Source organism: Loxodonta africana, chromosome 1 (genome assembly GCF_030014295.1).
Source record: "Loxodonta africana isolate mLoxAfr1 chromosome 1, mLoxAfr1.hap2, whole genome shotgun sequence".
Lineage (NCBI taxonomy): Eukaryota > Metazoa > Chordata > Mammalia > Proboscidea > Elephantidae > Loxodonta > Loxodonta africana.
In genome coordinates, this window is record NC_087342.1 from 241,598,454 (window position 1) to 241,741,882 (window position 143,429).

Genomic DNA, 143,429 nt, shown 5'->3' on the forward strand with positions numbered 1-143,429 from the left:
TACCTGGTTCGCTCATGTGCACTCCTTCTAGGATGGAGAAGGAAGCGGAGCGCTCCGCCTTGCCCACATTCTCCCTGCCTCCCACTGTCCCCTTCCCAGTGTGGTAGTGTCATGGATGACAGCAAGGGTGGCAGTTTGCCTCCTCTGGTCTTAAAGGGCTTCTTAGTCACTGAGAAGAAGCAATGAGGTTAAAACACCTGTCTGGCGAGCCAGGCCCCTGGCCTCTTGGAGAAAGCCTTCTCAGCCCAGCTCTTCCTGCCCATGTGCCCCATCTCCATCACAAAGCCACTGTCTGACCCTGCTGTCCAGTGTCAATGGTGACAGCTATGTTATTGTTGTTGGAACTGCCGTCGAGTTGGCTCCAACTCATGGCGACCCCATGCACAGCAGAACATAATGTTGCCCAGTCCTGCTTCATCCTCACAATCAGCAGCATATTTGAGTCTATCTTTGCAGCTACCGTGCCAATCCGTCTCACCAAGGGTCTCCCTTGTTGGCCCTCTGCTTCACCAAACATGATGTCCTCCTCCAGCAATTGATTGCTCCTGATAACATGTCCAAAGCAAGCAAGCCAGACAATGTTGTGTTGTGATCCATAGGGCTTTCATTGGGCTGATTTTCAGAAGTAGATAGCCAAGCCTCTCTCCCTGGTCTGTCTTGGTCTGGAAGCTCCACTGAAACCTGTCTACCAAGGGGGACTCTGCTGGTGTTTGAAATACCATTGGCCTAGCTTCCAGCATCACAGCAACATGCAGGCCACCACAGTGTGATACACTGACAAATAGAAATGACAATTACTGTAACGAAACTTTAGTCATTTCTTTTCAGCAAATATTCACTAAGCTCTATGGTGTCTGAGCCCCTCTCCAGCCCTGCAGCTACAGAGAAGATGAGCCCCTGAGTCCCCAGCCTCAGGTCTGGTGGAGAGGCACACCAAGTGACAGGAAGGACATGAGGCCAGCGCCTGCCCTGCAGCGGGAAGCCCTCAGGTAGGCCTCGTCTCCAGGCGGTAGGATGGCACACTGTCACCCCACCCCAGAGGGACCAGGACAAGAGGGAGGGGTCCATATCACCCTGCCTGAGTAAATGCAGGCCAAAGCCCCATGTGCAGGGTGCAGGGGCAGTGGCCGCCTACCTGAGCCGGTGTGCTCACAACCCACTGCCCCAGGTGTGGCGAGCTTGAGGTGCCGGTGAGCTGGGGTTTGGTTTCCACAGCTGCTACCGCCTGTCACACAAAGGCACAGAGTTCCACATGCCACTTTGGTTTAGATTGAATTAAGATGAAGATGAGTCCGAGGCTTTCTTTTCTCTTCCAGCCAGATGGTCTTTCTAAACAGGTGTGTTTATGTCTCAAAAACAGTCACCAATGGGAAGGGGCCAGGACCAAAAATGCTGGAAACAGTGTCCAGAGCTGCTGCTGTTGCCTTGTGCAGCAGCAGGTAACTTTAAGTTTCTGCCCAGAACCTATGTTTCTGATAGGCATGAAGGCCAGCAGGAACAGAGAGGAGGGGGTCGCAATTTTTTCACTACCGCTAGTTGGCCTTTGTGGGACTGACACCCCCACATATAAAGCACCACCCCTCCCTGCAACCCCTGGCCAGCACCACCATGTCCCCTCCCAGTTTCCCCCCGAGACCCTGCTGCTTTGCTCCCCACCTGGCCCAGCCTACCAACCCAGATCTTCCTGGGTCCAGTGATCGTGACAGTCAGGAGGTGTGAGCACTACATCTAGGTCTCCTCCTCCAGCTCAGACCCCACTTCCCACACTGTGCTGAAAGAGGCCGAGGGACTTGAGTCAGAGGCAGGAACAGCCTCAGAGAGGCAGGCTGAGACAAGCAGCCAGGTATAGAAGGGGACCCAGCCCATAGACAGACAACAGGGCAGGAAGGGATGGAAGCATGGAGCCAGCAGGAAGCTGTCACACCCACCTTCCCTCCGCCGCTCACCTGTGGGGCTCAGCAAAGGCGGTGTCTATGCAGACCCCAGTGCTCACCCTTCTCACGTGGGCAGAAACAAGGGGTGGTCAGTCTTCCTCCCCTGCCTACTGGTTTACGTGGAACAAGTCTCACCACACACTCAGCAACGCCAAGATGAGGTGTGGGCGCTTGCAACGACAGGGCTGACCCCAGACACCTGTTGAGAAAAAGACACCACACACAAAAGAGTTGATATGGTATGAGGCCATTCCGGTGTGCTTCCGAGTGGGAAAACCAACCCATAGTTAGAAAGCCAGATTTATAGTCATCTGAGGGGCAGTGGGGCAGGTGGGTTGCTGCAAATGAGTCTCAGGAACTTTCTGGGGTGCTGGAAATGTTCTTTGTTGTGATTATGGAGGAGGTTCCATGAGTATTGGAGTCCCTGGGAAGTGCAAACCGTTAACATACTCAGCTGCTAACCTAAAGGTTGGTGGTTTGAATCCACTCGGAGGCACAGGGAAAGAAAGGCCTGGCTATCTGCTTCTGGAAAATCAGCCGTTGAAACCCCTATGGAGCACAGTTCTACTCTGAGGTACATGGGGCACCGTGAGTCAGGGCCGACTCCATGGCAACTGGTTTGGCTTTTTTTGTTTTTTCGTGAGCATATATACATTTCTGAAAACTCAGCAAACTGCACACTTGAACTGTGTGCATCTTATTGTGGCAAATTATAGCCTCAAGAGAGCTGATTAAAAAATAAAGACAGGAAGTACACCCGCCCGTAAAACCCGTACTCACAGGGGCAGCTCTCAGTGGGCCACAGGGGTACTTCTAACAGGGCAACTGGCCGCTGCACCAGAGCCTTCCTTCAGCCAGAAACCAGCACACCCACTCCCAGGCACCCCGAGCTGCACTAACACAAACACCATAGTGGGTGGCTTCAAATGACAGAAACTCATTGCCTGACAATTCTGGAGGCTCGAAGTCCAAATTGGGGTCTTAGAGTATCGAGTCCTTCCTCGTCAGTGCCCCGGGTGCTCCTGGTCTCCTTGTCCATCCTCACGCGGTGTCTCTCTTCTCCTCTGTGTGTGTCTGTGTCTACTCTGGTCTTTGTGTAACTCAAAAGAGATTAGATTTAAGACCCACCCCATGCTGGTATGACCTCATTAATGTAATACAAAAATCCTATTTCCAATCGGGGTCGAATCCACAGGAACAAGGGCCAAGACTTCAGCACATATTTTGGGGAACACAATTCAATCCATAACACCCTGTCAGACAGGAAGCAACCAGCTGAACCAGCAGGAAGGAGCCTGGGCCTTCAATGAGGAGCTGGCCTTCCTGTGCCTCAGTAAAAAGGTGATCGCCCTCACCAGGTGAGCTGGCAGCCTAAGTTACACAACGGGTCTAAAACAACTGACTCTAGTGGGTCCCTGGTGTTGGGTGATGGGGCGCTCTGGAGCAAGGGGAAGAGTGTGACCCCAAACACATGGAAACAAGTCTTTAACACTCTTTAATCACACAGATTGAAATTAAAATAACTGTGATATACTATTTTCACTTAAATAGGCAAAAGGAATTTTTTAATGATAATATAGTGTTGGTGAAGAATAGCTGGTAGGATCGTAGACTGGCACAAATTTTCTAGAGAGAAATTTATAGACACACATTAAGAGTCTTTAAAAAGCTTATTCCCTTTGAAATAATAGTTCCACTTCTAGAGATTTATCACAGTGAAAAAATGAGAAAAAAATCACAACGATTCATGTAACTGAAAGCTGTTGCCATCGAGTCAGTTCCAACTCAAAGCGACCCTACAGGACCGAGTAGAACTGTCCCATAGAGTTTCCAAGCAGCGCCTGGTGAATTTGAACTGCCAACCTTTTGATTAGCAGCCATAGCTCTTAACCATTACACCACCAGGGTTTCCAATTCATGTACAAGGGCATTCAATAAAGTATCACTTAGGTGGGCAACACCTGAAGACAATGGAAATGCCCCAAGGTAGAGGAAATGCGGAAATATGAGGGTGGTACTGAAGACAAGAATAGAGCAGGGACCTCTGCCAGCTGCATTTCAAATCGGGGGCAGCTTTGTGTGTTCATTGGCTAGTTGGTTTGAATGGCATGTGCTTAAAGTGAAGTTCTTTCACCAGGCTCAGTCAGCCTCCAGAGACAGAGATCACAAAAGGCTTCCGGGTCTCCAAGACAGAGAGGAGGGCTGAAGAGCCTGTCCCCAATACCTTAGCGCTTCAGCCAGAAACCCACCATATTCCTTCTACTCACAGCCCACTGGCCAGAGCCGTCCTGGATCATGCTGACATCCAGGGGAGGAGTGCGGCCCCCAGTGCCCCCAGGAGAGAAGAAGGGAGAAGAGGAGAAGGCTCACTCTATACCCACCAGTGATCCATGAACCCCCAGAGGGCAGGCATTTGTCTCCATTGCCCAGACAGTGCCTGGCTCAGAGCAACTTCTCCATGAATATGTGTTAGATGATCAGTGAGCTGCACCTGAAAGAAGTACTTTTCCAGAGAATAAATAGAAGGAACACCAAGCAAAGGTTGCCCTAAGTTTCCAAGATGTTTGTTCAAAATGTCCATTTCACTTTACCTAGGGCTTTGCTGTCTAATTATCCCAATCATCAAGAGGCATTTTGTTGTCCAAACTCGTGGACTCTTCAAGGAGAAGGGAAAGAAATACTGGAGAGTAGAAATGGTACAGGGCCTGTCTAGGCACCTCCACCACCAGCACCACCAACATGCACACTCACTGATATACACACATGCTCATACTGACATACACACACGCACTCAGCATGCTCTCACACACACACACACAGTCTCACACATGCTCTCACACAGATGCTCTCACATACACTCACACATGCTCAGACACATGCACACACACATGCTCTCACACACTGACTTACATACATGCTCACATTGACACACACACTCACACACATGCTCTCACACACACTCATTTGCACACTAACACACTCATACGTGTACACACACTCACACACACTGACATACACACATGCTCACACACTAACATATGCTCACACATGCACACACTCTCACACATACACTCACATGCTCACACATGTGTGCACACACATGCTCTCACACACTCACACATCCACATGCATGCTCTCACACCCACATGTGCACTCACACATGCTCTCACACACTCATGCTCACACACCAAACACACTCATACATGCACACATGCTCACACTCACACTAACACACTTACACTCACACATGCACACATGTTCTCACACACGCTCACGTGCTCACACACTAACACACTCATACATGCACACATGCTCACACTCACATGCTCACACACTAACATACACTCACACATGCACACATGCTCTCCCACACACTCATATGCTCACACACACTCACACATGCACACATGCTCACACTCACATGCTCACACACTAACATACACTCACACATGCACACATGTTCTCACACATGCTCACGTGCTCACACAGTAACATATGCTCACACATGTGCACACACATGCTCTCTCACACAGTCTTAAGAAACCTACCCCATGTGCCACGAAACCACCAGGCATCCCCTAGAAGAACCTGGGAAAGCTCCTGTGGAGACTTAGTCCACACGCTTCCTTTACAGTGCAGCCAGGTCCGGAAGCCACGCTCCTGGCCCCACGCCAGAGTCTTTCCCCTACAGCCCTTGGTTGTCCCCATTATAATCTTAATTCTACTCTTGGAATCCAAATAAGCCTTACAGAAATGGGGGAAAGAATCCCTCCTTCCACCCCACAGCTTCCAGTTTCCAAAGGGCTGTGCTCAGAGGCAGGAAGAGGCAGATGCTTCAGAGAGCCATCCTTCCAGCTTCAGGGAAGCAGACCAGCCCTTCGACCCCACTCTCACCCCATGCCCACCCAGTGGTTGAGGTCACCCTCGAGGTTGAAGCTCCTCATGCAACCCTGGATGGGAAAAAGGACAAGACTTCACACCCAGCAAATTTTGAGGCTGTTTTTCTGTGTCGAGCTCCATGCAAGCTTATTCCAAAGGGAGCTGGCATGCGTGTGGAAGGGCCTAATGGAAGCTTGCCCATGGGGTCATTTCTCAGGCTAGAGAGGGACAACGGCACAGACCGGGTGAAGCAGCAGACAAAGTAAAAATGCTGCTCTTCACTCCCCAGAAGAACTGTGTGGCAGGAAGGCAGCAAGGGGATTGCGACATAGGAACCCTCCAAATTCCGTTTGGGTCAGATTGTGCTCCTTGGGGACTAGCCAAATGGAGTGTCCAAGTGGCAGGGTTCCAGGGAAAATTCATGTTGCCATGGCTAATTCACAAAATAGCCCCCACCACCACCACCTGTGAGCACTGAGCTAAGTCCATCTCCTTTCTTCAACCACTGAGAACAGGCATGTGCTCTGCAGGATCCTTTTACAGCATTTTGAAATGGGAGGCAAGCCTATACCACTGGAATAGGGTGGGACGTCCCCAGAGGCATTCAAAAAACTGAAACCAGAGTAAACTCCCTGCCTGAGAGAGAGAAATGATCAAGAGCAGAAGAGGTCCCTGGATGACCGTTCCCATTCCCTCTCCTTTTGCTGATCAGATCCTGTCTTGTTACTGCTGTTCATTGCTGTTGAATCGGCTCTGACCCATGGCCACCTTACACCCAGGAGAAGGAAACATTGCCTGATCCTCTGCTACCCTCATGATCATTAGTATGTTTTAGTGCATTGTTGAGCCTATTGTATCAATCCGTCTCACGGAGGGTCTTCATCATTTTTGCTGACCCTTCACTTTACCACCCATGCTGTCCTTTTCTAGCCATTGGTTTTTATCATGATGCATCCAAAGTAAATTAGCTGAAGTCTCACCATCCTCACTCCTAAGGAGCATGCCGTTTATACTTCTTATAAGAGAAATTTGTTCGTTCTTCTGGCAGTCCGGGGTATATTCAATATTTTTTGCCAACACCATAATTCAAATGCATCAATTCTTCTTCGGTATTGCCTTTTCATTGTCCAACTTTCATATGCATATGAGGTGATTGAAAATACCACGGCTTGGACTGGGCACATCTTAGTCATGCACCTTTAAGATAAGTCAAATGGGTTTGTCTAAAATGGAATATTCACAAATTCAAGCAAATGAATGCAAATCAAGGTTGCTCTGAGAGAAAACATGGATACCTTGCACTAGCACATGTCGCCTTTAAAAAATTATGTGAGATGGCATCAGTGGAGAATTCTACCAAGCATTCAGAAAAGAGCTTACAGCAGTACTACTCAAACTATTTCCAAATCTCTAGCCATTAGAGAAATGTAAATCAAAACCACAGTGAGATACCATCTCACCCCCCGGCATTACTGGCATGAATCAAAAAAACAGGGAATAACAAATGTTGGAGAGGCTGCAGGAAGATCGGAACTTTCATGCACTGCTGGTGGGAATGCAAAATGATATAGCCATTTTGGAAAACAACATGGTGCTTCCTTAGAAAGCTAGAAATAGAAATACCATATGATCCAGCAATCCCACTCCTAGAAATATATCCTACAGAAATAAGAGTTGTCACACGAATAGACATATGTACACCCACACTCATTGTGGCATTGTTCATGATAACAAAAAGATGGAAACAGCTTAAATGCCCATCAATAGATGAATGGATAAAGGAACTGTGGCACATACACACAATGGAGTATTATGCAATGATGAACAACAATGAATCTGTGAGACACCTCATAACATGGATGAATTTGGAGGGCATTATGCTGAGTGAAATATGTCAATCACAAAAGGACAAATATTGCATGAGACCATTACTGTAAAAATTCCTGAAAAGTTTTACACACAAAATGAAACAATTTTTGATGGTTAGGAGGGAGGGGAGGGGTGGGGATGGAAAAACACTAACTAGACAATACATAAGTGGTAACTTTGGTGAAGGGTAAGACAGTACACAATACTGGAGAAGCCAGCACAACTTACAAGGCAAGGTCATGGAAGTTCCATAGATACATCCAAACTCTCTGAGGGACCGAATTGCTGGGCTGAGGGCTGTGGGGACCATCGTCCTGGGGAACATCTAGCACAAATGGCATAACATAGTTTATAAAGAAAATGTTCTACATTCTACTTTGGTGAGTAGCATCTAGGGTCTTAAAAGCCTGTGAACAGCCATCTAGGATACTCCACTGTTCTCACCCTTTCGGGAGCAAGGAAGAATGAAGAAAACTAAAGATACAAGGGAAAGATTTATCCAAAGGACTAATGGACCACATCTACTATGGCCTCCACCAGACTGAGTCCAGTAGAACTAGATGGTGCCCAGCTACCACCACTGACTACTCTGACAGGGATCACAATAGAAGGTCCCGGATAGAGCTGGAGAAAAATGTAGAACAAAATTCTAACTCACAAAGAAAGACCAGACTTGCTGGCCTAACAGAGACTGGAGAAACCCTAAGAGTACGGTCCCTGGACACTCAGCTCACTAACGAAGCCACCCCTGAGGTTTAACCTTCAGCCAAGAACTGGACAGCCCATAAAACAAAACGAGACTAAAAGGGCACACCAGCCCTGCGGCAAGGACTAGAAAGCAGGAGGGTACAGGGAAGCTGGTAATAGCGAACCAAAGGGTAAGAAGGGAGAATGTTGATATGTTGTGGGGTTGTTAAACAACGTCATAAAACAATATGTGTACTAACTGTTTTATGAGAAACTAGTTTGTTCTGTAAACCTTCATCTAAAGTACAATTTAAAAAAACTAAAAAACAAACAAACAAAAATTATCTGTGAATCACCTACACATGGCGAGTGCCTGAGGTTCTCAAAGTCATCTCAGATGTCTTGTGGTTGTAGCATGAGACACCACCTTCAACAACATACATTGCGCTCTTCCTGCACGCTGGCCCATCACACTCATGTTTGCATTGAAATCATGACTTTTCATCTCGACTTTTCTAGACACCCAGCTGCTATTTAGAAAGCTCACAAACTCGCCATACCCTTCCTATGAAATTCATATACTGAGAAATTACTAACCGTGTCTTAGTTTGCTGGATACTACCACATACTCCCACAGTGTTCTCTGGCTATGTCTAACCAGTTGCTGTCCAGTCAACTAAGGCTCGTTGTGACCCCATGTATGTAGAGTAGAACTGCTCCAGATGGTTTTCATGGCTGTGACTTTTTGGAAGCAGATCGCCAGGCCTTTCTTCCCAGGCTTGTCTGGGTGGCTTCAATCTGTCAACCTTTTGGTTAGTAGCCAAATACCTAACCGTCTGTACCACCCAGGGATACCTATGTCAAGAAACTGGTTATTAGAGTAATAACAAAAAAATGTGGCCGTCCACGCAGATAATCACTACTTTGGCTTTACTCTATGGTTCAAAACTACTACTGACATCGGTAAGCGTGAGCACCAAAGTCAAACTTCTTTCATGATCAAATGTCTTTGATACTTTCAAAAGGCATTTTTTCCACTCTGTGTGTGTGTCTTCAAACTACAGCTCACACTTTTGAGAAGCATTTGGGGGTCTTGAAGCATTAAACTGGGGTCACGTTCTGCTGGGACTCACAGACATTAAGAAAATCATTGCACAAATTAATAATGCCACAAGATTAGTTGCTATACAGTATTTGACCAGGGGCAGATACCTGGTCTGGGAGGTCTGAAGAAGGCTTCCTTGATGGATGGCAGGTTAGAACCTCAAGGCAGCAGAGCACTTAGCTGGAGAAGAAGATTTCAGGTGGGTGGAAGATGAAGTAACAGGATTGGGGAGGAGCAGAGCCCACGCATTTGAAAAAGGCTGTTGGGGTTGGAGCACAGAGTAAAAGGGAGAAGTGGGCAAAAAGAACATTAAATAAGGCAAAAGGGGAGTCAGGGGGCCAGACCACAAGGCCTGAGAGACCAGGCACGGGTTTGGAGCTTGATGCTCAGAGCAGATGTGTAGCAGGAAAAGCACACGCCGGTGGCAACGTAGAGAGAGAAAAATGGGGTGTCTGATGCCAAATGAGACTTCGTTCTAGTCCCTTAAAAAAAAAAAAAAACAAGGCTCAAAAGGCAAGTGACCTGCTCCCAGGTCACATTTTTCAGTGCCTGAGAAGACCCCATGTGCTAAGTCGCTGCGCTGCTCACAGGTCAGTTGCTGGCAGCAACGGAGCTGGTATTGCTAAATTACCTCAATGGCACCATCACAGGAAGGGTCTGAAGGGGGTACAGGAGTGAGGAACATTGTTCTTAATCAATGCAGGGAAGCCAGACAAACACTTAAAGAAGAAAAGCCAAGGTCATTTCTGCTCCTGGGGTCTCATATAAGGAGTGGACAAAGGCAGTCCCACTTAGGAGAACCAAAACCAGTTGACATTTGAGTTGACTTTGACTCATGGCGACCCCAAGTGTGTCAGAGTAAAACTGTGCTCCGCCGGGTTTTCAGTGCCTGATTTTCAGAAGTAGATCGCCAGGCCTTAGTCTGGAAGCTCTGCTGAAACTTGTCCAGCATCACAGCAACATACAGGCCTCCACTGACTGATGGTGGCCGAACTTGGGGTACACTGGCCAGGAATTGAACCTTGGTCTCCCCCATGGAAGGCAAAAATTCTAACACAGGACCACCAATGCCTCAAACACCCACCCACTGCCATGGAGTCGATTCTGACTCACAGTGCCCTGTAGGACACAATAGAACTGCCCCATAGAGTTTCCAAGGGTGGCTGGTGGATTCGAAGTGCTGACCTTTTGGTTAGCAGCCATAGCACTTAATCACTAAGCCACCAGGGTTTCATTCCTCAAACAAGCGATTAAAAAAAAAAAAAATAGTTGACTCCAACTCCTTGCGACTCCATGTGTGTTAGAGTAGCAATGCTCCATAAGGTTTTCAATGGCTGATTTTTGGGAATTACACTGCCAGGACTTTCTTCTAAGGTTCTTCTGGGTGGACTTGAACCTCCAACTATTTGGTTAAAAAAGTGAATTACAGCTCTGTTAACCATTTGCATCACCCAGGGACTCCTGAACTTGGGAGAAGGGATGAGTAAAGACATCCTTGGTTGTCATTCATAATATTTATTTTGGAAAAATATTTTTAAAAGGAATTTCTTCATTAACAAAACAGTAAAAAACTCAAATAACATTTGCACAATATTCCATAAATACATTTATATACAAAAAATATAGTCACATAGACCCGAAGTGCCTTTGTACATATTTACCAAAAAATTTAAATTATAAAAAATGAACATCACAAAATACTCAAGCTTTACAGATATCATGAAAATATTTTTACAAATTCAAAAAATAACACACATTTTTTTTCCACCTAGAAAAAACACATTTCAGTATCAAAAAAGGACAACAAAGGCAGTGTTTGTGTTTCTAATTCAAGAAAAGACTGGCTCATAATAATCCAAAATATACACTTCAGGCAGTGCGTGCTTCTATGTCGTCAGTCAGTCCATCCATTAAATATAAATCTTTTAAAAGCAACTGTCCATAGTGCAACGGAAAGTAGGAGGCAGTGCAACAGGCGTCCATGGGTGCCCGCCTGGCGCGGGCTGTTTGCAGGCGCTTGCTAACTTCAGGAAGAGAACCAGCTCAGTCTGAATCCAGTTTCTCAGCAGCAGTCCGAGGCCTCCCTCTCCTCTTACAGCAGCATCCGTTGGGGCACATATCCTTGGAATTCTATGTATTTTAAGAGAAACGGGGATTTGCCATATCGCTTCCATTTTACACCTAGAGAGGCAGCACAACAGAAGGAAGGTGCATTAAGGATGGAGACAGATGGTTCTCTGCCTTCTCCGTCCCCCTCACCTCTGAGCATCCTAGAGAGCAGCCTCGAGTCAGACACTGTGTCCTGACACCCCAACACTGAGCTCTGACATCCCACTGCCCCCACCGAGCCAGGCACTGAGCCCTATCGCTGAGACCCACACCTCAACACCCCAGCACCGAGTCCCGTGCTGAGCCCCACACCGACACCCCAGCACTGAGCCCTGACACCCCAATGCCCCCACATCCAACCCCATGCTGAGCCCCACACCTTGACACCTCAGCACTGAGCCCTGACACGCCAGTGCCCCCACACCAAGCCCTACTGCTGAGCCCCACACCTCGACACCCTGGCACCAAGCCCTGACACCCCAATGCCCGCATATCGACACCTGTGTGGAGTCTCATACCAAGCCCCACTGCCAAGCCTTCGCCAAGCCCCACACCAAGCCTTGCACAGAATCCCACTGCCAAGCCCTGACACCCTGACACCGAGCCCTGATACCCCAGTGCCCCCACATCAAGCCCCATGCTAAGCACCACAGCGAGCCCCACACCAAGCCCCAAATGAGCCCCACCACCGAGCCCCACATGAAGCCCTGATGCCCTGACACCAAATCCCAATGCCCCAGTGCAGACCCCCCAATGCCCTAACATGAGCCCCAACACTCACACCAAGCCCTGATGGCCCAACACTGAGCCATAGCACCCCAACAAGAGCCCCAAAGCTCCATACCAAGTCCTGATGCCCCCCAGCCAAGCCCCAACATCCCACATGGAGCCCTGATACCCCAACATGAGCCCTGCACTGAGCTCCAATACCCCACACTGAGCTCCAGTACCCCACACCAAGCCCCGATACCCCACACTGAGCTCTAATGGCCCACACCAAGCCCCAATGCCCCAATGCCCTGAGGCCCCAACATCCCTACAAGAGTTCCACACTGAACCCCACCCCGGGGCCCAACACCCCGAAACCAAGCCTCAATGACCGATGCCCTGACTCGCCAACACCCTGACAAGCCCCACAGCAAGCCCGATGCCCCAACAGAAGCCCCACACCAACCTCAGTAGCAATGACACACTCATCCTTCTCTGAGACGACGTACACCGACTGGTACTTGGTGTCTTTCGACAAGGAGTACGTGGAATCCGGCCTTTTCCGTTCTGATGCTTCCCCACTAAAGAGGAGACAGGAGGACCACTGTGAGCTTGGAGGAACACCCAGCCCCCTGAACCATCCGAGCCTCCATCCCACCTGCACCCCAACCCTGCCTGGTGCCCCACGCACCCCTTCAGCGTTGCAGGTCCCTTCTCCATGCCCATGCAGCTGTGGGGCTCGGGCCTGGCCTCACGCTTGCTGTGGGTATCCCTGGCAGGGTCCTCATTCTTGAGGTCCTGCACCAGGTTGTAGTCCACAGCAGGGTAGCGGGCCTTGAAGCCACCCTTGTCGGTGCCATGGTCACCGTGCACATCCGCCTTCTTGTTGGTGTTCTTGACTTGGGGGGACCCGATGACACTGACCGACACGTCCTTCTCACGATGGCAGCTGGCCAGGTTGTTCATGGTCTCCGCCTCTGCCCGGCACGCATCCCCCAGCAGCTGCCGCTTCTGTACCTTCAGCCGCACGCAGACGCCCACGGCCGCACAGCCCAGCAACAGCAGCAGCACCAGCACAACACCGGCACAGACGGCAATCCATGGGAACTGCCCACCCGGGGCCTCCAGGTAGCGCTCAGTGAGGTCCACCACCACAGGCCCCGGCTCGGGCAGCAGGAACTGGCAGTTAGGGCCGCCGTAGCCACGAGCGCACTCACAGACATAGCGCCGGCCCCTCTCGTGGCAGGTGGCCCCATTGTGGCAGGGCCCGTGCTCGCACCTGCTGACCGGGGCACTGCAGTTCTTGCCCGTGTACCCTGGGGGGCAGGTGCAGGAGTAGTCGTTGACACCGTCCTGACAGGTGCCGCCGTTGACACAGGGTAGGGACGCACAGTCGTCCACGTTGCCGTCGCAGTGCTGCCCCGAGAAGCCAGCCGGGCACCGGCACAGGTAGGAGCTGCCCAGGTCCACACACTGCGCCCCTGGAACACAGCAGGGACGGCATCACTCACCTCCTCGGCACCTGCTCACACGTCTACCACGTGTCTGGCACCGGGTGGACCTCAGAGACACAAAGACAAATGAAAGACAGCCTTTGGCCTCAGTGAATTCACAGTTGAAAGCAATATGCCCTATCTCCCCAATTATTAACCCACTGGGAAGAGTCCCAAGTTCAGCTGACAGAGTGAAACTAACCGTCAGAGCTGTGTCTGGAGCAGCTGAGTGCTGACAGGTGCTGCGCAAATCACTTCACCTGCACCACTGCATTCAGCCTTTACAGAACCCAGAAAGAGGCAGAGGCTCACTAGACCCAGCACACAGATAAGGAAACTGAGGCTTCCAGAGGGCCAGGCTCCCGCCCACAGCTACACAGTCAGACAGAAGAAGAGCAGGAATTGAAATCAGAAGGGAGGATGCAAAGAGAAGGGAGGGAGGCAGGGCAGAGAGGTCTTGTCATTTCAGCCAAGTTTCCTAACCCTCCTACCCTGCCTCTAAAAATAAAGCATCTAATGCCTTAACTGGTTTAGGGAGTGAAAACAAACCAGAGACACAACTTGACCCACAGGCCCTGCCGTGTGGCACACAGAAAGCAAAGTCAAATGCTTTTTCCACTGACAGGCCCCTCTGACCACTGTGCCTAAACAGGGGGCCTCAGCAGAGTCAGGGCCAGGCCCGTCCAGCATTTCCATGCTGCGCTTGCTCTGGGGTTTTGTTCTGCTCCAGCAGTAGCAGGAGGCGCCCTGTCAGCAGACCACACTTCCTTCCGTGTTCCCACGCCCCGGCACCAGACTGCTGTGTATAGAAACGATGGGCCAGAGCCGGGCTTCCCTCCACACAAAGGGCACTGGTGCCACGTGAGCAAGGCCGAGGAGTTAGGGGCCAGTCGGGCATCAGGCACCAAAGAGCAGTGTCAGCTCAAGCGCTCACTTCAGCCCTGCTTTAGGTTTTCCCTACTTAACACGAGGGTGAAAGCCCTGCCTGCTTATCCCTGCTAGGTGTTGAGGACGCAAGGATAAGGTTTCTACAGAGTTCTTGACCACTCAGAGAAAAGCACACTGTGAAGTCTCTCAAAAGTGATGATACTCAGAAAAACAAACGAGTTGCCGTCGAGTCAACTGTGATTCATGGCAACCCCACATGTCAGAATAGAACTCTGCTCCGTGAGGTTTTCAATGGCTAATTTTCGGAAGTAGATTATCTGGCCTTTCTTCCAAGGCACCTCTGGGTAGACTTGAACCACCCACCTTCCAGTTAGTAGATGAGCGTGTTAACCATTGGTGCCACCCAACATGACAGCAGCTGGGTGAGATGGAATGTGTCTTGGCTACCTGCTGCAGCTCTCTGCAGCCTGTGAGCCGCGGGCGGCTTCTCTTACCATTGGAGCAAGGTGAAGAGCTGCAGTAGTCGATCTTCTTCTCGCAGTTAAAGCCAGAGTAGCCCACCGGGCAGTGGCAGGTGTAACCCCCATCAGGGTTGTCTGAGCACCGCCCCCCATTGAAACAAGGGCCGTCAGCACAGGTCATTGCACTCAGCTCACAGTGCTTGCCGTAGAAGCCAGGTGGGCAGGTGCATGAGTAGCTGTTTTCAAGATCCTACGTAACAAAGATTAAAAACGCTTTCTGAAGTCACTCCCAGAGATGCTCTTTCTAACAGGGATCCGAGGTCAGGCCCCCCCGCGTGCGAGCCAGCCCTGCCACTACGTACCGTGCAGCTTCCTCCGTTCTTACACGGGCCAGCATCGCACTCATCGATCTCGCTCTCACAGTTGGCGCCCGTGTACCCGGGCCGGCAGGAGCAGGTGTAGCTGCCCTGGCCCGTGTTGGTGCAGGTGGCTCCGTTCTCACAGGGCTTGTGGTGGGTGCAGTAGTTCAGATCTGCGGGTGGGTGGGATGCATGTCAAGTCAGGAAGACTGGCTGCAGTGGCCACCGTGCAAGGGAGGCTCTCGGGGAGGAGGGCAGGAAGGCTCAGGCAGGATGCTCACCCTGGTTGCAGAAGAGGCCACCCCAGCCCTCCTGGCAATTGCATTGCCACGGCTGCTGGCAGGTGCCGTGGAGGCAGCCAGGGTACCGAATGCACTGGTCACAGTACCGACCCTGCCAGCCGACCCTGCACCTGGAGGACAGGAAGCACTGTCAGAGGGTGGTCCTCACAGCTTCCAGCGGCACCCACAAGGTTCTATGATGGCTTTGGAGCTTTCGCACATGCCAGGCCTACCCTCCCCTACCCCCGGGGTTCTGAGTCCACTGCCACATGGCGCAGCCTGAGGGCCAGTGTTTAAAAGCTCCCCACATGATCCTGGTGTGCTGCCAAGTTGGAGAACCCCAGAGCTAAACGCCCTCATTTTCTATGCCAACCTTTTTAAACAGCTACCTGTATCTCCCGTGGCCATGAGAAGCTCAGTGACCCCACGCCCACACGTTTATCCAGTACAAACACCAGACTAGGACTCCCTCCTCCTGCCCCCCAGCTGGGGACGCGTCACACACACTGGGTGGAAGGCACCCAGGAGGCAGAGAAGAGGAAAGCCTCGCAAACTCACTTGCACTCCCCTGGCCGGTCGCAGAAGCCATGCTGCTCGTCACACCCAGGCAGGCAGATTGCTGAGGGAAACAAGAGGCGGGAGGCACCCTGTGGCCGTAGGGTCTCCTCTACTTGCCCGCCCCGCCCAAGTCCCAGCCGAGTTAATCTCCACAATCTGGTGGGGTATTGATCCATCCTGCCTGCTAACTGCGGACCGCACTTAGCCCTCTCAACAGCATTCTTCCTACCACAGTTGCACACGGACAAAAGAGGGCTCAAAAGCCCCCACCCTCACCCACCCCCTTTTCTTCTCAGAGGGTCAGAAGTCCTTTCCCCCTCCAACCCCTCCCCCACTTCCCAATTCTAAGCACAAAGCTCCACCTCTTAATATCCAGAAAGTGTGTGTACAGATAAGAGTGGACAGCTGGTATGCAGGGTGCCAGGGCAGGACAGCTGCTCTATTGTCTACGCTCTCCCAGCAGCTGCCCCAGGGCAACAATACAGCCTCCCTTCCCCTGGCCCCCCTCCGTGCATCCTGCGTGCGCACACGCGCACACGCGCACACACGCACACACGTGTGCCCATCACGGACCCGCCCGTGCTGGCCCAGAGAGAGCTAATCTATGGCACGCGCAGCGGGGCAGGGAGTGGCCAAGTATCTGAATAAGAAGGAAAAGTTGAAGTTTATGGCTGCCCAGCAGGGGAGGAAGAAGGCGAGGGTGGGCGCAGCAGGTGGCCTGGGAGGGTTTGGGGCGAGCCGCTGGGCAAGACGAGCTGGTTCACTTGCCTGGTTATGAAACGCATTAAGCAACGGGCCCCAAGTGTTTAAAACGACAAAGCCAGCCCTGGACCATGCTTGGCTTAAACGGGGCTTGCAGAGCCAGGCCTGAGGCCTAGTGACTGAGGACATGAGAAAGGTGCTTGCCAAGTGGATAAGCCACCCCTCCCCAGACACAGAGACAGACCAGGCCCTGCACCTCCCAGGCTGTGGCTCCAAGCCTAAGAGCCAGCTTGAGGCTCACCTATTCCCCCTGACTGGGATTTCTGGAGAGTTCTAGGACTCACTGGCTACTGACCACAGGGAGAATCTGAGCCCTCTGGGACAGGCGGCCCAAGGGCCAAGAGAGACCTGCCCGGAATCTAACCAGCCCCACCCCCATCCCTGGCGACTTTGTTTCCTGCAAAGTTCTGCCCCGCACTGCCCAGTTGTGACGTTTCAGCACCTAGTAAGCCCGCAGAGAAAGCTGGATTCACTGCTACAGCACCATAACACCTCTTTTCAGGCTGGGTGCTGCATGAGCCTTTGAACAAGCACAGGACACACCAAAGCCACAATGCAGATGGGGGACACTGTGCCCCCCTCCAGGCTTTGGCAGTGACTGTCCTTGTGGACAAGTGCTTCAAAACCACATTGTCCACAGATGACACCAGCAACACTGGCTCCGGGTGCCCCTGCACCTTCAACTCCAGTGTCTGTTTCTGTGTTTGCATTGAACAAGGGGAATACACACAGAGAGCGACTTGCAGAATGTGCCTAACAGACAGGGAGCGTGTGTCACCTGGGAGATTTGGAAATACAGCTATGGGGGCGGTGGGGGCACCAGCACTCGATAGAAAACGATGCAATTCCAAATGAGAGGCTGTCACAGCAGAAACTCTGGTTTAGAGCCTGCCCCTACAGTAAGTACTCTGTTCCTTCCTTCCTTCCTCTCCTCCCACCCTACTACACACCCTGGGGCAGTACAGGCTTATTTCCTGACCCCTAGCCCCATGTCGAAACCATCCCTGATTAAGAAGGGCAGCTTCCGATGGTGGCTAAGCACTCTTGGAGGCTGTGACATCCCAGAAACTGGGGAGAACGCAGGGCGCTCTGCCCTCAACTATCTCCCCACCTCGGAAGGAAGGCCCCAACACCACCGCCCCCCCCCGCGCCCCCCCCCCGCCCCGGCTGAGAACCGTGGGAGGCCGCCAGCCCTGGGGCAGAGACTCACGCTCGGTGCAGTACTGGCCCTTCCAGCCGGGGTTGCAGACTTTCTCTCCTCTCTCCCCGCAGGTGAAGTGGCCGAACGCGTCGTCCCGGGGGCGGCAGAAGACAGAACAGCCCTCCCCGTAGTAGTGCTCGTCACACACGAAGCGGTAGGCGTACTTGAGGTCCGTGCGGCCGCTGCTGTGCAGGTCCTGGGACCACTCCTCGCCCACCGTCAGGTGCCGCTGCGTGGCCAGGCGGCTGATGAGCCGCTCCGGGTTTTCTGTGGGGTGGGAAATGGAGGTGAGGGGCAGCAGGGTGGGGCGCGGGGTCATCACCAGGAGACCAGAGACGCTGGGGAACGCGCTCTTCCGTCCTAAACTTTCTGAATGGACGTGCAGAATGAGAGGGTTTGCTTCTGGAGCACCAAATGACAAAGGTGCAAAGTCCTGGAGTTTTTCTGGAATTTGTTTACCTGTTGTGAGGTCATCCGGAGAATCCGTGTGGAGAGCTTCAATGATCAGAGAGAAGGTGCCCTGGAAGAGAGAAGGAGGTGTAAGGTAAAGGAGAAATATTCAAAAACACAGCCTAGCCATAGAGGCAGCCTGGTAACGGTAGCCGGAGCCTGTGCCCCGGGGAGGGAGATCCCCTGCATATCTTTTGCTTATTTTGCTTGTTTTCACTTTCCTTAAGGAAATCGAAAAACTTTTTAAAGAACGGTTTCCTGCCATGTTTTTTCAGTCTGTTATACGGGATATTATGTTTTAAAAAAAGATTGTGCGCAGGAGGGGCGGTGGGTGGGAAGGGCTGGATGGCAGTTGTCCTCAGTATCCTGGGTATAAAACCACGATGTGGGGGCGGGGGGGGAGGGAGGCCCGAAGGGAAACCCCGGGCCTGTCACCTGGGCTGTCCCTGTTCCAGCAGCCCCAGGCCAAGGAGCAGGGCCGAGGAGTCCCCGCACGAGGCTCCCTTCCGTGTGGGAGTCGGGTCGTGCGGACGTGCCCATGGTTTGCCGGGTTTGGGCCCTCAGCCTCTCCGCCTGCCCCTTCCGGCCGCCCTCGGCCCCCTCGACCTCCCAGCGTCTGGCCCATCCCGGGCGGCGTTACTCACCGGCCAGGTGAAGCCGAAGGGGAAGCGGATGGGATTGCTGAAGGCCGCGTGGCCGCCACCCGCGCCGTCAGGCAGGCTGAAGGAGTCAACGCCCAGCACGGGCGTGACGGCGCTGCCGTAGGTGCAGGGCGGCTCCGGGGACACACTGGCCTGATAATGCTTGAGGCACACGCGGAAGAAGGTCCTGCACTCGCATTGCGGTGGCCCCGCGCCCCCCGCCGCGCTGCGGCAGCAATTGCGGTTCCCCAGAGGCCCCTTCTTGTTGACGAACTCCTGCAGCTTCAGCTCGAAAACCCCTGAGCTCCAGACCTGTGCCGGGGAAGGGCAGTGAGCGCCGGGCCAAGCGCACCCATCGCCCCGGCACCCACTCGCTGGCTCTCCTCTCCCGGATTCACTTTCCCACCAACAGTTTGCTTGGCCTGTCGGGCTCCCGCCCTCTCCGCCTCTGCGCTCAGGGCCAGTCTGTGTGCGCCCGCGCCCCGGGTACCCTCGCCTGGCACAACAGGCTCTGGGGCGACCCACCTGAACTGCAGGGCTCAGGTACCCCCCCCCACCTGAAACAGCACTGCCCAGGTACCCCACCTGACACAGCATGCCCTGCGGTGACCCCCCCTGACGCAGCATTATCTTGGGTAACCCCGCCTGACACAGCAGGACCCAGTTATCCCCACCAGAACAGCTGGCCCCGGGTATTCCCATCTGAATACAGCCCTGGGTGACCCACCTGGCACAGTAGGGCCGAGACCACGGCGAGGGCCAGTGTGCACGGACGGCCCATGGCGTGCACGGGCTCAGCTCGCTTACTTTCCGGGTTTCCTCCCCACCCCACCACTTCCCCCCTCCCCTTCTTAAAATGTCGGGCAATTAAAAGAGGATGAAGGTGTTTCCAAAAGCGCAGACAAACGAAACGCCGGTGTTTTGCCCGAGGCAGGGGTAAGAAGGACTGGCTCTCCCCGACTCGCCCCCTGCCCTGTCCAGCTGGAGTCGCCTCCCGGCGGCCGACAGCGCAGGGTGGCCGCTCTCAGGGGGAGGGGGGCGCGCTCGCAGGGCGCAACTTTCGGTTTTCCTCCCTCTCTTCTAGCCCGCGGGAGGCTCGCCGTCCTCTTCCTGGTTTTGTCTCTGGTTTCTTCACAGGGAGAATGAACAAGGAGCGAGAAAGCACGCAGATACTGAGCTTAATTCCCAAGCGTTGCAAGCGGCCTCCCAGGCCGATTAGAACGCGGCGACCTGGAAATCCCTGCCAGTCAGGCGATAATCCCGGCGCCCGAGGAGCGGAGCGGTCGGCTGCTGGCGCCGTGGCGGGGTGCGCGGGCCGACGGAGGCGCGATCCTTTTCCGGGTGCACCGGCCGGCGGCGGCGGCGGGCGCTGTTTCGGGGTGCGCGGGCGGGTGCGCCCTGTAGATAGCAACCCCGGCGCCACTCGGCCGCGCGGCAGTCCTGGGAGCACTTGGCGCCGCCTCTCCCGGGCCGCAGTGAGGACACGAGTCTTTCCCACGAATCCACCCAAAGGCTCGCAGGGTCGGCGAGCAGCCGTGTCGCGGGGGAGGGCTGTGCTGGCGCGTCCTCCGGCGGTCCCTGCGCGGCCGGCCTGGTCTTCGAGAGCGAGCGCCGCGGAACTGCGTCCCGCCGGCGCCCGCCGCCCTTATATACAGCCGGCCCTCCGCATGGCTAATGAGATGCAAATGAGCAGCCCCCCAATCTGGCGAGAGCTGTCACAAAGGAGCCACTTTTTCCAAACCCTCCTCTCAATGGCTCGCCAAATGGTCAGTGAGCTGTAAAATGTGCAATCCCCGCCCCGCCCCCACCGCTCCCACCTCCGCCCCGCCCCCGCCCGCCCCGCACCGCGCGCTCATTTACATTCCTGCGAACCCGCGCGCTCAGGCCGCCCGGCCCCTCCGCTCCCGCCGGTCCCCCGCCGCCGGTGCTGGTCCCCACGCGCCCGCGCCGCCCCCTCCGCGCGTGCCCGGCGCAAACACGCGGACACACACACACAGGGAAGCGCGGGCGCCTTGTCTCCGCAGCCGCACAGCGTCCAACTTCTGCCAGCCGGACGCGGCGTCTCGCAAAGCGCCGGGACGCGGCGCGCTGCCGAGGGACACACTCCTTGCTCCGCCTGGGGGAGGGGGCGGGGCCGGGACCATGTCTCGGAGGCCCTGAGTCCCGGCGGCGCCGATCCCCTGCCCAGTGAGGCCTTCCCGGGAGGAGCCGCCAGCTGGCGGAAGGGCAGGGGGCACTGCCGGAGAGGTGTAGGCGGCGGGCCGGAGGCCGAGTGGGGCGCGCGCCACGGCCGGGGCTGGAAGCTCAGGAAGGCTGGCACCGACACACCTCCTGGCGGAGCAGGCGACCCTGCGTCGGGAAGGGCAGCCGGCGGGGGGGGAGCGGGGCGGGAGCGCGCGGCGCCTGGGGTCCCCGCGCCTGTCCACGGGCGCTCCGGGCTTGAGAGCTGGAGCTTGGAACGGCCCCCGCCCCTCCACACAGCCTCCCCGGCGCCGTCCCCGCACTGCGCGGCGGTCCCCCTCAGGTTTCGGCCTCCCTCTCTCCGGGCACTTTCCCCCCTCGGCCTCCGTCGGTTTGGTAAAAAGTGAGTTTGGTGTGTGTCGTTCGCGTGGCTGTCATTAGGCAGTTTGTTATTGTGCGCGGGCTGAATCAGTGGGCCTTTGTGCGCTCAGCTGTATGGTAATGCGGCCAGCACCTGCTCCCGCACAATGCGCGCGGAGAAAGAGCTCCCCTCGGCGCACGCCGCGGCCGCTGCCACAATGTGCAGCCCGCGCCCGGCCTGCCCAGCCCCCACCCACCCCAGCACCGCACGGTGTTATTTTTGTGCCTGTCTATCGGACGCTGGAAATTTTTTTTTTTTAAGGGAAATGAAGTTTATTGGGAGGGCCGAGCACACACGCATCACAATGAGTTACCCATATTGCTCCTGTGCTTCCAGGGCGGCGGTGGCAGCAGGAAGGTTGGGGTAGGCACTCCTAACTTAGCAGAGGCTTGTGCTAGAGTGGGCTTGGGGGTTTCTTTCCCACCCCTCCTCCCTCAACCGCATCTCGCTCCCAGCCCCCGCGGCAGCTTCATTGGGAAGCCAGGTGTGAGCGTCCGAGTACAAGTCGCTCCGATCTTAGCGGATCATTCAGCCCCGGCTAAGCCGCGAGTGCGGTGGGCCACCAGGCCTTGCTGTAGGGTGGGCCGCGCTAAACGCCGCATCTTAGCCTCTTTAGGATGCAAACGTGCATTTCCACTGCAAAATGTGCATTTCACTGAAAAAGCTATCTTGATCACAAATTGTCAGAATGCACAGAAAGGGAAGGCGATCCTCCAACGCTAAGAAAAATTGCGGGAAACGGCCACTTAAAGCGTCACTCGGTGACGTGGCAGTCCCTCGTGGCACTGGGGCAACTGGGGCAGAAATTCTATAGCTCTCCTTCAGCGGCCCCGCTGGGCCCTGCCGCCCTTCTCCAGATACCTGCGAAGTTCCAACAGGGTCAGCAGAGTCGTAAACGTCAGGTTCCCCCCAGCTGCCTCCTAGCGAGGCAGAGTGCAGGGTGCGAGGCCCGGCGTCCCACTGGGAACTCCCGCTCGGCTCAGAACAGACGGAGGCTTCGAGAGATGCCACTGCCGCTTTAGTGCCTCTGGGATCCCCTCTAGGCCGCGCTTTGCGGCTCTGTGGGGCTTGCTACACCACCACAGCCTGGGCCGGAGCGAATCCTAATTTACTCTTGCCACCTAGTGTCAGCATCCTTTTTCACTCGCTCGATGTTTCCGCTGAAGCTAATTTCCGAGAACTCTGCTTCCTCCAGTAGGGAGGGTGTTCCGTGTGCCGGGGTGTGTGGGGGCGGGGTGGGGTCAGGAAGCCAAGGAGATGCTCGGGAAGAAATGAAATATCAGGAATCTTTTAATTACAAAATGGAAGTGGGGCGCAAGCTCATTTAAATGCCTGTTTAGAAAACTGGAAATAAAAAGTTCCACGCGCAAGGGCTTAAACCTTGGAGAGAGAGAGAAAAAAAGACTTGTCCGAAATCTTTAACAAACCCCTTCAGTATCAAGTATTTGTTAAATTGACGTGGCACAGATTTCTCGATTACCGCGGCAAAGCGGAACTGAAAGGCATCGTAAAATCCATCAGAATCCTGCCCAAAGCGCTCATTCTCTTCCAACTTAATTTATGCCACGCGATTCTGTATTGGGGAAATCAAGCAGAAAGCCCTTTTCTTCTTCTTGTTCTTCTTGTCGTTCTTCTCCTCTTCTCTCTCTCTCTCTCTTTCTCTCTCCTCCCGAGTCTGTTCCTCTCCCCGTCTCTCTTTCAAAAGCTGAGCTAACCAGGAGACTGTTTAACTTCAGCGTTTCTATAGGAGCCTGTCGTAGTTTAACTCCTGCGCACCAGTAGCTGGGATGAACAAAGGAGAGACTCGAGGTCCAGCTATTCATCCTTTCTTTGCACTTTAATTTTCATTGATTGGGAAGACAAGGGGAGCCCTTAGGGACTCAAGCTGAAGGGGGATGACACGCCTTTAGACGCCATCAGCCCCCTAGCCAGCCATCTGCTCAGAACCAAATGGCGTTTTTTCACTCCCTAACTGCATGTCTCTATACTCTGAGCCCCAAATGCAGGGAGCTTGAGTTAGAGTAGGTTCAATGGACTCTCCTCCTGCTGGCTCCAGCAGCCAGATTCCCTCCTCCCCACACACCATAAATCCTCACCTTGCTCATTAGAAAAAAGTAGGAAACTTTTTTTTAAATACTTTTTGATGTCTTGGCAAATTTACTGTACAAAGTGAGCTCATTAAGGTTTAGAAGGCTCCCAATACATCAGAGGCAGAAATGGAAGGAGGAATTTGCTGCTTGGTGGTGGCGTTTCCTTTTGCCCCAGTGACCCTGAGCGGGGTGAGCTCAGGCTGTGCGATGATCAGGCCTGTGCCCACAGCAGCACCTGCCCGTACCTGGCATCTGGGCTTCTCTGCATGCTGGCGGCCCTGACTAGTTCCTCCACCCTTTCATTAGGCCACTTGGGAATAAAAGCAGTGCTCACAGCCATTTTCTTATCACATTGAATTTTCCCATCCTCAGCAGTACCCTTGACCCAAAACTGCGGTCACCCAATCCTATTCCAACCCTCTCCATCCAAAGAAAGGTTCTGTTCTCAAGGTATGTCTGTTCGCGGTGGTGGTTGGGGCGGGGTGGGGGCAAGGGAAGGAGATCTGAGCAGATTGCGGTAAACAATACCCCCCAACAGGCTGCAGACGCTAAGCCAGCCACAGGTTCAGCTTTCTGTGTAAACAAGTCTGGAGGCTTGAGTGGGTTTTTGTGTTTTCTCAGGCCCACTGAATACTGTATACCCAACAGAGAGGTTCTCTTATTCTTAGGAAGAATTAGGGTCCTTGTTCAGAACAACAAAATAAAAAACTTCCAGGCAGCAAATCTGGTGTTGATCAAACATGCCAGCTTACTTGAGAGAAAAAAAAGAACATAAAGCATGTTTATTAATTAGTATTAGTATCACATCTCCCAAGAGCATCCTCTCTGCCCATTCTTCATTAGTCTCAGTTTTGAAATATTAAGGCGGTTAAAACCCCAGAAGAACTGGCCTGCTTGCCGTGACTATTGGAAGCACCCGTGGGTAATACCTCTCTGTGTGTAACTGTTGTGGGTACTTCCGCAGTTATTTCTGAAGGCTGCCTTTGGAGGCTTGAACTCCGGAGACATGAACACAGGACTTACTGACCTTCCTGCCCTTACCTGTCCCACCTCCCTTGGCCATCTCGGTTAACAAGCCTGTGCTGGCCTAACGCTTACACTATGGATGTGTTTCCATTGATTGCAGTTATACGTGGATGTCTCTAGTTAAAAGGACATCCTAACATAAGCCACCCCTTCAGCCACACTCGGAAAAAGGACGGGTGTCCGGCCTAACTTGTATTCGGATCCTCGTGGCTTCCATTTTGCTGGAGTCGGTGGGAAAGGTGGGTTAAGGCAGCAACCCACACCCAGCGAGGCCCCTTCGAGCCAGCGCAGCCCATTCCCCCCGCCCGTCCCTGGGCCCCGCGGTGACGGGGCCTGTGCACAAGTGTGAATGGGGACCAGCAGTGCCCCGCAGGCACCCCCAGACGCGATCTGGTGGTGCCTGACGGGTTTCTTGCGCGGGTAGAGGAGGCAGGGAGGCAGAAGCCCGAGGAAGACGGAATCAAGGCCTGATGCTTCTCCCGCTGCAAGCTGGGCCACTGGGCACCCGGGGAGCTAGACGACCGCCCTAACTACTCCTGTGGGGCAGGGTCACCGGCGTGTAACATAATCTTTTGTTTCTATTTTATTTTTTTTAATGGGACAGGAGGTCGTGGCGAGGAAAGCAATACTTCAGTCCCACGTGGCGGTTGTTTTGCTTTGTCGGGTGTTCTGGGGGAGGAGGAGTCTGAGTCATGGTGTCCAGCGTGTGAGGGACGCCGCGCACCTTTTCCTGTGCGTGGAGACGTGAAGGCGCAGCGCCGAAGGTTTGCAGAAAGTTGCAAAGGCATGTGCTGATTTGAATGAGAAAGGGCGAGTCGCGTGGCTCAGCTGGCCGGCCCGGGGCGCAGATGATGGATGCGCTGCAGCCGGGCCCTCCGCCCGTCTCCTTCCTCCGCGGCGCAGCGCCCCTCGCCAGCGCGGGTCGTCTGCTCCTGCGCCGCCGCAGCGCCTCATCTCCATGACAAAGCCCGTGTGTTTACCTGTGATCCCGAGGCCGCGCCGGCCGCCTTTGTCTGCAGATCAGATTACTGCGGCCAGCTGCTCCGCGGCCCTTTCCTGTGCAAATCTGACCGCGGCCCCTCCGCAAGTCTCCTGATGGACTGCGCAGGGCGGAGGGTGGGGGGCGCGTAGGTGCAGCCTATTGTCGCCGCGGGCGGGTAGGTTTTCAGCGTGCAGGGGCGGGGCCCGGGACCCGAGTTGGTGCGGACGTTCCGGAGGGCATCCTGGCGGTGGTGGCGCCAGCGCTAGGCGGGTGGACCATCGCGGGGCCTGAGCGCAAGACAGGCGTACGCTGCGGGTCCCGCCTCCGGGCCACTCGGGGGGGTGCAGGACGAGGGGACAGCGCGAGGTCTCCCGCCCGCCACCGCTTTCCCCCGTGGATCTCGCGCGCTCTCCCGCTCCTGACCAACGTCGCGACAAGTTCCAGGCAGCCCAGAGAGGGAGGGATTCTTCGAGACAAGGGGCGCTCTTTCACCGCCCTCACGTGCAGCCGGGCAGGGGCCGGGGAGAAGTGGGATCTCACGGGTGACTCGGTAGAGTGGGGCCGAGAGACTGCCTCCCAGACGCGGGCGGGACCCGGGAGTCTCCGGCTGAAGGGAGGGTGACTGTACCGACCGTCCGCGCACCGGAGACCGGAAGGAGGGACTCCGTGGTTCTGTCTACGCGGAAGCTGGGGTTTTCTCTCTAGAAGTGAAAGCGTGAGAGAGGCACTGAGATTACTTGGGTCCTTCCCCTGGTCTGGGAGGAGGGGACTGGAGAGCTCCGCTCAGACCCCGCGTCGCCGCCGGGCCCGCGCTTAGTGCCCGGAGAGCTCAGGGACGAGTGCACCTCCGCGGCGGGAGCGAGATGCCGAGAACACTGGCTCAACAGCCCCCAGGGTGCCTAAAATCCAAGCCTGCGCCCTTGCCCTTGCCCGGGGTCCGAACCGCCCCCCTTCTCCACTGGGGAGACGCTGTCGTCTGAGTGAGGGGGAACCCGCGACGTGCAGGGAGCGAGGAGTCGTGGGCTGTCTCCACGAGGGACTGCCGCGAGCCCCCTGAACCCGCTGCTTTCCGCTGGGCCGGCACACGGGTCTCACGCTCGGGTCCAAGGCACAGTCTGAGCCCCTGTCACCGTCGTGTCCGGGGAACCAGCCACTGTGGGCGCAACTGGCAGGAGCTGGTGCACGCGGAGAAGGGAGATGCCAACCCGGGGTCCCCCGGAAAAGTCTCGAAAACACTTCCAAGCCCTAAACAGCATCTTGGAGCGGCCTTTGGGTCGCTCCTCTAAAGCGCCACCGAGCATGAGCACTTAGGGTCCCCTGAGGGCCCTGGCGCGGAATCTCTCGCCAGGTCGGTGCATCCGCCCAGCGGCCCCAGGCAAGTTGAGCGAAGCTTTGGCCGTGCGGTCCGCCCCGCCCCCACTACCCCTTTCTGCGAGCATCTGCCGGGAGCACAGATGTGAGCACCTGCGGGGCAGGCTGCATGTGTTCCATCCCATTCACAGGCGCTCAGACGTGGCACAATGAGGGGCCTTTGTGTGCGCAGAGTCACTAAAGATATTAATCTGTGCTCCCCAGAGCACCGGGCTGTTTAATTTTTCACGAGCAATAACATCTGATCTAATCCTTAAATCGGCTCCCAAAAGCCTTCCCCCGCCCTCCTTTTTTCTCTCTCTCTTCCTCCCCACCCCCCTCCTGAAAAACGTGTGAAGTTATTCAACCTTCCACCTGTTGTCTGCGGCATCGGGCCTGGGTGATTGCAGTATCTCCCGTGGGCTCGGGCAGGGGGCGGGCTGGGGGGGGGGCTGTGCTCAGGATGCTGTTGGGCCACATGAGCGTAGCTGGGGTATGTTTATTGGAAGGAAAATAAACACAAGCAGCGTGCGAGTGTGGCTCCCCAAATGTTGTGCAAACAAAGCACAATAATTATTAAACAGCTTCCAAAGCAGGCCAGGATGCCCACCCTTTCTGTGCGAGTGCCTTTAAAAATGTACATAAAGTTCCCATTTATCTTTTTGTGTATTAAACTCTAGTGGTTATTATAAACACCGGTCAATAGGCCACACAGCCAAAAGGTAACATAAATCTCCCATGTAAGGCTGAGATTTTTTTAGCAATTTTGTTGCATGACTCTTTTATCTTAGCATCTCCCATTCTATTTTGATTTGTTTTCGGCCACAATGAGCCCTTTAGTGCCATTGTGGGTGTCACAATGCGCATAGACATCAGGCTGTGAATGAAGACAGAAGCAGTTTAAACAAACCACACTCTTTCTTTCCTTTCTGTTCATTGTACTATGAATGGGCCTTCTGCATTCTGCTGCTAGGAAACGGCTTTGAAAGCCCTGCTCCAATCAATGGGTTGGAGAGAAAGGGATCCCAAAAAACAGGCCAAGTATTGGAGAAAAAAAAAAGAGGGGACAAAATTAGGCAAGTTATTTTTCACCTTCATATCAACACGCCTCTTAATCCCAGAATGTAAGACATACTTTCTAGGGTGGCATTCCTTGCTTCTCAACGTCTTCCTTCTTGTCATTATAATTCTTACTCCCTCCCCTCCACCACCTCCCACCAGGGCACACAGAATGAGGACAGTGTTGTACACGGGTCACCATCAAGGCTGGTTCACAAAATGCAATATCCTCCTTTTTTCTTCCTGGGAAGATGAGAGCTAGGGAGGGAGCATGTTTATCAACCATCAGCACCAATAGCTAAGTAGAGCGCTTTCGGAATGTACACATTAGGCCCATGCTAGACCAACAGAAGCATGACTGGCAAGTCTGGATTTTTTTTTCCCTTTTTATGACCATCCATAAGGCCATAGTAGTTTAATTAGCTTCATTTTTGCCACCCAGTAGATTTTTCAGGAACAATCACGAACTGTAATTTTCTTAGTGGTGGTGGGAACGGTTCTCAGTAGATGGATCATGGCAAGAAATGGAGCTGTTTTCAGGCTGTTAAACCCCTCTCTCCCCACCCACCAGCAGAACCTCTGGCCTCCACACAGCCCAGTGGCAATCTAGAGCCTCCAGAATTCACAGGTGGGTCCAGGGTTAGCCCCATCTGCCCCAAAGCCTAGGGCGGTAGGAAGAATGCTCCTGTATTCACAGGGTCGGTCGTTTACTGGTCTACTTGCTGATCACAGGGAGCCCACAGTGAAATAAAACTGAGCCTCTGCCATCCTATAAAGTATCAACAGGTTGGGAATTTTCCCTTCCTCTTACATTTTCTGAATGAGTTTGTATAGGATTAATATTAAGTCTTATCATTTGGTAGAAGTTACCAGTGAGGCCATACGGACCTGGAGTTTTCTTTGTGTGAGGTTTTTACTTACAAATTCAATTCCTTTGATACATATAAGGCTATTCAGATTTCCTCATTCTTCTTTAGTCAGGTTTGATAATTTGAGATTTCATTTCATCTGAAGGTGTTCATGATATTCTCCATTTAACCCTTTTGTGTAATAAAATGTGTTGTGAGGCCTGCCTTTTGTTGCTGATGAGGGTGGTTTGTCCTCTTTTTATCACGATCACTATAGCGACAGGTTTATCAGTTTTACTGACCTTACCAAAGAACCAGCTTTCTGTTTCACCTGTTTTCTCATTGATTGTCTATTTTCTATCTTATCAATTTCTATTCTTGTCTTCATTTCTTTCTTTCTACTTACTTGGGCTTCCTTTGCTCTAATTTTTCTAGCTTTCAAAGATTTGAATCACTGGTTTTGGACTTTTCTAAGATAAGCATTTAAGGCTCCAAATTTCACTCTAAGTACTGCTTTACTTGTATCCCACAAATTTTGGTGTGCTGTATTTTCATTACAAGTCTATCCAAAATATATTTTAAATTCCCTTGTGATTTCACCCTTGACCTATGTGTTATTTAGATGTGTGTTTCCTAATACCCAAATATTTAGGGATTTTCCTGATTTTGTTCTGTTGCTGATATCTAATTTGATTCTAATTTAACCCCATTGTGGTCAAAGAACATATTCCATGTGGTTTGGATTTTTTTAAATGTATTTAGACTTGGTTGATGGCCCAGCACATGGTTTACCCAGGTAAATGTCCCATGTGCTCTTGGAAAGGATGTATATTCTGCTGCTTCTGGGTAAATTGTTTTATACCATTTTTTATTTTCTGTCTACTTGTTCTATCAATTACTGGCAGAGTGTCAAAATCTCCTCATGGGTCTGTCAGATTTAATTTTTAAAACTAAACTTTATTTTGAAAAAATTACAGATTTGCATGCAGTTGTAAGAAACAATACAGAGAAACACTATGTACCCTTTACCCCATTTACTCCAGTGGTAATATCTTGCAACACTGTAGCACAATATCACAACCGAGATATTGACAGTGATACAGTCAAGATACAGACCATTCCATCACCACAAAGATCCCAATGTTGCTCCTTTATAGCAATGCCCATTTCCCCTTGTTCCCACCCCCCGCCCCCGTAACTCCTGACATTCACCAATCTGTCCTTCATTTCTACAGTTTTTTCATTGGAAGAATGTTACATAAATGGAATCATGAAGTATATAATCTTTTGAGACTGGCTTTTTTCACTCAGCATCATCCTCTGGAGATTCACCCAGGTTGTTGCTGTTATCAGTCATTCCTTTTTATTGCTGAGTAGCAGTCCATGATACGGACATACCACAGTTTAGCCATTCACTTACTGAAGGACATCTGGGCTGTTTCCAGCTTTTGTCTATTACAAATAAAGCTTCTATAAACATTTGTGTACAGGTTTTTGAGTGGGTCACCTGGTAGTTGCATGTTCAGTTTTTAAACACACTGCCAAACTCTTGCCCAGAGAGGCTGTGCCGTTTTACATTCCCACCAGGATTGCATAAATGATCCAGTTTCTCCGCATCTTCACCAGCATTTGGTGCTCTCACTATTTTTTTTTAAGCCATTCTGATAGGTATGCAGTAGTATCTCACTGTGGTTTTAATTTGCATTTTATAAAGTTGAACATCTTTTCATGTGCTTATTTGCCATCTGTATATCTTTTCAGTCAGATATCCATTCATATACTTTACCTATGTTCTAATTGAATTTTTTTGTTGTTAAATTTTGAGAATTCTTTATACATTCTAGTTACTAGTTGTTGTTGTTGTTTTCAGATATGTGGTTTGCAAATATTTTCTCCCCCTTTATAGCTTGGAAACCCTGGTGGCATAGTGGTTAAGTACTACGGCTGTTAACCAAGAGGTCGGCAGTTCGAATCCACCAGGCGCTCCTTGGAAACCCTATCGGGCAGTTCTACTGTGTCCCATAGGGTTGCTATGAGTCGGAATCAACTCGACAGCAGTGGGTTTCGTTTTGGCTTTTTTATAGCTTATCTTTTCACAGAGCAACCATTTTTATTTTTGATGAAGTCCAATTTATCAAAATTTCTCTTATGAATTATGCTTTTAGTGTCAAGTCTAAGAACTCTTTGTCTAGCCCTAGATCTGAAGATTTTCCCCTATGTTTCTTTTTAAATGCTTTGTTACAATTTACATTTAAGCTCTTGGTCCATTTTGAGTTAATTTTTGTGTAACTTGTGAGACTTGCATTGAGGTTTGTTTGCTTGTTTTTGTTTTTAATCCAATTGTTCCAGCATCATTTCTTGAAAACACACTCTTTCATCATTAAATTGTTTTTGCACTTTTGTCAAAAATCAATTGGGCATATTTGTGTGGGCCTATTACTGGGTTCTCTATTCTATTCCATTGATCTATTTGTCTGTCTCTTTGCCAATATAACACAGTTTTGAAATTGGGTAGATTAATTTCTCCCTCTGGTTTCGTCAGTTTTTGCTTCATGTGTTTTGAAGCTCTGTTATTACGTGCATATGCACTTAGGATTGTTACATCCTCTTAATTGAAACGTTTATAAATGTGAAGTGTACTTTCCTGGCTCTGTTAACGTCCTTGTTCTGAGGGCTACTTTGACCGATGTTAATGTAACCACCACAGATTTCGTATGAATAGTGCTTGCATGTGTTATGGATTGAATTGAGTCTCAAAAAAAAAAAAAAAAAGATATCTTGAAGTTCTAACCCCTGTGCTGTGAATGTGGCCCTGTTTGGAAACAAGATCTCTAAAGATGTTTTCAGTTAAGTTAACATTAGGTCATACTGGAGTAGGGTGGGGTCCTAATCCTCTATGACTGATGTCTTTATAAAAGAGAAGAAGAGACACAGAGACAAGGAGACAGAAGAAGGATGACGTGTGATGCTGAGCTTCAATATGAGGAAGGCCTGGAGCTATCAGAAGCTGGGAAAGAGGCATAAACAGATTCTCAGAGCCTCCAAAGTAAATCAACATGGCCATCAGCTTACAGAACTATAAAATAATAAATTTCTGTTCTTATAAACCATCTAGTTTGCAGTATTTTGTTACAGTAGTCCTAGGAAGCAAATACATTATGGTGTATGTATTTTCCATGCTTATGCCCTGTATGTGTCTTTATATTTAAAGTATGTTTTCTTTCTGTTGTTGTTGGTTCGTGTGTTTGTTTGCAGACAGCATATAGTTTTAGTTTGGTCTTGCTTTTTTTTTTTAAACTAATCTGCTAATCTCTGACTTTTAATTGGAAAGTTTAGACCATTTATATTTAATGTAATTATTGATATGGTTAGACTTAAATCTTCCATCCTACTCTTTGGTTTCTGCTTGTCCCTTTGTTCTTTACTCCTCTTCGCCTGTCCCCCAAGATAGGCAGAATAAAGGTCTTCCAAAGATGTACAGATCCTAATCCTCAAACCTGTGGATATGTGACCTCATATGGCAAAAGAGACTCTGGAGATGTGATTAAGCTAAGGATCTTGAGGTAGGTAGGTTATTCTGGATTATCAGAATGGACCCAATGTCCTTATATGAGGGAGGCAGGAGGGCCAGGGTCATACAGGACATGTGAGCAGAGGTTGGAGTGACATGCTTTAAGGATGGAGAAAGGGACCATGAACCAAGGAATGCAGGCAGCTTCTAGAAGCTGGAAAAGCAAGAAAACAGATTCTCCCACTAGAACTTCTAAAAGGAAGCAGTCCTACAGATATCTTAGCATTACCCCAGTGAAACTGGTTTTGGAGTTCTGAGCTCTAGAACCATGTTTTCATCACTGTTGTTAGCTGTCATTAAGTTGGCCCCCAACTCATGGCCATGCTGCCTTGTCCTGAGCCATCCCCATGAATGGTTGCAGATTGGACTGTTTTCAGAATAATAAGATATTAAATTTGCATTATTTTAAGCCACTACACTTGCAATAATTTGTTAAACATCAATAGGAAACTAATATATCTCTTTTCCTGCTTGTTTTTGCCTTGAGTGTTCTTTATGATTTCATATTTATCTCCACTATTAGCTTAACTGTTTCTTTCCATTTTGAGTCATGCCACATCAGCAAAGGAAAGTCCCCAAAACTTAACTACACTCATGTCATTAAGATTGACTCTACGTTGAGGAGGCAGCTCTTTTCCGGTCATCTTTTGAGTGCCTTCCAACCTGAGGGGCTCATCTTCCAGCACTATATCAGACAGTGTTCTGCTGCTATTTGTAAGGTTTTAACTGGCTAATTCTTCTCAGAAGTAGACTGCCAGGTCTTTCTTCCTAGTCTGTCTTACTCTGGAGGCGCCACTGAAACTGGTCCACCAAGGGTGACCCTGTTGGTATTTGAAATACAGGTGGCAAAGCTTCCAGTGTCACAGCAAGATGCAGACCACCACAGTACAACAAACTGATGGACATATAGTAGAAAAGAAACAGCTGCAAACATCCATTAATAATAGGAATGTGGAATGTATGAAGTATGAATCTAGAAAATTGGAAGTCATCAAAAATGAAATGGAACACATAAATATCATTATCCTAGGCATTACTGAGCTGAAATGGACTAGTATCGGCCATTTTGAATCAGGCAACCATATGGTCTACTGTGCCGGAAATGACAAACAAGAGGAACGGCATAGCGTTCATCCTCAAAAAGAACATTTCAAGATCTATTCCAAAGTACATCACTGTCAGTGACAGGATAATATCCATATACCTAAAGAAAGACTAGTTAGTATGAGTATTATTCAAATTTATGCACCAACCGCTAAGGCCAAATATGAATTACAAATTAAAGATTTTTACCAACTTCTGCAGTTCGAAATTGATCAAACATGCAATCAAGATGCATTAATAATTACCGGTGATTGGAATGCAAAAGTTGGAAACAAAGAAGTAGGACCGGTAATTGGAAAACATGGCCTCGGTGATGCAAAAAAAGCCAGAGGTGACATGATAGAGTTTTGCAAGACCAATGACTTACTTATTCATTACAAATACCTTTTTCAACATCATAAATGGTGACTATACACATGGACCTCACCAGATGGAATACACAGGAATCAAATCAACTACATCTGGGGAAAGAGTCAATGGAAAAAAGCTCCAAATCATCAGTAAGAACAAGCCAGGGGCGACCGTAGAATAGACTATAAATTGATCATATGCAACTATGAGTTGAGTTGAAGAAAATTAGAACCAGTCCACAAGAGTCCAAGTACAACCTTGAGTATATCCCACCTGAATTTAGAGACCATCTCAAGAATAGATTTGATGTGTTGAACATTAATGATTAAAGAGACAGGAATTGTGAAATGACATTGAGGACATCATGCATGAAGAATACAAGCGGTCATTAAAAAGACAGGAAAGGAAGAAAAGACAAAAATGGATGTCAGAAAACACTCTGAAACTTGCTCTTTAACATCAAGTAGTTAAAGCAAAAGGAAGAAATAATGAAGTAAAAAAGATGAGCAGAAGATTTCAAACGGTTGCTGGAGAAGAGGAAGTAAAGTGTTAAAATGAAATGTGAAAAGAACTGGAAATAGAAAACCAAAAGGAAGAACATGCGTGGCATTTCTCAAGCTGAAAGAACTGAAGAAAAAATTAAAGTCTCGAGTTCCAGTAGTGAAGGATTCTACAGGGAAAATATTTAACAATGCAGGAAGCACCAAAAGAAAATGGAAGAAATACAGAGAGTCATTGTACCAAAAAGAATTTGTTCACATTCAACCATTTGAGGAAGTAGCATATGATCAAGAACCGATGGTACTGAACGAAGAAGTCTGAGATGAACTGAAAGCATTGTTGAAAAACAAGGCTCTAGGAATTAACGAAAACCAATTGAGATGCTTCAATAAACAGATGCAGCTCTGGAAGTGCTCACTTATCTATGCCAAGAAATTTGGAAGACAGCTACCTGGCCAAACAACTGAAAGAGATCCATATCTGTACCCAATCCAAACAAAGGTGATCCAACAGAAAGCTGAAATTATCAAACAATATCATTAATATCACACACACGCAAAATTCTGAAGATGATTCAAAGTTGGTTGCAGCAGTAGATCCATAGGGAACTGCCAGAAATTCAAGCCGGATTCAGAAGAGGACACAGAACCAGGGATATCATTGCTGATGTCAGATGGATCTTGGCTGAAAGCAGAGAATACCAGAAAGATGTTTACCTATGTTTTATTGACTATGCAAAAGCATTCGACTCTGTGTACCATAACAAATAATGGATAACATTGTGAAGAATGGGAATTCCAGAACACGGAATTGTGCTCATGAGGAACCTGTACAGAGGTCAAGACGCAGTTGTTCAAACAGAACAAGGGGATACTGAGTGGTTTAAAGTCAGAAAAGGTGTGCATCAGGGTTGTGTCCTTTCACCATATTCATTCAATCCGTACGCTGATAATCTGAGAAGCTGGACTATATGAAGAACTTGGCATCAGGACTGGAGGGAGACTCATTAACAACCTGTGATATGCAGATGACAGCCTTGATTGCTGAAAGGGAAGAGGACTTGAAGCACTTACTGATGATGATCAAAGACCACAGCCTCCAGTATGGATTATGCCTCAGCATAAAGAAAACAAAAATCCTCACAACTGGGCCAATAAGTAACATCATGATAATAAAAGATCGAAGTTGTTAAGAATTTCGTATTACTTGGATCCACAAACAACGCCCATAGAAACAACAGTCAAGAAATCAAACAATGCATTGCATCAGGCAAAACTGCTGCAAAAGATATCTTTAAAGTGTTAAAAAGCAAAGATGTTACTTTAAGGATTAAAGTGAGTCTGTTCTCTGCTGTGGTGTTTTCAATCGCCTCATATGCATGTGAAAGCTGGACAGTAAATATGCAAGACTGAAGAATTGATGCCTTTGAATTATGGTGTTGGTGAAGAATACTGAATATAACAGGGACTGCCGAAAGAACGAACAAATCTGTCTTGGAAGAAGTACAGACAGAATGCTCATTAGATGCAAGGATGGTGAGACTTCATCTTACATACTTTGGACATGTTATCAGGAGGGACCAGTCTATGGAGAAAGACATCATGCTTGGTGAAGTAGAAGGTCAGTGAAATAGAAGAAGACCCTTGATGAGATGGACCGACATAGTGGCTACAACAATGGGCCCCAGTATAACAACCATTATGAGGATGGTGCAGGACCAGGCCGTGTTTCATTCTGTTATACATGTGGTCACAATGAGTCAGAATGACTCAATGGCACCTAACAGCTTTCACTTAGCTATGTCCATCTTCTAGGTCTCCATTTACTTGTTAAAACGTTTGATAGTGCTCCACAAGTTGCCGAGGTTCACAAGCATATAAATTACTTGTAGATAAGCTTAAACATTTGCGGAGCTCGATTTGTTTTTAAAAGATGGGTCTGCAGCAGTGGTTCTCCACTGAAGGCAATTTTTCCCTCCAAGGAAAATTTGGTAATGTCTGAAGACATTTTTGATTATCATGACTTGAGGGGGGAACAGTAACAGACAATAGGCATTTAGTGTGTAGAGGTCAGGAACACTGCTGAACATCCTACAATGCACAGGAAGACGCCTCACAACAAAGAATGCCTGGCCAAAAATGTCACAAGCACCAAAGCAGAGAAACTCTGTTCTAGAGTACCATTTTTCAGGACTAATTTAGCCCCACTACTAACACATGTATTTGCAATGAAGAAGTCGTTGGTCTTGCAAAATTCTATCATGTGATCTCTGGCATCATTTCTATCACCAAGGCCGTATTTTCCAACTACCAATCCTTCTTCTTTGTTTCCAACTTTTTCATTCCAATCACCAGTAATTATCAATGCATCCTGATTGCACATTGTATTTCAGGACAGATCCTGAAGTGTTCTTTTTGACAATGAATGCAAAGCCCTTCCTCTTCAAGTTGTCATTCCAGGCATAGTAGACCATATGATTGTCCAACTCAAGATACAAATACCAGTCCATTTCAGCTCTCTAATGTCTAGGATATCGATGCTTATGTGTTCCATTTCATTTTTGACATTTTCAATTTTCCTAGATTTATACTTTGCACATTCTACTTTCCAATTATTAATAGATGTTTGCAGCTGTTTCTTCTCATTTTGAGTCATGCCACATCATCAAATGAAGGTCTGAAAGCTTGAGCCCATCCACATCATTAAGGTTGACTCTACTTTGAGAAGGCAGCTCTTCCCCAGTCATCTTTTGAGTGCCTTCCAACCTGAGGGGCTCATCTTCCAACACTATATCAGACAATACTCCTCTGTTATTCATAAGGTTTTCACTGGGTAATTCTTCTCAGAAATAGACTGCCAGGTCCTTCCTAGTATGTCTTAGTCTGGAAGCTCAGCTGAAACCTTTTGCAGCAGGTGACCCTGCTGGTATTTGAATACTGGTGGCATAGCTTCCAGCATCACAGCAACATGAAAGTCCCCACACCCCCACAGTATGACAAACTGACAGGCACATAGTGGATTCTATCGTGCCAGAGATCACATGATAGAATTTTGCAAGACCAACTGCTTCTTCATTGGAAATACCTTTTTCAACAACATAAACACTGACTATAGATGTGGACCTGGCCAGATGAAATACACAGGTATCAAATTGACTATATGTGTGTAAAGAGACAGTGGAAAAGCTCAATATCATCAGTCAGAACAAAGTCAGGGGCCAACTGTGAAACAGACCATCAATTTTTCATATGAAAGTTCAAGTTGAAACTGAAGAAAATTAGAACAAGTCCACGAAAGCCAAATGACATGTGCAAAGACCTGGAGATAGAAAACCAAAAGGGAAGAACATGCTCGGCATTTCTGAAGCTGAAAGAACTAAAGAAAAAATTCAAGCCTCAAGTTGCAATATTGAAAGATTTTACTGGGAAAATATTAAATGATGCAGTGAGTATCAAAAGAAGATGGAGATAATACACAGAGTCACTATACCAAAAAGAATTGGTCATCACTGAATCATTTGAGGAGGTAGCATATGATCAGAACCGATGGTACTGAAGGAAGAAGTCCAAGCTGCACTGAAGGCATTGGTGAAAAACAAGGCTCCAAGAATTGATGAAGTACCTATTGAGATACTTCGACAAATGTGCTGGAGATGCTTACTTGTCTATGCCAGGAAATTTGGAAGATAGCTACCTGGCCAACCAACTGGACGAGATCCACATTTATGCCTATTCCTATCCAACCGAATGCAGAAATTACCAAACAATATCATTATCACACGCAAGTAAAATTTTGTTGAAGATTATTCAAAACCAGCTGCAGCAGTATATTGACATAGAACTGTCAGAAATTTGAGTCCAATTCAGAAGAGGACATGGAACCAGGGATGTCATTGCTGATGTCAGAGAGATCTTGGCTGAAAGCAGAGAATACCAGAAAGATGTTTACCTGTGTTTTATCGACTATGCAAAGGCATTTGACTGTGTGGATCATAACAAATTACGGATAACATCGAGAAGAATGGGAATCCCAGAACAATGAATTGTGCTCATGAGGAACCTGTACATAGATCGAAGGTAGTTCATTGAACAGAAGAAGGGGATACTGTGTGGTTTAAAGTCAGGAAATGTGTGCGTCAGGGTTGTATCTTTTCACTGTACTCATTCAATCTGTATGCTGAGCCAATAATCTGAGAAGATGGACTATATGAAGAATGGGGCATCAGGACTGGAGAAAGACTCATTAACAAACTTCATTATGCAGATGTACAACCTTGCTTGCTGAAAGTGAAGAGGGCTTGAAGCACTTACTAGTGAAGATCAAAGACCACAGTCTTCAGTGTAGATTATACCTCAACATAAAGAAAACAAAAATCCTCACAACTGGACCAATAATCAACATCATGATAAACGAAGAAAAGATACCAAGTTGTCAAGGATTTCATTTTACTTGGCTCCTCATTCAACACCCATGTAAGCAGCAGTCAAGAAATCAGAAGATGCATTGCATTGGGAAAATCTGCTGCAAAAGACCTCTTGAAAGTATTAAAAAGCAAAGATGTCACCTTGAAGACTACGGTGTGCCATGGTATATTTTCAATTGCGTCATATGCATGCGAAAGGTGGACAATGAATAAGGAAGATGGAAGGATTGATGCCTTTCAATTGTGTTGTTGGCCAAGAATATTGAATTACCATGGACTGCCAAAAGAACAAACAAATCTGTCTTGGAAGAAGTACAACCGGAATGCTCCTTAGAAGCAAGGTTGGTGAAACAATGTCTCACATACTTTGGACATGCAATCATGAGGGATCAGTCCCTGGAAAAAGATATGCTTGGTAAAGTAGAGGGTCATCAAAAAAGAGGAAGACCCTCAATGAGATGGACTGACACAGTAGCTGCAACAGTAGGCTAAAGCATACCAAGGACTGTGAGGATATTGCAGGACGGGGCAGTGTTTTCTTCTGTTGAACATAGGGAACTATGAGTTGGAACCCACTTGACCTAACCTAACAACAACAACTAACACATGGGGTCACCATGAGTGGGAATTGACTCCATGGCAACTGATTTGGTTTTATTTATTTATTTACTAAGTCTTGACCCACCTAGTGTCTACTGACTGGCCTAAATATTCTATGAGGTCTCTTCACTTTGGTTGGTGGAGACTTGAGCAAACCCCATCCCTGTATGGGTTCTAGAAATTGTGTGGCTTATAACTCCCAGTAACTTCTTTCCCTGGCAATTGTACTCTGCCTGGCTGCACAGAGCTTCACTCTGGAAAGTGTAGATGAATATTCAGCAAGACGGGTGGCTTGGCTTGGGTTTTCCTCCTTGTGCTCTGGTTCTGGAATGGACTCTTAGCGGAAAGTTGGGGCAGTCAATGGGCTCAGCTCTTTTATTTTCCTTCTTTCAAGAATCTCAACCCTTCTTGTTGTCTACTGTCTGAAAATAGTTGTTTCATTTATTTTGTCTAGTTTCCTAGTTTTTAAAGGGGAAGGGCTAGTTCTGTAGAAATCATGCCTTCATGGTGGAAGCTGAAATCTCATGTTAATTACATTCTAGATTATTGTAACACTACTTACTGCAAGAAGCCAAAAGAGATCTACATAAATGGAAAAACATATCATGCTCATGGATACGTAGACTCAACATTGTGAAAATGACGGTTCTACCCAAAGTGATGTACAAACGCAGTGAAATACTGATCCAAATACCAACGACATTCTTTAAAAAGATGAAAAAACTTATCAACAACTTTATATGGAAAGAGAAAAAGCCCCGGATAAGTAAAGCACTACCGAAGAAGAAGAGTAAAATAGGAGGACTCGTACTACCTGGCCTCAGAACCTACCATCCAGCTATGGTAGTCAAAACAGCCTGGTACTGGTACAATGACAGGTACACTGACCAGTGGAACAGAATTGAGAACCCAGATGTAAATCCATCCACCTATGGTCACCTGATCTTACACAAGGGCCCAAGGTCCATCAAATGGGGAAAAGACAGACTTTTTAACAAATGGTGCTGGCAAAATGGATGACCATATGCAAAATAATGAAACAGGACCCATACATCACACCATATACAAAAACTAACCCAAAATGGATAAAAGACCTAAAGATAAAGCCAAAAACTATGCAACTCGTAGAAGAAAACATATGATCAATGCTAAAAACCAAAACCAAACCTAGTGCCGTCGAGTTGATTCTGACTCATAGCAACCCTATAGGACAGAGCAGATCTGCCCCATAGAGTTTCCAAGGAGCACCTGGTGGATTTGAACTGCCAACCCTTTGGTTAGCAGCTGTAGCACTTAACCACTATGTCACCGGGGTTTCCTGATCAATGCTAGAGGCCCTAAATGAGGGCATTAGCAAGATACAAACCACAACCAACAATACACAAGCTCCAGAGGATAAGCTAGATAACTGAGATCTTCCAAAAATTAAACAGTCATGCTCATCAAAAGACTTCACCAAAAGAGTAAAAAGAGAACCTACAGACTGGGAAAAACTTTTCGGCTATTACAAATCAGATAAATGTCTAATCTCTAAAATCTACAAGAAAATCCAACACCTCTACAACAAAAAGACAAATAATCCAATTAAGAAATGAGCAAAGGAAATGAACAGACACTTCACCAAAGAAGACATTCAAGCAGCCAAGAGAAGCATGAGGAAATGCTCACAATCTCTAGCCATTAAAAAAAAAAAAAAAAAAAATACAAATCCAAACCACAATGAGATACCATCTCACCCCAGCATTACTGGTACAAATCAATAAAACAGGAAATAACAAATACTGGAGAGGCTGTGGGGAGATCAGAACTGCTGGTGGGAATGCAAAATGATACAACCATTTTGGAAAATGATATGGCACTCCCTTAGAAAGCTAGAAATAGAAATACCATGTGGTCCAGCAATTCCACCCCAGGAATATATCCTAGAGAAATAAGAGCCGTCAGACAAATAGACATATGCAAATCCATGTTCATTGCAGCACTGTTCACAATAGCAAAAAGATGGAAACGACCTAGACGCCCTTCAACAGATGAATGGATAAACAAACTGTGGCACATACACACAATGGAGTATTACGCAACGGTAAAGAACAATGATCAATCTGTGAATCATCTCATAACGTAGATGAATCTGGAGGACATTATGCTGAGTGAAATAAGTCAATCACAAAAGGACAAATATTGTATGAGACCACTACTATAAAAACTCATGAAAAGGTTTACATACAAAAAGAAACAGTCTTTGATGGTTACGGGGAGGGGGAATGGAAAGCGCTTAATAGACAATAGACAAGTGGTAACTTTGGTGAAGGGTAAGACAGTACACAATACTGGGGAAGCCAGCACAGCCTGTACAAGGAAAGGTCATGATAGCTCCATAGACACATCCAAACTCCCTGAGGGACTGAATTGTTGGGCTGAAGGCTGTGGGGACCATGGTCTCAGGGAACATCTAGCTCAATTGGCATAACATAGTTTATAAAGAATATGTTCTACATTCTACTTTGGTGAGTAGTGTCTGGGGTCTTAAAAGCCTGTGAGCAGCCATCTAGGATACTCCACTAGTCTCATCCCTTCGGGAGCAAGGAAAAATTAATCTACCACGGCCTCCACCAGACGGAGTCCAGTACAATGAGATGGTTCCTAGCTACCACTAGTGACTGCTCTGACAGGGATCACGATAGAGAGCCCCGCACAGAGCTGGAAGAAAATGTAGAACAAAATTCTAACTCAAAAAGAAAGACCAGACTTGTGGGCCTGACAGAGACTGGAGAAACCCTGAGAGTACGCCCCCGGACACCCTTTCAGTTCAGAAATGATGTCACTCCTGAGGTTCACCCTTCAGCCAAAGACTATGGAACAAAACAAGACTAAAAGGGGCACACCAGCCCTGGGGCAGGGACTGGAAGGCAGGTGGAACAGGAAAGCTGGTAATAGGGAACCCCAGGGTGAGAAGGGAGAGTGTTGACATGTCCTGGGGTTGTTAACCAATGTCATAGAACAATGTGTGTACTAACTGTTTGATGAGAAACTAGTTTGTCCTGTAAGCCTTCATCTAAAGTACAATTGAAAAAAAAAAAAAGAAAAGAAAAAGAAACAAGAGCCAAGAGAATAGCAAGTCCTTTAGATTGATGGCAAGGACCTTCCCCTAGAGCTGACAGAGAGAAGAACCCTTTTCCTGGAGCTGGCACCCTGAATTCAGACATCTAGCCTCCTAGACTGTGAGAGAATGAATTTCTCTTTGTTAAAGTCCTCCACTTGTGGTATTTCTGTTACGGCAGCACTAGATAACTAAGACAGTAGATAATATTTTTGAGATATTGCATATTTGAAAATATTTTTATTCCATCCTCAAACTTATCTAACATTTTGTTTGAGGATCAAATTCCATATTGGAATTACTTAGAATTTTGAAGTTAATACTCCATTATACCTAAGCTTCCTAAGGTGCTATGTAGACTTTCTATGCCTTTCTGATTTTAACCTCTTAAATGTGACCTAATTTTCTCCCCTTTCTGGCAACTTTTAGGATCTTCTCGTTATCTCTGGTGAAATTTCATGATGATGTGCCTTGATGTGGATATTTTTAGACTTATTGTGTTGGGCACTTGGTGGGTGCTTTCAGTATGGAAACAGGTCTTTTGCATCTGGGAATTTTTCTTGCATTATTTCTTTAACAATTTCCTCCTGTTTTTGCAGTTCTCTTTGTTGTAATTCCTGTTAGTCAGATGTTAGACTTCTTAATCTTCTAATGTTCTTGCTTTCATCTTTTTCTTTTTCTTCCATCGTCTGAGAGATATCAAGTTTATCTCCTAACTTTTTTATTAGCTTTAAAATTTTTAGTTATTGCTTTTTTAATTTTCAAGAGCTCTTTCTTATTCCCTGAATGTTCTTTTATATATATATATATTTCTCTTCTTTCATGGATGTAATGTTATCTTCAGAGACTGCACATAATAAAGTTTTTATAACATTTTTTCTCCTTCTCGCATTTTTTTTCTTTCTTCTTAGTATCTTTATTTGTTTTTTTCCTGCCAGTCATCCTTAAATGTTTGTTGGTCTTTGGTTATCTTTGTATATTTAGGTATGACACAACAATGTTTATTGGAAGTTCTGTGGGGGCAGACAGGGGTGTCAACTAGTGGGAGTCCCTGCAAGTTCTCTTCTGGTGGGGGAGCTCCCTGAGTGTTAGCATTTGGCAGGATCTTCTCCCAGACTAGTCAAATGTACCAGACAGGAACCCTCCCACCTCCAGCTGGAGAAAAGCCTTAGAGTCCACGTGCTGCAGCTGAGGGAAAGTGGGGTGGAAGGTACCCGTTGCTGCATAAATCCTCACTTCCCCTGTTCCTGGAGCCTTATTTCAACGCTTGAACATGCTAGGTCTTACCATGTCCACAGCCTGTCCGGTTCAACGTCTTCAGGGACATGTGGGTTTTTTTAAAGGCTCCCAGCCAGTCTCCTATTTGAGCTGTCCCTACCCCCCTAGCTTTCCTCCCCATCCCCCACGGGGGTGGTGGCAGTTCAGTGGTAGACTTCTCACCTGCCATGTGGGAGACCTAGGTTCCATTCCTGTCCAATGTACCTGATGCACAGCCACCACCTGTCTGTCAGTGGAGGCTTGTATGTTACCATGATGCTGAACAGGTTTCAGCAGAGCTTCCAGGCTAAGAAGGACTAGGGGAATGACCTGGTGATCTACGTCCAAAAATCAGCCAGTGAAAACCGTATGGCTCACCACAGTCCATCCAATCCCCAACCAATCACGGGGATGGCACAGGGCTGGGCAGTGTTTCATCCCGTTGTGCATGGGGTCTCCAGGAGTTGTGGCTGACTTGACAGTAGCTAAGAACAACAGCTGTCCCCTGACAAAACCTGTGCATTCAGGAGTGCCTGCTGCCTAATTCCTGAAATTGTCCAAAATTCTGCTACAGAATAGGTGGTGTCTTGTGGGTTTCTTGTGCATCAGGATTAGGCCTCAGCTCCTTCCACTTGGTTAACCTGGTTCCTGTTTACCCCTGTTTTCCAAGTCCAAAGTGTCATCTTCTTTTATGTGCTGTCGTCTTTCCCCATTGTCTTGTTGACCTTGTGGGTTTATGCTGGCTTAATACTCTTGTTGTCATGTGACTTGTTTTAGGGGAGGGAGCAAAGGTAATATTTATGTTTAAGCAGTCTCTTTCTCTCTGTAAGTCTTAGTTCCCTCACCTCTAAAAGGTAGACACAGGATTCATAGATGAAATCTCCATCTGAAGACTGTAGCCCAGTGCCTGTCAGGTAGTATGCTCTCGATCAGTACCAGCTGCGATGCTTCTGCCTTTACCTGACTTGTCACCACATCCACTCTTGCAAGGCCTTCCTCACCACATGTCCACACCACCCCAACAGCCCTCTTGATGACCACCTTGGATTCAAGATCAACCTGCTCCAGTCCCTGTGCATCTCCACCAGGTCAGCTCCTAGCACAACATTCAACAGGCTTCCGCTTCCTGCTTGAGAACATGCCTTATCGCCTATCAGCTCCGTGGCCTCCCCTGGTCCTCCACCGTCTGATCCCACATACCTCTTGTTCTGCTCCTAAGCATCTGTTCTTCTCTTACACACCTCAGCATCTGCCTCCACCTCTCTCCTTGCTGTGTTCCTTCTGCCTGGAAGCCCTTCCTTTCCTCATCCAGGCCCCCATCCTTCCCCTCCTCTAGCCTGCTTACATATTGTCTACTTGAAGCCTTCTTCATCTGACACATCATAAACCATATTCTAGTTTTCATGTCTTTCCTAATAAGTAATGTATGTTATTTTGTCTCCCCAACCACATTGGGAGCTCCTTAAGACTATAAACTACTTCATACACTTCTTGGTATAACCTATACATGGCACTCAGTCAGCAATAGGTGCGGTGCGTGTGTTGCAATGAGTTCCTTTATGTGGTCTTTTGCCTTGGTTCTTTGAAAAGAACAGCCTGGGAGATTTTTTTCCCCTAAGCCCTGAGGTTTTTACTGGCCAATGTTTTTAGAAGTAGATCACCAGGCCCTTCTTCCTAGTTGAAGTGCTACATCGACAGAGAATTGCCAAATATTCAAGCCAGATTCAGAAGATGACATGAAATGAGGGATATCATTGCTGATGTCAGATGGATCTTGGCTGAAAGCAGAGAATATCAGAAAGATGCTTACCTGTGTTTTACTGACTATGCAAAGATATTCAACTGTGTGGATCATAACAAATTATGGAAAACATTGCAAAAAATGGGAATTCCAGAACACTTAACTGTATAGGTAGACAAAGAAGCAGTTGTTTGAACAGAACAAGGGGATACTGTCTGGTTTAAAATCAGGAAAGGTATGCATCAGGGTTGTATCTTTTTCACTATACTTATTCAATCTATATGTTGAGCAAATAATCTGAGAAGCTGGACTATATGAAGAACAGGACATCAGGATTGGAAGAAGACTTATTAGCAAACTGCGATATGCAGATACACAACTTCGCTTGCTGAAAGGGAAGAGGACTTGAAGCACTTACTGATGAAGATCAAGGACCACAGCCTTCAGTATGGATTACACATCAACACAAAGAAAACAAAAATCCTCACAACTGGACCTATAAGCAACATCGTGATAAAGGAAGAAAGTATTGAAGCAGTCAAGGATTTCATTTTACTTGGATCCACAATCAATGCCCATGGAAGCGGCAGTCGAGGAATCAAACAACATATTGCACTGGGAAAATCTGCCGCAAAAAAACCTCTTTAAAGTGTTACAAATGAAAGATGTAACCTTGAGGACTAAGTGCACCTGATCCAAGTTGTATTTTCAATCACCTCATATGCATGCAAAAGCTAGACAATGAATAAGGAAGACTGAAGAAAAATTGATGCCTTTGAGTTATGGTATTGGGGAAGAATATTGAATATAGCATGGACTATCAGAAGAATGAACAATCTGTCTTGGAAGAAGCACAACCAGAATGCTCCTTAGAAGCAAGGATGGCAAGACTTCATCTCACATACTCTGCACGTTAACAAGAGGGACCAGTCCCTGGAGAAGGACATCATGCCTGGCAAAGTAGCGGGTCAGCAAAAAAGAGGAAGACCCTGGAGGAGATGGATTCACACAGTGGCTGCAACAACGGGCTCCAGCCTAACATTTGTGAGGATAGTGCAGGACCAGGCAGTGTTTCGTTTTGTTGTGCATAGGGTCAGGTTGCACAGTGGTTAATGACTGGCCTGCTAACAAAAAGGTTGGTGGTTGGAACCCACCAGCCGCTCCATGGGAGAAGAGACCTGGTGGTCTGCTCCCTCAAATATTACAGCCAGGAAAACCCGATGGCTCAGTTCTACTCTGTCACGTGGGGTCAGTATGAGTAGGAATCGACTTAATGACAACTTTTTTTTTGGATGGGCCAACCACTCTGTCTTCTGTCAGCCCTTTCCTGTGTTTCATAAAGCCTCAACGATGGCAATGCCATTATTATCCGAACTTTAAAGATAAGGCGACTGAGGGTACAGCGGTACCACGACTGGCACAGCTCTTCACCACCAAGAAGCCCACGTCCCACCATCCCACTTCCCCGTTTTTATTCCTGCCGCCCCGCCCCAAGCTTCCCATGGAAAGACGCAGCAGCTCGTTCAACGGGTCTTAAACCTTTCGTCTAGCCACGGCCTTCCACTTCCGGTTAGAAAAAGTTTTTATTTACGAGCCAGACTGCGGGTGGTCACGAGGAATTCTTTGCAAAACCGTGGTATCCCATTCATTCACCCCAAACTTCTGCCGCGGGGCACCGAGCAGTTGCTGGGGCAACGCGACCAGCGCGCCTCCGCCCATCATGCCCCCTTGCCTCTGGGGCCCTCCCGCGCCTGCGCAAGTCGGTCTTCCTGCGCCTCCGGTCTTTCCCGCGCCTGCGCACGGCGAGGCTGCCCGAGCCTCTGTTCCTTCCCGCGCCTGCGCACGGCGAGGCTGCCCGCGCCTCCGTTCCTTCCCGCGCCTGCGCACGGCGAGGCTGCCCGAGCGGAAGCGGAAGCGTAGGGGGCGACGCAGGCGGGGGAGACGGGGACGAGGACGAGGACGACGACGACGACGGCTGCGGCTGCGGCGGCGGCGGGTCCCAGCTGTGGCTACGTCTCTAGGTAGGGCTGGCCAAGCAGACCCTCCTGTCATTGTCTCCGCGCTGCCCTTTCCATCGCATATGGCTGTCACATCACCCGCGGTGGGACCCGCTCACCTGGCTCGGTGCTGGCTCTTCGGGCCGCGCCGTCCCGGCTCACCCCTAGCCAAGGTCCCATCGCCACGTCGTTTCTGCCTTTCCCTGCAGCTGCGACGCCACATCTTCATTCTGACCGCTCTCCCGGCTGTGACGTCATATCAGCTTGGAGCTGACCCCAGTTGTGACGTCACATCTCCAGCCTGACCCCAGCTGTGACGCCTCGTAATTTCCACCCTGCTTTCCATCCCTATTTCAGCTGTGATGTCACATCACTGTCCCAACCCCCTGCACTGCCGTCGCTTCTCACCAGTGTCTCCCCTGACCCCGTCAATGCCATGAACACTGGTCTACTGTTAGTGGGTCCCACCCTTCCCGAAGAGGTGTGCTTCTTGCCTGTGTGTGTGCTTTAGACCCGTGGTCACTTAAGGGTGCCGAGCTACATGACTTCTGTGATTGTCCCCAGAGCTGTTCTTTTGGCCTCTGCGTGTGCATCTCAGAACTGGTGTGTGTGTGTCTGTCTGTGTCTCACCTTGTCTGGGCTGTCCCTGAATCAGTCCCAGCACCTAGCAAATTGTGGGCCTTCGGGATACAGAGGTGGAAGACAGGGTTCCTTGCCAGGGAAGAGCCTATAGACAGGCAAAAGGCAACTTAAGAGACAAAGCTACGTGCCAGGGCAGAGTTGTTGGCTGAGTTAGCCAGGTGTCCCCAGAGGTGGAGTGTGGGCTGTTTTGAAAGGTAGGAGTTGGAGGTAAGACCATCAAGAGCCCCTTCCTGGCAGAGGAGCAGAGAGTTTCATTCAGGAGGGCTTGAGGCAGTTGGCTAATTGGAAGCTAGGAGCCGCTGGGCGTCACTGAGACAAGATGGTTAGGGACGGGGAATGTCAGGAACCTGAAGAGGACTTGGAGCAAAGAGGTGATGGGATCCTATTGTGGTGGAATAAAAGGAGCTGGACAGGTGTGGGGTGATGTTGGTATGGTTTGACACCACAGAGGACATAGGAGGGCTCTCGGGGTAGTCCGGGCAGAAGTTTCAGAGCTGGAAACCTGGGCATAGCAATGGCGAGGAAGTTAATGGGAGTTAAGGAGGTGAGATGGTGGAGTCCAGTGACAGCCAGGGCTTGGCATGAGCACCAGAGTAGATGGTTCAGAGAGTGAGAGACGCAGATCAGGGTAAGTGTGGTGCGCTCAACTCCTCGCCCCTCACCTCCCAGTGGATTCAGGTGTCCGGCTGTCACCTGTCATGCATTCCACCACCCACCCTGACTTGTGCCTTCTTCTGTTTGGACCACCCTGTGTCACTCCTGGGCCATGCTCTTCTCCCTGTCACTGACACTGCTGCTAGGACCCGCCCCACCCACCTTCACTCTTTCTCTGTGTGTTTCTTCAGCACCCCATCTCTGCCGTTGCAGTCTGAACTCCCTCCAGGACGAGTTTCTCAGCCCTGCCCATCTTGCAGTCTCTGAATCCTAACTCTGCCTTCCTTCTTGGTGTGCCCTTGACGAGCACTGACAGCACCCTAGCTGGGCTAGGCCCTCCCTATTCATCTCTGACAGATGAACTTTCCGGACTATCCTGCCTCAGCTTCCTCAGTTAATTTATAGCTGCCTTGTCTTCTGTACACACTGAGGTGTCCACTAGCCTCAGGTCCACTGTTTTCTCATCCAGACATGGAGTGGTGGCATTTGGAGGGCACTGCTGGTTTTAGCACGCCAAGATCCTTCCTGATGCCTGAACCTGAGCCCGGTACCACTTGTGGGGGCAGATTTACCTCAAAGCTCCAGGGTCCTCACTTCCATGGGCCCTTCCAAGGCCCTGGGAAGGACCTTTTTAAAAAGAGGGAGCCCACATTGTATAAGTTCCAGGGCTACAAATACTGAATCCCTACAAACCAGCCACTTGCATCCTGCTATCTTGGGGTTTGTGGTGTTCTTCAGGATGCTCCCCAACACCTTTGCCCCTTCCTCATCTGTGTGCATGGGCTCTTGAGCCTGGGGGAGAGAGTACCAACGCATGGAACTGACCAAGGCCAGCCTTTCCTTCACCTTCACTTTGCTCTAGTGTCGAGGAGGAGGGAGGCACCAGATTCCACACACTGCATGTTGGGAGACCCTCTGTGACTCCTTTGTTGGAAGGTTAAATGGGGGCCGTTAGATTTACTTCACTGCCGGGTGCCACCTCCTGTAAGAAAAGGCAATGGTGAGAGGAAAGTCTGCCTAATTGAGACCATAAAAGGAACTCTTATCTCCATGGAAACCAGGGTTAGCCACTGGAAACCCCTCAGAGGAATTCACTGGACCATTTCTCTCATTACTCTGAAAATGAGGCCACTCTAATGCTGTCAATTATTTTTATATAGCCTTATAAGAAGTATAAAACAACCTTTTATTTTAATTTACTTTTAGACATCTGTTTCTTTGTGAGGTGTTCCGTTGGAAATTCAGATATTTAAAGCAGGTTATTTAAAGTTTAAACTACACAAACACAATAAGGCATTTCTAAAGGACTTTATGGTAGTTGTTTAAAATCCACCAAATTTGAGAGGTAAACCATTATCTTATTTTTACAGATAGGGAAATCTTTGACGTACAAGGAGGTTAAATGACTTGTCTTCAGTCACGCAGTAAATCCGGGCCATTGCTGGCCCAGAAAGCCAGTCCCTTAGCCTCCCTTCCTCGTAAACAAATTTTACTCAGTAAAGAGAAGAATATTTAGGTTAGTCTTTATGATGTTGTTGTCAGTTGCCCTTGAATCAATTCCGACTCATAGCAACCCTGTGTACAACAGAACAAAACACTGCCCGGTCCTGCCCCATCCTCGCAATTGGTGTTATGCTCGAGCCCGCTGTTGCAGCCACTGTGTTAATCCATCTCACTGAGGGTCTTCCTCTTTTTCTCTGACCTTCTGCTTTACCAAGCATGATGTTGCAGCCACTGTGTTAATCCATCTCACTGAGGGTCTTCCTCTTTTTCGCTGACCTTCTGCTTTACCAAGCATGATGTCCTTTTTCAGGGACTCATCCCTCCTGATAACATGTCCAAAGTATGTGAGACGTAGTTTGGCTATCCTTGCTTCTAAGGAGCATTCTGGCTGTACATCTTCCAAGACAGATTTGTTTGTTGTTTTGGCAGCCCGTGGTATATTCAGTATTCTTCACCAACACTATAATTCAAAGAAGTCAATTCATCTTTGGTCTTCCTTATTCATTGTCCAGCTTTCACGTGCATATGAGGCGTTTGAAAATACCATGGCTTGGGTCAGGCATACCTTAGCCCTTAAAGTGACATCTTTGCTTTTTAACACTTTGAAGAGGTCTTTTGCAGCAGATTTGCCCAATGCAGCGCGTCATTTGATTTTTTGACTGCTGCTTTCATCAGCGTTGACTGTGGATCCGAGTAAGATGAAATCCTTCCTTTACAACTTCAATATTTTATCCATTTATCATAGTATCATACAGTTAGGTGGTTTATTATAGAACACTTAATATAACACAGACTAAATTATATCCTTCAGCATACCTGGCAGCACACACCATGGGTTCATGTATGTTGTTCACAGAGCCATTTATGATAAATGCAGGGTTCACCAAACAGCAGGAAAGCAGCTGAACATCCGTGTTTTCTGGATATCCTCTGGTTTTGCCCATTTAAGCACCAAAACATCCCTTTTAGGGTGGGGGTTTTTCTAAAATAAATTATTTTCTTGCTTTCTTAAATGGAATGTGCTGAACGTGATATAAACTTTCTCTGATGATCTTGAGTAAACATTTTAAATGTGATTTCTTACGTGGTGATGTAAACAGTGATGTTCTTCAGGCTTGTTGAGGCATATACAGCTGTTTCCCGTGTTTGGAGTTTTATTTTTCAGCTTTTTTTAGTTTTTCTGTCTCCCATTCCCCAGTGTCAGCTGTCAGCCCTCTGTACCGTGTACGCCTGCCTAAAGCTGCCCTTTATGTAATCTCTGTTCTGGGCCTGGGAGCCGACTGTCAGACTGAATAGAAAAACAGTGCATAGGCCTGGAAATCTCTTATGAACAATGTGTTTAAGCTTTCATTCGCTAACTTTATTTACACCGCATTTGTTTACTCTGAATTCTGAGTGAGTGAAGCATCACAGGCGTTTTCGCAGGTATGCACATGTTTTCCTCGCTTTTCTGTCAAGTGAGGGTGGCTTCATCGTGTGCTTCATCTGTCTCTAGGGATTTCCAGAGCTGCAGTGGGCCAGGGAGAGGCCAAGAATATAGAGTCTTGGCTGCTCAGAAAAGCCAGAGCACCTCTTCCATCCCAGCCGTTGTATCTGGTGCAAGCAATTAAAGTGGTCAGTTGCTAACCAAAAAATTAGAGGTTCGAGCTCACCCAGAAGAACCTCAGAAGAAAGGCCTGGTGATGTGCCTCCAAAAGATCAGCCACTGAAAACCCACAGTTCTACTCTGACACACGCAGCAGAGTCAGCTGAACGGGGAGGTTGCGGAGGGCATCATCTGTCTCCTGGTGCTCATGCCACCAGGAGCAGCGGTGGCCACTGGCTGCACCCAGCCTCAGTGGTGTCAGGTAGGGCCGGGACCTGGTGCACAGAGCCTGGAGTAGTGGCTCAGATCTGGGCCTTACCAGACTGCTGTGAACCTCTGGCAGGCTGCATCCTGTAGGTCACTTGTGGTTCCCTCCCACAGTGGAGCCTGAACAGAGCCAGTACTCACTTCCCCATTGTCTTTACACATGGACTTGGGCCAGTGATCCAGTCCCAGCCAGCAGGACCAGGGTGCAGTTGGCCATCGGGCTTCTGGAATGCAGTGTGCTATTTGATAAGTTCTGACACGTGGGAACACTCGTGAACCACCCTCCTTCATCTTCCAGTAACCACTGATCTGCTTTCTTCTTCTCTAACTGACCCTGAGCCTTCACCTCCCTCTCTCAAGATAAGTATCACAGTCATGGTCTTTGCCTTGGCATGAATCTGAGGACAGTGCACAGTGGATAGACGTCTGCTGGATGGTATGCGAGCTTGGTTGGGCTTAGACCGTATGCCCTTAGGGTGTTACTGGGGCCCAGCAGTGGGAGGTGGCCTCTGCATCCCTCCAGTTCTGGATTCTTCCAGGTAGGAAGGGTTTTGGATATTGGGCAGCCAGAATGACCCATGTCCACCACAGCCTCTCTTTTGTCTTCAGTATTGCTTGTCTCCATTCGACCTTCACACTGTGGCTTCTAGGATGCAAACCTGCTCATGTTACCTGTGCAGGAGCCTCAAGAGCTTTGCAGAGACCTTCACGATCTGGTCCCGTCCACTCCAGTCTCGCCTTTTCTCTTCTGACTTTACTCTGAAGTGTATGACTTGACTAATTCATGAGGGATAAGAATCAGGATCATCACAAAGCTAGACCCTGTGAAGCATGTGTCTGTCAGTTTATTGTGCTCTGGGGGCTTGCGTGTTGCTGTGATGCTGGAATCCATGCCACCGGTATTCAGGTACCAGCAGGGTCTCCCATTGCATACAGGTTTCAGCTGAGGTTCCAGAGTCAGACAGACCAGGAAGAATGACCCGGCAGTCTACTTCTGAAAAGCATTAGCCAGTGAAAACTTTATGAATAGCAGTGGACCATTGTCTGATATACTGCTGGAAGATGAGCCCCCCAGGTTGGAAGGCACTCAAAAGATGACTGGGGAAGAGCTGCCTCCTCAAAGTAGAGTCAACCTTAATGACTTGGAAGGAGTAAAGCTTTCGGGACGTTCATTTGCTGATGTGGCACGACTCAGAAGAAACAGCTGCAAACATCCATTAATAATTGGAACCTGGAATGTACGAAGTATGAATCTAGGAAAATTGGACATCGTCAAAAATGAAATGGAATGCATAAACATCAATATCCTAGGCATTAGTGAGCTGAAATGGGCTGGTGTTGGCAATTCTGAATCAGACAATCATATGGTCTACTATGCGGAGAATGACAACTTGAAGAGGAATGGTGTTGCGTTCATTGTCAAACAGAACATTTCAAGATCTGTCCTGAAATACAACGCTGTCAGTGATAGGATAGTATCCATATGCCTTCAAGGAAGGTCAGTTAATGTGACTGTTATTCAAATTTACACACCAAGCACTAAGGCCAAAGATGAAGACACTGAAGGTTTTTATCAGCTTCTGCAGTCTGAAATTGATCGAACATATAATCGGGATGCATTGATAATAACTGGTGGTTGGAATGCAAAACTTGGAAACGAAGATGGATCCATAGTTGGAAAATTTGGCGTTGGTGATAGAAACTATGCTGGAGATCACATGATAGAATTTTGCAAGACCAACGACTTCATTGCAACTACCTTTTTTCACCAACATAAACAGTGACCATATGCATGGACCTCGCCAGATGGAATACACAGGAATCAAATCGACTACATCTGTGGAAGGAGACGATGGAAAAGCTCAATATCAGTCAGAACGAGGCCAGGGGCCGACTGTGGAACAGACCGTCAGTTGCTCATATGCACGTTTAAGTTGAAACTGAAGAAAATTACAACAAGTCCACAAGACCCAAAGTATGACCTTGAGTATATTCCACCTGAATTTACAGGCCATCTCAAGAACAGATTTGGCGCATTGAACACTAATGACCGAAGGCCAGATGAGTTCTGGAATGACTTCAAAGGCATCATACATGAAGAAAGTAAGAGGTCATTTAAAAGACAGGACAGAAAGAAAAGACCCAAAATGGATGTCAGAAGAGACTCTGAAACTTGTTCTTGAACATAGAGCAGCTACAGCAAAAGAAATGATGTAAAAGAGGTGAACAGAAGATTTCAAAGGGCAGCTCGAGAAGACAAAGTAAAATATTATAATGACATGCACAAAGAGCTGGAGATAGAAAACCAAAAAGGAAGAACGTGCTCGGCATTTCTCAAGCTGAAGGAACTAAAGAAAAAATTCAAGCCTTGAGCCACAATAGTGAAGGATTCTACGGGGAAAATATTAAATGATGCAGGAAGCATCAAAGAAGATACCAGAAAGAATTGGTTGGTGTTCAGCCATTTCAAGAGGTAGCGTATGATCAGGAACCGATGGTACTGAAGGAAGAAATCTAAGGTGCACTGAAGGCATTTGGTGAAAAACAAGGCTCCTGGAATTGACGGAATAGCATTGAGATGTTTCAGCAAACGGATTCAGCACTGGAAGTGCTCACTTGTCTATGCTAAAAACTTTGGAAGACAGCTGTCTGGCCAGCCAACTGGAAAAGATCCATATTTATAACTATTTCAAGAAAGCTGATCCAGTCGAACGCGGAAATTATCAAACAATATCATTAATATTACACGCAAGCATAATTTTGCTGAAGGTCATTCAAAAGCGGCTGCAGCAGTACATCAACAGGGAACTGCCAGAAATTCAGGCCGGATTCAGAAGGGGATGTGGAACCAGGGATATCATTGCTGATGTCAGATGGGTCTTGGGTGAAAGCTGAGAATGCCAGAGGGATGTTTACTTTTGTTTTATTGACTGTGCAAAGGCATTCTACTGTGTGGATCATAACAAATTATGGGTAACATTGCAAAGAATGGGAATTCCAGAACACGTAATTGTGCTCATGAGGAACCTGTAACATAGATGAAGAGGCAGTTGTTCAGACAGAAGACGGGCATACTGGATGAAGTTGGGAAAGGTGCTGTGTTAGGGTTGTATCTTTTCACCATACCTGTTCAGTGTGTATGCTGAACAAATAATCCAAGAAGCTGAACTATACGAAGATGGGGCATCAGGATTGGAGGAAGACTCATGCAGATGACACAACCTTGCTTGCTGAAAGTGAAGAGGACTTGAAGCATTTACTGGGGAAGATCAAAGACCACAGCCTTCAATATGGATTACACCTCAACCCAAAGAAAATAAAAATCCTCACAACTGGGCCAATAAGCAGCATCATGATAAATGGATAAAAGATTGAAATTGTCAAGGATTTCATTTTACTTGGATCCACAATCAGCATCCGTGGAAGCAACAGTCAAATCGAAAGACGCGTTGCATTGGGCAGATCTGCTGCAAAAGGCTTCTTCAAAGTGTTGAAGAGCAAAGATGTCACCTTAAAGACTGAGGTGTGCCTGTCCCAAGCCATGGTATTTTCAGTCGCATCATATGCATGTGAAAGCTGGAGAATGAATAAGGAAGGCCGAAGAAGAATTAACACCTTTGAATTCTGGTGTTCGCAGAGGATATTGAATATACCATGGTGTGCCAAAAGAACGAACAAATCTGTCCTGGAACAAGTACAACCAGGGTGTTCCTTAGAAGCAGGGATGGCAAGACTGCATCATGTTGTTTTGTTGTCAGGAGGGATTAGTCTCTGGAGAAGGACATCATACTTGGTAAAGTACAGGGTCAATGCAAAAGAGGAAGACCCTCAACAAGATGGATTGACACAGTGGTTGCAACAGTGGTCTCAAGCATAGGAACAATTGTGAGCATGGCACATGACTGGGCAGTGTTTCATTCTGTGGTACATAGCGTCACTATGAGTCGGAATCTACTCGATGGCACCTAACAACAACATAAGGCAAAGTTCACATGTATCTCTGCCTTCCCACTTTTCCATTATTTCTGACACTGGCCACTCTCCCCATGGCACTCTCTACTTCTCTCCTGGGTTCAGTAATTCATTGCAACGCCCACGTGGAACTCACCATACCCACTGTTATGTGGCTTATTAGGGGATTAACAGGCTACAGCTGAGGATCGGAACCAACTTGGAAGTAACAGCATCTCGGTTCAGCATCAGGAGGCACGCGGGCGAGGTCTGGAAGGGTCTCAAAGTGAAGACTGCATTGCTTCTTCAGTGCCTTCAGACCATTCTCAGCTGGCACCACTGCCCTCAGCCAGCAGTCAGCTGGCACAGCTTGCTTCTTTCCAAGGCGGCTGCCTTCTCTGCCAGGAGGGGACCCTACTAGGCTTTTCTGCTGGGCAGACCTCTCTGTGATCAGCTTCCCTGCTGTCGAGTTTGCCACCATCAGGCTTTCTGTTGTCCGGCTCTCTATCATTGACCTCTCTAGCTGGCCCAGCTCATAGCCAGTGCAGCAGTTTTTGCTCCACCACTCTCCGCTCTGCTCTGCTCAGCTCAGTTCCCTGAGCTGCTGCTCCCTCAGCAGGGGCTCTCAGCTAACCAGCCCAGCTCTTAGCCAGCAGCTCTCTTAGCTGTGCTTACTTTCAACTTGGTGTGGGAGGATTTTAAGCCTAAGGCCTCCATGTCTCAAAGGACTTAATCTCCTCCCAGTTTTTATCGGCAAGAGGCCCCCCCCACCAAACCTGTGTGTTTCCACCCTTTATATAATCAGTTACAAGGTGAGGCCTCTGTCACCAGACCAGAGCCCAGCCTATCCTTAATTACGCAGGAGATGTCAGTCAACCCAGATCTTCTACAAAAGTAACATTCTCTGCTGGCAGAGCCTGCCCCCCCACCCAAAGTAACAAATACTCTGGGGTAGAAAAAACTTTGGAGGTCCACTAAATTGTTTTCTCAGAGAACTAGGGCAAAGCCAGCAAGTCCTTTGGGCTTGGGGGTTGGGGAGCGGGAATCTAAGTTGTTTTTCCAAAGAACCAAGGCAAAAGTCCTCTTAAAGAAACCCATTGCACCACCTCCTCCCTTAAAACAGGGAGCCCTGCTGATATCCCCCTCCCCCCATTTTTGATGTCTGATGAACAAATTTATAAACAAAATTGCAGTGTATGTTAAACTGCTTAATAACAGATGTTTTAAACATCCCAGAAGCATCCATTTAGAAAAACAAAAAGATACCTTTTGAACTTTGTGAAGTTTTGCATTTCTCGTCACTCTTGCTTCCTTTTGTTTGCAGGCTGTCTGCCATTTTCACGTGGCCGTGCTGCCTTCATTAAGGCCTCAGCTTAAGGCTGCTTTCTCCAGCGCCGTCTTTGATCCTTACACTGGGTTCGGTCTCCCTGCTAAGTATTCTCCCTGCACTCTGTACTTTCACATCCTAGCACCCAGTTATGTCCAGGTGATTGTTGCTTGTTTCATGTTTTCACTGCTGGATTGTAAGCTGTTGGAGCCACCCACCCTGCTAGAGCGCTGGGACCCTACTTGCCTTGTTCATAGCATCCAGCACAGAGGTGCTTGATCAATCAGTAAACCAAGCTTATTTTCAAAAAAATTATGTCTTGTTGAGGAGAACTGAGTATTCATGACTTAAAAATAGGTCTATAAATGGTACAGCCCTACTGGAAAAGAATTACCCATAAGTGCTTATACTTTGACTCAGGAATTTCATGTCTAAGATTTATGCCAAGAAAGTAATGAGAGATGTACTCAAAGATTTGTATCCAAGGATGTGGTTCACATTCTTACTCATGGTGTGCAATATGGCAAACAGCCTACGTGTTGAACAGTCGGGTTGGATGACCTATGTCATGTTCACACTGTGCATCCATTAGAAGCACCACTGTGGGAGAAGACTGATACAGTGACTCTGGAGTACATTCCTTATGTGTTAAGATGTAAAAGCAGACTACAGACGATATGAGCCCCGTTTGTAAAAACAATGAATAATAGAAATAGGCTAAAGTATGTGCTCTAGAACGTTTGAGGTCACTGTGTTTCGAAGATGAGATTTTAGATAGGCGTTTGTGTGTGTGTGCTTTCTTTGAATTTTCTGCAAAGAATGTGGTTCGTTTTTAATCAGTTTTTTTTTTATTACAAATAAATACATTCCTGGTATTTTTTAGAAATCTAGCTTGTAAAAATCTTTAGTGAAACTAAAAAAACCAAACCCAATGCTGTCAAGTGGATTCCGCCTCATAGTGACCCTATACGATAGAATAGAACTGCCCCATAGAGTTTCCAAGGAGTGCGTGGTGAATTTGAACTGCCGACCTTTTGGTTAGCAGCTGCACCTCTTAACCACTAGTCCACCAGGGTGTCCTAAATATAGTAAAACCCACTAAAATTTGTATGGCTTTGTTTTAAATTTTGAGATAATTTCAGACTTGACTGGTGTTGGGCTGATTTTACTAAACTTTAGGCAGCTGATAAATACTTAATCAACAAATTTATAACATAGTACAAATAAAACTGCACCGCAACAACGTAGGAGGTAGGTCTTACCAACCATTTTCAGGTAAGGAAAATGACGCCTATAGAACTGAGGTTGTTTTTATTAAGTGGGCAGTGAGGACTTGATTTCTCTGTCGGTTTTACTCTGGAGCCTCTCATCAGCAGACAGTGCTGCCCATCGTTCTCTGACTTCTCCATGTGACGTGGCCACAAGGCTCCGCAGTGTGGCACCAGTGATCCTGGCCAGCCGTGTCACGGAGGGTCCTTGGGCCTCTCTGGGGGCACCAGGCCTCCCTGGGTCCAGGCAGCACTGAAGCATGTTCTGGCCTGACTGGCCTCTTGGGGGGCAGCTTTGCAGCAGTCACGGCATGACTCCTGGCTCCTCCACCTGTTGCTTGTCTGTCAGTTGCAAGCAGACACTGTGACCTGTGTGTGGCAGGCCCTGTTCTCACCCCAAAAGTGTCACCTGTTAGGCGCCATCAGTAGGAGGAGAGGAGAAAGGGCAGTCCTTAGATACTCCACACTGAGGCCAGCTGGCGTGTTCCTGTTGTTAGAAAAATGACCCGATGCGTGTCGGCATCGTACCGTGTCAGCATCGTGCTGTGGTCTGACAGTTTTCCCCAGGACGTGTCCCCTCTCCTTCAATGCTTGCTGTTGATTGGTCCCCACACACTGAATCAGGTGCCATTTTGTAGGTTTCTGCCTGTAGGGTCATGGCCTTACTGCCACCTGTGTAGGACAAGGACCAGGTCACCTCCACCTAAGGAGCTGTTTCCTGTCGCCTTTCTGATGGACTCCAAAGGCACCATTGCTGCCTCCAGGCTCCTTTGTTGATTCGTGGTACAAAGGTGTGTTCCTATGTACTCACTTTGTATTTGTATGAGAATTATGTTTTAAACTCTCAGAAGATACACTTTGGCACCACGGAAGTGTTGGGACGTCTGTAGGTGTCCACAGCTGCTCTTCCTGTTAGGCATCCCTGTGGGCACGTGGTCCGTTGTCCTGTCCGTCCACAGTGCTCTGGACGTGTCCCCTCTCACACACCAGGAGCCAAGGCGATCCCCTTTGTTTACATGTGTAAGTGTCTCAGAGTCAGAAAGCTTCTGAACCTCTTTCCTCTTGTCCCCACAGGTGGGTGAAGGCTGTAGGGGAGCTTGAGGCCATTCTCAGGTGTGGGGCGATGTCCTGGGATGGTCGCAGCTGTGCCTGCCTGCCGGGCACTGTGTGGGTTTCCTGTGTCTGTGGTTTGTCCCCAGACTGGTCTTGTCAGCATGAGGGCAGTGACTGTAACACATTTTGCTCTCAATTGGTCTGCGAATTTGATGATTCTTGATTCTCTTTATCCACTCACTCACAGATGTTTCTTGGGCACCTCCGATGCCCAGACCAGGGAAGGTATCGGGGCAATAGTGAACAGTGTCATCAGCCCTGAAGGGCAGCGATTCTGCCTAATGAAACAGAACTTCCCGGTTTCTTGCCAAAGCATCGAACATTCTCTGCATAACCTGTGGGTAGAAAAAATGAAAAACAAACCTGTTCTATATGTTATAAAAATATATTTACTGGTAGTTCCTCGCTTACGACAGATTCCGTTCAGACAACTCTGTCATGTCGGTTCTGACATAAGTTGAATACTTGTTTATTTTTGTTAGTTTTCATTATCGGTATCGTCATAAATCTGATCTTTGAACATCTGTGAGTGAACATCTGAGAATGATAATGTCAGCAAATTATGCACTGTAGCATTGTATGTAAAAAAAAAAAACTGAGAGCTCATTGCCGTGGAGTCGATTCTGACTCATAGCGACCCTATAGGACCGAGTAGAACTGCCACACAGGGTTTCCAAGGAGCGGTCAGTGGATTCAAACTGCCAACCTTTTGGTTAGCAGCTAAACACTTAACCACTGCGCCACCAGGGCTCCAACGTTCTATGTATGAAATACATATTGCTGACGATAAGACGTACTAAAAGCAAACACCCCAGACAGTCCTAAGTGCGGTTCCTGGTAACTCAAATATGTCATCGTTCGGGGACCACCTGTGAATGTCCTGTGCGTGGTTTTTGCTGTCATCCTGTAGTAACTACTTTTGGGGAAAGAGAGGCTGTGTATATACTCTCAGCAATAAAAGGCTTAAAACAGAAAAAAATAATCATTTAAAAGGTTTGGTAGCCACATGTGTTTCTCTGGCTTCTTAAACATTCCTTCTCAGGATGCCCCGGAGCAGGAGTTGAAGATTGGGGGTTGGGGTGGGGGGGTGTGAGTATTCAGTGCTTTGAAGGTGCTGAGGTAGTGGGGGCACCCATACCACAGCCTGAGCTGCTTTGTGGATGCCGGGAGAGCTCACGGTAATGTAAGACTCCGGAGATCATTTGTGGTTCAAGACTGAGAAATCAGCAGTGTGAAAGGCAGGAAAAACTGGTACCTGCTTAATTAAAACAGTGAGTTTTTCACCCTTGGGATGAGGAAGGAGGAAAAACATTTGAATAAAGTCAAAGCTGAATAATGCCTGACCTCTTGCAAAATAAAGAGGAGACTGTTCTGAGAAATTCAGTCCTGTCACCTGCAGCTTTAGTAGAAAAATACCTGAAACAAAAATCCGTTTTTATTGGTGAAGAAAGGCACCACCTTGAATGTGACAGGAGCTGGGAGTGGAGGCAGGTTGGGATTGGCCCTCTGCCTGCTGGATCATCTCAAGTTTGAGTGGGCTTCCTCCCCCTGGGGACTGTGGAGCTGAAGTGGGATCTTCTCTCCCAGGGTGGAAACTGAGCCCGGCTCTGCCTCTGGAAGTTTCCAGGTGCTTTTCGAACCTTTGGTCCTTTGACCATCCACAGACCTCACAAGGCCTGCTTAACTCAGCAGTAGGGCATCAGATGGTAGCCTGGGATTTGTGAAATCTAGGTGTTGGGTTTTACCCTTCTAGCCAACCTTCTTCCATGTTGGAGTGGTGTGAGAAAAATCACCATACTTCAGAAAGTAGGGTGACCTTCCTAGACAGGTCCCAGCCAGCCCAGGGTCCTAGTGCAGAACCACCTATGAGAAATAATTGGATTGCGAGCTAGTAACTCAAATACCTGACCTCTGCTTCCAAGAGACACTGTACCAGTAATTGGATTCATGTTTCCCATCATCCGTAGTAACTTCACGAACAGGATTTGCCCAAATTTTAGCATAAAATGTGTGCTCTTTGTTGTGAAGTGCCGTCTAGTCAGTTCTGACTCGTAACAACCCTATGCAGAGCAGAAAGAAATGGTGCCCTGTCCTACACCATCCTCATTATCGTTATTATGCTTGAGCCCATTGTAGTCACCCTGTCAGTCCATCTCATAGAGGGTCTTCCTCTTTTTCATTGACCCACTAGCAAGCATGATGTCCTCCTCTAGGGACGGGCCCCTCCTGATAACATGTGCTCTTTACATCTACACAATTCAGATATATTTTAACTATTAATGTTTGTTAAGCAGATAATCCCGACCTCTATCGTTTGAAGCAAGGTCTGTTAACAGTGAATTCCTGAAGATAACCCTGGGAAGGGCTGTCCCTCAGCCTGATATGTGCTCATGTGCTCTTCTCGTGCAAAGCAGAGGTGGCCTTCTTACCGTTCTTACAGTCAGAACTGGTAGTGGCAAGGGCACTGTCATACGGGGCTGCCATCGACATTGACTCTATGGCCCTGTGGACCATGAGCTGCTGCCCGTGTTCCCAGCTGAAGAGCGGTGTCTCTTTTGCCGTCTGGATGTTAAGGACTTGTTGTTTTGTTTTGATATGTATGTGTGGTGTGTGTGCCGACCATTAGCAAGCACTGTTGACCAGTAATTATCCAATGGCTATTATCATCTAATGAAGTGCAGTACAGTGAATTGCTTTAATATGGCCCTTCTAGCCATGGTCTCATAACGGCCACAAAACGATTAGGTGGGACCATACAAGTAAGAGGCATGGAACCCTTATGGGGATTGGTCAGTTTTGCCATCCTGCTAGGCTTAAAGGGAGCCAATCCCAAAGGTTGGAGGGATTGTGTCCCTCAAAAATGTGTGTCAACTTGGCTAGGCCATGATTCCCAGTATTGTGTGATTGTCTACCGTTTTGTCATCTGATGTGATTTTCCTATGTGTTGTGAATCCTACGTCTATGGTGTTGTTGAAGTAGGGTTAGTGACAGTTACGTTAATGAGGCAGGACTCAATCTACAATATTAGGTTGCGTTTTAAGCCGATCTCTTTTGAGATGTAGAAGAGAGAGGCTAGCAGAGAGATATGGGGACCTCATGCCACCAAGAAACAACAGCCAGGAGAATAGCACATCCTTTGGTCCTGGGGTCCATGTGCTGAGAAGCTCCTCTACTGGGAAAGATTGATGACAAGGACTGTCCCCCAGAGCTGACAGAGAGAAAAAGCTTTCCCCTGGAGCTGGTGCCCTGAATTTGGACTTCTAGCCTCTTAGACTATGAGAGAATAAATTTCCCTTTATTAAAGCCTCCACTTGTGGTATTTCTGTTATAGCAGCACTAGATAACTAAGACAGAAGGGGACCTTACAACCGTAATAAAAGAAGAGCCAGGGGCAGAGTGTTGTTTTGGACCCGGGGTCCCTGCACTGAGAACCTCCTAGACCCAGGAGACAGAGAGCTGCAACACTAAAGATGGCACAAGATAGCAGGGACTGGGACCAGCAGGCTAGTCTTACTGACTTACAGAGGGAGAGAGCTGAGAGCCTTTGGTCAGGAGGCATCCTGGCAGAGTGAGGTGCTAAAGAGCTTTGTAACATATACCCAAGTAGAGACCCAGGCTGAGAGCAAGAGCTCAGGCCCAGGCTACGAGTGAGGGCCTGGTGGCAGCAGCCGAGAAGAAGCTGTCCTGATCAAAGAACTGTATCCAGAGTGTTCCTGATCCTGAATTGTAACCTGTTACTTCCCTGATAAACCCCATAATCGTGAGTGTGGTCTGTGAGTTTTGTGTGGCCATAGCAACAAGTTTTTGAACCCAGCAGAGAAGTAGAGAGTATTATAGGAGGGATGGCTGATGTCAGAACTGATGAAAAAGGTTGGAGAGTGGAGTTACGTCTGGCCTCTACCTCACCGGAATCAGCTTTGGGCTGAGGCTGATGGTGAGGTTGGAAAACCTCTGACGCTGTCTGAAGGGCATCCTACATGGTGGTGTACAGCGAACCTATAGGAGCCAGAACTCAAAGGGGCTGCCCTATCTTGGAAGTTGTCCACACTTGACAAGTCAATATTACCACTTTTCTGTCACTCTCTGTTAGTAGAAAATATTTGAGTTTTCCTTTTCTGACAGGTTCTGGCATTCTCAGGTTTTACTGTATAAAGTAGCCTGCTTCAATGTTTTCCACATTTTGAGTTTCTAACTCTTTGAACTACTTTATATCTGTTTTTAAATTTTAGAATGAGCAGTTTTCCATTTAAAGTCAGCATCTCAAATGTTACAAACGTTTAGCATAGTGAATTCTTATGTAGTTTTTAAAAACAATTTTATTGAGGTATACTTAAAATAAATTGCACATATTGAATTTGTGTGATTTGACGAGTTTTAATGTGTGTACACACCCATGAAACCATCACCACAATCAAGTTTCCCCTTTGTCCATCCTTTCCTTCCCCTGTCCCCATCCCCATCAACCTCTGATCTGCTTTCTGTCACTACAGATCAGTGTAACTCTAGATTAGTCAAGTTTCACATAAATGGAATCATAACCCTATGTCTGCTGCTTTCACTCAGCAGAATTGTTCTGGGAATCATCCATGTTGCATGTGTCAGTTTATGTTTTAGGTTTAAAAATAACTTCTGTTGAATTCCCTAGGTGGGAGATACTCCTTCCTCGAAGACTATTAGCCTGTTTTTGAATTTGGTTGAGGAAGTGAGGATTTGTAAAGATTGCTACAGTGTACTAAAAAAAAAAAAACATTGTTCTAGCCCTGTGAAAGTCTAAGCCAGGTAGTTCATCTGCACTTAGGTGAAGCATCTCGTGTTTTACGAGGCTGCAGATCAGCACAGGATGTCACCTTGGCGACAGCGTTGTTAGTTGCCGTCAGATCAGCTCCAGTTCACGGTGACCCCGTGTACAACAGAAGGAAACGTTACCTGGTCCTGTGCCATCCTCATGATTGTTGGTGTGCTCAAGTCCATTCCTGTGACCGCTCTGTATTCTTTGTGACTTCCAGCCCAGGGGCTTATCTTCCACACTGTTGGATAGCATTCTGTTGTGATCCCTAAAGTGTTTATTGGCTAATTTGGGGGTTAGATGTCCAGGCCTTTCTTCCTAGTCCTGGTCTGGAAGCTCTGCTGAAACTTGTTCATCATGGATGACCCTGTTGGTATTTGAAACACCAGTTACTCAGTTTCCAGCATCACAGCAACACACAAGCCGCTACAGCATGAAAAGCTTGACAGATGAGCAGTGCATAGATACAGAAAGTGGGCACTAGAGACCGCTGTGCGCGTGCTCTGGGAAGGGCCCTGTGTCTAGTGACAGTGCTGCCATTACAGGTCACTCATTTGTTTTCTTTGCAGATCCCCTCCATCATGGGAGTGCGAGGTCTGCAGGGATTTGTGGGGAGCACGTGTCCACACATATGCACGGTAGTAAACCTCAGAGACCTGGCAGAGTGCCACCGCAGCAAGCATCCTGGCAGCTCCCCGACTGTTGTGGTTGACGCCATGTGCTGTATCAGGTACTGGTACACACCTGAGTCCTGGGTCTGTGGTGGCCAGTGGCGAGAGTACTTCTCTGCCCTGCGGGACTTCGTCAGGGTATTCACGGAGGTCGGCATCAAGCTGGTGTTCGTTTTCGATGGCATGGTGGAGCAGGACAAGCGAGACGAGTGGGTGAAGCGCAGACACAAGAACAGCAGGGAGATTTCCAGGATCTTCCACTACATCAAGTCTCATGGCGAGCAGCCTGGCAGGCACATGTTCTTCATCCCACCTGGCCTGGCCGTGTTCACACGGCTCGCCCTGAAGGCCCTGGGCCAAGAGGCCCACTGCTCCCTTCAGGAGGCTGACTATGAGGTGGCCTCGCATGGCCTCCAGGACGGCTGCCTTGGGGTCCTTGGTGAGGACACCGACTACCTGATCTACAACACCAGCCCATACCTCTCCATACAGGATCTGTGCCTGGACACCCTGGACACGGTCATGCTGTGCCGGGAGAAGCTATGTGAGAGCCTGCACCTCAGAGTAGCAGACCTGCCCCTGCTGGCATGCCTGCTTGGCAATGACATAATCCCACAAGGCATGTTCGAAAGCTTTCGGTACAAGTGCTTGTCTGCCTACACCGCTGTAAAAGAAAACCTGGATAAAAGAGGCAACGTCATCCTGGCTGTGGCAGACCACATCGCTAAAGTCCTTCGCTTGCATCAAGGTGAGAAGAAACTAGAAGAGATGCTGCCTTTGGGACCAAACAAAGCTCTTTTTTATAAAGGAGTGACATCATATCTTTTGCCAGGACAGAAATCTCCATGGTTTGTCCAAAAATCCAAAGCTGTAATAACTTTGGACAAGCAAATATTGTCTATGAGTTCAGATGTATCCATGTGTTCAGATCCCGAGTCCCAGCAAGAAGTACCCATGGATGTAGACCCTGAATTTAAGCTAGAAGCACCCTTGTGTACAAACCCTGAAATTAAGCAGGTAACCATGAGTTCAGAACCTGAAATCGAGCAACAAGTAACTCTTTGTTCCAACCCTGAAATCAAGCAGGAAGTAACCATGGTTTCAGACCCTGAAATCTTAAAGGTATGTAGACACGCCCACCCACACTGAACATGTTGTGATTGAAAACCTATTGATCGATGGGTCGGTCAGTGTTTACTGACCACCTGCAGTGGTTAGCATGTGATGGGTCCCAGAGCAGAAGTCTGAGTCTCATTAGGAGGTGTGACAATGCACGTGGAAACTCACACTGTGTGGTAGGCTAGGTGAGCATCACAGAAAAGAGCCGTGGTCGTTGGAAGGAGAGCGAGCACTGTGGGCCACTGTGGTCAGGAAGACATCCTCAGAAAAGGCAGCCCTGGAGCTCGACCTTATTAGGGACAGCATTTGCTACGACAGCAAAGCCTAGGGTAGGGTACTGCATAAAAGGGTCACGAAACTCTTGAGTTTGATGCTTCTGGTCTACTCTGTATCAGAAGGGCAGGATGAGGAGCAGGTCGCTTCTGATGGCCTGCACTTGGGAGAGTATAAAGTCCGTACTCTATGACACAACTTTAAGTAACTCTTTAAAAAAAAAATTTTTTTTTTTTAATCTCGCTGACCTTGAAGCTGCTAGTAGGCCCGCCTTGCTTTGGAGACATTTTAGCAATGAAGGTGAGACTTTGGAATATGTCTAGGTCCTGAAGAGTAGCCCGCATGGTTAAATAATGGTTGACACTTAGTCATGTGGACTCTGTGCTCTCCAGTACTAGCTCGTTAACCCATTACCACCTTCTGGCAACCAGTTGGCATGTGAAGAAAGTGAGGGACAGAGAGATCAAGGCTCAGTCTGCAGCAATGAACCGCCATAACTAGAACCACTAAGTAGCTACAAAGAGATACGGATTCACGGTTTCTGGTATTCCGGGTCATCCTGACACCACGTTTTAAGTGCCTTGAGTGGTAGCTTGGGTTTACATTTTGAATAGTAATCTAGATGATTTACCCTTTGTCTTAACTATCTAGTGTGGCCATGACAGACATACCACAAGTGGATGGCTTTAACAAAGGGGAATGTATTTTCTCACAGTCTAGTAGGTTTTTTTTAGTAGGTTAGAAGTCCAAATTAAGGGCGTTGGCTCCAGGGGAAGGTTTTTTCTCTCTGTCAGTTCTGGAGGGAGATGACTTGTCCTCAAACTTCCCCTGGTAGAGGAGCTTCTCAGGTGCAAGGACACCAGGTCCAAAGGATGTGCTCTGCTCCTGGTGCCGCTCTCTTGGTGGTATGAGGCCCCCACCTCTGCTTGCTTCCCTTTTATCTCTTGAGAGATAAAAGGTGGTACAGGCCACACCCTAGGGAAACTCCTTTTACCTTGGATCAGGGAGGTGACCTGAGTAAAGGTGGTGTTACAGTCCCACTCTAATCGTCTCAACATAAAATTACAATCACAAAATGGAGGACAACCACACATGGCCTAACCAAGTTCATACGCATATTTTGGGAGGGACATAATTCAATCCACGACACCCCTACAGTAACAAGAACCCTTCACAGGAAAATTAAACCCGTGGCGGGGCCGGGGGGGTGGTCATTATAGGCCTTATGACCCTGGCTGCTTATTTAACAAGAAACTAGAATTAATTTCAGTCTTGTCTGCTCCTCGCATGCCTGTACTGTGCTGGTGTAGCAAAGAGAAGCAAGAGCGTGCCTGGCATGTGGCCTTGCTTAGTAAATGGCTGTGAACAAACGACTGAGTAAAGGCTATACAGTGTCTAATCCCCCCAAAATTTTATTTAACAGAAGAGACCGGACATGCACCATGAGCCTGTCCTTCATGAGCTCCATGAGGCCGGGGGTGGTTAGTTTGGACTAGGGGAGCAGGAAGGGTTAGGGGAGAAGGCAACATTCTGAGCGAAGGTGTGGAAGGAAAGGGCACTCAAGTGGAACTAGTGTTGACGGAGCATAGGTGAAAGGGCACTGAAGGTTCTCCAGGAGTAGATGAATGGGTACTAAGGGTGGTAGAACAGATGAGGGGTTCAGGGGCTCTCGAGAAGAGGGTGAGGGGTACTGGGGGCTCTTGAGGAGCAGATGAGTGGTACAGGGGGCTCTCAAGGAGCAAGTCAGGGGGCACTGGGGGTTCTCAGGTATCAGTGAAGGTGCCCCATCTGATGGGTGATGGTGGTGAAGCCATGAACAAGACTGAACACTGGTTGTCACCTGTGCTGGATCTGAGTGTCAGGTAAAGAACTTGTGGCTGCCCACGTGCTTTAAGGAAGGAAGTGATTGGACCTGTTCCCTAGAAGATAACGGGCAGTGGCCTGGAGGAAGTGCTGGAGTGGGGCAACTGGAAGCAGGGGTTCAGTTAGGAGCCTTTTATCACAACCGGCAAGAAGTAACAAGCCCTTGTTTGCTGGGAGGGTATAAACGTGGCCAAATCGATGAGCGACCACAGAGGAAATGTGGTGGGACTTGTATATGACTGGGGACAGGAGGAAGGGAAGAAATTAAATAGTTTTGAGCCTGGACACCCAAAGAAAAGGGGGAACATACTGTGTGATGTCATGCTGTGAATGACAGCCACCCACTTGAGACCCCTCAGGTAGCTGGCAGATGATAGATGTGTGGCTGCTTCTGATTGGAGGTTACTCGATTGTTTCCAAAGAAGCGCTGGTGGCACAATGGTTAAGCGCTTGGGTACTAACCAAAAAGTCAGTGGTTCGAACCCACCCATCAGCAAATTGGGAGAAAGACCTGGTAGGGTGCTCCCATAAAGATTACAGCGTAGCAAACCCTATGGGGCAGTTCTATTCTATGATTCAGAATTGACTCAACGGCGTACAACAACTATTTGTTTCCAAGGAAGTCATTTGTCTTTATTTAAATTTTAAACAGGTTGCTAGAGCACAGCACGTCCAGGGTGAAAGCTACCTGGTATACAATATCATGAGCAGAGGGGAGATTGAGTGTAGCAACACCCTGGAGGATGAGCTCGACCAGGCCCTGCCGAGCCAGGCCTTCGTCTACCGCCCAGTCCGCCAGCGTGTCTACGCACTCCTGTTGGGGGACGACGAAGGTGAGTACAGCCCGACAGAAGTGGGTTCCGAGAAACAGGCCAGATGGAGGAGAGCGCGTTCTTTCAGAACTGGAGACAATTAAGTGGGGTTTTGTTTCTCTGTAAAATCCGTAATTGAAAATATCACTCACATCTGTAAAACGTTAAAGATAAACACCATGTGACAGCCGTATATAATTAGCAAGCAGTTGATCAGTATTCCTTGAAAGAAGAGTACATTGTTTCTATAAAATGTCATGTTTTTATACGGTATTGACTCGATGGCACTGGGTTTGATGGGTTTTATACCTTAAAAGGATTTGTGTTTTTGAAAAATGAAAACTCTTTATTCTTTTGGAGTGTAGGGTATGTTTATTATTATCAGGAGTCTACTTAGCCTCCCCTCAAAACGTGATTCTCATAAAATAGTTTAAAAAATTTAGTATATCATATTTTAAAATATAAACAAGTATTTCCTTAAGTGTTTTGTAGTTATGTGTATGTTTTTCCCACCCATGTTTGGATTGCTCCCCATAACAGGAGTGATCCAATAATTTCTGCGTTCTGTTAAATCACCTTCCTTTGGAATGGGCACAAATATCGATGTCTTACAGTCATTTGACCAGGTAGTCGTCTTCCAAATTTCTTGGCATAGACTAATGAGCACTTCCAGCATTGCATCTGTTCATGGTAATATCTCAGTTGGTATTCCATTAATTCCTGGTCCTTGTTTTTCAGCAGTGCTGTCTGTGGAGCTTGGACTTCTTCCTTCAGTGCCATCAGTTACTGATCATATGCTACTGTCTGAAATGGTTGAATGTTGACCAGTTCTTTTTGGTACAGTGACTCTGTGTATTCCTTCCATCTTCTTTTGATGCTTCCTGCGTCATTCAATATTTTGCCCATAGAATTCTTCAAAATTGCAACTCAGGGCTTGAATTTTTTCTTCAGTTCTTTCAGCTTGAGAACTGTTGAGCGTGTTCTTCTTCTCTTTTGGTTTACTAACGCCAGGTCTTTGCACATTTCATTATAATATTTTATTCTCTCGAGCCACCCTCTGAAATGTTCTGGTCATCTCTTTTACTTCATCATTTTTTCCATTCACTTTAGCTGCTTTACATTCAACAGCAAGCTTCAGAGTCTCTTCTGACATCCATTTTGGTCTTTTCTTTCTTTCCTGTTTTTTTTAATGACCTTTTGCTTTCTTCATATATGATGTTCTTGATGTCATTCCACAACTTGTCTGGTCTTCGGTTATTAGTGTCCAACACGTCAAATCTGTTCTTGAGATGGTCTCCAAATTCAGGTGGGATATACTCAAAGTTGTATTTTGGCTCTCTTGGACTTGTTTTAATTTTCTTCAGCTTCAACCTGAACTTGAATATGAGCAGTTGAAGGTCTGTTCCTCAGTCTCTGGCCTTTTTCTGACTAATGATATTGAGCTTTTCCATCATCTCTTTCCTCAGATATAGCCAGTTTGATTCCTGTGTATTCCATTTGGAAAGGTTCACCTTATAAACTCACTATTTATGTTGTTGAAAAAATGTATTTACAATGAAGAAGTTGTTGGTCTTGTAAAATTCCGTGATGTGATCTCCCGTGTCATTTCTGTTACTGAGGCCTTATATTCCAGCTACCGATCCTTCCTTGCTTCCAACTTTTGCGTTCCAATCACCAGTAATTATCAGTGCATCTTGGTTGCATGTTTGATTAATTGCAGATTGCAGAAGTTAGTAGAAATTTTCAATTTCTTCATATTTGGCATTAGTGGTTGGTGGGTAAATTTGAATAATATTTGCATTAACTGGTCTTCCTTATAGGCCAACCAAAAAAACCAAACCCAGTGCCGTCGAGTCGATTCTGACTCATAGCGATCCTCTGGACAGAGTGGAACTGCCCCATAGAGTTTCCAAGGAGCGCCTGGCGGAATCGAACTGCCGACCCTTTGATTAGCAGCTGTAGCACTTAACCACTACGCCACCAGGGTTTTCCTTAGAGGCATATGGGTATTATCCTGTCACTGACAGCATTGTATGTCAGGATGTATCTTGAAATGTTCTTTTTGGTGATGAATGTGATGCCATTCCTCTTCAATTTGCCATTGCTGGCATAGTAGACGATATGATTGTCTGATTCAAAATGGCTAATATCAGTACATTTCAGCTCACTAGAGTTAAGCTTTCAGGACCGTCACCTGCTTATGGGGTACGACTCAAAATGAGAAGAAACAGCTGCAAACGTCCACTAGTGATCAGAACATGGCGTGTATGCAACCTCCCGATAAAAGGAGAAAACATTGACGTTTTAACGGATTTTATTTTACTTGGATCAATTTACTTGTTTACATGGCAACGTATTGCATTAGGTGAATCTGCTGCAAAAGACCTCTTTAAAGTGTTAAAAATGCAAAGTTGTCACTTTAAGGCCTAAGGTTCACCTCACCCAAGCCAGGGTGTTTTCAGTCGCCTCATATGCATGTGAAAGCTGGACGATGAATAAGGAAGACAGAAGAAGAATTGATGCCTTTGAATTATGATGTTGGCAAAGAATAGTGAATATACCATGGACTGGCAAAAGAATGAACAAGTCTGTCTGGGAGGAGGTACTGCCGGAATGCTTCTTAGAAGCAAGGATGGCAAGACTTCGTTTCACGTATCTTGGACATGTTATCAGGAGGGGCCAGTCCCTGGAGAGTGACATCATGCTTGGTAAAGTAGAGGGTTATGGAAAGAAAGGAAGACCCTCAACAAGATGGATTGACACAGTGGTTATAACAATGAGGCCAAGCTTAGCAAGGATTGTGAGGATGGAGTAGGACTGGGCACTGTTTCATTCTGTTGTGCATAGGGTTGCTATGAGTCGGAACCAACTCCAACACACCTAACAACAACAGGAGTGAGGCCTTTCACTTCAAGTGCACAGCTGCTGCGGGACTGTGTTCCCACATCAGGCATGGAGAGGAGCATGATGCATGTCCTCAGCTCCTAAGTGAGACCTTGCTCACCTCAGACCGATTCACCAGTATTTTAGAGTCCAATGTGTACATGCTTGGAGGAGAAACATGACCCAGCAAACTGGTACCAGGACTAGCAAGAGCAGCTACAGGATCCCAGATGAAGGATCTGTGGCCCCTTTGCCTAAACATTATCATTTCCAAACACCAATATCATTACTAGTACTATTCTGCCGTTCCAGAAAGTAAATATGTGAATAGTCTAAACCTGGTGATAGAATCATTAGATTAAAATGCTATAATTATTCTTTTTTAGGGGAGTAATGTTTTTTAATGTTTGAATCTAGATTTCATTAGATTTCTAGCACCATCCAACACATGCTGCCTGCTCCCGTATGTGATCTAAGGAGGATGTAAGAAAGATGTTTAAGCTGATTTAAAAACGGAAACAAAGGAAGCTATGAAGTAAATATTGGGGCCAAATATTGTTTAAATCATTATTTTCTCTTATGTGGTGTTCTGCCCATATTCTTTCATTGTTACCACGAATGATTGCAAATTGAACATTTTTTCACATTATAAAATCATATTTACCTGAATTGTTTTCAGAATAGTTTATGATTAAAATATTTAATTTTTTAAAGTTTCACTAACTTTTAAGTTTCATAGTTTGTGTCCTGGATTGAATCATGTCCCCCCAAAATATGTGTCAATTTAGCTCTTCCGGGATTCTTAGCATTGTGTGATTGTCTACCATTTTGTCATCTGATGTGATTTGCCTTTGTGTTGTAAATCCTATCTATATGATGTTAATGAGGCAGGATCAGCGGCAATCATTTTAATGAGGCAGGACTCGATGTACAAGATTAGACTGTGTTTTAAGTCAATCTCTTTTGAAATATAAAAGAGAGAAGCAAGCAGAGAGGGGGTGGACCTCATACCACAAAGAAAGAAGAGCCAGGAGAATAACATGTGTCCTTTGGATCAGGGGTCCCTGTGCTGAGAAGCTCTTTGACTGGGGAAGATTGATGACAAGGAACTTCCCCCAGACTGAGAGAGAGAGAGAGAGAAAGCCTTCCTCTGGAGCTGGCACCCTAAATTTGGACTTTAGCCTCCTGGACTGTGAGGGAATAGATTTGTCTTTGTTAAAGCCATCTGCTTGTGGTATTTCTGTGATAGCAGTACTAGATGACTAAGACAGAATTTGATACTGGGAGTGGGGTGCTGCTCTAACAGATACCTAAACTATGGAAGTAGTTTTGAAACTGTGAATGGATAGAGGCTGGAAGAGTTTTAAAGTGCCTGATGGTAAAAGTCTAGATTATCTTGAAGGGACTGTTGGTGGAATTATGGATATCAAAGACAGTTCTGTTGAGGACTCAGAAGGAAGTGAGGAGAGCTGTTCCACTGGAAATGGTGCAGGTGGCAAGAAGCAGCAGCAGAAAAATGGCAGCAGCAGACCTAGGAGATCAGCGCAAGACAGTGTTGGAGCTGACCCACAGGAGGCTTCCTGGTGGAGTGTGGTGCCTACTGGCACTTATTAGTAGAGTTAGGCTCACCAACCCATGAAGCAAGAGAGCTGAGTACCTTCTGGCAGAAGTTTACTGCCAGAGTGGGGTGCCTCCAGGCACTCATCGGTAGGGCTAAAGAGCTTTGGAACATTTGCCTGAGTAGGGCAGAGCTGGCAGGCCCAAAGGCCCAAGGGGCTGAGAGGCCAAGGAATCAGGAAGCAGAAGCTAAAGAGACAAGGAACACAGGAAGCAGAGCTGCCTCAATGTCGCAGGCTAGGGCCACGACCTCTAGGGTCTCAAAGGGTAGAGCTATGGCCTCTGGGACTTCAAAAGGTGAGGCCACAGCCTCCTAGGTTTCAGAGAGTCGTATCTGCACCAATTCAGTCCCAGGGCATGGGGTCCCTTTCATATGTGGCCAGCGGGGTGGGGCCAGATCCGCTGCCCAAAGCTGAGGGGGCAGGGCTGCTATGCCCAAGGAGCAGAAGGAAGAGGCCTGTCAGGGCCAAGGGTGTAGGGTCACCACTCAGAGGTGCTAGAAGAATGGGGCAGCCCAAAGTTGAGGGAGCAGCACTGCTGTTCCAGAAAGCCTGGAAAGTGGAGCTGAAGCCCAGAACTAAGGGACCTCCAGTCAGAATCCGGAGAGAGTGGCCTACACCCAGAGTCTGGAGGGCAGAATCATTGTCTAAATGGTCTCGGAGCACAGAGGATTATTTTCAAGCCTTGAGAGCTAATGTAATGTGTTCCGCTGACTTGCTTGGTGCGTGTTTTCTGCCTTCTTTCCCTCCAGTTTCTCCCATTTGTAATGGAAATATCTAGCTTTTACCTGTTCCGCCATTGTAATTTGGAATCAGATAACTTGTATTCTAGATTTCACAGATGAAGAGGAATTTTTGGATTTTGGACTTGGAGTTGATTTAAGACTTTTGCTATGAAATACGATGGGGTGAATATGTTTTACATGTGTCAAGGAAGTGAATTTTGGGGGACCAAAGTGTGGAATGTCATGGACTGGATTGTGTCCCCCTCAAAATAATGTGTCAACTTGTCCAGGCCATGGTTCCCAGTATTGTGTGATTGTCCACCATTTTGTCGTCTGATGTAATTTTCCTATGTGTTATAAATCATATCTCTATGATATTAATGAGGTGGGATTAGGGGCAGTTATGTTAATGAGGCAGGACTCAATCTACAAGATTGGATTGTGTCTTAGGTCAGTCTCTCTTGAGATATAGAAGAGAGAAACAGAGTGGTGGGGACCACGATGAAACAAGAGCCAGGAGAATAGCACATTCTTTCGACCTGGGGTCCCTGCAATGAGAAGCTCCTCAACTAGGGAAAATTGTTGACAAATTCCTTCGCCCCAGAGCCAACAGAGAGAGAAAGCCTTTCACTGGAGCTGGCACCCTAAATTCGGACTTCTAGCTTCCTAAACTGTGAAAGAATGAATTTCTTTTTGTTAAAGTTATCCACTTGTGATATTTCTGTTATAGCAGCACTAGATAACTAAGACATCTTAGTGCATTTTACTTGTTAGGTAGTTACTAGAAAACTACATAAGCAGAAAAATTTATTCAAATTGAACTTGTCTTCACAATTGATCTTTTCTTTTCACCTTTTTGGCTTTCTACACGAAGCTTTATATTATTAGAATGTGAAAATAAAATGCTGCTATTGATGGTTTATTTATGATGATAAAGGTGAAGCTTATTCTATGATATCTCCTTGGCCTGGCTTATTACTGTGTGCATTCGAAAGTAACGTATACTCAGCAGTTGTTGAGTTTAATGTTGTTCAAGTCTTACTGATTTTCTCTTGTAGTTCTTACTTCTTCTTAGTTCCTGAAACAAGAGTGTTGAAATCTCCAACTATTATTTTAGATTTTTCTATTTCTTCCTTCATTTCTGTCAGTTTTTGCTTCACGTATTTTGAAACGCTATTATTAGGTGCTGAGGTGAAATGAGTGCTTTTATGTGGCCTTTCGCCTTGATTCTTTGGAAAAAACTTGAGAAATGTTTCCCCTAAGACCTGAGGAGTTACCTTTGCCCTAGTTTTCTATCCGGGAGGTTTTGTTACTTTTGTTCTGGTTGATATTTCCTGGGTAAGCTGTAAACAAGGATGGTTTGATACTTTTTGCCTGGCCCTGGGCTGCAGCCTGCCCTGTGATTGGTATGCGTCTTGGCAGGGATTCAGGCCTCTGTGAATTGGAATCTACTCGATGGGAATGGGTTTGGGTTTTATTTCTTGGTTTTGCATGGATTGGTCAATATACTATGCAAATAAAGTGACTGTGGACTGTGCAAATGAAGTGTCTGTAGCCTACTATGCAAATCAAGTATCTGTGGTCTACTGAGAGGGGATTGTTCAGTTCATGGCCCTGGCAGTATGGAAATGCCTTAAAATGGACAAGGAGTTGTAGCTATAAGCAGCCAGCCCCACAGAGGTTTTTCAGACAGAAGGAAGGAGGAAGAAATGCAGAAGGAAGAAAGGAGAGAAGCAGAGAGAGAGGAGGCAAGGAACCTCCTAGAAGAACTGTAACACAGGTCAGGGGTTATAATACCGAGGACAGCTAGAGGCCCAGAAGTGGCCCAGCAGCAGAGTCAGTGGCAACAGGCCCAGAAGGGGCCTTGCAGCAGACTTAGTGACAAACGGCAGGGCCTGTCCTCAGGGGCCTAAGAGGAGGCCTGCATGGCTGAGAGGAGCTGAGAGAGCAGTCCTGTACTGAAGAGGGAAGACTTTGCCTGCATGCTTCCTGATCCTGATACCAAATTGTGGCCCCTTGATGCTGATGCCAAGTTGTACCCTGTGAGTTCTGTGTGGCCATTGCAACAGATTATTGAACCCAGAGAAGAAGTAAAGAGTGCTGTGGGAGGGACTGCTAGTGTCAGAATTGGTAAAAAGGTTGCGGGGTAGAGGTATATTAGACCTCCACCTCGTGGGAATCAGCTTTGGTCTGATCCTGGTCATTATTCTTTCTGAAGTTAGGCCAGGTCTGAAACCATCATTTTACAGGAGAATATGTATATTGATAATTGTTATGTTTCTCAATGAATCAATTTTTTTAACATTGTGAAATTTTCTTCTTTATCTGGTAATACTCCTTGTCCTGAAGATGGCTTTGTCCGGTATTAATGCGTATATGCACTCCACTCTTTTCATGACTAACGTTTGGATGGATCACCTGTTTTCTTTGCTTTTAGTTTTAAATGATTTCTGTATATTTAAAGTGCACCTTTTTTTTTAAATGGCATATCCAGTCTGACAGTCAGTCTTTTAATTGTAGTATTTAGGCCATTTACATTTGATGTAATTATTGACTTGGTTGGGTTTAAGTTTTATATTTAAGCTTTGCTTTGATTTTTTTTTCTCCTTTTCTGACTTCTTTTGGATTGAGTAGTTTTAATATTTTGGTTTATTGCTTCTATTGGTTTATTAGATTTACCTATTTACTTTTTTTTGTGGTTGCTCTAGGGTTTACAGTATACATCTTTAATTTACCACAGTTTGTCTTCATATATTATACCATGTTATGCATAATGTAAAAAACAGTGCTTTATTCTCCCCCTCATTTTTTAGATTGTTGTCTAATGCCTTCTACATATTTTAACTTTTTATTTTAAAAATAACTATACAGAGTCATAAAGAGTTGCAAAAGTAGTACATGGAGTCCCATGTACTTTTCACTCAGCTTCCCCTAAAAGTGACATCTTAGATAATTGTAGTACAATATCAAAACCAGGAAGTTGACATTGGCACAATACTGTTAATTAAACTACAGACCTTACTCATTTTTCACGTACATTCGTGTGTGTGTGCGTGCAGTTCCATGCAGTCTTATCCCCTGTATAGATTTGTGTGTAACCGCCACCACAAGTGAGATATGCAACTGTCGTTGTCACCACAAAGGGGCTTCCTCAAGCTGGCCCTTTATACTCAGACTCCCTGTCCCCTGGCAACCTCTAATCTGTTCTCTATTTCTATACTTTTGTCAATTTGAGAGTGTTATATAAATGCAGGCATATAGTATGTAACCTTTTGAGGTTATGTGTATGTTTTAAACCCCTGTACTCAGCTGCTAACTAGAAGGTAGGCAGTTTGAATCCACCAGCTGCACCTTGGAAACCTTATGGCGCAGTTCTTCCCTGTTGTATGGGGTCGCTGTGAGTAGAAATGGATTCACCAGCAGTAGGTTTGGTTTTGGTTTGGAATATGTTGATATTATTTTTACTCTAAACCAGGAGTTGGCAAACTTTCTGTGAAGCACTGGATTTTAGTAACTGTTCTAGCCTTTGCCCCCTATGGTCTCTGTCACAATGACTCAATCAGTTGTAGTGCAAAGTGGCCATGAATAGTATGTAAATGAATATCACTGTGTTCCAATAAAACTGTATAATTTTCCCATGTCATGAAATTTGAATTCTATATAATTTTTCTGTGTCACAAACTATTCTTCTTTTGATTTTTTTCAATGATTTAGATAAGTGAAAACCATTTTTAGCTTGGCAGGGTGTCTGAAAACAAGAGGTGGGCTGGATTTGGCCCATACACTCTACGTAGCTTGCTGATTCCTACTTCAAACAGGTAGTTAGTTATTTCTTAAAGAAGTTAATAAATGAGAAAAAGTCTTACATTTACACCGTTCCATTGCTTTTCAGTCCTTTGTGTGGATGCCAGTTTCTGTCCCATGTCATTTTCCTTCACCCTGAAGAACTTACTTTGACATTTCTTGTGGTGCAGGTTTTAATTTTCTGAGTTTTTGTTTGTTTATTTTGTTTTTTAATGTCTTTATTTCCCCCTTTATTTCTGAGGTATAGTTTTGCTGGATATAGGATTTCGGGTTGATAGTTTTTTGTTTTTGTTTTCTTTTCAGCATCTTAAAAGTGTAATAACGTTGCCTCCTAGCTTATATTGTGTCTGACGGGATGGCAGAGGTCTTTCCTCTTGTTCCATGTGTAATGCATCTCTTTTTCCCCGGCTGCGTTTAACATTTTTCTCATCATCACTGGTTTTCAGCAATGTGATTAAGGTATGCTTTGGAGTGGTTTACTCTGTGTTTGCCCAGCTGAGATTCTGGAGCTTCTTGGACCTGTGGGCTTTTATTTTCTATGCAGTCTGATAAAACTTTGAGGATTGTTTCTTCAAGTAGCTTTTCTGCCTCAGCCTTTTCCACTGCTCCCCTGGGCCTGCCATTGCATGTACACTACTTTGTAACTCCCTCCAGTCAGTGAGGCTTTTTTAGTACTTTTCTCTCTGTGCATCGATTTGGATAGCTTCTGTTGCCCTGTTTTCAAGTTTACTGATCTTTCCTTCCAGAATGTCTAATCTTCTCTTGACCTCATCCAGTGAGGTTGTCATTTCAGATACTGTACTTTTCAGCTGTTTCTTTTTTTGGTATTTTGTTTTTCTTTTCCTGTCTCTGTAGTTTCTTTTAAATCCTTAAGCATATTCATAATACCTGTTTTGTAGTCCTGATCTGGTAGTTTCAACATCCCTGGCATGTCTGGATCTGCATCCATTGTTGAGTTTTTTTTTGATAATGGGTTCACGTATTTTTGCTTATTCTCATGTCTAGTGTTTGTTGATTGTATGCTAGAACATGTTGGCTGGCATGAATTACTACTGGTGGGTGGCTTTAAAGAACAGAAATTTATTTTCTCACAGTTTGGAGCCAGGAAGTCCGAATTCAGGATGTGGCTGTAGGGGTAGATCCTTCCTTGTCTCGTTCAGCTTCTAGTAGCTGCCAGCAATCCTGGGATTCCTGGTTTGTAGCATCTGCCTCTGACTTCACATGGAGTCTCTACTCCCACTGTGTCGTGCTTTGCCTCTTTGTGTCTGTGCTTCTCTTTATATCACTCAGAAGTGATTAGGTTTAGAATCTACCCTACACTGGTATGATCTCAACTGATGGATTACCCTACAGATTACATTGAATTGTGGAAGATGATCACATTAGATTAGATCCACAAGTATTCCAGTACATGTTCTGGGGGGGACACGATTTGATCCATAACACAAGGTGATGTATTGTTTTGAAATACACACACAAAAAAGAACGTTTGGGTAGTTTTTCTATTTTTAAGGGCAAGGCCACACACGATTATAGATTAAACCAGCAGTATAAAAATGCCTTAGAAGCGAGGATGACAAGACTTCGTCTCTCATACGTTGGATATGGTATCAGGAGGGACCAGTCCCTGGAGAAGGATATCATGCTTGGTAAATAGAGGGTTAGCGAAAAAAAGGAAGACCCTCAATGAGATGGATTGACACAGTGGCTGCAACAATGAGCCCAGACATAACAAGGATTGTGAGAATGGTGCAGGTCCAGGTAGTGTTTCGTTCTGTCATTCATAGGGTCACTGTTAGTCAGAACCAACTCAATGGCACTTATCAACAACAACAGAAAAATATTAAAGAACCATAAGGACAAATATATTTTTTAAAGGACTGGAGGATTGTTATATTGGGAAATTCCAATAAATAGAAAGTTGCAGTCAGCATGGTTTTTTTTTTTTTTTTCATTCTCTCTGTCATGGTTTGAATTGTGTCCCCCACAAATATCTGTCAACATGGCTAGGTTATGATTCCCTCGTATGACTGTCTACCATTTTATCATCTGATGTGATTTCCCTGTGTGTTGTAAATCTTATCACTGTGAAGATGGATCAGCAGCAGTTATATTAATGGGTCTGCAGAATTAAGTAGTGTCTTAAGCCAATCTCTTTTGAGATATAAAAGAGAGAAGTGAGCAGAGAGACGTGGGAACCTCATACCACCAAGAAAGCAGGGCCAGGAGCAGAGCGCATCCTTTGGACCTGAGGTTATCGGACCGAGATGCCCCCAGACCAAGGGAAGACTGATGACAAGGACCTTCCTCCAGAGCCAACAGAGAGAGAAACCCTTCCCCCTGGAGCCGGCACCCTGAATTTGGAGTTGTAGCCTACTGGACTGGGAGAGAAAGAATTTCCCTTTGTTGAAGCCATCCACTTGTGGTGTTTTTGTTATACCAGCACTAGGTGACTAAGATACTCTGTTTCCATCCCTTAAATACTCTTGGCAAATCAACATCTTTTCCAGATTATATGAGAGTTTTCAGCACCCTGGGAAATTCGTGTATTTGTATAATCTAGTCAGAGATCTGATGAGGGAGAGGCTGGTTATATAGACAGTTATACAACTTTGCTCACAGGGGAAAAAATCTTAGTTAAAAAGAAAAGATTTTACCAAGTGGAATGATGCGTCCTTTGCAGATAGCTAAAGAGCAAATTTGGTTATATTTTTTTTCCATTTTGCATATAGAAGTAGTCAGTAAAGCTAGCAAAGGATTTTTACTCTACTTAAAGACTTAGTTTCACGCAAGTAAATTATCTAATTATTAATTTAAAAAATATAAATTATGCTTAGTATGGATTTCAACTGTTTCCTAATTTCAGTTTTTTGAATAGTGATTCTCATGGATTGAATCGTGTCCCCAAAAATATCTGTCAGCTTGGCTAGGTCATGATTTCTTTATATGATTGTATGATTGTCTGCCGTTTTATTCCCTGATGTGATTTCCCTATGTGTTGTAAATCCTATCACTGATGTAATAAGATGGTTTTAGTGGCAGTTATACTGATGAAGTCTACAAGATTAGATAGTGTCTTAAGCCAATCTCTTTTGAGATATAAAAGAGAGAAGCGAGCAGAGATGGGGGAATCTCATACCACCAAGAAAGCAGCTCTGGGTGCAGAGCGTGTCCTTTGGACCTGAGGCTCCTACACTGAGATGCCCCCAGACCAAGGAAGACTGATGACAAGGACCTTCCTCCTGAGTCGACAGAGAGAGAAAGCTTCCTCTGGAGCTGTTGCCCTGAATTTGGACTTCTGGCCTACTGGACTGTGAGAGAATAAACTTCTCTTTGTTAAAGCCATCCATTTGTGGTATTTCTGTTACAGCAGCACTAGATGACTAAGACAGAATTTGGTACTGGGAGTGGGGTGCTGCTCTACCAGAAACCTAAAATGTGGAAGTGGTTTTGAAACTGTGAGTAGATACAGGACTGGCAGCAGCAGAGAACTGGCAGCAGCAGAGAACCGGCAGCAGCAGAACCAGGAGGCCAGCACCAGGCAGCACTGGAGCCAACCCACAGAGTGAGAGAGCTGAGTGCCTGTGTGCAGGAGGCGTCCTGGTGGAGTGGGGTGCCTCTGGGCACTTACCAGTAGAGCTAGGCTTGCAGACTCACAGAGTGAGAGAACTGAGTGCTTTCTGGCCAGAGTTTACTGGTGGAGTGGGGTGGCTCCAGGCACTTATCGGTAGAGCTTCAGAGCTTTGGAACACTTGTCCCAGCAGGGCAGTTGTGGATGTGAGGCTCAAGAAGCTGAGAGGCCAAGAAACCAGGAAGCAGAATCTGAAGGGACAAGTAACACAAGAAGCTGAGCTGCTTTAGTCTCAAAAGGTATGGCCACAACCTCTGGAGTTTCAAAGGGTAGAGCCATGGTCTCTGGTGTTTCTAAGGGTGGAGTCATCACTCAGGTGGACTAGGAAAATGGTGTGCCTAAAGCCGAGGAAGCAGAGGTGCTATCCCAGTGGGCCTGGAAGGCAGAGTTGAATCTCAGGGCCAAGGGGCCTCTACTCAGAATCCGGAGAGTGTGGCCAGTACCTAGAGCCTGGAGGGCAGGACAATTGTGTAAATTGTCTCAGAGAACAGAGGATTATTTTCAGAGCCTTGAGGGCTAATGTAATGTGTTCTGTTGACTTTCTTGGTGCCTGTTATTCCTTCTTTCCTTCCAGTTTCTCCCATTTCTAATGGAAATGTCTAGCTTGTGGCTGTTCTTCCACTGTACCTTTGGAAGCAGATAACTTGTAGATTTTACAGTGAGGAAGAATTTTTGTGTTTTGGACTTGGAGTTGATTTGAAGACTTTTGCTGTAATATGATGGGGTGAATATGTTTTACGTGTCTCAAGGACATGAATTTGGGGGGGGCCAAAGGGTGGAATGTCATGGATTGAATTTTGTCCCCCCAAAATATCTTTCAACTTGGCTAAGTCTTGATTCCCTTACGTGATTGTATGATTGTTTACCGTTTTATCTTCTGATGTGATTTCCCTATGTGTTGTAAATCTTATCACTATGATGTAATAAGATGGATTAGTAGCAGTTATACTGATGAAGTCTACAAGATTAGATAGTACCTGAAGCCAATCTCTTTTGAGATATAAAAGAGAGAAGCGAGCAGAGATGGGGGAATCTCATACCGCCAAGGAAGCAGCTCTGGGTGCAGAGTGTGTCCTTTGGATCTGAGGTTCCTCCACTGAGATGCTCCCAGACCAAGGGAAGACTGATGATAAGGACTTCCCTCTAGAGCCGACAGAGAGAGAGACTTCCCCTGGAGCTGGCGCCTTGAAATCCTGTGGGGCAGTTCTGCTCTGCCCCACAAGGTCACTGTGAGTCAAAATCGAACCCACAGCAGCAGGTGGTGGTGTGGCGGGGTGGTGGTTAAGAGCTCGGCTGCTAACCAAAACGTCGGCAGTTTAAATCCACCAGCCGCACCTTGGAAGCCCTATGGGGCGGTTCCCTGCCCTCTAGGATTGCTATGAGTTGGAATTAACCAGACAGCGACAAGTTTGGTTTGGTTTTTTAGGCAGTATCTTATTTTTGTTTCTTTCAATCTGTTGTGCTTGCTACTGGAATAAAATTTTACTTTACTGTTTTGAACTCTAAGCCGAGCAAATTGAAAGTTTCAGTGAGAAAATTGGCCTCTTCTTCCAGGAATTGGAAGATTCAATTTCCTCTTCTCTTTTTTCTTGATATATAAGACATTTTAAAAGAAGATTGTTTCATTTTATTTCTGACAAAGCAAATTATTGCAAACATTATTGCTGTGGTTTCAGATTAAAACTTCTCAGTCGATGTGGTGATGCCCTAGAGAAGTTACTAAGCTTTAGGATGTCCCAGTAAAAGGCAGATTTTTTCGTTTTGTTATGTTTTAAAAAGATGTCTCACATATTGCTTTGTATCTACGTCTGGGTTTTAGAAGGAACAGTGGGTTGTAACTGTGTCTGTAAGAGTGATAATCTGGGCTAAAATGAAAAACACTGTTATCTGAGTGTCTAGATTTGGAGAAAGACATCAGTCACCCAGACACCAGACGGTTTTTTGTCTATGTCGACAGTGTTTCTAGCACTTATCCTCTCCAGACAGAAGGAAATGCAGGCAGACTGAAAGTTACTGAGCTACTGAGCCAGGTGAGGTTAGAACAGGAGCGTGGGAAACTGACCACTGCTCACTGTGCAGGCTCAGGGCTCAAAGAAGCACTGACTTTTAAAAGCCCTTTTCTTTTATTACCTAGCTTTTTTCCTGTATTCTTTTGCAGAATTTGACGCAAGCCAAATGAAATTTGATTTAGGAAATGATGTGAGAGCTTGCTGCTGGTATATTTGGAGCTGACCAAGCCCCAGGCCAGTGGCTGTGCACTCACTGACCGCTCTCCTTGCAGATGGTGCCTGTGGTCTGGCCAAAGAGACCAAAGAGGTGAAGGAGTGGTTTGTGTATGCCGGGAACCCCCTGAAGCACCCAGACCTTGTCAGGCCACTGCCAATGAGCGTCCCAGGTACTCTGTTTGCATGCGTCTTGAGCTGTGCATGTGTGACAGTCCCAGGTCCGAGAAAGGCCGGGCATGGCTCCAGGTGCACCAGTTCGCCTGTCCCAGCCTCTGCTATGGCTGTAACAAGTGCTGCCTGAGGATGTCTGAGGAAGTGGAGTCAGGTGCCAGCCGCTTCTCTGGGTGCCACCCCTTGGTGCCCTCGTGTACCTCCACGGGCGGTGGGGGAGGGCAGGCTGTCAGGGTAGGAGGACCCACATTCCTGGGGGCTGGCTGCGAGGGTATTCTGCACGGCCCCTGTGGCTCAGCAGACTGCTGCATGGATCAGAATTGGGTTCTGGACACCCTGCTTGAACCTATTCCAGCCCTGAAAGCATATTTTGATGAGTTCTAGAACTGGAAAGGGAGGTAAAGGAGAAATTTTGACTGAAAAAATAAGCTCTGTTTTCATGGATGGTGACTTTTACTTTAGGAGGAACACCTAGCTTGAAGGCACTGTGGCTGACAGAGGAGCTAGGTGTGCAGGCGCGGCGATTTGATGTGCTCCTGGCCTGCTTCAACCTTTCCTCCATGCGGGAAGACGTACAAGCCGTCGAGGGCCCGCTCAGGGCACTGTGCTGCCTCCTGATCTACCTCTTTGTGCAGGTAATGCCAGTGCTGCATGTTACAGCAACTCAGGTGCCGCGGCCTCTGTCCCTCACCTTCCACGAGCCCTGCGCTGTGAGCCGTCGTCTGTGGCATGTGTTCTGGGGCCACAGACCCTTGAGGTGCCCTTAGGGAAAAGGATTCCGTGGTGAGTTAGTGCCTGCTGTACTGACTTAGAGATTTGTAACTGAACTAAATAACTGCAGGAATAGGAATCACGAGGGATGACTGCCAGTAAGAATCAGCACAGAGCCAACTGGTTCCTGTGAGACAGAGGTCAAATATGCCTCCACCAGTTCTTTGGAAAAACAACTTGGGACCTCCTACCTTGTTTCCTACCTCAGAAAGTTTACTTGTTCCCTGGGGGAGCAGCCCATCTCTGCCATTACTTTCACAGGAGACTTGAATTGATGACATCTCCTGGGTAGTTGAGAATTGGTTGGGCTCTGGTCTGGTGATGGAGGCCCCGCTCTGTGACTGGCAGGGACTGGCATAGATCAAGGGCCAAAGCAGGTTTTTGGGAGCCTCCTGGAGCCAAGAGGGGAGAGCATGCTTTGGCATATGAAGGCCCCACACTTAAAACCCTCTGAGACCCAGTGAAAAAAAGCTGCAGCTGAGAGAGCCGCTGGCCAGGAGCTGGACCAGTTAGCTGAGAGAGTGGTGCTGAAAGGGAGGGGTGTGCTGTCCACTTTGGGGACCCTTCCAGATCTCACTCCTCTGCCTCCTGACCTGATCCTGAGGCAAGCTGATCCCGGTTCTGAGTTGTAGCTTGCTCCTTCCCTAATAAACCGCGTGGCTGTGAGTGCTCTGTGACTTCTGTATGGCCACTGCAGCAAACTGTCAAACCCAGCAGGGAGACAGTGCCGCAGGACAGCTGGTGTAGAAGTACAGGGAGGTCAGAAAGTGGGCGCATGTGTGATCTTCCCCATCAGGACCAGCTTTGTGCCGATTCTTACCGACTAAGTTATTCCTCGTGATTCTTAACTCCTAAGGCTGCTCATGACTGTGCTCCAGCCCTGTCCACCCTCTGCGCTCTCTGAATCTCCCCTACCCTGCGTCACTTCCAGAATTCACTAGAGGCCGGCCATGTCAGTGGCCACTCCCTCCTGTCTCCCTTCGTTTCTCCCTCACCCTTTGCTGCACCCTTTGATCCCACAAAGGATTTTAGGAGGCTTGTGTCCTGGGATCCTTGTGTACTTTAAATCGGGATCTGAGAACGTTTTCTCACCTAGCATTGGTGAAGGTGACATTTATCCTACCCTTGTCACCCCAGCCCAGCCTCACAGTGGTGGCCTCTGCAGGCAGAGAGTCTTCATTTTATGGCCAACTCTGGCAGTTTGTGCAAAAAAATGATGACTTGTATTTCTCTAAGATTCAGACTTGGCTGGCCCCCATAGTTACTCACAGACATTCTGGAGCATTCTACATAGCTAGAGAGATTGTAGAGAGGAAGCCTGTCAGAAGCCCAAGGAAAACCCCTGTGCCCCCTGACACCATGGGTTGTGGACCAAGAAAGAAGAGACTGCCCTCCTTCCACATTTCTTCCCCCACTTGTCTTTGAACTCATAGAGACCCTGTAGGGCAGCGTAGAACTGCCCCGTAGAGTTTCCAAGGAGCACCTGGTAGATTCGAACTGCTGACCTTTTGGTTAGCAGCCAAACCCTTAACCTAACCACTGCGCCACCAGGGTTTCTTGTCTTTTGTAACCTGAAGGTCCGAACATATCCTACATGTGACTGCGTCTGGTGACTGGGATCCTTTGCACATGCATTGAGTTTTCCATCGCCTGCATTCCTGCGTTCCTCTCTCGCCCTCCCAGGTGGACACGCTTTGCCTGGAGGATCTGCAAGCTCTGATTGCACAGGCACTGTGCCTCCAAGCGAAGTCGACGGCGCAGCTGGCGGACTTGCAGGTACAGACAGTCTGGCATGGGACCCTGGCACTAGTGAGACCCTGGTGACCGTGCTCAATGCTCTTCCCACCCCTTATTCCTAGGGTGTTAGTATTTCTCAGGAAAGATCACAAGGCAGCTGGGGCTGAGGTCATTTCATGGTACAGCGGCTGCTTCATCTCCTGGAGGTCACTGTGCAGCTGAGCTGGAACCCTGTTAGGCTAGAGAAGTAAAGGTTTACAGTGCCCTCCCCCCTGCCCCCACACAAGGCCATCCCCATCTTACAGCAGCCAGTCAGCTGCTAGCAGGACGACGGAAGGTCGCTTCCGAGAGATATGAGGTTCTTGGTGCTATCCTGATACTCTTAACAAAGTGGAGAGAATAGTTCACATGATCCTAACTTTTAGGACCCAGAACCTTTCCTGGTGTTAGCACCAGGCACGTCAACACATCCAGCCCTTTGTGTCTCTGTGCCTGCCTCAACTGCACTGCTTAACAGAAGGTGGGGCATCAGGTCTCCATGTGTCTCCTCTAGGGCTCTGCCTACAGAGGCTGCTGAACAGCTGACATCAGAGAAAGGAGGCCTACCCTCCACCTGGGGCCACGCCCTGTGTTGTTTCTATTCAGACATGTACTGTCTGAAGCGGGGCCGTTTGTGGTGGTTTGTTCCCTCCCTGTCACTTGACCGGTGCCCAGCATAGCTAAACTTGCAACCCTTCCCCTCCTTCCCTCTCAGGCCTAATAGAACATCCCAGGCAGGCTCAAGTATCAACGAATCTCAGGGCTTTGCTCTGTAAATGCCTTTCGAAGGTGGTCACAAGTTTATCCATGGCTTTAGTGACTGAATGAGGTTTTTTTTTTTTCTTTAAATTTTTGTTCTGCTTTAAGTGAAAGTTTACAAACCAAGTCAGTGTCTGATACAAAGACTTACATACACCTTGCTGTATACTTCTAGTTGCTCTCTCTCTAATGAGACAGCACACTCCGTCCCTCCATTCTCTATTTTCCTGTCCATTTGGCCAGCTTCTGACCCCCTCTGCCCTCTCATCTCTTTCCCAGACAGGAGCTGCCCACATAGTCTCATGTGTCTACTTGATTCAAGAAGCTCACTCTTCACCAGTATCATTTTCTATCCCATAGTCCAGTCCAATCCCTGTGTGAAGAGTTGGCTTCGGGAATGGTCTTGGGCTAACAAAAGGTCTGGGGACCATGACCTCTGGGGTCCTTCTAGTCTCAGTCAGACCACTAAGTCTGGTCTTTTATAAGAATTTGGAGTCTGCATGGCACTGCTCTCCTACTCCCTCAGGTGTTCTCTGTAGTGTTCCCTGTCAGGGCAGTCATCGATTGTAGCCAGGCACCATCTAGTTCTGGTCTCAGGCTGATGTAGTCTCTGGTTTATGTGGCCCTTTCCGTCTCTTGGGGTCATAATTACTTTGTATCTTTGGTGTTCTTCATTTTCCTTTGCTCCAACTAGGTTGAGACCAATTGATGCGTCTTAGATGGCCGCTTGCTAGTGTTTTAAGATCACAGGTGCCACTCTCCAAAGTGGGATGCAGGATGTTTTCTTAACAGATTTTATTATGCCAGCTGACTTAGATGTCCCCAGAAACCATGGTTCCCAAACCCCCGCCTCTGCTACGCTGGCCCTCGAAGCGTTCAGTTTGTTCAGGAAACTGCTTTTGGTTTAGTCCAGTTGTGCTGATCTCTCCTATATTGTGTGTTGTCTTTCCCTTCACCTAAAATAGTTCTTACGTACTGTCTAATTAGTGAAAACCTCTCTCCCTCTCTTCCTCCGCTCTCTCATAACCATCAAAGAATATTTTCTACTCCATTTCAACTATTTTTTGAGTTCTTGTAATAGTGGTCTCATATAATATTTGTCCTTTTGCAGCTGACTAATTTCACTCAGCATAATGCCTTCTAGATTCCTCCATGTTATGAAAGGTTTCATGGATTCCTTATTGTTCTTTATCGATACGTAGTATTCCATCATGTGAATATACCATAATTTATCCATTCATCCGTTGATGGGCACCTTGGTTGCTTCCATCTTTTCGCTATTGTAAACAGTGTTGCAGTAAACATGGGTGTACATATGTCCGTTTGTGTAAAGGCTCTTATTTCTCTAGGAGATATACGAAGGAGTGGGATTGCTGGATCATATGGTAGTTCTGTTTCTAGCTTTTTAAGGAAATGCCAAATCGGTTTCCAAAGTGGTTGTACCATTTTACATTCCCACCAGCAGTGTCTAAGTGTTCTACTCTCTCCACAACTTCTCCAACATTTATTATTTTGTGTATTTTGGATAAATGCCAGCCTTGTTGGAGTGAGATGGAATCTCATTGTAGTTTCGATTTGCATTTCTCTAATGGCCAGTGATCGTGGGTATTCCTCATGTATCTGTTAGCTGCCTGAATATCTTCTTTAGTGAAGGGCCTGTTCATATCCTTTGCCCATTTCTTAATTGGGTTATTTGTCTTTTTGTTGTTGAGTTTTTGCAGTATCGTGTAGATTTTAGAGATCAGGCGTTGATCGGAAATGTCATAGCTAAAAACTTTTCCCAGTCTGTAGGTAATCTTTTTACTCTTTTGGTGAAGTCTTACTCTTTTGATGAAGTCTTTGGATGAGCCTAAGTGTTTGATTTTTAGGAGCTCCCAGTTATCTGGTTTCTCTTCTGCATTGTTAGTAATGTTTTGTATACTGTTTATGCCATGTATTAGGGCTCCTAGCATTGTCCCTATTTTTTTTCCATGATCTTAATCATTTTAGATTTTATGTTGAGGTCTTTGATGCATTTTGAGTTAGTTTTTGTGCATGGCGTGAGGTTTCATATTTTTGCAGATGGATCTCCAGTTATGCCAGCACTATTTGTTAAAGAGACTGTCTTTTCCCATTTTAACTGACTTTCGGCCTTTGTCAAATATTAGCTGCTCATATGTGGATAGATTTGTGTCTGGATCCTCAATTCTGATGCACGGGTATATGTATCTGTTGATGCACCAGTACCAGGCTGTTTCAACTACTGTGGTAGTATAATAGGTTCTAAAATCAGGTAGAGTGAGGACTCCTACTTTATTCTTCTTTTTCAGTAATATTTTACTTATCTGGGGCCTCTTCCCTTTCCATGTGAAGTTGGTGATTTGTTTCTTCGTCTCGTTAGAAAATGGCATTGGAATTTGGATCAGAATTGCATTGTATGTATAGATCGCTTTCGGTAGAATAAACATTTTTACAACGTTAAGTCTTCCTATCCATGATCAAGATACGTTTTTCTACTTACGTAGGTCTCTTTTGGTTTCTTGCAGTAATGTACTGTACTTTTCGATGTATAGGCCTTTGACATCTCTGGTAGGATTTATTCCTAAATATTTTATCTTCTTGGGGGCTACTGTAAATGGTATTGATTTGGTGATTTCCTCACCAGTGTTCTCTTTGTTGGTGTAGAGGAATCCAACTGATTTTGTATGTTTATCTTGTACCTCATACTCTGCTGAACTCTTCTATTAGTTTGAGTAGTTTTCTTGAGATTCTTTAGGGTTTTCTGGGTATAAGATCATGTCATCTGCATATAGAGATACTTTTACTTCTTCCTTGCCAATCTGGATGGCCTTTATTTCTTTATCTAGCCTAATTGCTCTGGCTAGGATCTCCAACACAATGTTGAATAAGACTGGTGATAAAGGGCATCCTTGTCTGGTTCCTGATCTCAAGGGGAATGCTTTGAGACTCTCTCCATTTAGGATGATGTTGGCTGTTGGCTTTGTATAAATGCCCTTTATTATGTTGAGAAATTTTCCTTCTATTCCTATTTTGCTGAGAGTTTTTATCATGAATGGGTGTTGAACTTGGTCAAATGCCTTTTCTGCATCAATTGATAAAATCATGTGGTTTTGTTCTTTTATTTATATGATGGGTTACGTTAATTGTTTTTCTCATGTTGAACCATCCCTGCATACCTGGTGTGAATCCCAGTTGGTCATGGTGAATTATTTTTTTGATACATTGTTGAATTCTCTTGGCTAGAATTTTGTTGAGGATTTTTGCATCTAAGTTCATGAGGGATATAGGTCTCTAATTTTCTTTTTTTGTGGAGTCTTTACCTGGTTTTGATATCAGGGATATTGCTGGCTTCATAGAATAAGTTTGGGAGTATTCCATCCTTTTCTGTGCTCTGAAATACCTTTAGTGGTAGTGGTGTTAACTCTTCTCTGAAAGTTTGGTAGAACTCTGCAGTGAAGCTGTCTGGGCCAGGGCTTTTTTGTTGGGAGTTTTTTGATTACCTTTTCAATCTCTTTTTTTATTATAGGTCTGTTTAGTTGTTCTACCTCTGTTTGTGTTAGTTTAGGTAGGTAGTGTGTTTCTTTGAATTCATCTATTTCTTCTAGGTTTTCAAATTTGTTAGAGGACAATTTTTCGTAGTAATCTGGTATTCTTTTAATTTCAGTTGGGTCTGTTGTAATATTACCCATCTCATTTCTTTTTCGAGTTATTTGCTTCCTCTCCTGTTTTTCTTTTTTCAGTTTGGCCAATGGTTTATCAATTTTGTTAGTTTTTTCAAAGAACCAACTTTTGGTCTTGTTAATTCTTTAAATTGTTTTTCTGTTTTCTATTTCATTTAATTCTGCTCTAATTTTTATTATTTGCCTTCTTCTGGTGCCTGAGGGTTTCTTTTGTTGCTCTATTTTTTATATGTTCGATTTGTAGGGATAGTTCTTTGGTTTTGGCCCTTTTTTCTTTTTGTATGTGTGCATTTATTGATACAAATTGACCTCTGAGCACTGCTTTTGCTGTGTCCCAAAGATTCTGATAGGAAGTGTTTTCATTCGCATTGGATTCTATGAATTTCTTTATTCCATCCTTAACCCAGGGGAGAAAAAAAAAAAAAAAAACCGTAATCCATCCTTAATGTCTTCAATAACCCAGTCATTTTCGAGCAGGGTATCATTCAGCTTCCAGGTGTTTGATTTCATTTCCCTGCTTTTTCTGTTACTGACTTCTACGTTTATGGCCTTTTGATCAGAGAAGATGCTTTGTAATATTTCAGTGTTGTGGATTCTGCTAAGGCTTGCTTTATGACCTAACATGTCGTCTATTCTAGAGAACGTTCCATGTGCACTAGAAAAGAAAGTATACTTGGCTTGATATTGGGTGGAGTATTCCGTATATGTCTGTGAGGTCAGTTGGTTGATTGTGGCATTTAGCTCTTCCGTGTCTTTATTGAGCTTCTTTCTGGATGTCCTGTCCTTCACCGAGAGTGGTGTGTTGAAGTCTCCTACTGTAATTGTGGAGCTGTCTATCTCACTTTAGAGTTTGTTTTTTGTATCTTGCAGCCCCGTCATTGGGTGCATAAATATTTAATACGGTTTTACCCTCCTGGTACATTGTCCGTTTAATCATTATTTAGTGTCTTTCCTTGTCCTTTGTGGTGGATTTAACTTCAAAGTCAATTTTGTTGGAAATTAATACTGCCACTCCTACTCTTTTTTGATTGTTGTTTGCTTGATATATTTTTTTCCTTCCTTTGAGTTTTTATTTGTATCTCTAAGTCTAAGGTGTGTCTCTTGTAGTCAGCATAGAAAGCTCATATTTTTTAATCCATTCTGCCACTCTGTCTTTTTAGTCCATTTACATTCAGCATAATTATAGATAGGTATGAGTTTAGTGCTGTCATTTTGATGTCTTTTTTTTCTGTGTTGTCGAGTTTCTTTTTCGACTTGTGCCGCGCAGTTTGTCTTTATATGTTGTCTTTTTCTCTTAGTCATTGTTGATTTTGTTTCTGCTGAGTCTCTATTTTTTCCTTGTATTTTATTTTGATGAGTAGGATAGTCGCCTTTGTGGTTACCTTAATATTTATCTCTATCTTTCTAGTATAAACTTAACTTTTATTTCTTTATATCACTTTGTCCTCCTCTCCATAGGAAAACTCTGTGACTACATTTCTTCGTCCCTCTTCATTGTCTTAATGTTGTCTTTACGTAATACCATCGCTGTTCCCCTGTTGTGAACGTTTTTTTTATCTTGATTTATTTTTGTGATTTCTTTTTCTGGGTTGTCATCTGATTGCCCTGTCCAGTGTTCTAGTTGATACCTGTTATTATTGATCTTCGAACCAAAGAATTCCCTTTGGTATTTCTTGTAGTTTTGGTGTGGTTTTTATAAATTGCCCAAACTTCCGTTTATCTGGAAATGTCCTAATGTCACGTTCGTATCTGAATCTGAGAACAGTTTTGCTGGGTACATGATTCTTGGCTGGCAATTTTTTTCCTTCAATTTTCTACATAAGTCATTGCATTGCCTTCTTGCCTGCATGGTTTCTGCTGAGTAGTCCGAGCTTATTCTTACTGTGACTGTACTTTGTAGGTCACTTTTCATTTATCCCTAGCTGCTCTTAAAATTCTCTATCTTTGGTTTTGGCAAGTTTGATTATAATATGTCTTGGTGACGGTCTTTTAAAATCTACCTTATGTGGAGTTTGATGAGCATCTTGAATAGGTATCTTCTCATCTTTCACGATATCAGGGAAGTTTTCTGCCAACAAATCTTCAACAATTCTCCCTGTATTTTCTATTATTCCTCCTTGTTCTGGTACTCCAATCACTCATAGGTTATTTCTTTTCGTAGAGTCCCACATGATTCTTAAGGTTTCTTCATTTTTTTTAATTCTTTTATCTGATTTTTCTTCAAATATGTTGATACCAAGTGCCTTATCTCCAAGCTCACCAATTCTACCTTCCGCTTGCTCAATTCTGTTCCTCTGACTTTCTATTGAGTTGTTTAATTCTGTAGTTGTATTGTTAATTTTCTGAATTTCTGATTGCTGTCTCTCTGTGGATTCTTGCAGTTTATTAAATTTTTCATTATGCCCTTGAATAACCTTTTTAATTTCAACTGCTTTATCTGTGTGTTCTTTGGCTTGTTCTGCGTATTGCCTGATCTCCATCCTAATCTCATTCTTAACGTCTCGAAGAGTTGCGTGTATTAATCTTTTGAATTCTGCATCTGGTAATTCCAGGAAGGCACCATCATCCTGAAGATCTGTTGATTTTGAGAGCTTTTTGAGGTGATCATGGTCAGTTTCTTTATGTGACTGGATATTGACTGCTCTCTCCGAGCCATCTATAAGTTGTTGTATTAATTTATTTTATGTTTGCTTACTGTGTCCTAGCTTCTTGCTTTGTTTTGATATGCTGAAATGAGTTGCTTGATTGAGTTAGCTCGATTATTTTCCCCTTTGAAGCTCTGATGTCCTCTCACCAGATGGCTAGAGCTGTTTTCAGGTATACTAGTCTAGGAGTCCATTCAGTTTTCTTGTATGAATTCAGCTCAGGTGTCCAGGTAACTGATCACAAAGTGTATGGTACAGGCTCTGTCCTACAGTCTTAGAGGGGCAGGGGTGATTGGTGTAGGTACTGGTATCTGGTTGCAGCAGGGGGTCACACTCTGAACAAGGCAGGGGGCTGAGAACCATCCCCCAAGTGTCTGTGAGGAAAGCGTGTCCCTGTTCTAGAGCGTGCAGGTGGGTGGTTTCTGCAGACAGACCATGGGTACCCAGTGCTTTTGGTTGTAATGACTGGGAGGTACCAGTTATCCTTGGGTCCCTGTCATCGGTGGCTGGGTGATCTGAGTGGAGCCACCAGTCCTTTTGCCCCTGATGTGGGTAGGTGAGGACCCTGTTTAATGGGCAAAGCGGTGTCAAATATCAGACACCCACCTATTCACTGCACAGCTGAAATGGTTGGAGTCTGCCAACAAGGGCCTATTCTCCTGGAAGAGGCCCTCACAGGTCCATGCAGGCGGAAAAGAATTCAAAGTCCATGGACCATTCATGCCTGGATAGGAGCCGCTTCTGTCCTGAGCTCACCCAGTTAGTTGAGCTGGCAGATTATCTTTTCTCCCAGTTGCAGATGTATTCCTTCTTCAAGGCCCGGAGGATGACTCCAGGCACTCAACAGGGCCTGTCTCAGGCCCAGGGAAATCAACAGCCACTGAAACCGGCTTGGGGGTGGGGGGTGTGGTAAAAGAAACAGAAGTACTTAGCTTTTGCCGAGAGCACCGTTCTTCTCTGGTTCCAGAGGTGTGAGTAGGCTGTGTGGCTGGCTGCTTCTCCCTGAGGAAACTATGGCCTAACGCTAGTACAAGCCTGCCACAGCTGCTCTGGGAATGGTGCCTGAGGGATCTCGGCAATTCAGCTCCGGCAACTCCTCTCTGCTTCTGAACCATCTCTTCCTCCCCCTTGCTGCTCAGTCCATTTTCTAACTTTGCCTTTGATGTTCAGGGCTCCTAGCTTGTCATGAATATAATCGTTTCACTTGTTTTTTTTGGGTCTCTGTTGTAAGAAGGATCGCAGGAAGTGTCTGGCTGTTGCGCCATCTTGTCCCCACCTTGAATGAGTTTTTTTACATGTCTTTCTAGTGGAAAAACTTGCCACACTGTGTCGCACTGTTCATGTTACTCCACTGCGTCTCCGGATACTTGCCGCACCGTGCCGTACGTTCATGTTACTCCAAGGCTTCTCTGGATACTTGCCGCACCGTGTCGCACCATTCATGTTACTCTAATGCTTCTCTGGTACTTGCCGCACCGTATTGCACGTTCATGTTACTCTAATACTTCTCTGGTACTTGCCGCACTGTGTTGCACCGTTCATGTTACTCTTACTCTTCTTTGGATACTTGCACCGTGTCACACGTTCATATTACTGTAACGCTTCTCTGGATACTTGCTGCACCGTGTCGCACTGTTCGTGTTACTCTAATGTGTTCCTGGTTACTTGCCGCACCGTGTCGCACCATTCACGTTACTGTAATGCTTCTCTGGATACTTGTTGCACTGTGTCGCACCGTTCGTGTTACTCTAATACTTCTTTTGAACACTCGCCCTAAGACCCTTGCTGTTCGTGTTGCAGCAGTCAAGAAATTAAACAATACATGTGTTGGGAAAATCTGCTACAAAAGATCTATTTAAAGTTTTATAAAGCAAAGATGCCACTTTAATGACTAATGTGTGTCTCACCTGAGCCATGGCCTTTTCAGTTGTCTCATATGCATGTGAAAACTAGTTAGTGAAAAAGGAAGATAGAAGAAAAATTGATGCATTTGGATTGTGGTGTTGGCAAAGAATATTGAATACACCATGGACTACCAGAAAAATAAATCAGTCTTGGAAGAAATACAATGAGTATGTTCCTTCGAAATGAGGATGGCAAGACTGTGACTCACTCACTTTGGACACTTCTTCGGGAAGGAACAATCACTAGAAAAGGACATCATGTTTGGTAAAGTAAGGGGTCAGTGAAAACAAGGGAAACCCTCCATGAGATGGATTGACAGGATAGTTTCAGTAAGGGACTCAAGCGTACCAACAATCGTGAGGATGACGCAGGACCAGACAGTGTTTCATTCAGTTGTACGTTAGGTCAACATGAGTCAGAACCACCTTAATGGTGGCCCACAACAACACCGCAGCATTCTGTGGGTTTACCACTTGTCCATTCATCACTAGACGGGCATCTCAGTTGTTAACAGTTTTCGGCTGTCACGAATAGTGCTGCTGTGAACATCGTGTACAAGTTTGTGCAGATGTGCTTGTGGAGTTCTCATAAATATGTGGAATGTACGTCATGCTTCAGATATGTAGTAACTGCATCCTTTATGTTTTTTAAAAAGTAATTTTGCCATGATAGGAAGCATCTCTATTCAGAATCATATAAAAAATACTTCGAAGACAAAATCTCCACCTCAAAATGCAGAAGGACAAAAGCAAGCTCTCCAGAAAAGACCAGCAGAGCATGAGGAAGCTTCTGGTCATCAGAAGTCACCAGATGAAGCCGAGGGCGAAGTTCACTGGGCATTCTGCAATAAACTATGGCCTAGACTCCACCAAAGATAAAAAAATCTGAGAAGAGAACACGCAAGGCTGGAGAGCGTGGACTGCTGAGAAATAGGAGATGCCACTCACTTACTGAAAGATTAATGTTAAGCTGGCAAAGCCACTGCCCACCCTGGGCTCTGCGGAGGCACAGAAGGTGCTGCCACCTCTCAAAATGTGTGTGGAAGAAAGGAGCCCACTGGGGCGCACCCAGCACAGTGCGAGCATGCATACCTTCATCTGTCCTCAGCATGTTTCCAGCGTTGCAGTGCTCAGTTTATGAGAAACACAGAGTCCAGAGTTGGGGAATCGAGAAGTGCAGGAACAGGTGGAGGGAGGGGTGGGGGCAGTGGGTGTGTCTGCCCTGCCCATCCCCTATCCCTCTTCTCACTCACTTGCATTCAGATGGATTCTCTCCAGACAGACCCAAACCTGCCTCAGTCTGTGCTGAGACCTCCCTTGGCAGTTCTGGAGAAAGAGAGTGGTGTTCTTTGATGGCTGTGGCAAACTCCCCAGGAAAAGCCCTTCTCCCAAACTAAATTGCATGTCCACTCCTGGAGCAACTGTTACTCTGGCCACAGGGATGGTTCTCTGACCAGCCCTGGGCTATACGTCCACCCACAGAGGGGGAAAGCGTCTCCACTAGGAGTGGAATGTGGTCACAGTGGAGCAGGGCTGATGCATCCCCACAGAGAGAAGTGACTGACTGGCAGCAGAGAAGCATCCTGCACAGGTGCCAAGAACCAGCACGATGTCAGGAGAGCATCCCAGGGCCCCGGGGCTTCCAGGGAAGGGCTCCCTCAGGGGCGCCATTGCTCATTTGTCCGAGTGGGATTAGGAGTGGGTCTTATTTTCTTTCTGTTGCGTGCTTTTGTATTTTATTTTTCTAAAATGCACTTGCATTCGTTGTGTAACACACCAGATTAAAATGGCAAAGAAGACAGCGCGGAGCAAAAAACACAGCCTGTGTGTGGCGTGCGGTATGATGTGCATGTGTGCATGGTGTCCATGGTGTGTGCGTAGTGTGTGTGCACGTATACATGGCACGTCTGGTGTGTGCACATACTGTGTATGTGTGGTGTTGCGATGCAGTGTGTGCATGGTATGTGTGCATATGTGGTATGTACATGTGTGCGTGCACGTGCATGTGTGGTGTGCCATATGGTATGTGCATGTGTGTGCACACAAGTGTATGGTATGCAGTATGGTGTGGTGTATGCACGTGCATATGTATGGTATGTGCATGGTGTGGTGTGTACATGCATGCAGTATGGTGTGTGCATGGTTCATGTGTGCGCACGTGTGTATGGTGTGTGTGCGTGTGTGGTATGCATGTGTGCATGCACACATGCGGTATATGTATGTGCACACATGTACACGTATGGTGTGCGTGCGCACATGTACACATATGGTGTGCGTGTGCACGTGTGGTACACGTATGGTGTGCGTCTGGTGTGTGCACACGTGTGGTATACGTATGGTGGGTGTGCACGTGTGGTATACGTATGGTGGGTGCGCACGTGTGGTATACGTATGGTGGGTGCGCATGTGTGGTATACGTATGGTGTGTGTGTGCACGTGTGGTATACGTATGGTGTGTGTGTGCATATGTGTATGTTCTGCAATGTGGTGTGTGTGTGCGTGTGTAAGTTATTAAGTACCTTATGTAGAGTCAGGCTTTTTGTTAGTATCTTAACCCCCGTTTTCAACAGCTAAACAGAAAACCTTGGTTCAGAAGTAATTTGCCTGAAGCTAGAAATGTTGGAGTCAGGATTCCAGCCTGGACTCTGAAATCCCTGTGCATACTGCTTTTTTTATGTCACGGCCTGCTGGTTACGAAGCCTCGTCCAGGTGAGAGGCTCTTCTTTCTGAGTGAGTTCCTGGGTGGCAGTGCCTGTGCCCACACCGGGTGCTCAGGAGGAGGTGGACGGGGGCCTCGGTCCATTTCTAGAGCTGTGGTCAGGTGGGTGCCAGTGGGGGTTCGGTACATTTCTGGAGCTGTGGGTGGGTGGGTGCCAGTGGAGGTTTGGTACGTTTCTGGAGCTGTGGGTGGGTGGGGGCCGATGGGGTTCGGTCTCTTCCTGAAGCTGTGGGTGGGTGGGGGCCGGCAGGGGTTCAGCCCCTTTCTGGAGCTGTGGGTCGGTGGGGGCTGGCGGGGGTTCAGCCTCTTTCAGGAGCCATGGGCAGGTGGGGGCCGGTGGGGGGGTTTCTCTTCCTGGAGCTGTGGGTGGCTGGGGTCCGACAGGGGTTCGGTCTCTTCCTGGAGCTGTGGGTGGGTGGGGACCAAGAGGGGTTTGTCTCTTTCTGGAACTGTGGGCCGGTGGGGGTTCATTCTGTTTCTGGGGTTGTGGTCTTTCTGGAGCTGTGAGCAGGTGGGGGCCGGCAGAGGTTCGGTCTCTTTCTGGAGCTGTAGGTGGCTGGGGTCCGGCAGGGGTTCAGTCTCTTTCTGGAGCTGTGGGGGGTGGGGGCTGGGGGGAGTTTGGTCTCTTTCTAGAGCTGTGGCGGGTGAGGGCTGGGGGGAGTTTGGTCTCTTTCTGGAGCAGTGCCGATGGGTGCCAGAGTATTGGGTCTCTGAGCCCAGAGGAAGGTCTGGGACAGAGTCAGAGGGCGGTGGCTGATACACTGGGAGAGTACAGGAAGTAAAGACAGAAGCATAAGGAAGACCAAAAAGGACTGCACAGGGAGAAGGGGACAAATAACCTGGTGCCTCACAAGGGAAGGAGAGCGGCCCTGTGTGCCATCACTGCCGGAGGTGCAGCTGGGCGCCCCAGACCCCTTGCTGGTGTGTTTTGAGCACATGGCCATCCTCCCACGCTGTGTGAGGCAGGTCTCATCTCAAGAGACAGGTCTTATCTAGAGAGTCAGGCTTGAGGCAGGAGCGACACTGAGTGCTGCCCTGTGGCTCTTGCTGTTCACGTGCACCTTCTCCACATCCACAGCTTCTCACTGAGCCCCACTTCCCTGCTCCACTCCAGGGCCCTTTTTGTCATCCTCTAAAGGGTTTGCTCCACTGTGTGTTTCCTGTCCCTCAGTCCCAAGCCCAGGCTCCTGGGATGCTGAAATCCAAGATCAGCATGGAAGGGCACCTCTGCCCCTCAGCCGCTCCTCCTCAAGAACTGTCAGCAGTGAATCAAGTCCTGGATCTGGCACAAGGTTCTCTTGTCAGGGTCACAGCACTCTGGGAGCATTGCAAGTGTGGCTCGCGTACATGGTCCTGTGCCATCCGGGGCTCTCCAGCAAATAAAAGCTCCTTTCTGGAGCAAAGAGCATCAGAACCATGAATGAGGTGATTAAGAGAATGGGTGAGGGGCTCTCCTTTACAGAGGCGCCGTCTTAGGCAGACACAGCACAGTTAGTGACGGCCAGGCTGATGGTACGTCACCTCCACCCTTTTGGGTCATTTCTAACCAACATGGACCACTTGGTGAAGGTTGAACACCACTTGGATGTCAGTGAAGCTGGGTCAACTCCTGTATTTTGTTATACAGGTGCCTCAGCGGCGTAAAGGCTAGCTGTTTCCCATGTTCTGTGTTATCAGAACCCTGCCTGCTGATGTTCAAGAAGCTTCTTTTATGGTGGTTTTATAAGCATGTACCTACCTGGAACCAGAAGATTTCTCATAAATAGAGTCTTTAAGACCAGACCAAGCTTCTTGGGCCAGAGACCCAGTTTATCTTGTCTGATAAACAGTATTTATAGTGTTCCCTCCCTGTTTGGATTCCACCTACTTAGAGGACAGGTGCCCTCTGAGTGGCATTGGAGGCTTTGTTTAGGTTGACCTAGGTTTGGGTCCTTAAAGTGTCATTTTACATAACTGCTAATAAACCAGGGTGAGGGAGCCTCTTTAGCATATAAACAGCACCCCCTGGGCTGTTTACCACTAAATATTGACTGTGGGTATTAAGGAATGCTAAAAACTGGTTCTTCCAGTTTGATGTCAGGAGCCAGTGGTACTTCTTGTCCCCCGTCTTCATCACTGCAGAGGGAGAGCCCACCTGGGCTTTCATCCAAAGCACCTTCAGGCCTGTTTCCAAAATATGGGCTGCTTGTGTTTGTGGTCTGGGCACAGCCCTCTCTCTCCCAGGGTGTCCCGAAACCCCAGGCACTTTTTGAGGAGGAAGGGGAGTTTCCGAGTTTTGCTCCTGCAGCCTGTGAAGAGGTCCAGATTTTTCCTGCAGCCCCAGGTAGCTTAGATTAGTAGTTCTGTTGGATGAGTAATTTAGAGGCTGGCCTTCCTCACCAGACCTTTCCCAAGCCCTGTTTTCACCATGCTGAGCCCTTCCTTAACAGACTAGTTGAGGGAAGTACAATTTATCTTCTCAAACCTGATGCCTGAGGAACATTTTCAAAACACATTCTGAGAAATGAAAATTTGGGGACCATGACGCTTTCAAAGTAATATATTTTGTTTCCCAGACCTGAGGAAGCAAAAGAAGACACTATTAGTGTTGCTGCTTCTGGGTATAAACCTACCAGCTGGTTGCTTTTGGCCGTCACTTACACCCGCGAAGAGCTGCAGGTCTCGGAAGCCCTAGCACCACCCCTGACATGTTTGTCTCCACCACATTGGTTTAAAATTGGGGAAAGACAGCCACGTTTAGGAAATGGGGTTACTGTTTATAGTTTCCTGAAATCTCACATGGGCCAATATTCTGTCTTAGCCCCTGGGTCACATTCCCTGTAGACAGCTGAGCTGGGCAGAACACCTGCCTTTCAGGCTTCCCAGCACAGAGTCGAATCCCTGTGCCAGGTGTTTCTACCTTTGTAGATGTGGTGATGTGTTTGATTCTTTGGGGTGGAGAGATGAGAGGGAGAGTCAATGTCTCATTAAGTTGTTTGTAAGTCAAGATGAGAGCTTTACATTCAGCTCTTAAGTGAGCTGGAAGAGGCTACTGGTTGGGAAGAGAGGGTATGGGTGGGCCCCGGGTGCAGGTGGGCCCTGGATGTGACTGAGCCACAGGTGCAAGTGGGCCCTGGATGTGGCTGGGCCCCGGGTGGAGGTGGGCCCTGGGTGGAGGTGGGCCCTGGATGTGGCTGGACCCCAGGTGGAGGTGGGCCCTGGATGTGGCTGGGCCCCGGGTGGAGGTGGGCCCTGGATGTGGCTGGGCCCCGGGTGGAGGTGGGCCCTGGATGTGGCTGGACCCCGGGTGGAGGTGGGCCCTGGATGTGGCTGGGCCCCGGGTGGAGGTGGGCCCTGGATGTGGCTGGGCCCCGGGTGGAGGTGGGCCCCGGGTGGAGGTGGGCCCTGGATGTGGCTGGGCCCCGGGTGGAGGTGGGCCCCGGGTGGAGATGGGCCCTGGATGTGGCTGGACCCCGGGTAGAGGTGGGCCCTGGATGTGGCTGGGCCCCGGGTAGAGGTGGGCCCTGGATGTGGCTGGGCCCCGGGTGGAGGTGGGCCCCGGGTGGAGGTGGGCCCTGGATGTGGCTGGGCCCCGGGTGGAGGTGGGCCCTGGATGTGGCTGGGCCCCGGGTGGAGGTGGGCCCTGGGTGGAGGTGGGCCCTGGATGTGGCTGGGCCCCGGGTGGAGGTGGGCCCCGGGTGGAGGTGGGCCCTGGATGTGGCTGGGCCCCGGGTAGAGGTGGGCCCTGGATGTGGCTGGACCCCAGGTGGAGGTGGGCCCCGGGTGGAGGTGGGCCGTGGATGTGGCTGGGCCCCGGGTGGAGGTGGGCCCTGGATGTGGCTGGGCCCCGGGTGGAGGTGGGCCCCGGGTGGAGGTGGGCCCTGGATGTGGCTGGGCCCCGGGTGGAGGTGGGCCCCGGGTGGAGGTGGGCCCTGGATGTGGCTGGGCCCCGGGTGGAGGTGGGCCCCGGGTGGAGGTGGGCCCTGGATGTGGCTGGGCCCCGGGTGGAGGTGGGCCCTGGATGTGGCTGGACCCCAGGTGGAGGTGGGCCCTGGATGTGGCTGGGCCGCAGGTGGAGGTGGGCCCCGGGTGGAGGTGGGCCCTAGATATGGCTGGGCCCTGGGTAGAGGTGGGCCCTGGATGTGGCTGGACCCCAGGTGGAGGTGGGCCCTGGATGTGGCTGGGCCCCAGGTGGAGGTGGGCCCCGGGTGGAGGTGGGCCCTAGATATGGCTGGGCTCCGGGTAGAGGTGGGCCCTGGATGTGGCTGGACCCCGGGTGGAGGTGGGCCCTGGATGTGGCTGGGCCCCGGGTGGAGGTGGGCCCTGGATGTGGCTGGGCCCCGGGTGGAGGTGGGCCCTGGATGTGGCTGGGCCCCGGGTGGAGGTGGGCCCTGGATGTGGCTGGGCCCCGGGTGGAGGTGGGCCCTGGATGTGGCTGGGCCCCGGGTGGAGGTGGGCCCTGGGTGTGGCTGGGCCCCGGGTGGAGGTGGGCCCTGGGTGTGGCTGGGCCCCGGGTGGAGGTGGGCCCTGGGTGGAGGTGGGCCCTGGATGTGGCTGGGCCCCGGTGGAGGTGGGCCCTGGATGTGGCTGGGCCCCGGGTGGAGGTGGGCCCTGGATGTGGCTGGGCCCCGGGTGGAGGTGGGCCCTGGATGTGGCTGGGCCCCGGTGGAGGTGGGCCCTGGATGTGGCTGGGCCCCGGGTGGAGGTGGGCCCTGGATGTGGCTGGGCCCCGGGTGGAGGTGGGCCCTGGGTGGAGGTGGGCCCTGGATGTGGCTGGGCCCCGGGTGGAGGTGGGCCCTGGGTGGAGGTGGGCCCTGGATGTGGCTGGGCCCCGGGTGGAGGTGGGCCCCGGGTAGAGGTGGGCCCTGGATGTGGCTGGACCCCAGGTGGAGGTGGGCCCTGGATGTGGCTGGGCCCCGGGTGGAGGTGGGCCCTGGGTGGAGGTGGGCCCTAGATGTGGCTGGACCCCAGGTGGAGGTGGGCCCTGGGTGCAGGTGGGGTCCCAGCAGACTCAGTTCCGGCCTTGCCATTGAGGCCCCGTTTCTTCCTGTTGTTGCTCCTGCCAGACCGATCCCATTAGAACCAGCAAGTTCTGATGGGGCGGCAGAGTCTGAGGTTTCGTCTTCACTGAGAACAGGTGTAACAGGTAACTGCACTCAGAGCGTGTTTTAATGTCCAGGAACGTGGACAGTCTTATCTTTTAGGTGCAGTTTTCACAAGAGCGGGCTTTCTGGTTTCCAGTTTAAAACATAATTTAGCTTTTCTCTTCCTGCACGTAGGACTTATGGTATACAGCTTCTGTAAAAGGTCTCTGTCATCAATGCCTCCCTGGGGGATTTTACCCTTCCCTACGGCAGCCCGTGTTGTCCTGGTGTCTCAGACAGAGCTCTCAGAGAGCAGAGTTAGTGTCTTTCTGTGTCTGCACGCTATGCCTGAGGCCCTGCTGTACCTGAGGGTTGGAATTGCACCTTCACACCTGCACAGCGACGGTGCCTCGGGGATCGGGTGGTTCACACACCAGGCCTTCATACAGGTGAGGTGACCAGACGCTGAGGAGCCATGTCTGGGGCTCTCCTACAACGGCGTGCGGCAGTGCCTCCAGGGTCTTGGTGCACACAGACCTGCTCGTGGAAGTGCACACTCGGCGGCAGGACCCATCCAGCAAAGCCACACATTCCATTTCCTCTGGGCTGTCCCTGCAACCTGCTCTTCATCCCCATAAGCTCCCAGGTGGAATGTGTGGGGTCCACGTGGACCGTGTCACTCGCAGGGAGAGCTCACAGACGAATGGTGAGTCGGCCTTGGTCTAGGTTACATGGATGTCAGTGGCAGGCATGCCCAGTGGTTGTGTCCTTGTCAGTGAGTATTGGTTATAAGGCAGAGTTGGTAAGGGTTTTTTTGAAGACCCTCCTGCCCGTTCTTTTATTTGGTAGCATCGTTGATAGAGAATAAGCATAAATACTTGTCACGTTCTGGCATGAATTCAGTAGGCACATGCCTTTGGAGAAATTCGGTTGCCCGCTGCGTGCAGACTTGTACTGGGTACAGGGAAGGTACATGGGTGCGGCCTTCAGAGAGCACGCGGCTCCTGGGGAGAGCGTACAGCAGATAACGTGCAACATCAGGCCCTGTAGCTCAGGGGACGCCCCTCCTGGAAAAGGGGAAGACGCCTAGGTTGCACTGTGGATGGTAGGCACGTTTATGGGTCAGGGAGCGTGGTGAGCATGGGTGCGCTTGGAAGAGGGAGCTGCGTCTGTGAAGGCACCAAAGTGAGTCACCCTGTGGGACTCTGGGGACAAACTATAATCAGCTTAGAAAGTGATGGATAGACAGGTGCCGTTGAGTCAACTCTGACTCGTGGTGACTTTATATATAATAAAACAAAATGTCTCCTAGTTCTCCATCATTCTCACAATCTCCAGCATGTTCACGTCCATCGTTGCAGCTCTTGCGCTAATCCACCCCACTCAGGGTCTCCATTGCCCTCACTGGCCCTCTGCGTCCCCCAAGCGTGATGTCCTTCTCCAGCGGTTGGTCCCTCCTGATGACATGTCCAAAGCAAGCAAGTCGGACAGTGATTCGTTGTGATCCGTAGGGTTTACACTCTCTTATTTTCAGACGTGGATCACCAGGCCTTTCTTCCATGTCTTAGCCTGGGAATTCTGCTGAAAGCTGTCCACCATGGGTGACCCTGCTGGTATTTGGAATACCAGTAGCATAGCTTCCTGCATCACAGCAACATGCAAGCCACCACAGTATAACAGACTGACAGATGGGTAGTGGTAAAAAGTGATAGATGGCATAAAAATAAACATAACTTGAAATTCTAAAGCAAACTTCAGTGTACCAGAAACCGCACACGTATGGAACCACACAGGCTGATGTATCCTCCTTTGGCATGTCCGTGGCCACCCACTGGTACCTGGGCATCCAGCAGGTAGGGTCCTGACCAGGCGTCCATGAGGCCGGCCAACGGCACCCCTTAGCAAGCTGTCATGTGCGTGAACAGGACCGAGAGGCCGAAGTGTTGGCGGGACTGCTGTGCTGACGGGCCATGTGTCTGCCCAGCGCACTGCATGGGGTAGCACCAGGTGTGGGGCCCTGGGTCTGAGCCATCCCTGGTTCTCTGCTTAGTCCTTGGAGGGTCCTCTCCTTGCTCACTAACCCCATCCTGCACGTACCTCTGACTCACTGATTTTTTTTTAATTTTATTTTGTTGTTGTTGAGAATATACACAGCAAAATATACACTAATTCAGCCGTTCCTTCATGTACAGTTCAGTGACACTGATCACCGACCCTGTGGTGTGAAGGCAGCGGCCCACTCTGAGCGCGTGAGCGTGCCCTCTCAGGCATTTTTTCACAACTCTCTCATGTGTCTGTGTGTGTATGTTTGCTTCCTCAGCTTGACCACATCAACCCCAGGGCTGTGCAGCTGGGCTCCCTCTTCGTCCGCGGACTTACCACACTAGTGTTCGTCAACAGTGCCTGTGGATTCCCTCTGGACATGAGTGACTTTATGCCCTGGAATGTCTTCGATGGGAAGCTCTTCCATCAGAAGTACCTGCAGTCCGAGAAGGGGCACACCGTGGAGGCACTTCTAGAGGAGAACGTGAGTCCGCGTTGTGCGTGTGGCAAGTCAGACACTATCACAGCCTTCAGAAATGGTAAAGACAGACACAGTCAGGCACGGTCACAATGACCACACACGATCAGACATGGTCAGACAGTCAGGCGTAGTCAAAACAGCCAAATATAGTCATAACAGCCAGCACAGTGACAACAGTCAGGCACACTCACAACGACTAGACACAATCACGATAGACACAACCACACATGGTCGCAACAGTCAGACCTGGTCACAACAGCCAGATATAGTCATAACAGTGGTCACAGTCACAACAGCCGGACATGGCCTCACGCGGTCACAACAGTTGGATGCAGTCACAGCGGTCAGACACAGGCGTGGTCACAGGTTTGAAGCTGGTGCCTCAGGTGCACACGAGCACAGACACCAGCAGGCACCTAGCCAGCCACGCCGTGTCTTCATGACGGACACACCTGCTTACCAGGCCTTCGACACCTCCATGGACGACGCCAGGACTGCGGCTGCACTTTGTCAGCCACCAGTTTCTAGTGAAGGGCCTCATAAGCCAGACCACATCAGTGACCTGTCCTGTCAGCCTGCAGCAGGGCTCCAAATCCTACAGCTTTTGCCAGGGAGACAGCTCCTACCCAGCCTCACACAGCTCTATAATTTCTCAAATTTTTTAATTCTTTTCCCCTTTTAAAAACTAATGCTCCTTCCAGAGGTGCACCCACAGACGTCAGACTAGACATGAGTAGTTAGGGCTTAAAAAAAAAGGGCTTACTGCTTGAAAATACTCCCTAAAGGTGGCCAGTTTAGGGGACATTGGCTGCTGATCCTGCTATAAGAGGATAATCACTGCATGATTCCGGGAACCAGCCCCTGCGGATGTGTCTCGTGTCCACAGGCAAGAGCCAGGCACCCATGGCCTGGCAGAGAGCACATGTGTTTCACACACGTCAGGGAAGGCACTCAGTGGTGCGCCCTGTCCCACTCTCACCAACTCCGGCCTGTCTGGAGTCTGAGTGTTCAGAACCCGGAAGCAGCCGCCGTCACATGTAAACAGAAAGCAAGGACGTGAGGGGCAGCTGTGGGGTGACAAAGGCCAGAGTGGGCCAGCCCTTTTGGCCACACTCAAACCACAGGCCTGGATCTCCATTTCCTTCCACATCTCATCCTGAGCAGCTACAGGGCTGTGGGCTCACACTTTCCGGTTAGTAAGAGTCAGGACATGTAGAGTGGGATAGTCAGTAGGAAAACAGGAGCCAGAAGGAAAGAGGCATTTTCACCCTGGATGCCACCACGGTTCCCACCTGATGAAGGTGGAGATAGGAGACGTTCAGCGCTTAGATGTTTCAGATACATGTCACAGTGGAAGTTGATAGTTCTCGTGCAGGAGTGATTGGCCTGCAGAGGACAGAGGGGTTGTGACTGTTCCGTGGTGCTTTTCCGGGGGCTCGGTTTTCTGTGACCCTCTGAAGTCGTAACGCTAACAGGAACCCATTCCCAAGAGTTCTCCTCACTCCTAAGGTCAGGGTCTCCCCTGCCCAGCACTGCTCACGGGGCCCAGCCTGCACTCAGGGTCTCCTCTGCCCAGCATTGCCCACAGGGTTCAGCCTGCACTCAGGGCCTCCCCTGCCCAGCACTGCCCACAGGGCTCAGCCTGCACTGAGGGCCACCCGTGCCCAGCACTGCCCATGGGGCCCAGCCTGCACTCAGGGTCTCCTCTGCCCAGCACTGGCCACGGGACCTAGCCTGCAGCCAGGGTCTCCCGTGCCCGGCACTGCCCACAGAGCCCAGCCTATGGTCAGGGTCTCCCACGCCCAGCACTGCCTTTGGGGCCCAGTCTGTAGTCAGGATCTCCCAACACCCAGCACTGCCCATAGGGTTCAGACTGCGGTCAGGGTCTCCCATGCCCAGCACTGCCCTTGGGGTCCAGCCTGTCATCAGGGTCTCCCATGCCTGGTGCTGCCTATGGGATCCAGCCCGTGGTCAGGGTCTCCTATGCCCTGCAGTGCCCCTGGGGTCTGATTTGCGTTGCATGTGGCACAGCTTGACACCATTATCTGTTTGCAGAGGTTCTTGCTGACGCAGTTCCACAGCCTCAAGTCAGTGGTGGTGAAGGCCTGCCTGAGAGAAAACAGGCATATCGGGAGTCGACAGTACTGGGGTTCACACCACACAGGTGGGTGCGGCACTCTGGGTTGCCAGGAAGAGACTCTGCAGCTAGGAGAAAAAGTGAACTTGGTGTGACCGGCCCTGCCCAGTGATGTAGACGTGCAGGATAAGCCGCCTGCTGGTGAGCTAACCAGAAGTCCAGTCTTGGTCGATCCTCCCCGTGGGGATAGAGCACAAGACTGCTTATTGGAGAAGAGTAAATTGAGAAATGTAGGAACAAAGAAGATGTAAGTGACCATTAGTTCTGTCACCGAGGTGACGAATGTCAGCATGGCAGTCTATCTGCAGCGTCCTGTGCCTGTCTGCTGCTGTCCCTGGTGCACAGCTGACAGCACAGTCATCACGTTAATGAGATCTTCAACGTGGTTTCAGCATCTTCCGCCACTGCACCTCCCTGTTTGCATAGCTGTCCCCTGTTCTGAGCTCTTGGGTGTTTCCAGTTTTTCCCTATTAGTAATCACGCTTCATTCGCATCTAGTGCACAAAACTTCCTTTGTTTCCTATTATTTCATTAGGGTAGAGTACCATCATTTCCAGAATCACGGATCAGAACATGGTAGAGTTTTAGACGTATGTTGTGCCTTCCCAAGTCACCATGATAAGTCTTTCTCGGCACCTCTCTAGCATTTAAAAAGTTGTCGTTTACCGCTTGGATAGGTGAAAATTATCTCTATTGACTTGATGCTTCTTTGATTATCTGTGAAGTCGGACAACTTATTAGCTTGTTTATTTGACAGTCTTTGTATCTTTCAGTTATTAATTCACGTGCTCATTTGGTTAGTATCTTTACCTATAACTGTGGCGGCCCCATTTTTTTATGGAATAACAGAAATGATCCCAAACCCCTGCCCACCAAGCATCTTTGGAACGTACTGGCATCAGCCCCACAGCTCATTCCCAGCGAGTTTCTGTGTGAGATCAGCAGTCCTGGGTCTGCCTTGAATGCCATCCAAGTGAGGGAGAGTGGTGGGGACAGGAAGGCTCTCTTTCCAAGTCCCAAGGGCATCAGCTCCCTCCATCCCCTCCTTTCTCCATCCCCTATTGTCTCCTACCAACTGCGGTCAGGATTGGAGACCCCACAGCAGGTGTTTAGTAATTGCAGAGTCAACATACAATACACCTGGCTCTGGCATCCGTACCTGGGAGAACACAGGTCTCCATCAGATGTCACGATGTTCTCTTGGAACATTGTCAGGCCTGCATTCTGAGGAGGTGTGCCTAGGCTCATTCGCCCGCCCTTACCACCTCCCTCACCACTGCCTGGCCCTTTCTGGCCAGGAAGTCTTGCTAGGTGGGGCAGGCAGGCCCCAGTGGTCATGTGGGAGGCCAAGCAGCTCTGCCGCCTGCCCCGAGGGCGAGATCACATGACAGGTAATGGTAGACAGAGCTAGTTAGACCCTGTCCTCATCCATATCAGCTTGAAGTGCAGGCCTGGCTCCACCACTGACCCATCTCGGGTGGCTGTGTCTGCGTTGGTGGGGAGCCCCAATTCCACTGCCGTCCCCCTCTCAGGCAGCCCTGTCTGCACTACTGGGGAGCCTGGCCCATTCCCCCTACTGCCCTGATAGGCTCTTAAGGCCTACTGATGTGCTGATTGTATCTCACAGGATGGTGGTCCAGACAGGGCTCCGGCTCCCAGCAGATGAGTTCTGGGTATGGCCGCCCAGGCCGAGGACAGCCATGGAGGGACCAGGGACCAGGTAAGGTGATGACAGCGGCACAGCCCCCACCAGTAGCACTGCCGGCTGCGTCTTCCATATGAAGTGCTGCTGTCTCTCTGTTTTATGGAAGTTGCCAGCATCTTTGTAGAGACAGGTGGCGTATTTAGAGCAGGAGAACAGACAGTGCCCGCTTCTCCGTGTTCGCTGCTCCCACCACTCCAACCAGGCCCTAAGTGTCTGCCTGTGCCGGGGGGCTGGGACCTTTGCAGGTGCATTCCAGGCTGTTTTTCACATGGAACGCACTGCAGCTTGTCAGAGTCAACACCCACAGGGAACCAGGCGTGCATGTGAGCATAGCCTGTCCACTCTGCCAGCACTGCCACATCACTGAAGGCGTGGATGTGTCAGCAGGCAGTCCTTCCAGACCCACATGTGCCGAGAGCCTGGTGTGTACACACTAATCTATGTGTGCTCAAAGAGGTGCTCGGCAGATCCACAGAATTCCACCTGCTAAATCTGGGAGCGGAGGGCAGGGTCGATTGGCGCAGCCAGAAGGGGCCATACTGGGAGACACAGGAACCTTGACAGGAGCTGGTGAGGGTGGTCGGGGCACGCAGGGCAGTTGTGGAAGACCGTGCCTGCCATCCCCAGGGTTGGAATCTTACCCTTTATGGGCAGTAGAGCCATTGAAGGTTTTCAAGCAGGCGATTGGGTTTTGGGTTATTACAAACAGTCAAGCCAATTGAAGCAGCTAAGTAAAAGATTAGGACTTGACAAAGGGCTTCTTTGGGATTCTAAGCCTTGCCAAGCAAAACCCAGATACAAAAACTTCAGACCGAGACTGTTTTCTTTTCGTGAATTTATTCATGTATCCATTCAGCAGGTACTGGGTGTTGTTCTAGTGACACAGCCTCATAGAAAGGCAGGCCAAGCCTCATCCTCACCAGCCTTAGACTTCCTCTGTCTCTGTCTCTCTCTTCGTCTCTTCCTCTCCTTCTGCCATCTTAAACAAGGTGTCTGGTGAGATCTGTCTAAGATCTGTGGTGATATTTAAGCACAGACCCGGTGATGATAGCAGAGCAGCCCCCCCCCCCCGCCGCCCTCATCTGAGAGAGGCTGTTTCAGGCCAAGAGAAGCTGCAGTGAAGGCCTGAGCGAGGGCTCCTGGTGTCCCAGGAATGAGTGAGGGGCTGAGCAGAGGGCCAGCAGCCTCAGAGGCTTCAGTGAGAACTCAGGTCTACACTAGCAAGGTGTGTCATGGTGATGGGGCAGGCCTGGTGGGAGAGGTAGCTGCCCTGCGCCTATGTTCCTTGGGTCCCCAGACTGCCCCCATGTGCATAATGCCCTCAGATCTCAGTGGGAAGCTGGGTGGTGGGGTTGACCTTGTCTGGCTGGCTCAGAACTGAGTGGGCAGTGTGGCCCCTCTTCATCTGAGTGCCTTGCCTAGACCCCCGATGCCTGGTCCCCTTGATGTTACGTGTGCCCCCTAGAAATCCGGCCCCAGGTGAGAGTTGGACGGTACCCAGCCAGTCAGAGCAGGCAGGTGACTTGATGGCATGCTGTTTACCTTTCACTTTGTGGAGTCTTCTGCTCATTCCCCTGAGCAGGTAAGAACAGCCTCACATTCCTAGAACTAAACCATGCCATAGCCAACCCTTTCCCAGCTTTTCCCCGCCGTCATGTGTCCCATCTGGGCCTGTTACTTGCCTTCTCTGGCTCAGGGTTTCCCTTTCCTCCCCTCTGGATCCAGGAGGTGGGGGCAGGGACTGAGTGGAGATCATTAGAGGGCAGACCAGTGAGGGCACAAGTGAAGAGTGCCAGAGGAGGTGGGCAGAAGAGGGGCTTCTGAGGTGGTCTGTAGCTGTATGGCTCTGATCAGTATATTTACCTGTCTTGTCTGTATCGTGTTATTCCTGTAGTAAACAGGTGGTATATAGTATACATAGCAGATATGTGTGTTAAAGTTAGATTTTTCCACTAGTGGGTGTGTTACCTTAGGCAACTCGCTTAACCTAGTTCCTTGGTTTCTACATGAGGCATCAGGCTTGGATAACCGTCAGTGTCCTCTCTAGCTCTGGAATTCTGTGAATAATGACACCTCAGGATTAGTAAGAAAGGTGTGAGTGCATTTGTTACTTACAGGATCGTGCCTGATGTGGCCCTATCTTAGATGTTGAGTTGCGTCGAACCTGTTTGGTACTCGGATGTGCCTGTGAAACCTCTTGGAGTATGAACAGTTAGCAGGTTCCTTGTACGTCTTTAATTTCCCAGAGGCAGTTGTTGCAGTGGCTTCAGACAGGCTGTGTCTCTGAGTCTCGTTCCACTCCTCACCATGGTCTGACCTCAACAGAGTCCTTTCTTCGGCACCCATTCTCCTAGTCTGGAGGTGATGGGCCAGCATCTCCATGCGTGAAGGCCAGGTGCACATGGTCTTGTGTGCTGTACTTCACGGTTCACATCTTTTAGACTCAGAATGCTTCTAGAGCTGGTCCACAGTGCCTGTCCGCTACAGCATCTGCCACGGCAGATGTGGGATGGTTCTGGTTCACAGCCCTCCCCACCTATGGCAGACACAGAGTGGTTCTGGTTCTGGTCCTGGCCCTCAGCACCTGCCATGACAGACCAGGATGGTTTTGGTCCTGAGCACCTGCCGTGGCAGACTTGGGATGGTTCTGGTTCTAGTCCATAGCACCCCCCATAGCAGACCAAGATGGTTCTGGCTCTGGTCCCCAGTGCCTACCATAGCAGACCAGGGTGGTTCTGGTTCTGGTCCACAGCGCCCACCATGGCAGACCAGCCTGGTTCTGGCTCTGTTCCTCAGCCCCCACCATGGTAGACACAAGATGGTTCTGGTTCTGTTCCTTAGCCCCTGCCATGGCAGACCAAGATGGTTCTGGTTCTGGTCCTCCGCACCCACCGTGGCAGACCAAGATGGTTCTGGTTCTGGTCCTCAGTGCCTGCTGTGGCAGACCGAGATGGTTCCGGCTCTGGATCTAGTCCTCAGCGCCCACCGTGGCAGACCAGGATGGTTCTGGTCCTCAGTGCCTGCCGTGGCAGACCGAGATGGTTCTGGTCCAGGCTAACTGGAGCATCAGCTTTCATTGTGCTTAGCGTGTTCCTCCACACTTACCACACTTGCCCAGGATTTCCTGAAACTCGGTGCATACATCTATAACTGCAGATTATGGCACATCGCATTTCTGACATACGTTCTTTTCAGACACCACTTAGGCGTGTGAATAAAAAGCGGCAGCCAAGGTTAATTTGCAGTTCTTTAGATCAGAGGGGAGTGAGAATGCCCACGTGGCTATAGCAGAAGTCAGCTGTAGAGAATGAGCATTCAGGACAGTAGCAAGGGGCTTACAGCCTTCTTCTGAGTAGCGCTAAAACGTACATGTTCCAGGCAGCGAGTCCTGGCTAGTGAGTGAAATGGGAGGCAAGGAGCAGTTCAGACATCTGCTTTCTCACCTCATTATCAGGTCATAATTAAGTGAAGGGTTTCTCCATGGCTGTGTGCTAGCAGGGGTAGAGAAACTGTCCGGGGGGAACTGAGAAGTGGAAAACCCGGATCTCCTCCTCTTGCATGCCGAAAAGCTTCAGGCAGAAAGTCATTCTCTTCTCAGTTGTAGGGTCCCCTGCATGACCACTTTAAATATTCTGAACTCTAAGAATGTCTGTCAGACTTGGGAGCAAGACCTAGACAAGTTTGTTTTGCCTGTTCTGTTCCGGTCACCTCGAAGCAATAAAACATGAAAGGCTTCAACAGCTGGAGCTGAAAAGGCTGCCTGACGGGACCTGCTCCATTTGATAAGTAGGTCTTTGAGCTGAAAGGAAGTGTTAAGCAGGTAACCTGAGTCACATGAAGGGTTCCGTGTGGGAGTCCAGGTAAACTGAGGCATTAGGGCTGGGTTGGTGTCAACGTGGGAGTTTCAGAATGGTGGTGGGAGGTAGGATGTCCTAAGCAAGGAGTGTAGGTCTGTTTGCATTTTACGTATGTGGAGGGCTGTTCAGGAGTCCCATGGTGGTGTGCAGACGGGTTTCCAGCCTCGGGTGTTCCTGTGAAGTGCGTGGGTTGTGGTCTCTTCAGCTGTGGTGCTGTGGTTGGATTAGCTGTCCTGACTCAGCAGCATGGTCTTGCTGGGCGTTGCCTGCCTTGAGCTACTATTGCCCTGTTTATTGGAGATGCGAAAGTCGTCTAAGTAGAAAGCTGTTGTTACTCAGAACAGTTAACAGGGAGAATTTTTCATGCCAGAAAAAAAATCCGTAATTGCCCAAAAGCTGGAATCCCCAGGCTGATCCTGCCTGGCGAGAGGGGGAGAGTAAGGTGTGGGGGTCCCAGAAGCTGCAGGCCTCCCTGGCCCAGGGTTCCCCTTCAGCTATGTTTTTCTCACTGCTGGCATAAAGGGGTAGAAGACTCCCTGTGTCCAGGGGAGGTGTGGCCTCACCTGGCCGAGGTAGCAAACCTCAAAGCCTTGGAAGCTTGCAAGGTGCTGCAGGTGACCAGAGCCACCTCCTAAGAACAAAAGGCAGCTAGTGAGAAAGGCTGCTGCCTCCTAGCTGTGGCCTCTGCTCGGCAGCTGGTGAGGATGGATGTGTGAAATTCCACAGTCGGTAGCTACAGTGCCTGTGACGTCCTCAGATTCTCACTCCCCAGGCGGGCGCTAGGAGGGAAGCAGTTGTAAAACCCCTTCTGATGGCCGTGGCATCTGGAGCGCATTTGGCGCCCGCCCGGTTTACACAAATGCCTCCTTTTGCCCACCTTGCACCTCTTCTGGTGGAGGTGTGAGGGCTGGGGGCTGCAGCTTGATGCAGGGGAGGGGCAGGGGCAGGTGGGATGAAGGGCAAGGGGGAGCTTTCAAGGCGCAGCCTTCAACACGCCAGAGAAAACTAGAACTGGGAAAGCTTTGTAGGGAAGATTTTATTTTCAAAGCGTGGAAAACCATCGCCCTGTTTGCGTGTGGGATGTTCTGTTCTCTACCCACATTCCCCACCCCCAAGAAGGCACAAAGTGGCCAGCTGCACTGTGGTGGAGACACTCTGGGCTCAGCTGAGAGAAGCCACACGTGTTGCTGTCTTGCATGCATGTGAAATGCCGGCCTAGGGAGTCAGCGTGAGTCCCTTTGTCCCTGCACCCCTGGTGGTCCCTGGTGTCCAGATGTAGCACAGGAGCTTGGGGCTGTGGAGAGAGCAGCTCTGACCTGAGGGGACATGCCCCGAGTCAGGTACTTCCCGCCTTGATGAAAGAATTAGGGGATAAAATCTTAACGACAGGTGGCCACACTGAAAACAGAATAAAGTTCTGTCCCCAAAGATAGCTCGGCACGTTGCTTTCAGAAGACTTAGGAATGCACAGTGTTTTCCTGTTTGAATATTCAGGGTTTAACGTTGGCTTTTGTTTCTCATCTGGCCCAGGAGGCCAACCATATGAGCATGACCAGTGGACAAGATACTCATCTTCTGGGTAAGTGCTTCCCTTATGCCTTCAGCTTTACCAGAGACCCCACGGAGCCGAGCCGAGTGAGCGTGGTTTCAGGGCTGGTTTGCTCCCGCTAGGAGAGGCGTGAGAAAAAAGCCAGAGTCAGGAGTGGGGAGAGCTCTGGCTCGTCTACCCCTGCGATGTGTGGTGCTTCGCAGATACAGGCTGGTGGTGGTGTTCGTGGAGCACCCCAGCCTTTTCTGGGTTTATTTTGCTAGATGTGCCTTGTTAGAATGTTCCTAAGTGTGAGGAGACTACAAGTATTTTTAGGCTGTTTTTAGAACAAATTTTAACTTGATTAGTTAGGCGATAGCCTTGTCATATGTTAAGATCTAACAAAATGATTTGAGAGAACTGACATCAGCAAGGTAAGTAAAGCTCACTCAATTCCCCAGACTCACTGCCAGCAGAGGAGGGTCAGGAGGACAGCGGTGAGTGGCATCTGCCTTGTGCCACCCTGAGTCCTGGAAAAAGGATCTACAGACAGTGGGAGGGGCAGGCATGCTTCATCCCGGGAACTTCGCATTAGTGGTAGGAGTTTTCCCATAGCCTAGATGCCCTGGGATTAGGTAGAGGAGACGCTAACCTCTCCAGCCTCTTAGATTTAACAGTGGACTTCTGAGTTGTGGTTCTCAGTTTTATGGTAGTGTTATAAGGGAAGTAAAGATGGCTTAAATGTTTCAGTAGGTTTACACTTAGCTGGGACATGTGTACCTGTCTTTTTGTAGCCTCTTATTCTTCCTTAATATTGTAAATAACTTTGTAAACCCAAAGCAGCTGGTTGGTTAAGGTGGAGAGGAGCTAGAACTAATTCCTGATCTCTTGTCAACAAACTGGCTTTCCAGACTTCCTTAGCTGTAAACCAGAGTGAGAGTATATTTTATATCTCAACCCAGGACACCCATGTGTAGAGCATGTGCGTTGACGTATGAGCGTTCGTGCGTGCGTATGCGTAAGCATGTCTGTGTGGGTGAGCACGTCAGTGGATGAGCGCATCTGTGCGTGTGAGCGTGAGTGTGCGTAAGCATGTGTGTGTGAGCACGTGGGTGAGCACGTCTGAGCGCATCTGTGTGAGCATGAGCATGTACGTATGCGTGAGTGCATGTGTGCACGTAAGCATGTGTGAGCACGTGTGGGTGAGCGCATGTGTGTGAGTGTGAGCATGTATGTGTGAGTGCGTGTGCGTGCATAAGCATGTCTGAGCACGTGGGTGAGTGCATCTGTGTGTGAGCATATACGTATGCCTGAGTGCTTGTGTGTGTGTAAGCATGTCTGTGAGCACGTGTGTGGGTGAGTGCATCTGTGTGTGAGCATGTATGTATGCGTGAGTGCGTGTGTGTGCGTAAGCATGTCTGTGTAAGCACGTGTGTGGGTGAGCACATCTGCATGAGCACATCTCTGCATGTGTGAGCGTGAGTGTGTACGTGTGCATGAGTGCGTGTGTGACTGAAGCAGGTGTTTCCTGGAACCGTCCCGTCCTCACCTACACCCTGGTCTTCTCTGTAGTTAAGAGAGTAAGTGCTGATGCTGATGGCTCTTCAGTGGACTCATCTCCTGGCCTGCTTGGGGTCGGGACAGTTGGAAGAGCACTGCACTGGACACTGAATCTTAAGGGGGCACCAGAGGCCAGCCCACACCCAGGTGAAGGTGAAGGCGACACTTCCTTTGGAGGCAGGGGGCAAGGTCCTGGAGAGCCCGAGAGACCGGAAGTGTTGCTGTGGCCGTTTTGGGGACTGCAGTCTCCCGCACAGGCCCCCTTCCCTCCACATGGATCTTGCATCACTGCCTTCCATGGTCCTGGTTCTCCAGGGTTTCGTGCCTGCCCAATGCCACGTTTCCCAGCATGCTGTTGTCAAAATTCTCCGTGGCCTGGGTGGGAATGCCAGGTGAGGCACAGGGGTAGGAGACACAGACAGCAGCTGTGGGTGTCTGTCTACCCCCAGTACTCTGCTCCCCATGCAGACAGCAGCTCAGCACTTCTCCAGAATTAGCACTATGCCAGGGCCACAGCCGTTGGAGGCATCAGCCGTTGGGGCTGGACAGGCTGTGGGAGTGATGGCTTCACTCAGTGACACAGAGACTAGGGGTCGGGCTGGCAAACCAGCACCCTGCTCGTGGGAAAGGGCAGGCCTTACGCAGGCCAGTGGGGAGGGGCCGCAGGCTCACAGTCACTGGGGCCCAGAGCCTGCCAGCCACGGGCGCAGTGCCTCAAGCACCGGAGTGAGTCAGTATGTGATCGCCCGTGGTGACATTCGCAGGAGATCGGAGTGGAGGCCTGAAACGTGGCCCTAGGTTCTAGTGGTCAGGGGGTTGGTAGTGACAGTGCCCATACTGGAAGGGGGTGCCAGGGGCACATGCTAGAATTGGTCATAACACGGTGAAAAACAGGGTAAAGTTCTTCCAATAAACCTTCAAATTTCCACTATAAATTCACTATGAATGCATTCTCACCCCCCCGCCCCACACTGGCCGCACATAACCCACCCCTCTGCAACCCTGCCTTCCCTCATGCACCAGCCCCCTTACACCTCTGCATCCCGGCCCCTCCCGTGTCCCAGCCCCACCACCACCTAACACACACGCTACCCCCACCCCATGCCCAGCACCCCCCTTATGCTTCCCACACCCCAGTCCTGCCACCACCTGGCCCCACCATCATCTGGCCCCCCATACCTTAGCCCCCCTTACCCCAGTCCCCCCACACCTCCACACCCTGGTACCCCATGCCCCAACCCCCTGCACCCTGGCTCCCCGTCACATCCTGGTCCCCCTCACACCCACCCACCACCTCTGCACCCCAGTGCAAGATCTCCCTGTCAGCAGGAAGGGGAGAGGCTGACTGTAGTCACCTGTCCACAGTCCCAGAGACGTGGGAGTGGTCCCTGCTTGAGTGCCTCACGAGCCTGTTCTGTTCCAGGTGGTCCAGGTGACTCTCGGAGGCCTCACAAGCTTGTTCTGTTGCAGGCGATCCAGGTGACCTGCAGCGGCCTCACAAGCTTGTTCTGTTCCAGGTGGTCCAGGTGACCAGGATAAGCAGAGCCCTTTGCAGAGGAGAGCACCTTCTGAATATGGAGTTGACGTGGCGTCGGACATCATGAGCACACGCTATGTGTCACGTGGGGCAGCAGGCAGAGGGACAGCTACAGATGGTGTGAACAGCCGGAACGCCTATGCAGACTCCGTAAATGCAGGCTAGCGCTGCTGTTGCCGTAGAGAACACACCGAGACCTTCCCTCCCACCCAGGGCACGTGTCGTTGGACAGTTGTACATGTACAGACCTGTGTCTGGAAATGGAACGTATGCTAAGGGAAGGACAAAGGAGGAAAGTGCTTTGTCTTCTGTGCAGCCCTCCCCTGGTTTGGTGACCGTGACCACTGCCCTTGAGTGCATCACGCGTGTGTAAACACTGCATCACACGTGTTAACAGTGCATTGTGCGTGTCAGCAGTACATTACACATGAATGAATTTTGCGCATGGGCGAATGCTGTTTTCTCGCAAGGCCTCTGGTGAACACGGTCCCCCCTAAAGTTTGTGGGTGCTCGCATTCACGTCCTCCTTGTTCTGGCGTAGTGCTCCATGTTTTGATTCCTTCTAAGAGTCTCACAAAAGATGGCAGTTTGTCATTATTTCAGTTTCCCATGGGTGAGAGGGTGTGAGTGGCGTGATTTCGCTGCCTGCCCTCAGCAGCCAGTCTGGTGCAGACGAGGAATGTGCTTATTCTTCACTCTCGTTGATGGTGGTTCCTTCAGACCTCAGCGCTGTGTGGTGGGCAGCCCGAGGCTTGAGGCCCATGTGGCCCGTGGCCCAGTGTCAGTGCTGGGCCCCTGACATCGCCTGAATGCGTGTACATCTGAGTTGGTTCCTTACGCTTAGAGCTCCTTCGGGATGCCACTTCATCCAAGATGTCCTTTAAACTGAATGAGACCAAAGTTGTAGGCCTCTAGGAGCTGGGAGCTCTCAGGGCCTACACACTGGGCAGATGGGCAGGGAGGAGGGTAAAGGAGAGGGCAGCCCCACAGGGTAGGGACAAGTAGGGGTGAAGAAGGCTGGAACTTCTCCTCTTCCCCCTCCCCCTTTTCCTCTCCCTCTTTCTCTCATGGGCCCTGTAGGCTCGGAAGCTTCCCACCCACCCATCCCCAGGAAGAAAAGTAAGTAGGCATCACATTTCCTGTCACAGAAAAGTGTGAGGAAGAAAGTGACCCATTTTCGGGGGCCTCTTTTGGCATTAGAGGGGATCCAACCAGAAGCCAATCTGTGCACTAAGGCACTGTGACGTGACTCTGTGGGGAGAGTCAGGGCTCTGAGCAACCGCAGTGGAGAGAGATGGGCATATCCACACATACCCCCTGGGGAGAGCTGGGGCATATCCCCTGTGGTGAGAACCAGGTCGCATTCCCCCGCCCCGAGGAGAGAAAGCAGGGGTGCACCCCCCCGAGGGGAGAGCCAGGGCACACCACCCCCCGCCCCGCGGTGGGTAGAGGCAGGGCGCACCCCTCCAGAGGAGAGCCACGGTGCATCCCCCCTGCCAGGGGAGAGTCAGGGCACATCCCTCCCCCTCTCTGTGGGTAGAGACAGGGCACATCCCCCTCAAGGGGGAGGCGGCCATGCCACTGGGCAGGGACTCAGACCCGGAGCTGGGACTCCCACACTCCCCTAAAGCAGGAGAGTATCTGGCCCTGGTGAGTTCGCTGCTGTCCTCGTGGGGATGCCCAGTGGTGGGGCCTACTCTCTGTCGCCGCCTCTAAGCTTCCATAGCCTCAAGACTGTCCGGAATGCTGTTGGGACTTACTGATGCATGTTTGCAGTTTCAGGTTTTTTTGCCGTTTTTGCTGGGCCCAGACCAGGATGTCAGAATATAAATTGCGAGTAGCTTTTTTCAAACAAGTTTGTCCCAGACTGTGGTGTCTGGAAATAAGTGGGCTTGTGGGGTAACTGTAAATCCACGCGTGATTACATCTGCGTACGACGGTCACACATACAGCCGTGCCATCTCGTTAATCAGGTAACCGGGTTTCTGGCATAAATCAGCTGTTACCCAGACAAGTCATACATAATCAGTTCTGTGCCCATAAAAAATGTAAAATATTTTTCTTTATAGTATTTAAGAAACCACTTTGATGTCTTCAACAAAAAATGGATATGTGTGAGGAGGGGATGTCTGTGCCCTCAAGGGGCTGGGGGGCTCTGCTCCCTCAAGCAGGACAGGGTGGGGTCTGTGCCCTGAGGAGGGATCTTCATGTTGTGGGACACTTACCCTACACAAACGTTCACCAACGGCATATAGACACCCTCCTCCCCCGTCCCAGGGTTTCAAAATAATAGCCTGGGACAGACTGGGGACCACTTGCTGGAGGCTGGGATGGATAAGCGGTGGCTGCCATGGGCAGGCTCTGAGGAGGAAGGGACAGCTGAGGGGTAGATGGAGCTCGAGATTGTAATATGATGGAGGTTAGTTGTGACTCAGCCATCCTCTTCCCAGTGCCCCCACCCCAGCACAAAAATCAAATCATCTTCCCACTTGAGAAGGGAGAGACACCAATGGTGCGTTGTTTTTATTTTAAAATCAACTTCATTGTGTTATAATTTATATCCTGTAAAGTGGTCAGTTTTAACAAATGTAGATGCCTGTTTAACCTCCAATCAACACAACAGCACTTCTGTGGCCCCAGAACGTTCCCTTGGGCTCTCCAGTCAGTCCTGCCCCAGCTGGCCCAGGCCAGCCCATCTGCACCCTGCTGTCCGTTCTTGGACCCCATGTGGGTAGGGGTCATAACTTTGCTGATCTCAGAGAACCCACCTTGTTTCTGCTGGTTTCCCTGCTGCCTGCTCTCTGCTCCTTGTCTCCTGCCTCTGTGTGCCTTTCCCTGTTCTTCAGATTTATTTTGCTTTTCTAACATAGGCACTTTCCCATGAAGCAGGTAGCATGTTTAAATCAGGAACTGTGAGGAGTTTCGTAAAGTGTTGCTGCCTCAGATACCTGAGACGTTTACTTGGTGCAGGCATTGTTCCCTGGAGCAGTGTTCTCAAGTGTCTGGGTGGTCCTGTACAGTGGTGCGAGCGTGACAGAGGTCACTGTCCTCGAGCCCCGCTGGAGAGCCAAGACACAAGTGGGGTGGTGGTGGTCAGGGCCTCAGCCTCACCGCCCTGGGCCATGAACCTGTTTGTCCAGGAGCGCCACTGGGGCCAGCATGGAGAGCTGTAAGGACTGTAAACAAATCACTTGTCCGTCTGGCCATCCAGGCCAGGCCTCAGGTTTTAGCCTGAGTTGCTCTAGAAGGAGAGTCGTGGAGTCACTTGTAGATGATTGCAGGGGTTTGGCCCGGAGCAGTGTTCCTGAAGGCCTTTTCCGCATGTCCCAACAGCGCTAGTGGGGGTGGAGAGGGGATGGATTCTAGCTCCAAAAGAGGTCTGCCCAGCATTGGGGGAGCAGTGGGGCCTGCAGGGTGAGCTGCAGGCACTGCTGAGCTGGGCAGGCCCACACCTGGGCAGGGAACTCAGAGGAGGGGGCATCTGAGAGCGGACCAGCTAACCAGCCAGATTCTGCTCGAGTGGCAGGGGCTGTGTGGAACACCGCCCGCTGGCTGCACCCTCACCACCACCCAGCCAGCCTTCCCGCCAGCCCTTCTGTGAAATGGGTTTCGCTGGCCTCAGAAGGTGGGAGGGTTCCTAGAACACTGGGGCAATGGCGTCTTAGCCCTGGCCGTTTCTGCCGGCACAAGAGGCTCCTGGCAGGCGGGGTCCTTGTGCTGGGGGAACTGGAGGTGTTTAAGTCCACTTCGAGGGGCTCTGAGTACACATCCCAGGAGAAACCAATTATCGCGCCCACGCTGGCCGCGACCAGCCGAGTAAAACTGGCGTGTCCTGAAGGCGGCCTGGTGACCGCCACCCCCGCCCCGCCCATCCGCGATGCCCCTCGCCGCCTCCCACGTGTTTATGGGGGAGACTGATTTCCCTCTGGTCCGCGAGGGGACGTCTGGAATGGGGACATTTCGCGCAGACTCAGCCCTGCGCGGGGGCCGTCCGCTCCGGAGCCAGGTCTGCGCGGCCGCTAATCTCCGCTGGGACAACGCGCCCCAATGGGAAGGAAATGTCGGCGTGTTGTGAGCCAACCCCCTGCCCACCCTCCATCTGTGCTCGCGTCAGCGCGGGGACAGATGCTGCCTGTTGCTCACTCGCCATCTGTTCCTGGCCAGCCCAGAGTCCCTGTCGCCGTGGCAACGGGCCCGCGGGTGCGCACCATGCGCCCGGCTTCCGCTCCCTGCTCTGGAATGGGCACCCGCGCCCGCCCTTCCCCACCCCCGGTGCTCTCTCCACCGCACCCCCCTCCTCCCCCACCCCCCCCGCGCCCCCTCTCTCGGGCCCAGCACCCGCACCCCAGCCCACCCGGCCCAGCTCCAGGTGCCTCAGCTGGGCGTCGAGCCTACGGCTTTGAGAGCGGCATAGAGCCTTAGTCCGTCGTTCTGTCTACCCAGCGCGGCCTCGAGGACAAGCCTTCCACTGCCACCGGCCGGCTGGCCCGCGAGATCTGAGGATGGGCGGGCGCCGGCAGATCACCAGCTGGCCGGGCGGCTCCGGGCGGGGAACATCTGTGCCCCCGTGCTGTTCCGCAGAGCTGGGCGGCTGGGAACAAACGGGTCATTATTAACAAGCAGCGGCTGCCCGGCGGCCTGGGAACTTGCGCTGCGGCCCCGCACCAGGAGGCCCCTGGGCGGCAGAGGGGCGGGCGGATTCCTGGGCCACAGAGGCAGCTCTGGGTTTTGATTTGGATCACCGAGGGAGCTTCTCCCGGCGTACAGAGCCCCAAACCACCGCTTCTTGGCGGGAGACCTTGACAAACTGTGGAGCTGTGGGGCGAGGCCCAGCAGCCTCGTGTCGAGGGTAGGTCTGGGTCCTGTGTCTCCGGCTATTTGCTAGTGTTCACCTTCCTGTGCCAACGTGTCCTGCAGGGATGGCGCATGTGTTCTATGCCAGGGCACACGCTGGGTGCTAGCGACACCAGGGTGCCCTCACACCCTCCGGACGCTCACAGCCCGGCCACTTCAGGGGCAGAGCGAGGGTCCACCAGAGGGCCGAGCATGTTTTATTGCTACCTGCCAGGGAGAAATGCGCTTGGCTGTCCCAAAGGTGCTGAGTGGGCTGGGCCAGGGGCGCCCACTGCAGCCTCTACCAGAGGCTCCTGCGGGGCCCTCCTTGTGACCGCCCTCTGGCAGGCAGCTCAGTGAGCCATGCAGAAGGCGCAGGCGACGTCCCTCCATTCCACAAGCCCACTGGAATGACTCTATGCCGACACACTCGATCAGGGAAATGGAACTGGACACGTGATCCCGGATACAACAGCCAGTCAAGCTGAACATGGGAGCTGGGGTACCTGAGCCAGCAACTCAGTCCTGGACACAGGAATCAGACATGGAAGCTGAACACGAACGCTGGGACGTGAAAGACAGACTCAAGTCGTACTCGAGAGCCAGGACACCCGAGCTGGGACACGGGAGGCAGCCTCCTGAGCAAAACCTGGTGGCTGCTGAGCATGTCTGCCTGCTGCAGGCCAGCAGGCACCCAGGATAGACAAGGTGCCCCCAACCCTGGGCTACACCCCTTGTCTGGTGTGGGTGCCACAGCCCACCCTCAGCATTTTACTGAATGTGCTTTTAAAGTTAGTTTGTGGTCCTGTGATGTTAGAGTGATCTCCTTGACACTGAGGTCCAGGGGTCCTTGCTGAGACCCAGCCCCCTACCTTCAGCCCACATGGCTTCTCAGAGCTTCCTATCTAGCCTGGTACCCCACTGGAGTGCATTTTGGCTCCTTTCCCACCCACCCCCCAAAATTGCCTAGTTCCCCCCTCCACCCCAGGGCTTTCCCCCTCCTTGGTGGTCTCCCCCCAGCCACCTCTATACCCTCCAGACCCCCCACAGCCCTTTCCCCAGCCCCCCCATGCACTGCTGACTCTCACACCCCTTTCTCCAGCCCCCCTCCCCCATGCACTGCTGAGCCCCACAGCCATTTCCCCAGGCCCCCTCCCTCATGCACTGCTGACCTCACACAGCATTTTCTCCAGCCCCCCGTGCACCGCTGACCCCCACCCCCACAGCCGATTCCCTGGCCTACCCCCCCCCCCCATGCACTGCTGAGGTCAATTGTCCAAGACTTTCAAGGATGCATGCCTCCTTATGGTCGAGAATGCCAACCTCCTCACAAACAGGGCCTCTGTTGCTTATTAAGTTACATTTTCCTATGTCTTTCTTCACTGCAACTGATGAGGATAAAATTGTGTTGACTTAGTCACCTAGTGCTGCTATAAGAGAAATACCACAAGTGGGCGGCTTTAACAAACAAAGTTGTTTTCTCAGAGTTTTGGAGACTAGAAGTCCGAGTTCAGGGTGTTGGCTTTAGGTGAAGAAGGCTTGCTTTCTATCTCTGTCAGCTCTAGAGGAAGGTCTTTGTCTCTTCAAAGCCTCCGCTTCTCGGTCATCTTCATATGGCTTGGCATGTCTCTTTCCGGACTCTACTTCCTAGCTTGCCTGTTTAATCCCTTTATACCTCAAAAGAGGTTAACTCAAGATACACCCTACTTTAATCCTGTTTCATTAACATAACAAAGGCAATCCATTCCCAAATGGGATTATAACCACAGGCATAGAGGCTAGGATTTACAACACCTATTTAAAAAAAAAACAAACCCAGTGCCATCGAGTCGATTCGGACTCATAGCGACCCTATAGACAGAGTGGAACTGCCCCATAGAGTTTCCAAGGAGCGCCTGGTGGGTTCAAACTGCCAACCCTTTGATTAGCAGCTATAGCACTTAACCACTCACCACTACGCCACCAGGGTTTCCACACCTATTTTGGGGGGACACAATTCAATCCATAGCAGGTGTCATTTAAATGCAGTTAAAATCTGGCCTCAAACAACTCCAAACTAACCAACAAACGTGTTCAGCACCAATGGATTTAAAGGCAAGTCAACTTGACATTTTAGCCAAAGCAATACTCCTACTGTCAGACTTCATTGTCTGAAGATCTCATTTATCTTCTAATTTCCGACCTCTCCCCATGAAAAATCCATTTCCATCCAAGTCTTTGGGCAGAGTGGGAGACCTCAGTTCTCAGCCGAACCATTTTCACCTCTGTCTTGACATCTGTCCCTACAGCCGCTCCACACACAGACGTAGAAGGAGCACTTCCAAGAGCTTTGGCGAAGCACACATAGTATTGGCACCATTTCTGGAATGTGTTTTCCACTGTTTTGGAGGTGCTGGTTCATTGAATTTAGACAAAAGAAATTGGAAGTACAAAAATGGAAAAGCAAAAGAAAAAATGGTAATCACTTATAGATTATTTCATTCTGTATATGGAAAACCCGGAGAAGCAACTGAAAGAAAAAAAAATTTTACAAAATATAAGAGAATTTGTCAAGGTGTAAAATTAGGTATAAAATTAGAATATAGAAACACAAAGCTTTCTTGTATAGGAATAAGAACCGTTAGGAAATATGACAGAAGACCTCATCATAGCATCAAAATAGATTAAATATCTAGGGATACAGTTAGGAAGAATTATGAAAGCTATGTGAAGAAAACTTTACAGTGTCTCCAAAGAACACACACTTATACATGTGCACACGTGTACACACTTGTGCAAGCACACACATACGCATGTGTGCACATACACAAGTGCGTACTCTTGCATCCGTATACATGCACAAATGTATGCTCACATACACTCAAGCCACATGTGCACACACATTTACAAACACACACATGTGCACACACACATACAGGCTTGAGTGGATGGACAAGCCTGCCATGTGCTTGGATCAGACTCAGTGTCCTAAAGATCCAATGTTTGCAAATTTCTTCTGTACATTTAGTGCAATCCCAGTTGAAATGTGCCTTAGCCATCTAGTGCTGCTGTAACAGAAATACCACAAGTGGATGGCTTTAACAAACAAAAGTTTATTCTTTCACAGTCTAGTAGGATAGAAGCCCAAATTCAGGGTTCTAGCTCTAGGGGAAGGCTTTCTCTCTATGTCGGTTCTGGAGCCAGGTCCTTGTCATCAATCTTCCCCTAGTATAAGAGCTTTTTTGAGCAGCAATCCCAGGTCCAAAGAACATGCTTTGCTACCAGTGCTGCTTTCTTGGTGGTATGAGGTCCCCATTTCTCCTTGTTCGCTTCTCTCTTTCATATCTCAAAAGAGATTGACTTGACTCAACCTAATCTTGTAGATTGAGTCCTCCCTCATTAACATAACTGCCTCTAATCCTGCCTCATTAACATTGTAGAGGTAGGATTTACAACACACAGGAAAATCACATCAGATGACAAAATGGTGGACAATCACACAATACTGGGAATCACGGCTTAGCCAAGTTGACACACATATTTGGGGGCACAATTCAATCCATAACAAAATGCTAACTTTTTTTTCTAACCAGACCAGCTAAATCTAAATTTGTATGAAAAAAAATAAACAAGACTAGACAGGGCAAACCTAAAAGATAAAACAAACAATAAAGAGACTAGTCCTATCAGATATTAAAATGTACTATAAAATTATATTTAAAGCTATATGCTATTGGCAAGGGAATAACTGGAAAGTCTGGAAATAGACCCCCCCAAAATACATGCTAACTTATTGTACCTTGCAAACATTTAAATCATTTGGGAAAACACAATTTTTCTGTAACAGTTTTACAATAAGTGAGCAGTCATCTTGAGAAACTATACTTCACTAAAATAAATTCCAGATGGGTCAGGGATTTAAATGCCAAAAAGAAAGAAGTGTGCTAGAAGAACCTCTGGGAGAGATGCTTCATTATATTGAGTATGGAGACCTCAGTATGACACAAAACTCAAGAGCCATACTAATATTAATCCCCCATGTGTCTGTCAGTTTGTCATATTGTGGGGGCTTGCGTGTTGCTGTGATGCTGGAAGCTATGCCACCAGTATTCAGATACCAGCAGGAGGACAAGTTTCAGCTGAGCTTCCAGACTAAGACAGACTAGGAAGAAGGACCTGGCAGTCTACTTCTGAAAAGCGTTAGCCAGTGAAGACCTTATGAATAGCAGTGGAACATTGTCTGATATAGTGCTGGAAGATGAGCCCCCCAGGTTGGAAGGCACTCAAAAGATGACTGGGAAAGAGCTACCGCCTCAAAGTAGAGTCAACCTTAATGACGTGGGTAGAGTAGAGCTTTTGGGACCTTCATTCGCTGATGTGGCATGACTCAAAATGAGAAGAAACGGCTGCAAACATCCATTAATAATCGGAACCTGGATTGTATGAAGTATGAATCTAGGAAAATTGGAAGTCATCAAAAATGAAATGGAACACATAAACATCAATATCCTAGGCATTAGTGACCTGAAATGGACTGGTATTGGCCATTTTAAATCAGACAATCATGTAGTCTACTATGCTGAAGAGGAATGGTGTTGCATTCATTGTCAAAAAGAACGTTTCAAGATCTTTCCTGAAGTACAATGCTGTCAGTAATCAGAAAATACCCATACGCCTACAAGGAAGACCAGTTAATATGACTATTATTCAAATATATGCACCAACCACTAGAGCCGAAGATGAAGAAATAGAATATTTCTTCTTTCACCGACATAAACGGCAACTGTACACATAGACCTCGCCAGATGGAACACACAGAAATCAAATTGACTACATCTGTGGAAAGAGACAATGGAAAAGCTCGATATCATCAGTCAGAACAAGGCCAGGGGCCGACTGTGGAACAGACCATCAACTGCTCATATGCAAGTTCAAGCTGAAACTGAAGAAAATCAGAGCAAGTCCATGAGAGCCAAAATATGACCTTGAGTACATCCCACCTGAATTTAGAGACCATCTGAAGGATAGATTTGACACACCGAACACTAGTGACCAAAGACCAGATGTGTTGTGGAATGACGTCAAGGACATCATACATGAAGAGAGCAATAAGTCATTGAAAAGACAGGAAAGAAAGAAAAGACCAAGATGGATGTCAGAGGAGACTCTGAAACTTGCTCTCGAGCGTCGAGCAGCTAAAGCAAAAGGAAGAATTGATGAAGTAAAAGAACTGAACAGAAGATTTCAAAAGGCGTCTTGAGAAGACAAAGTAAAGTATTATAATGACATGGACATGGAAAACCAAAAGGAAAGAACATGCTCAGTGTTTCTCAAACTGAAAGAACTGAAGAAAAAATTCAAGCCTCAAGTTGCAATAGTGAAGGATTCCATGGGGAAAATATTAAATGAAGCAGGAAGCATCAAAAGAAGATGGAAGGAATACACAGAGTCATTATACCAAAAAGAATTAGTCGATGTTCAATCATTTCAAGAGGTGGCATAAGATCAGGAACCGATGGTACTGAAGGAAGAAATCCAAGCTGCTCTGAAGGCATTGGTGAAAAACAAGGCTCCAGGAATTGATTGAATATCAATTGAGATGTTTCAACAAACAGATGCAGCGCTGGAGATGCTCACTCGTCTATGCCAAGAAATACGGAAGACAGCTTCCTCTCCAACTGACTGAAAGAGATCCATATTTATGCCTATTCCCAAGAAAGGTGATCCAACCGAATGTGGAAATTATAGAACAATATCATTAATATCACACTCAAGCAAAATTTTGCTGAAGATCATGCAAAAACGGCTGCAGCAGTATATCAACAGGGAACTGCCAGAAATTCAGGCTGGTTTCAGAAAAGGACGTGGAAGGAACCAGGGATTTCATTGCTGATGTCAGATGGATCCTGGCTGAAAGCAGAGAATACCAGAAGGACGTTTACCTGTGTTTTATTGACTATGCAAAGGCATTCGACTGTGTGGATTATAACAAATTATGGATAACATTGAGAAGAATGGGAATTCCAGAACACTTAATCGTGCTCATGAGGAACGTTTACATAGATCAAGATGCAGTTGTTCGGACAGACCAAGGGGATACTGATTGGTTTAAAGTCAGGAAAGGTGTGCGTCAGGGTTGTATTCTTTCACCGTACTTATTCAATCTGTATGCTGAACAAATAATATGAGAAGCTGGACTATATGAAGAAGAACGGGGCATCGGGATTGGAGGAAGACTCATTAACAACCTGTGTTATCCAGATGACACAACCTTGTTTGCTGAAAGTGAAGAGGACTTGAAGCACTTACTAATGAAGATCAAAGCCCACAGCCTTCAGCATGGATTGCACCTCAACATAAAGAAAACAAAAATCCTCACAACTGTACCAATGAGCACATCATGATAAACGGAGAAAAGGTTGAAGTTGTCAAGGATTTTATTTTACTTGGATCCACAATCAACAGCCATGGAAGCAGCAGTCAAGAAATCAAAAGACCCGTTGCATTGGGTAAATCTGCTGCAAAAGACCTCTTTAAAGTGTTGAAGAGCAAAGATGTCACCTTGAAGACTAAGGTGTGCCTGACCTAAGCCATGGTATTTTCAATTGCATCATACGCATGTGAAAGCTGGACAATGAATAAGGAAGACCAAAGAAGAATTGACGCCTTTGAATTGAGGTGTTAGCAAAGGATGTTGAATATACCATGGTGTGCCAAAAGAACGAACAAATCTGTCCTGGAACAAGTACAACCAGAATGTTCCTTAGAAGCAAGGATGGCGAGACTGTGTCTTACATACTTTGGACATGTCAGGAGGGATCAGTCCCTGGAGAAGGACATCATGCTTGACAGAGTACAGGGTCAGTGGAAAAGAGCAAGACCCTCAAGGAGGTGGATTGACATAGTGGCTGCAACGATGAGCTCGAGCATAAGATTTTAAGGATGGCTCAGGACTGGGCAGTGTTTCGTTCTGTTGTGCATAGGGTCGCTATGAGTCGGAACCGACTCAACAGCACCTAACAACAACAACAACAATAACTAATATTAATAAAGCTGCTCACATAGAAATAAGTCTGTATGGGACAGAAAACCACCATGCACAAACCCAAAGATAAGGGTCAAGGTGGGAAGAAACATTTGCAGCTTACACCAGCAAAGTGCAGTTCCCCTACCACTGAAATCAGTAAAAGAGAGACTAACAAGCTGGTGAGGAAAAGGGGAAGAGGGCATGAGCAGAGGGTTCAGTGAAGAGGAAATGGAAATCACTGTGAGACATGTGTACCAATGCTCAACCTCACTCACGAGATGACAAACGCAGACTGAAATGGCACAGAGACCCCTCCCCACTGGCTGGTGAGCAGGCCAGAGCAGCACTCACTTGTCTCAGGTGAAGTATCAGGTAGCCCCACCTCAAGGGAAGGAAATTCTGCCATATCCATCAAAATTGTTGATGCCCATAGCACTTGGCCTACCAATTCTATTTCTGTGAGTTTATCTGCAGACACAATCATGGACCCAGGCTCTAGTCACCCCAGATGTTCCAGCTGGCCCAGGAGCAGCTGCTGCCCAGAACAGGCCCCACTGTGGGTAGATTCTCCGTTCTCCGGCTACAGCCTGGGCACAGGGTCAGTGCGTGCAAATGCATGCATGTGTGCGTGCATGTGTGTGAGTGTGCATATGAATGAGTGCATGCGTGTGAGTGCATATCAGTGTGTGCATGTGAGTGTTGCACGTGTGTGTGTGCATGCATGTGAGTGGGTATGAATGTATGTGAGCATAAGCATACGTGTGTGGTGGTATGCAAGTACATGTGAGTGTGTACAAGTGTGCACTGTGTGAGTGTACACACATGTATGCACGTGTTTGTGAGTCTGTGTGCAAGTAGGGTTTTCCCCTCATCTTTCTTTTCTTCAGTTCCAGACTGCTCCTGCTCATATGGTTGGAGGGACAGCAATGGAGGGGCAGCAGAACAGAGGGTGCCCTGTGGCTCTGCATCCCATCTGCCCCTCCAGGGCACAGAGGAAACAGGCCAGAGAAAGGACTAGACCTCATGCCCCTGTTAAAGGACCAGCGCTCAGTCCAAGAGACCAGGCAAAGGCTGAGAAGACCTCCTGCTCCCTCCCACTTCACCCTCCAGAATTTTCAGAAGCTGAGAGCCTGGGTCTCCAGCAGTGTGTCTTTTCCAGAGGCTGGAGCTGCTGGCCCACCCACTGTGGTCTGTCAAGGCCACCTGCCTTTGGTTCTGGCTGGCCCAGCTCCCTGCTCTGAGCCTGGGGAGCTTCTGTTTGCTGAAGATAGGCAGCTTGGAGGGAAGGGCAAGAAGGAACCACTCCACATCTGAGTTGAGCCCCCAGAGTAAGGCCCCAGCACCCAGTACTTGATGCTGCTTTCTGTGAACCTTGTCATGGGGAAGAAATCCCTCCCCAGTCACCCCGCTGGGGATAAGGAGGCCCAGCCAGCCTGTTGGGTCTGGGGCCCCAGGGAGCAGGGCAGGAGGCTGATCTGGGGGCTCTCCAGCTCTCCCAAACCAGAGGTAGGTGGGCCCTGTGGGCCTGACCCTCATGCCACCCCATCTGCTGACAGCTGAGAGTAACTTCCCCCATCTGGAGCGGCCCCCGTTCAGGGTGCCCGATTTAGCAAAACAGAACAACAAACAGGATTAAAATTTAAATTCAGATAAACAAAAAAAAATTTTCAGTGTGAGTATACCCCATGCGTTATTTAGGACATGTTGTGTTGTTGTGTGCCCTGGAGTTGATTCTGACTCGTAGCAACCCTGGAGGGTAGAACTGTCCCATAGGGTTTTCCAGGCTGTGATCCCACTGGAGCAGATCACAGGTCTTTCTCCGGCAGAGCCGCTAGGCCAGTTTGAACCACTGACAGTAACGGAGCTGAGCCTTGGGGGTTGCTGGGCAGTGAGGTGAGCAAGGTTCTCCTGCGCTGTGCAGAATCCTGATGGTGTGTCCTCTGTGAAGCTGGGCAGATTCTCACAGAGGCCCTCCACTTGACCAGGCCCTGTGTCTCGGCCTCTTTGAATCCAAAACATGAATGAGCAACTCTCCAGCCTATTTTCATTTCTTGATTTTTTTTTTAAATGCCTGCTATGTGCTAAGCGCCTTACATGCTTTTTCATCTATTAATTTACATAACTCTCGTAACAGCCCTATTGTTTTTAGGTGCCATCGAGTCAGTTCTGACCCATAGAGACCCTAAGTACAACAGAACGAAACACTACCCAGTCTGGGGCCATCCTTACAATTGTTGTTATGCTTGAGCCCATTGGATCAAACACAACAGCCCTATTGTTTTTACTGTTAGATGTCATCAAGCTGAATCTGACTCATAGTGACCCTATACACAACAGAACAAAACACTGCCTGGTCCTGCACCATCCTCACAATTGTTGCTATGCTTGAGCACATTAACTGTGTCAATCCATCTTGCTGAGGGTCTTCCTCTTTTTCCCTGACCCTGCACTTTACCAAGCATAATGTCCTTCTCCAGGGACTGATCCCTCCTGATAACATGTCCAAACCATGTGAGACGTAGTCTCGCTATCCTTGCTTCTAAGGAGCATTCTGGCTGTCCTTATCCGAAGACAGATTTGTTCCTTTGGCAGTCCATGGTATATCCAATATTCATCACTAACGCCACAATTCAAAGGTGTCAATTCTTCTTCAGTCTTCTTTATTCATTGTCCAGCTTTCACGTGCATATGAGGTGACTGAAAACACCATGGCTTGGGTCAGGCGCACCTTAGTCCTCAAGGTGACATCTTTCCTTTTCAACACTTTAAAGAGGTCTTTTGCAGCAGATTTACCCAATGCAATCCATCTTTTGATTTCTTGACTGCTGCTTCTATGGGTGTTGATGGTGCATCCAAGTAAAATAAAATCCTTGGCAACCTCAATCTTTTCTCCATTTATCATGATGTTGCTTATTGGTCCACTTGTGAGGATTTTTGTTTTACTTTGAGGTGTAATCCATACTGAAGGCTGTGGTCTTTGATCTTCATCAGTAAGTGTTTCAAGTCCTCTTCACTTTCAGCAAGCAAGGTTGTGTCATCTGCATATCACAGGTCATTAATGAGTCTTCCTCCAATTCTGATGCCAGCGTTCTTCTTCTTATAGTCCATCTTCTCAGATTATTTGCTCAGTTTACGGATTGAATAAGTATGGTGAAAGAATACAACCTTGATATACACATTTCTTGACTTTAAACCACCTAGTATCTCCTTGTTCTGTCTGAACAACTGCCTCTTGGTCTGAGTACAGGTGCCTCATGAGCACAATTGAGTGTTCTGGAATTCCCATCCTTTACAATATTATCCATAATTTGTTACGATCCACACAGTAGAATGCCTTTGCATAGTCAATAAAACACAGTTAAACACCTTTCTGGTATTCTCTGCTTTCGGCCAAGATCCATCTGACATCAGCAATGATATCCCTGGTTCCACATCTTCTTCTGAATCTGGCTTGAATTTCTGGCAGTTCCCTTCCAATGTACTGCTATAAACATTTTTAATAATCTTCAGGAAAATTTTACTTGCTTGTAGTATTAATGATATTGTTCGATAATTTCCACATTCGGTTGGATCACCTTTCTTGGGAATAGGCATAAATATGGATCTCTTCCAGTTAGTTGGTCAGTTCTTCCAAATTTCTTGGAATAGACAAGTGATCACCTCCAAGTGTTGGATCTGTTTGTGGAAACATTTCAATTGGTATTCTGTCAGTTCCTGGAGCTTTGTTTTTCGCCAATGCCTTCAGTGCAGCTTGCACCACTTCCTTCAATACCATCAGTTCTTGATCATATATTACCTCCTGAAATGGTCGAACATTGACCAGTTCTTTTTGGTACAGTGACTCTGTATTCCTTCCATCTTCTTTTTATCCTTCTTGTGTCATTTAATATTTTCTTGGTAGAATCTTTCAACATTGTAACTCAAGGTTTGAATCTTTTCTCCAGTTCTTTCAACTTGATAAATGCAGAGTGTGTTCTTGCCTTTTGATTTTCTAACTCCAGATCATTGCACATTTCATTATAATACTTTACTCTTTCTTCTTGAGCCACCCTTTGAAATCTTCTGTTCAGCTCTTTCATGTCATCATTCCGTCTTTTCACTCTAGCTATTCTAGGTTCAAGAGCAAGTTTCAGAGTCTCTTCTGATATCCACTTTGGCCTTTTCTTTCTTTCCTGTCTTTTTAATGATTTCTTGCTTTATTCATGTATCATGTCCTTGATATCATCCCATGACTCATCGGCTTTTCAGTTGTTAGTGTTCAATTTGTCAAATCTATTGTTGAGATGGTCTCCAAATTCAGGTGGAATATAATCAAGGTCATATTTTGGCTCTGGTAGACTTGTTTTAATTTTCTTTGGCTTAAATTTACATAGGAGCAATTGATGGTCTGTTGCACAGTCAGACCCTGGCCTTGTTCTAGCTGATGGTATTGAGCTTTTCCACAAATGCAGTAGATTTGATTCCTGTGTATTCTCTCTGCTGAGGTCCACATATGTAGCTGCTATTTACATTGTTGAAAAATAGTATTTACGATGAAGAAGTCTTGGTTTTCCAAAATTCTATCATGCTGTCTCCCACATCGTTTCTATCCCCAAGGCCATATTTTCCAGCTACAGATCCTTCTTCTTTGTTTCCAACTCACACATTCCAATCGCCAGTAGTTATCAATGCATCTCGATTTCTTGTTTCATTAATTTCAGACTGTAGACATTGGTTAAAATCTTCAATTTCTTTATCTATGGTATTAGTGGTTCGTGTGTAAATTTGAATAGTAGTCATATTAACTGGTATTCCTTGTAGGCATATATTATCACTGACAGTGTTGTGCTTCAGTATATATCTTGAAATGTTCTTTTCGATGATGACTACAATACCATCCCTCTTCAGTTTGTCATTCCTGGCATAGTAGACCATGTATAATTGATTCAAAATGGCTAATACCAGTCCATTTCAGCTCATTAATGGTGATTGGAATGGGAAAGTTGGAAACAAAGAAGAAGGATCAGAAGTTGGAAAATATGGACTTGTTGATAGAAATGAAGCTGGCTATCCCATGATGGAGTTTTGTAAGACCAACGTCTTCTTCATTGCAAATACCTTTTTTCACCAACATAAACGGTGACTAGACATGTGGGCCTCAACACTTGGAATACACAGGAATCATATCAACTACATCTGTGGAAAGAGACAATGGAAAAGCTCAATATCATTACTCAGAACAAGGCCAGGGGCCAAGTGCAGAGCAGACCATCAATTGCTCATCTGCAAGCTCAAGTTGAAACAGAAGAAAATTTGAACAAGTCCACAAGAGCCAAAGTATGATCTTGAGCCACCTGAATTTAGAGACCATCTCAAGAATAGATTTGAGGTGTGGAACACTAATGACCGAAGAACAGATGAGTTGTGGAATGACATCAAGGACATCATGCATGTAGAAAGCAAGAGGTCATTTAAAATACACGAAAGAAATAAAAACCTAAATGGATGTCAGAAGAGACTCTGAAACTTGCTCTTGAACATCAAGTAGCTAAAGCAAAAGGAAGGAATGATGAAATAAAAGAGATGAACAGAAGATTTCAAAGGATGGCTCAAGAAAACAAAGTAAAGTATTATAACTGCATGTTCAAAGACCTGGAGATAGAAAACCAAAAGAGAAGAACACACTTGGCATTTCTTAAGCTGGAAGAAAAAACTCAGGCCTCAAGTTGCAATAGTGAAGGATTCTATGGGGAAAATATTAAACGATACAGGAAGCATCAAAAGAAGATGGAAGGAATGCACAGCAAAAAGAATTGGTTGACATTCAACCACTTCAGGAGGAAGCATATGATCAGGAAAGGATGGTATTGAAGGAAGAAGTCCAAGCTGCATTGAAGGCATTGGTGAAAAACAAGGCACCTGGAATTGATGGAATACCAACTGAGAAGTTTCAACAAACAGATGCAGGACTGAAACTGCTCACTCATCTATGCCAAGAAAATTGGAAGACAGCTACCTGGCCAACTGACTGGAGGAGATCCATATTTATGCTCATTCCCAAGAAAGGTGATCCGACAGAATGTGGCAATTATCGAAGAATATCATTAATATCACAAGCAAGTAAAATTTTTCTGAAGATTATTAAAAAATGTTTATAGCAGTACATCGGAAGGGATTCAGCTGGATTCAGAAGTACATCAGAAGAGATTCAGGCCAGATTCAGAAGAAGATGTGGAACCAGGGATATCACTGCTGATGTCAGACACATCATGGCTGAAAGCAGACAATACCAGAAATATGTTTACCTGTGTTTTATTCACTATGCAAAGGCATTCTATCTACTGTGTGAACCATAGCAAATTACGGATAACATTTTGAAGAATGGGAATTACAGATCACTTAATTGTGCTCCTGAGGAACCTGTACATAGACCAGAAGGCAGTCATTTGAACAGAACAAGGGGATACTGCATGGTTTAAAGTCAGGAAAGGTATGCATCAGGGTTGTATCCTTTCACCATACCTATTCAATCTCTATGCTGAGCAAATAATCAGAGAGCTGGACTATATGAAGAAGAAGAAGGCATCAGGATTGGGGATGACTCATTAACAAACTGCATTATGCAGATGACACGTCCTTGATTGCTGAAAGTGAAGAGTCACTTCAGACAACCACACCGATTTTGCCCCTGATATGTGTCCAGCTTTATTTTCAAGATTCCCCAACGTGTGCCCCTGTTCTCCTCAAGACCCAAAAATATAAAATGTTCCTTCTGTCACTGGCCCCTGGCCACTTTCCTTGCCCAGAATGTCCTTCTACCTATCCTTTCTCTCAGCCCTGTTTGGAAACTGGTTTTTTTGTTGTTAACGAGTTCATGCTGGAGTACGATGGGTCCTAAATCTAATCCCTTCTTAGTTATAAAAACAGGAGTTCAGATACAGAGACATGCACGGGGAGAAGAGAAACACAGACAGTTTGTCTAAAAGGATTGCCAACTTCTGTTGTTGTTGTTAGGTGCCGTCGGGTCAGTTCCAACTCATAGCGACCCAGTGCACAACAGAACAAAACACTGCCTGGTCCTGAGCCATCCTTACAATCGTTATGCTTGAGTTCATCGTTGCAGCCACTGTGTCAGTCCACCTCCTTGAGGGTCTCCTCTTTTCCACTGACCCTGTACTCTGCTAAGCATGATGTCCTTCTGCAGGGACTGATTCCTCCTGACAACATGTCTGAAATATGTGAGACACAGTCTCGCCATCCTTTCTTCTAAGGAGCATTCTGGTTGTACTTCTTCTAAGACAGATTTATTTGTTCTTTCGGCAGTCCATGGTATATTCAATATTCTTCACCAACACAATTCAAAGGCATCAATTCTTCTTTGGTCTACCTTATTCATTGTCCAGCTTTCACATGCGTATAATGCGATTGAAAATACCATGGCTTGGGTCAGGCACACCTTAGTCTTCAAGGTGACATCTCCTGTCTTCAACACTTTGAAGAGGTCCTTTGCAGCAGATTTACCCAATGCAATGCATCTTTTGATTTCTTGACTGCTGCTTCCATGGCTGTTGATTGCAGATCCAAGTAAAATGAAATCCTTGACAACTTCTATCTTTTTTCTGTTTATCATTATGTTGCTCATTGGTCCACTTGTGAGGATTTTTGTTTTCTTTATGTTGAGGTGTAATCCATACTGAAGGCTGTGATCTTTGGTCTTCATTAGTAAGTGTTTCAAGTCCTCTTCATTTTCAGCAAGCAAGGTTGTGTCATCTGCATAACACAGGTTGTTAATGAGTCTTCCTCCAATCCTGATGCCCCGTTCTTCTTCATATAGTCCAGCTTCTCAGATTATTTGCTCAGCATACAGATTCAATAGCTATGGTGAAAGAATACAACCCTGACGCACACCTTTCCTAACTTTAAAGCAATCAGTGTCCCCTTGTTCTGTCCGAACAACTGCCTCTTGATCTATGTAAAGGTTCCTCATGAACACAATGAAGTGTTCTGGAATTACCATTCTTCGCAATGTTATCCATAATTTGTTATGATCCATACACTCGAATGCCTTTGCATACTGAAAAAAAAAACACAGGTAAACATCCTTCTGGTATTCTCTGCTTTCAGCCAGGATCCATCTGACATCAGCAATGATATCCCTGTTTCCACATCCTCTTCTGAAATCACTCTGAATTTCTGGCAGTTCCCTGTTGATGTACTGCTGCAGCTGTTTTTGAATGATCTTCAGCAAAATTTTGCTTGCATGTGATATTAATGATATTGTTCTATAATTTCCACATTCGGTTGGATCACCTTTCTTGGGAATAGGCATAAATATGGATCTCTTTCAGTCAGTTGGAGAGGAAGCTGTCTTCCGTATTTCTTGGCATAGACGAGTGAGCATCTCCAGCGCTGCATCTGTTTGTTGAAACATCTCAATTGATATTCAATCAATTCCTGGAGCCTTGTTTTTCACCAATGCCTTCAGAGCAGCTTGGATTTCTTCCTTCAGTACCATCGGTTCCTGATCTTATGCCACCTCTTGAAATGGTTGAACATCGACTAATTCTTTTTGGTATAATGACTCTGTGTATTCCTTCCATCTTCTTTTGATGCTTCCTGCTTCATTTAATATTTTCCCCATGGAATCCTTCACTATTGCAACTTGAGGCTTGAATTTTTTCTTCAGTTCTTTCAGTTTGAGAAACACTGAGCGTGTTCTTTCCTTTTGGTTTTCCATGTCCATGTCATTATAATACTTTACTTTGTCTTCTCAAGACGCCTTTTGAAATCTTCTGTTCAGTTCTTTTACTTCATCAATTCTTCCTTTTGCTTTAGCTGCTCGACGCTCGAGAGCAAGTTTGAGTCTCCTCTGACATCCATCTTGGTCTTTTCTTTCTTTCCTGTCTTTTCAATGACTTATTGCTCTCTTCATGTATGATGTCCTTGACGTCATTCCACAACACATCTGGTCTTTGGTCACTAGTGTTCGGTGTGTCAAATCTATCCTTCAGATGGTCTCTAAATTCAGGTGGGATGTACTCAAGGTCATATTTTGGCTCTCATGGACTTGCTCTGATTTTCTTCAGTTTCAGCTTGAACTTGCATATGAGCAGTTGATGGTCTGTTCCACAGTCGGCCCCTGGCCTTGTTCTGACTGATGATATCGAGCTTTTCCATTGTCTCTTTCCACAGATGTAGTCAATTTGATTTCTGTGTGTTCCATCTGGCGAGGTCTATGTGTACAGTTGCCGTTTATGTCGGTGAAAGAAGAAATATTCTATTTCTTCATCTTCGGCTCTAGTGGTTGGTGCATATATTTGAATAATAGTCATATTAACTGGTCTTCCTTGTAGGCGTATGGGTATTTTCTGATTACTGACAGCATTGTACTTCAGGAAAGATCTTGAAACGTTCTTTTTGACAATGAATGCAACACCATTCCTCTTCAGCATAGTAGACTACATGATTGTCTGATTTAAAATGGCCAATACCAGTCCATTTCAGGTCACTAATGCCTAGGATATTGATGTTTATGTGTTCCATTTCATTTTTGATGACTTCCAATTTTCCTAGATTCATACTTCATACAATCCAGGTTCCGATTATTAATGGATGTTTCTTCTCATTTTGAGTTATGCTACATCAGTGAATGAAGGTCCCAAAAGCTTTACTCCATCCACGTCATTAAGGTTGACTCTACTTTGAGGAGGCAGCTCTTTACCAGTCATCTTTTGAGTGCCTTCCAACCTGGGGGCTCATATTCCAACACCATACCAGGCAATGTTTCACTGCTATTCATAAGGTTTTCACTGGCTAATACTTTTCAGAAGTAGACTGCCAGGTCCTTCTTCATAGTCTGTCTTAGTCTGGAAACTCATCTGAAACCTGTCCTCCATGGGTGGCCCTGCTGGTATCTGAATACCGGCAGCATAGCTTCCAGCATCACAGCAACATGCAAGCCCGCACAGTACGACAAACTGACAGACACTTGGGGGCCAGCTTCTAGAAGCTGAAATAGCCATGCCCTGAATACAGAAGTCTGGCCTCCTGAACTGTGAGAAAATGCATTTTTGTTCTTTAAGGCTCCCTATAGCGGTTCTGCTATGGCACTTCTGGGAGACTGAGGCACCAGCTGTGAAGGCCACCCTCCCTTTGAGCAGCCTCCCTCCTCCTCCTCCTACCTTCTTCCTCTTCTTGTCCTCCTCCTAACTTTTACTCTCCCCCCCCTTCTTCCAAATCTGCTGCAAAAGACCTTTTTCAAGTGTTGAAAAGCAAAGATGTCACCCTGAAGACTAAGGTGTGCCTGACCTAAGCCATGGTGTTTTTAATCACCTCATATACATGTGAAAGTTGGACAATGAATAAGGAAGACTGAAGAAGAATTGACACCTTGGAATTGTGGTGTTGGGGAAGAATATGGAATATACCATGGACTGTTAGAAGAATGAGCAAATCTGTCTTGGAAGAAGTACAACCAGAATGCTCCTTAGAAGCAAGGATGGCAAGACTGAGTGTTACATACTTTGGACATGTTGTCAGGAAGGACCAGACCCTGGAGAAGGACATCATGCTTGGTAAAGTAGAGGCTCAGAGAAAATGAGGAAGACCCTGAACGAGATGGATTGACACAGTGGCTACAACAATGGGCTCAAGCGTAACAACTGTGAGGATGGCACAGGACCGGGCAGTGTTGCGTTCTGTTGTACATGGGGTTGCTATGAGTCAGAAGGAACTCAAAGAGAGCACCTCTTCCTCCTCCTCCTCATCCCTCCCCTTCCCCCTCCACTCCCCCTCCTCCTCTCCTCCCTCTCCCTCTCCTCCTCCTTCCTTTCTTCATCTCTTCCTCCTCCTCCCCCTCCTCCTCCCCTTCCTCTTCCTCCTCTTCTTCTCCTCTCCTTGCCCATCTCAGGTATTTCCTGGGTGTGCCCTCATCTCAGGCAGAGGGTTGGGTCATGGTCTTTTAGGTCCAAAGTAAACCCTCCAGGACAGGTTTCCACAGAAAGCAAAACCAAACGCCTTGCTGTTGAGTCTATTCCGACTCATAGCAACCCTATAGGACAGTCAAACTGCCCCATAGAGTTTCCAAGGAGCACCTGGTAAATTCGAACTGCTGACCTAATGGCTAGCAACCATAGCACTTAACCACTATGCTACCAGGATTTCCACAAAAAGCTAAGTGAACATCAACATGTCAGAAGACTTGGTCTTCAGCCTTCCCTGCCTGCCCCACCCACTGGGCCCCTGAGAGCCATCCACTGGGGCTCCAGATGACTGGCTGGGGACACAATAGGCCTGGGAAGTGGGTGCAGTTTGTTTCAGCTGAGGATTTAGGGTTTGTGAATTTCCATCAACACTTGGCTGAGAAATGGGCTATCTCCACCTTCTTCCCCTCCCTCAGCTTCCAAATGACCCACTGTTGGAGATCAAAGAGCTGCTCCACCCTGCTCTAGCCATCTGCCATGCCTCTCTCTGCAGGGTTCGCACCTGTTGTGGGGGCCTGGGAATGGGGCCTGCAAAGGTGAAAGGGTTTGCACCCACCAGGAGGGAAGGAGTTAAAAGGAGCCCACAGAAGGCTTGGAGGGATCTGCATTTGTTCACGGGCAGGCCTTGCTTGAAGGCATTTAGTTCAGCTTCCCACAGACTGAAGCCCAGAAGACCCCCGCCTCCCCACTTCCACATCCCCACACCCCCTCTCTGCTCGGTAACCAGGCCACTTGGATTGACAGAAGGAGTCATCACAGTCATCTAGAAGTGATACAATGCTGCTATCAGAGAATACAGGTGGGTGACCAGCTGTCCCATCTGCAGGGACTTTGAGGGCTAACCAGATGGTCATTCCCTTCACCTGGGGTGGAGGCAGGCCATCTCAGGAGCTTAATTTAAGGGTCTCAGTTTGAAACAAGGAAAAGCCGACAAACTAGCATTTACGGAGAATGTTCTAGATGAAAACTTCATGTGCAGGCTCATCGAGTCCTCACAATCTGGCCATATGAGCAGGAAGGCCAGCTTCCGGTGAAGACTTGGACCCACGGTGACCAGGGCTCCTGTGCTGTGACTGCCTTCAGTGGAGTCCCACCAGCAGCACATCCAGACCTGCTCGGATGGATGTTCAGGCAGCTGACCTCAGAGAGCCTCCCCAGCTGGGAGCTGTCCTCCACCACTCCTGAGCTCTCTAAGCCTCTGTCCTTCCTACTCGGAGCATTTTACACTCACCTCTGAACTTCAGGCACTGTCCCCTTGGCACCGTCCCAAGCACCTGTTCCCATTGGCGGCCTGGTCCTGTCCTCTGCCCATGGGACCTTTCCTGAACCCTCAGAACCTACCTGGGACCCAGGCTGTGCTGCCCCACCTGCCACTGTCCCTGTTGAGATGGGGCCCTGTGGGGGTCGGGCAGATGGAGGAGAGGGCTCACAAAACAAGCCCACCTCACTGGGGCACTGGAGTCAGGACAGCTGGGCTGAGCTGTGAGCTATATTGGTGTGGCAGCTGGAGGGGCCCAGTGGATTCCTTTCCACAACCAGTTTTCCTGAACTCTCCGCATGGGATGGGCTTTGTGTTACCAAGTGCAAC

At 48.1% G+C, this 143,429-nt stretch overlaps 2 protein-coding genes across 7 annotated transcripts; one reads left to right on the forward strand and one right to left on the reverse strand.

Annotated features, from left to right (window-relative positions):
• Positions 1-11,553: 11,553 nt before the first annotated feature.
• On the reverse strand, positions 11,554-20,169 carry DLL1 (delta like canonical Notch ligand 1). Its single transcript, XM_064293435.1, has 10 exons — positions 20,113-20,169; positions 19,389-19,697; positions 18,304-18,814; positions 16,332-16,392; positions 15,774-15,904; positions 15,496-15,665; positions 15,167-15,383; positions 12,983-13,772; positions 12,758-12,872; positions 11,554-11,655 (listed from the first exon to the last, which is right to left on the reverse strand). Exons 1-10 carry the CDS (start codon positions 20,164-20,166, stop codon positions 11,650-11,652), a joined length of 2,364 nt encoding a protein of 787 aa, XP_064149505.1. The 5' UTR covers positions 20,167-20,169; the 3' UTR covers positions 11,554-11,649.
• Positions 20,170-47,898: 27,729 nt separating this feature from the next.
• Positions 47,899-119,620, forward strand: FAM120B (family with sequence similarity 120 member B). 6 transcript variants are annotated; one of them, XR_002784245.2, is made up of 12 exons: positions 47,899-48,011; positions 65,653-66,876; positions 69,662-69,842; positions 84,762-84,875; positions 85,339-85,511; positions 87,331-87,423; positions 106,514-106,720; positions 108,773-108,881; positions 110,482-110,574; positions 115,947-115,995; positions 117,517-117,896; positions 119,022-119,131. XR_002784245.2 is itself a non-coding variant. In XM_010601333.3 (11 exons), the coding sequence occupies exons 2-11, from the start codon at positions 65,665-65,667 to the stop codon at positions 119,032-119,034; spliced, it is 2,244 nt and encodes a 747-aa protein (XP_010599635.1). In that variant the 5' UTR covers positions 47,899-48,011; positions 65,653-65,664; the 3' UTR covers positions 119,035-119,157. The 6 variants fall into 6 exon arrangements, 5 of the variants coding, with proteins under 5 accessions (XP_010599635.1, XP_064149513.1, XP_023396832.1 ...); XM_010601333.3 differs by lacking the exon at positions 117,517-117,896 and having other exon boundaries at positions 119,022-119,157; XM_064293443.1 differs by lacking the exons at positions 117,517-117,896; positions 119,022-119,131 and adding an exon at positions 118,975-119,002.
• The last annotated feature ends 23,809 nt before the right edge of the window (positions 119,621-143,429 follow it).

Bases quoted from the DNA above. Each gene is read 5' to 3' on its own strand.
- FAM120B (XM_023541063.2), top strand. From the start codon at position 65,665: ATGGGAGTGCGAGGTCTGCAGGGATTTGTGGGGAGCACGTGTCCACAC. The intron at 69,843-84,761 runs GTGAGTACAGCC...CTCTCCTTGCAG, and splicing joins CCTGTTGGGGGACGACGAAG to ATGGTGCCTGTGGTCTGGCC. The intron at 85,512-87,330 runs GTAATGCCAGTG...TCGCCCTCCCAG, and splicing joins TGATCTACCTCTTTGTGCAG to GTGGACACGCTTTGCCTGGA.
- DLL1 (XM_064293435.1), bottom strand. From the start codon at position 20,166: ATGGGCCGTCCGTGCACACTGGCCCTCGCCGTGGTCTCGGCCCTACTG. The intron at 15,666-15,773 runs GTGAGCATCCTG...ACCCACCCGCAG, and splicing joins TGGCCTCTTCTGCAACCAGG to ATCTGAACTACTGCACCCAC. The intron at 15,384-15,495 runs GTACGTAGTGGC...TTTGTTACGTAG, and splicing joins AGAACGGAGGAAGCTGCACG to GATCTTGAAAACAGCTACTC.